At 38.8% G+C, this 123112-nt stretch overlaps 4 protein-coding genes, 4 long non-coding RNA genes and 9 other non-coding genes across 20 annotated transcripts in view; 10 read left to right on the top strand and 7 right to left on the bottom strand.

The window, feature by feature from the left end:
* The first annotated feature begins 10691 nt into the window (after positions 1 to 10691).
* On the top strand, positions 10692 to 22061 carry LOC111585995 (NLR family CARD domain-containing protein 3-like). The gene is made up of 10 exons (XM_055008130.1): positions 10692 to 11187; positions 11271 to 11438; positions 11575 to 11697; positions 15423 to 15495; positions 15656 to 15884; positions 16067 to 17864; positions 17943 to 18116; positions 18416 to 18589; positions 20847 to 20893; positions 21044 to 22061. The coding sequence occupies exons 1-10, from the start codon at positions 11099 to 11101 to the stop codon at positions 21616 to 21618; spliced, it is 3450 nt and encodes a 1149-aa protein (XP_054864105.1). The 5' UTR covers positions 10692 to 11098; the 3' UTR covers positions 21619 to 22061.
* A 140-nt stretch (positions 22062 to 22201) lies between these two features.
* On the top strand, positions 22202 to 26717 carry LOC111585993 (uncharacterized). Its single transcript, XM_023295647.3, has 4 exons — positions 22202 to 23358; positions 23473 to 23727; positions 23814 to 24062; positions 24210 to 26717. The coding sequence occupies exons 1-4, from the start codon at positions 23300 to 23302 to the stop codon at positions 24571 to 24573; spliced, it is 927 nt and encodes a 308-aa protein (XP_023151415.2). The 5' UTR covers positions 22202 to 23299; the 3' UTR covers positions 24574 to 26717.
* A 7713-nt stretch (positions 26718 to 34430) lies between these two features.
* On the bottom strand, positions 34431 to 34549 carry LOC129348370 (5S ribosomal RNA). Its single transcript, XR_008600906.1, has one exon. It is a non-coding gene; the product is annotated as a 5S ribosomal RNA (ribosomal RNA).
* A 422-nt stretch (positions 34550 to 34971) lies between these two features.
* On the top strand, positions 34972 to 35090 carry LOC129348369 (5S ribosomal RNA). The gene has a single exon (XR_008600905.1). It is a non-coding gene; the product is annotated as a 5S ribosomal RNA (ribosomal RNA).
* A 256-nt stretch (positions 35091 to 35346) lies between these two features.
* On the bottom strand, positions 35347 to 35465 carry LOC129348350 (5S ribosomal RNA). Its single transcript, XR_008600885.1, has one exon. It is a non-coding gene; the product is annotated as a 5S ribosomal RNA (ribosomal RNA).
* A 419-nt stretch (positions 35466 to 35884) lies between these two features.
* On the top strand, positions 35885 to 36003 carry LOC129348374 (5S ribosomal RNA). The gene has a single exon (XR_008600910.1). It is a non-coding gene; the product is annotated as a 5S ribosomal RNA (ribosomal RNA).
* Positions 36004 to 36259: 256 nt separating this feature from the next.
* Positions 36260 to 36378, bottom strand: LOC111585997 (5S ribosomal RNA). The gene has a single exon (XR_002747919.1). It is a non-coding gene; the product is annotated as a 5S ribosomal RNA (ribosomal RNA).
* Positions 36379 to 36799: 421 nt separating this feature from the next.
* Positions 36800 to 36918, top strand: LOC129348368 (5S ribosomal RNA). The gene has a single exon (XR_008600904.1). It is a non-coding gene; the product is annotated as a 5S ribosomal RNA (ribosomal RNA).
* A 256-nt stretch (positions 36919 to 37174) lies between these two features.
* On the bottom strand, positions 37175 to 37293 carry LOC111585998 (5S ribosomal RNA). The gene has a single exon (XR_002747920.1). It is a non-coding gene; the product is annotated as a 5S ribosomal RNA (ribosomal RNA).
* Positions 37294 to 37713: 420 nt separating this feature from the next.
* Positions 37714 to 37832, top strand: LOC111585999 (5S ribosomal RNA). Its single transcript, XR_002747921.1, has one exon. It is a non-coding gene; the product is annotated as a 5S ribosomal RNA (ribosomal RNA).
* A 256-nt stretch (positions 37833 to 38088) lies between these two features.
* On the bottom strand, positions 38089 to 38207 carry LOC129348371 (5S ribosomal RNA). Its single transcript, XR_008600907.1, has one exon. It is a non-coding gene; the product is annotated as a 5S ribosomal RNA (ribosomal RNA).
* A 725-nt stretch (positions 38208 to 38932) lies between these two features.
* kynu (kynureninase) lies at positions 38933 to 63574 on the bottom strand. 3 transcript variants are annotated; one of them, XM_055008132.1, is made up of 15 exons: positions 63438 to 63574; positions 55678 to 55811; positions 50891 to 51085; positions 50677 to 50797; positions 50513 to 50595; positions 48123 to 48184; positions 47846 to 47917; positions 46792 to 46866; positions 45519 to 45665; positions 44376 to 44474; positions 44212 to 44285; positions 44020 to 44072; positions 43717 to 43802; positions 41892 to 42122; positions 38933 to 39343 (listed from the first exon to the last, which is right to left on the bottom strand). In XM_055008132.1, exons 3-15 carry the CDS (start codon positions 51057 to 51059, stop codon positions 39224 to 39226), a joined length of 1392 nt encoding a protein of 463 aa, XP_054864107.1. In that variant the 5' UTR covers positions 51060 to 51085; positions 55678 to 55811; positions 63438 to 63574; the 3' UTR covers positions 38933 to 39223. The 3 variants fall into 3 exon arrangements, with proteins under 3 accessions (XP_054864107.1, XP_054864106.1, XP_023151419.2); XM_055008131.1 differs by lacking the exons at positions 55678 to 55811; positions 63438 to 63574 and adding an exon at positions 53426 to 53565; XM_023295651.3 differs by lacking the exons at positions 55678 to 55811; positions 63438 to 63574 and adding an exon at positions 52934 to 53086.
* On the top strand, positions 53585 to 59072 carry LOC118469283 (uncharacterized). Its single transcript, XR_004846136.2, has 3 exons — positions 53585 to 53904; positions 55736 to 55830; positions 58121 to 59072. It is a non-coding gene; the product is annotated as an uncharacterized LOC118469283 (long non-coding RNA).
* si:ch211-246m6.5 (von Willebrand factor D and EGF domain-containing protein) lies at positions 63259 to 109909 on the top strand. Of its 2 annotated transcripts, none has more exons than XM_035941715.2 (33): positions 63259 to 63545; positions 72633 to 72817; positions 73066 to 73294; positions 74537 to 74602; positions 74870 to 75102; positions 77613 to 77702; positions 77809 to 77944; positions 79430 to 79647; positions 83017 to 83090; positions 83181 to 83457; positions 84691 to 84893; positions 84998 to 85908; positions 86767 to 86903; positions 86997 to 87158; positions 87247 to 87351; positions 89122 to 89236; positions 92372 to 92643; positions 93871 to 94090; positions 95020 to 95157; positions 97067 to 97525; positions 100068 to 100229; positions 102091 to 102455; positions 102535 to 103000; positions 103328 to 103423; positions 103514 to 103609; positions 103918 to 104013; positions 104179 to 104274; positions 104413 to 104508; positions 104926 to 105021; positions 105466 to 105561; positions 107184 to 107279; positions 107503 to 107600; positions 109353 to 109909. In XM_035941715.2, the coding sequence occupies exons 1-33, from the start codon at positions 63452 to 63454 to the stop codon at positions 109371 to 109373; spliced, it is 6204 nt and encodes a 2067-aa protein (XP_035797608.2). In that variant the 5' UTR covers positions 63259 to 63451; the 3' UTR covers positions 109374 to 109909. The 2 variants fall into 2 exon arrangements, with proteins under 2 accessions (XP_035797608.2, XP_023151416.2); XM_023295648.3 differs by having other exon boundaries at positions 63260 to 63545; positions 102532 to 103000.
* LOC118469282 (uncharacterized) lies at positions 64719 to 99065 on the bottom strand. The gene is made up of 9 exons (XR_008600702.1): positions 98717 to 99065; positions 93952 to 94075; positions 91923 to 92635; positions 89935 to 90065; positions 89105 to 89224; positions 86728 to 86892; positions 77786 to 77951; positions 70334 to 70411; positions 64719 to 65468 (listed from the first exon to the last, which is right to left on the bottom strand). It is a non-coding gene; the product is annotated as an uncharacterized LOC118469282 (long non-coding RNA).
* A 3934-nt stretch (positions 109910 to 113843) lies between the features above and the next one.
* On the top strand, positions 113844 to 116330 carry LOC129348237 (uncharacterized). The gene is made up of 2 exons (XR_008600703.1): positions 113844 to 113993; positions 114667 to 116330. It is a non-coding gene; the product is annotated as an uncharacterized LOC129348237 (long non-coding RNA).
* Positions 116331 to 119589: 3259 nt separating this feature from the next.
* The window catches only part of LOC111571344 (uncharacterized), an 11254-nt gene continuing 7731 nt past the window's right edge, over positions 119590 to 123112 (top strand). Inside the window, exon 1 of the long non-coding RNA XR_002746366.3 lies at positions 119590 to 119980. This is a non-coding gene — a long non-coding RNA (uncharacterized LOC111571344). The remainder of the gene's footprint in view (positions 119981 to 123112) is intronic.

Genomic DNA, 123112 nt, shown 5'->3' with positions numbered 1-123112 from the left:
CTCTGTGTGTAATAGGATACATGTACTCTGTGTGTAATAGGATACATGTACTCTGTGTGTAATAGGATACATGTACTCTGTGTGTAATAGGATACGTGTACTCTGTATGTAATAGGATACATGTACTCTGTATGTAATAGGATACATGTACTCTGTGTGTAATAGGATTCATGTACTCTGTGTGTAATAGGATTCATGTACTCTGTGTGTAATAGGATACATGTACTCTGTGTGTAATAGGATTCATGTACTCTGTGTGTAATAGGATACATGTACTCTGTGTGTAATAGGATACATGTACTCTGTGTGTAATAGGATACATGTACTCTGTGTGTAATAGGATACATGTACTCTGTATGTAATAGGATACATGTACTCTGTATGTAATAGGATACATGTACTCTGTGTGTAATAGGATTCATGTACTCTGTGTGTAATAGGATACATGTACTCTGTGTGTAATAGGATTCATGTACTCTGTGTGTAATAGGATACATGTACTCTGTGTGTAATAGGATACATGTACTCTGTGTGTAATAGGATACATGTACTCTGTGTGTAATAGGATACATGTACTCTGTGTGTAATAGGATACATGTACTCTGTGTGTAATAGGATACATGTACTCTGTGTGTAATAGGATACATGTACTCTGTGTGTAATAGGATTCATGTACTCTGTGTGTAATAGGATTCATGTACTCTGTGTGTAATAGGATACATGTACTCTGTGTGTAATAGGATACATGTACTCTGTGTGTAATAGGATACATGTTCTCTGTGTGTAATAGGATACATGTACTCTGTGTGTAATAGGATACATGTACTCTGTGTGTAATAGGATACATGTACTCTGTGTGTAATAGGATACGTGTACTCTGTATGTAATAGGATACATGTACTCTGTATGTAATAGGATACATGTACTCTGTGTGTAATAGGATTCATGTACTCTGTGTGTAATAGGATTCATGTACTCTGTGTGTAATAGGATACATGTACTCTGTGTGTAATAGGATACATGTACTCTGTGTGTAATAGGATACATGTACTCTGTGTGTAATAGGATACATGTACTCTGTGTGTAATAGGATACATGTACTCTGTGTGTAATAGGATACATGTACTCTGTGTGTAATAGGATACATGTACTCTGTGTGTAATAGGATTCATGTACTCTGTGTGTAATAGGATACATGTACTCTGTGTGTAATAGGATTCATGTACTCTGTGTGTAATAGGATTCATGTACTCTGTGTGTAATAGGATACATGTACTCTGAACAATATCTGCCAGCAGAATGTCTTTCTTCAGGTTAATGATTTTCTATCTGGTCCAGGATCAGAGCCTCATATCAGGGTTTTATACTTTTACACTGAGTCTGTTCAGAGTCCAGACCAAACACTGACTGCTACTAAACAGCTCATTACTGCAAGAAATGTCTCTCATGGATCCACATACATTTCATTCTTCAACTTTTCAACAAAACACAAACTTGTGTGAGGATTCTTCTGGTAGCATTTCACCTGACAGTAATAAAAGCTGTTCTCTTGGATTTCTTTCTGCTCTATTTGACTATTTATCAGAGTTTTCAGTCTGTTTCTGTCCTTTTAGACGGACTCTTGTGATCAGCTGATTTCTGCGCAGCAGCAGCAGCAAACTGATGCTGATTTCCATGAGACTTGATGTCAAATGGAGGCTGAAGCATGAAAACAGCTCTGAGGTCTGGACTACCAAGCAGGATCTGAGCTCATGGAGGGAACTTCAGCTTTACTGTCGTGTCCTTTTGTTTCCTCAACAAGAATTCCCTTCAGCTTGAATGATTTTGCGTCTGAATGAAAGAGAATGAAAGTTCCACTTCCTCAGCTTCTTCCCTCTGCAGCTCTCTGCTGTCTGGACCAGGTCTGAGAGAAAATCCTCCTCTGTGTCTGCAGGCTGCCGTCACTCTGAGACACAAAGAGCAAAGATCAGCTGCTGCACCTTTACATGACGTTAATATGAGACATGATGAAGCTGCAGCAGCTTCCTGGAAACAGCGGAGGACTAATAAAGCTCCTCCTCTCTGACCACAGCCTCACTGTGTCCTTTATTTCTACACTCATCCTGCACACATTCACATGTTGATGAAGGAGCTGATCAGCTCATCATCTCAAGGAGTTTTTATTGGGAATAAAAGTCAATAACTTCACTCTGATGCACTGACAGATACAGACACATGAAATGAAATAAAATATTCATTAAATCAATACTGAGTGTGTAATGTTGAATGAACTGATCCATCATCTGGTGTTTTATCTCAATAAGAATTCACAATAATATAAACTACAACTGTATTCATTCAATCCAGACATTTAAAATGGAAATAAACACATTTTCAATCAATTCAACCTTTAATTCATTGAACTAAGAAAACCATCCTTTAATGTCTTCCCTTAAAATGAGCAACATTTTTTAAAATATAGCTGCAAAGTAAAAGTTTCACACTAAAGATGAATCACTGATCAACATTTACTTTAATGGCATCAACTAAATTATTATGAGGAAACAGAAATCCATTTCTAATATTTCTGTCAAATATGTTTATGTCTATAAAATATACTGGACATGAATAAAAATGTCTGCATAGTGAAATATATGAAGTCCATCTGCATTTATACATCATATTGATGTTTAAATAACAGGAACTGCAGCCCACGTTCAGTCAAGTTAGTGGAATTACGGATAAACAACGTTTCCAGGTATCTCTTTCAAAATAAAAGCCGTGATTTGTTTCATGGAAAAATGCCGTGATTTCAAAAATATGATTTTGAAAATGTAAACAAACTGTAATAAGCGTTAGTCAATCATTTAAACATTAGACACATTTATTGCTTTGCCCAGATGCTTAATCTTATTGTCAAGAAATCACTTTCTCAAACAACCGATGTGGAAAACATGCGCAGTAGGACCTGCAAAAATAGTAACACACTTCAAATCAAGCTCCAAACCCAAAGAAAAGTTGTGTGCTATTCAAGGTAATATGAGCATGAAACAAAAGAAGCTGATCCAACAGGTGGATACCAGATGGAACAGCACCTTTGCCATGTTTCAAAGGCTTTCTGAGCAGAGAGAAGCATTAGGGGCAGCCCTGGCATCTCTAACCACTGACATAGAGCCTTTCACTGCCCATGAATATGAGGCCATCAACAAGTGGCTGACAGTTTAAAACCATTCTATCAGGCAACTGTTGAGCTCTGCTGAGTCCCCAAATGACAGATAAACCATTAGCTTTAAAGGTTTTCTTTGAAAACTCTGGAGGAAAACAGTAAACAAAAAAACAAGATGTTTCTGAGTTCATTGAAACACCAAGATCAGCTGCAAAGCAGGAAGGATCTCTGATCCTGCTACAGACTTTTAGTCCAGTTTTAAATAAAGCTTAAAGCTCTAAATGAACCTGAACCAACATTTAACGCTTCATATTCTGTCATTTAGATTTATTCTTTCTTTAATCTGGAATGTATTTTAGAGTTTGGGTGAGTGTGTCTGCAGATTAGTTTTTGTTTGTTTCTTTGTTTTTTCAAAATAAAAAACTAGTTTTACTCCTTTTAACAAAGAACTTAGTTGTACTTCTAAGTGTCCAACAAGTATAATTTATTTTATTGTGTAATGTTGATATAATCATTGCTTAGTATAAATGAACAAAACACATGAATGACCACACAGTCTTTTCTGAACTTTTATTGCTGACATGGGATTGAAACAGTGTCAGTGCTTCAGTCGTGCTCTTGAGAGGTTGCTATGGCTACAGTTGTCCACCAGATGTCACTGAAGCCTTGAAGCTTTGAATCTTTTTCAGCACATTGTATGGAAAGCCTCAATGCTTCATGAGGTTCACCTGCCATCACTACTGAATGTAAAAACACCAGGAGCTGAACTGAACCAGGAGCAGAACTAACTGTTGCTTTGTTCACAGTCCAGCGTGGAGTGAAGACTGAGGTCTGCTTTTATGGTCTGAGGAGTGGATTGTTTGAACCACTGCCACCTGCTGCCTCCTGCCCCATCTGCACCTGCTGATTCATGTCAGGAAGGGAGGGGGAGAGTACTGCCCCTATCTGGAGCCTGTTACCCCGGACGGGGCAAAAGGAGACATAGAATGGTAAATAAAAAGAGACAAATTCAGACATGAAGACGTGCAGAGCTGAGACAGAGAAATCAGAGACTATCTCTGGTCCTCATGGGATGAATATTACTTTAGTACATTCATATCATGTGCCATTAATGTGGTAAAAAAATGTTTACCTTTTATATAAAATACAGATTTTTAACCTGAATGTGTTTTACAGTTTTGACCTGTTTTTATTTAATTGTTTGTTTGTTTTTTACAGTGTTACATGTAAATTAATTTTTTCCTTTGATTTTACCGTAATTTATCAAAACAGTGAAAATCTATGAAGGAACAGTCAAATGGTTAAAACCTGACAGTTAATTATTCATTATTTACAGGATTTATTGTGTGAAATGACAATAAAACATCAAGTGAACCTTTGAGCTTTTCATGAGTGATGGGACCACAAACAGAGACGGAACATATCAGCTGTTCTGATCACTGACTGGTGAAGATACTACCACAAATATGTACAAAATTACCTAAATATGAGATAAAACTATCAAAAATATGAATAAAATGACCAAAATATGAGATAAAACTGCCACAAATATGAATAAAATGACCAACATATGACTCAAAACTACCACAAATATGAAAAATGACCTAAATAGGAGATAAAACTATCAAAAATATGAATAAAATGACCAAAATATGAGATAAAACTGCCACAAGTATGAAAAATGACAAAAATATGACTCAAAACTACCACAAATATGTACAAAATGACCTAAATATGAGATAAAACTATCAAAAATATGAATAAAATGACCAAAATATGAGATAAAACTGCCACAAATGTGTATAAAATGACCAAAATATGAGATAAAACTGCCACAAATATGAAAAATGACAAAAATATGACTCAAAACTACCACAAATATGTATAAAATGACCAAAATATGAGATAAAACCACCACAAATATGAAAAATGACCAAAATCTGACTCAAAACTACCATAAATATTTGTATTATTGGTTGATTGGTTGATAATGCATCAGTATTGTTACTCATTATTGATCAGTTGCAGGGACAGAGGTTTGTGTCTGAGTCTCTGCTGCCATCTAATGGTCGATCAACATCATGACTTTTCCCAGATTGAATCCACAGAGTCCTGACTTGTTAGTTGGATGAGAGAGACTTCCAGCTAGATGGATCTCTGAGCAGCAACACTTTCCTGAAATCTTCCAACGGTCCCTCAGAGTTAGTTTCATCTAAAGGTGCTGCGGCCTCTACAGCTGGAGCAGCACCCTGAGGATCCCTGCAGACCAGTGGAGGAAGGTGGGCTCTGGGAGCTGTGAGGCCACCCAGGGCTCCCAGACTCCACTCTCAGAGACACTGAGGAGAGACCAGTGTTCCCAGTCCTGACCTCACCCACTGGGAACATCTCACTGGTTCCACTCTGATGGTCTCTCTCTAGTATTTAGCAGCTTGATGCAGTGTTTCAACATTATTTCAGTGCTTCTAAATGAAAACATTTCTCTCTGCTGCAGTCATCAACTCTCTCTCTCTTTGTTTTTCTCTTCTTATAGTGATCATGTTTTTCTAACTTTTGCAATTTTGATGATTTCAATAAAAATCTACTCATCAAGTCGTTTCTTTTCATGTGTTATTGTGACTTCGACTGAGTCTGGGGTTCCTATTTATACGTCCCATTACATCAGAAATAATGACTTAAAAAGGCTGTTTTTCAAATAAAGACAGAAAAGACAGTAAGAAAAAGAAACATGAAAAAAGGATTAGAATTACATAGTTTCTCATTCAACCATGAGGACAAATAAATCCATCCATTGCTCCAGATTTGTAGACACTATTTGGGAAAACATTTATTGTGCTTGAGTCTGGAAAATGATTACATTTTAATTAAATAATCAGATAGAAAATAATTATATTAAAGTGATTTTAAAGTGAAAATGTTTTATTGTGTTTAATGTATTTTTCTCAACTCATCTGCAGTTGATGTGCTTCGATCAGACGTCAAATGAGTTTTTCTTATTCCTATAAATACGCCTTTTTATTGGACAGTATTTTGCAAAACCTGATGTAATTTGACTGTTTTCATGTTCTGCTGGTTTTCAGTGTTCAGTGCTGTGACTGCATCCATGTTAACTGAGTTTTATGGTGTAAATATTGAGAATGAAGTGAGACTGATGGTGTCGATGTGGTCGTTAGTTTGTTTTGTGTTGAATCAGGTGGAGTTGTTATGTTCCTTCTCCCTCTTTCTCCCTCTTTCTTTCTTCCTCCTTGATTTTCTGCATCTATTCTGACCTGTCTGTCCCTCTGGCTCCCTCTGTCTGTCATCTCTTTCCCTCTTGTCTCTCTCATCCCTGTGTCTTGCTCTACCTTCTCACCTGTCTACACTCACCTGATTACTACACCTGACTCACATTGCAGTAATCAGCTCACCTGCCCACAATATCACAATTATACATATGTGTGGTAGTGCAAGGCCAACTCCAGGAAGCAAATGGAGGATTAGCTGCAGAATAACAACACTCCTCTCCAGATCTTTCTTCAGAGCAGGACAGAGACATAAAGGTGGAGCCTGAACCTGGAACAGAGACTGAACCAACAACTTAAACCTGTTTTTGTGTGTTAGGTTTGGCAGCTAGTTCCCTCTGTGAAGTGCTGTTGTCAGATCAGGTAGAAATCTGTTTCCTGCTTCGTTGCCCTGACAACAGTGATGTCACCGTTCTACCTGTTCCTCAGGTTAGTTCCATTTTTTTACCGTCTTCGTGTCGCAGCTTCTTTTCTTCGTCTAACTGTAAGTAAAAGACACTTCAAACTGGTTTTTATCTTTTATGTATCTATAGAACATAAAACTGAATCATTCATCATGTTTTAACTCAAAAACAATGTTGTTGTGGCACAATTAAAACATTAAATAAGTCTTTTTTCCTAAAACTACGTTGGGGTGTTTCCAACCATCAGGAGTTATCAAACTGATGCAAATAGTGCTGAAATCAATGTGTGTGTGTGTTGTTTTTTTACCATTTTGTGTCTTAATTTGTCTCATTTTTGTCATTTTGTGTCATAATTTGTCTCATTTTTGTTATTTTGTCTTAATTTGTCTCTTTTTTTTACCATTCTATGTCACCTCTGTGTCGTTTTATGTTCTAATTCTTTCAATTTCTGTTATTTTCAGTCTTTTTTCTGTAGTTTTGGCCTCAGATTGTCTCCTTTTTACCATTTTGTGTCTGAATTTGTCTATTTCTTCTCATGTTTTGTCTTAATTTATCTCGTTGTCATTCTATGTCTTCATTTGTCTCATTTTTTACCATTTTGTGTCTTAATTTGTCTCATTTTTACCATTTTATGTCTTATTTTGTCTCATTTTTGTCATTTTGTGTCTTAATTTTTCAAATTTTTTTGTACCACTCAATGTCTCCTGTGTGTCATTTTGTGTCCTAGTGATTTCAATTTCTGTCTTTTTTTCTGTAGCTTTGACCTCAGTTTGTCTCATTTTTACCATTTTGTGTCTTCATTTGTCTCATTTTTGGTCATTTTGTTTCTTAATTTTCTCATTTTTGTCATTTTGTTTCTTAATTTGTCTAATTTTTTTTTTTGTTTTACCATTTTGTGTTGCCTTTGTGTCATTTCTGTTATTTGTCTCATTTTTGTAGTTTTGTGTATGTTGTCCCATTTATGTTGTTTTGTGTCTTAGTTTGTCTAATTTTTGGAATTTTGGATCACAATTTGTGCCATTTTTGTCATTTTGCATCTTCATTTGTGTCATTTTTCTAGTTTGGGGTCTCAGTGTTCAGCAGGTTTTACACTCTTTGAGGAGTTTATTCTAATTAACACTAAAACCCCTTAGTGTTGAGTATAAATAACACTAAGAGTGTAATTTCTTCCATAGAGTAAAAGTTGATGAACACTACTCAGTGTAGGGTTGTGTTCATCAAGTTTTACACTAAATACAATATTAGCCCTTAGAGTTAAATTAACTCTGAAAATTCAACACTATCTTCAGTGTAACTTTAACACTGTGTGGGTTGGAGCCACATGTTCACTGACTTAGTGTTGAAATGAACTCTTTGACTGTTATCTGTACTCTGGAAATTTTACTATGCAGGTTCTCAGTTGTAAAGACATTAAATGATCCTTAAAACAGAATTTACAAAGTGATGTTGTGGGTCTAGAGGCTCAAAGTGTTACGTTTTAACTCACTACAAACTGATCCATCAGGTAGAAATCAGTTTCCTGCTTCGTTGCCCTGACAACAGTGATGTCACAGCCCCACCTGTTCCTCAGGTTAGTTGAGTTTTACCTGGTGAGTCTTGGTGTCGCAGCTTGTTTTCTCTGTGTGAAGGAGAGTAAAAGACACTTTAAAGCAGGAGTCACCAACCTTTTTGAACCTGAGAGAAACTTTAAGGTTACTGAGTTGTACGAAGGACAACTAGTTTGATATAAACCTCCTCAATAGCAAACTTGCATCATCACCTTTTATTATTAATAATAATAATAATAATAATAATAATAATAATAATATGTAAAGAGACTGATCACATTTCTGTTAATTATTCCTTACAATAATGATTAACAATGATTTCCATAACAATGATGTAGGAAACAGATATATAGAACTATGCAACAATATTTATTTCTGTTAATCTGTTCTGACATTTGAAAATCAGAGGAATCTCATCTCTGAATGTTTTTGTAAATATCTTTCTTGGCAGTTTTGTATGAATCAGCATATTTGCAGCATTTTCTTCAAAATCACTCCAGTTAGATTTTTGTGTAAATTATCACTTCTAACATTTGTAGGAAACCATTAAATGTTTATCTGATTTCCTTTCTCTGTCTGACCTCTGCATTTTGTGTCTTAATTTGTCTCATTTTTGTAGTTTTTCTGTCTTGAGCCCTCGCATTTTTGCCCTTTTGTGTCATCATTTGTCTCATTTTTACCATTTTGTGTTTAAATTTGTCAAATTCTTAGCACGCTATGTCTCCTTTGTGTCATTTTATGTCCTAATTCTTTCAATTTCTGACATTTTCAGTCTTTTTTTCTGTAATTGTGGCCTCAGTTTGTCTCATTTTTATAGTTTGGGGTCCTAATTTGTCTCATTTTTGCCATTTTGTTTCATCTTTGTGTCATTTTGAGTCATAATTTGTCTGAGAATTGTCGTTTTGGATCACAATTTTGTCTAGTTTTTATAGTTTGGGGTCTGAATTTGAATCATTTTTGTCACTTTGTGTCATAATTTGTCTCATTTTGTAGTTTTGTGTCCCATTTATGTTTTTTGTGTCTTAATTTGTTTATTTTTTAATCATTTTGTGTCTTAACTTGTCTCATTTTTATCACTTTGTTTAAATTTGTAAACTTTTTACCATTCTATATCTCTTTTGTGTTATTTTATACCCTAATTCTTTAAATTTCTGTCACTTTCAGTCTTTTTTTCTGTAATTTTGGCCTCAGTTTGTCTCATTTTTATCATTTTGTGTCTTAATTTGTCTCATTTTTAGCATTTTGTGTCTTAATTTTACTAGTTTTTATTATTTTGTGCCGTAATTTGTCTCATATTAATCATTTTGTGTCTTAATTTGTCTAGTTTTTGTCATTTTGTGCCTTAATTTGTCTTTTATCATTTTGTGTCTTAATTTGTCTCATTTTTGTCATTTTGTGTCGTAATTTGTCTAGTTTTTGTCATTTTGTGTCTTAATTTGTTTCATTTTTTACCATTCTATCTCCTTTGTGTTATTTTATGTCATAATTCTTTCGATTTCTGTCATTTTCAGTCTTTTTTCTGTAGTTTTGGCCTCAGTTTGTCTCATTTTTGTAGTTTTTCTCTTTTAATTTGTCTCATTTTTACCATTTTATGTCACCATTGTGTATTTTGAGTCTTAAATTTTAAAGTTTTGTAGTTTTGAGTCATAATTTCTCTTTTTACTGTCAGTTTGTGTTTTATGTCTATTTTTTCATTTTCAGCTTCATTCTGTAAATTTGTGTCTCATTTTAACAGTTTTGTCTCTCAGTTTGACTAATTGTTGTAGTTTTGTCTCAGTTTGTCTCATGTAGAATGTAGTTTTCAAACATGAAAACCTGCTCTGACTGGGGGTTTGAGGCTCAGAGATGAAACTTTAAATGACTCCTTAGTTTTTCTTCATATTCCAACTCCCCCATAATCAGAACTGATTCCATCTGCTTGTCCAACATTCCAGATCCTGAATCAGTGGTTAGAAATCAGAGTGAAAGTGGTGGACGGTCAGTTTGTGGCTGCTGGAGGAAGCAGTGTGTTGATCAGAAGCTGCAGTTTGTGACTCTGCTGCTCCTTCAGTCAGGTTTTAATTAGACTCAGTCCATTTGTTGGTCTTTAACAGGAAAAAGGTTGAATGTTGAAATAATCCGTCACATGAAATGAGTGGGAATCAGCCTGTAAAATGTGCTCTTATTGTGAAACTCTGCCTGGTGCTTCCTCATAGGTGGAGTCCTGACTGGTTCCAGGAAACAGATCACCTGTCTGAGCGTCCAGGAGTGGACTGGAAACTTTCTTCTTCTTCTTCAGCGCTTTGAATAACGTGTAAGTTTGCTTTGTTTGCTGCTTTAACTTCAGTAATGTTGCTGTTTGTTTCTGCTCTGTGATGTTTCTACATGTTCACTTCTTATTTCAGCACAAACTTTGGATGACTGCTGTTTAAACATGGATCAATATGATTATTAGGTTATTGATTGACTGCAATCAGTCAATATTTCAATGAGATTGTTGATGGACTTGAGTCAGTTTGATGAGCTGCTGATGTTTCTTTGTTTGTTCTCAATCCAAACTGCATGGTGTCTTTTTGACTTTGGGTTTGTGGGTGAGTCTCTGCAGCTCCATGACTCCATCTGCTGGACTGATAGTAGAAGTGCAGCAGCTGATCTTTTCCAGGAGGATTTGAGTGGATCAATGATGTTTGTTTCCTGTGCAGGTGAAGGTAGAAAGTGTGTGTGAGCTGCTGTGAGTTGAGCAGCATGGATGAGTGTGAGGACAGAGAGGAGGGAGTCCCTCCCTCTAAAAGCTCTCTGTGTGGGGAACAGGAGAACCAGAGCAAAGCTCAGAGGTGAGACCAGCATCTCTAACTGTCCAGGACTCTGGTGCATGTCAGAGCTCAGCATCACATCACTGCTGCATCATTATTCACAGGAATCCACCTGGACCTGGACCTGGACATGGACCTGGACATGGACCTGGACATGAACCTGGACCTGGACATGAACCTGGACCTGCATCCAGCTGTGTGTCCTTCAAGAGTGACTGGTCTAAGCGTCGCCTCATTGACTTTAAAGATCACCAACCTCCTGTTGCAAAGAAGTAAGCTGTGAAATGAAACTGCTGACTGTTGTGTCAAATGTTCTGTCATTGTTCCAAATATGTTCCATCATTGAATCACTCTGAAGCTCTGCTACATGATTTTTCCTTCCTGGTGATCTTCCTCTCTACTTACCAGAATCCATCAGAGACCAGAGTCCTCTGGACCTGGACCTGCATCCAGCTGCGTGTCCTTCAAGAGTGACTGGTCTCTGGGTCATCTTTTTGAATTTACAGGAGAACAATGTCGTGCTGCAGAGGGGTAAGATGTTCAGAACAAGGTTTCAGAGCTGCTAGTCTGATAGCAGATTGGCTCCTCATCAAACAGAACAAATGTTTTGAAGAAGTGATGCTAATAACGTGAACATCATCCACAGAGACATTAAAAACAGAACCAGGTGGATCACAGCAAGAACTCTGAGTTCACTAAAATATCAAGAAATAGTTTTACTGGACAAAACTCCAGTTCTGTGATTATAGAAGCCTTGTTAGCCTGTATGTTAGCCTACATGTTAGTCTGTATGTTAACCTCTCTACCTCTTCTGTCCCTCTCAACCCGCCCGGCCAGCAGCAGATGGGTCCCCCCACATTAGAGCCGGGTTCTGCTCAAGGTTTTTTTCCTTGTTAAAAGGGTGTTTTCCTTGCCACTGTCTCCTTAGGGCTGCTCTGGGGTTCAGGCATATGGGTTCTGTAAAGCGTCTCGAGACAATTTGACCCTAATTGGCGCTATATAAATAAAATTGAATTGAATTGAATTAGCCTGAGGGGCTGTACAGTGGCGTAGTGGTTAGCACTTTCGCCTTGCAGCGAGAAGATCCCTGGTTCGCGTCCCGGCTTTCCCGGGATCTTTCTGCATGGAGTTTGCATGTTCTCCCTGTGCATGCGTGGGTTCTCTCCGGGTACTCCGGCTTCCTCCCACAGTCCAAAAATATGCTGAGGTTAATTGATTACTCTAAATTGCCCGTAGGTGTGAATGTGAGAGTGCTTGTTTGTCTATATATGTAGCCCTGCGACAGACTGGCGACCTGTCCAGGGTGTCCCCTGCCTTCGCCCGAGTCAGCTGGGATAGGCTCCAGCACCCCCCGCGACCCTAGTGAGGAATAAGCGGTGTATAGATAATGGATGGATGGATGAATTAGCCTGCATGTTAGCCTGCATGTTAGCCTGCATGTCCGCCTACATGTTAGCATGTATGTTAGCCTGTAGGTTAGCCTGTATATTAGCCTGTGTGTTAGCCTGTACGTTAGCCTGTATATTAGCCTGTATGTTAGCCTTTCCATTACCCTGTATGTTAGCCTTTCCGTTGGCCTGCATGTCAGCCTACATGTTATCCTGTATGTTAGCTTATATGCATGGCTTAAAGTATTCCGATACCGTGCCGGATTTCCGACGTGTGGCTGCTGCGTTTGACTTGGAAAAAAATAAGATAGGACTACGTTGCCAATCGAGTTCATCTACAGGGTGGGCCATAAGTTTCCATACATAGGAAACATAAACATTTTATGTTGGATGACCATTTTTATTTATATAATGTGCTCTATATGATTACCATTGTTTCGGATACACATATTAATACGTGTTTTCCACTGTTGATGAACTTACATTATAATGGCGTTGGTGATACGTTCCTGGAGATGATTTATGACTCATATCTTCACCAGATACACCATGGCCTTCAAGTGCCCCCAAAGATAGCGTTAAACGCACCTTCTAGGGTATCTGAAACATAAAAAATATACATTTTACATTTTCCTATGTAGGGAAACTTATGGCCCATCCTGTAGAATAGAAGAACCGAATAGAATAGAATAGCCAACCAGAACATACACTAGTTGGTGCACATTGTGACTGAAATTACGATGCAAAAAGCTCACCATCGAACTGATGGAAAACAAAGAAATATTTTAAATAAAAAACAATTTCAATATATACGCGTAAAAACTATATAAATATAGAAATATGGATATAGAAATATAGACAGACACACATACTCATATATATATATATATATATATATATATATATATATATATATATATATATATATGATGATGCTTCCAGAGTAACTCAACATCTGGCAAACACAAAAGTGAACATTGCCTCAACACTTATGGAAGAAGTAAAAGATTTCATAAAAAAAGAAGAAATAGATGGAAAAAATAAAGATCCATCTTACCAGTTCTTGTAGCACCGTAAATGTTTTTTTAACTGAGCTGAAGTGTAGTTTTCTGTCGTAAACTGTATTTGTTTATTTTCTTATTTATTTCTAATTATTTAAGTTGCCAGTTTTTAGAGCACTTTAATGTTTTGTTGTTATTATTTGAACTGAACTATAGCTTGCTGTTAGAAACTAGATATATGCATATTTTTTTTCATTGTAACTGTTTACATAGTTGCATTTCAGAATAAATGGTGCAAATTCAGGGCTCCAGACTAACTGTTTTTCCCCGGAGCAAAGTGGCGCCTAAGTTAAAATTTTAGGAGCACAAGCAGAAAGTTTAGTGGCGCACACCGAAATCGACTTGCAAAGTAAATATTCACATTTCCTCTCATCTTCACTGTATTTCTGATAAATACTTGAACAGTAAATGCAGAAACTATAATGTTTTCAATTCACATTTTATTGTGCAGCAGTTGACACAACATAATAAACAGCTACACACCGGATCACAGCTGGAAACACACCACATGTTGCATTCTGGTCTGGTTGTGGTGTGCTTCCAGCTGTGATCCGGTGTGTTTACCTGCAGCTCATTTGCATAAAGTAGACTGGACTTCTACTTTATGCAAATTGGATGCAGCGTGCGGAGATTCTACGCATCGTGAAACTGTCCTCAAACATCTAAACTAGCCGTCGGTGACATAAAACCAGGACAGATTCAGCTGTTGCAGATTATTTCTCACCTCAGATGCTTTCAGAAATACTTTTCGCTGAAGAGTTTTTGAAATAAAAGGGAAAGTTTGCGGCCGAACCGCTGTGTTTATCCAACTCATCTGCAGGACTGTCAAGCTTAAAGCTCGGTCACGTGACCACGTAGTGACCTGCTGTTGCTCAGTGCTGTCATGTGACCACGTAGTGACCTGCTGTTGCTCAGCGCTGTCATGTGACCACGTAGTGACCTGCTGTTGCTCAGCGCTGTCATGTGACCACGTAGTGACCTGCTGTTGCTCAGTGCTGTCATGTGACCATGTTGTGGTCCACTAGTGACCGTCTGCCATCTGTGTGATTTTCAGATGTGTGTGTTGCCGTGCAGGAAATTCACATCTAGTGGACACGTGGTGATTGTCCTCTTCATCAATGTTCACTGTTTACAAGAGTTATGTGAAACCTGCGGATTCGTCCGATAACCCCAAGACCCGCCTCTTTTCACACATCAGCCAATCACAGTGGTCATTCGCCCCGCTCTCACACACATTGGCCCGCCTTCTTCTTCTTTGGTGTTGGTCTCCTTTCTTCTTCTTTTGGAGTTAATGTCGGTTGGCAAATCAGCTCATTTCATTACTGTCAACTACTGGGCTGAAGTGTGGAGCAGAAGTTTGTCAGCAACAAAAAATATTCAATAATAAGAAAAAAAATTGGCAAATTTACTGGTCGCAGATGCGCGAGTAGATGAAAAATTTACTCGCACTGTCTCAAATTTTAGTCGTAAAATGCGACCATTTAGTCACAGTCTGGAGTCCTGCAAATGGTGTTAAATGGTGAATCAATGTTGTTTTCCATGTATTTTACTGATTGGTTGCTAAACAATATATTTGCACCATGTTGTAGTCAGATGGAGTATTACCACCACCTACTGACCTTTCTGGTGTTACTATAATCTGTAGTCTGAGTTTGTGAAGGCAGAAATCTTAATTTCTTATTAGTTAGCTAGATTGTACCCCGACCCAAAAGCAGACAAGTTCAGGCTGAGGATTATTTTTCACTTTGAGGCCTGTATATGTCTCTGTGTGATAAAGTGAGAGTTAACTGTTGATGTTGATCCACAGAGTGGAGCAGCAGAACTCAGAGGTTCCCAGAGTTCAGTCTGTCCAGCAGCATCACCTGGACTCCATATTCATGGTGAGTTCATGGACAACAAGTTGTTCTCCATCCGTTGTGTTCAGGCGTCTCCATGCTGCTCTTTGTAGACCAGTGGACTGTCAGTGTGTCCAACATGGATCTGATGTTTGGCTCCATGATTTGACTCTGATGGACTCATTGACACATTTCTCTGTTCCAGCTCCTGGAGGACAACATGGTGACTTTTGTGAAGAAGGAGCTGAAGAAGATGCAGAAGGTTGTGAGTCCAGATTACCCAGAATGCTCCTCAGAGAGTCAGAGGGAGGATGAGGAGGAGTTGGAGGGTGATGATGAAGAGCAGAGGAGCAGCAGAGCGATGTTTCAGCAGATCACAGTGTTGTTCCTGAGGAGGATGAAGCAGGAGAAGCTGGCTGACTGTCTGCAGAGCAGTAAGAGGATTTGTGGAAAGACTGAAGCTGCTGATCAACAGAACATTTACTAAAGTCTCAGAATATCTTCACACAATCAGTCTTTAGGGGGACAAACTGTCACCTTCACTTTATTGCTACTTTGGTGCTTTAATATCCAGGTTACTTCTACTTCACTCTTTCTTTCTTGTGTTTTCATTCAGAACTTGCTGCGGTAGTTTGTGGACGTAAACTTAAATGTGGTCTGAAGAAGAAGTTCCAGAGAGTGTTTGAGGGCATCGCTAAAGCAGGACAGCAGACCCTCCTGAATGAGATCTACACAGAGCTGTACATCACAGAGGGAGGGACTGCAGAGGTCAATGATGAACATGAGGTCAGACAGATTGAAGCAGCATCCAGGAAAGCAGACAGAGCAGAAACAACCATCAGAGCAGAAGACATCCTGAAAGGCTCACCTGGAAGAGATGGACCAATCAGAACAGTGATGACAAAGGGAGTGGCTGGCATCGGGAAAACAGTGTTAACACAGAAGTTGACTCTGGACTGGGCTGAAGACAAAAGCAACCAGGACATCCACTTCATGTTTCCATTGACTTTCAGAGAGCTGAATGTGCTGAAAGAGAGAAAGTTCAGCTTGATGGAACTTGTTCATCACTTTTTCAGTGAAACCAAAGCAGCAGGAATCTGCAGCTTTGAATACTTCCAGGTTGTGTTGATCTTTGATGGTCTGGATGAGTGTCGTCTTCCTCTGGACTTCCACAACAATGAGATCCTGACTGATGTTACAGAGTCCACCTCAGTGGATGTGCTGCTGACAAACCTGATCAGGGGGAAGCTGCTTCCTTCTGCTCGCCTCTGGATAACCACACGACCTGCAGCAGCCAATCAGATCCCTCCTGACTGTGTGGACATGGTGACGGAGGCCAGAGGGTTCACCGACCCACAGAAGGAGGAGTACTTCAGGAAGAGATCCAGAGATGAGGAGCAGGCCAGCAGCATCATCTCCCACATGAAGAAGTCACAAATCCTCCACATCATGTGCCACATCCCAGTGTTCTGCTGGATCACTGCTACAGTTCTGGAGGAGCTGCTGAGAACCAGAGAGGGAGGAGATCTGCCCAGAACCCTGACTGAGATGTTCATCCACCACCTGGTGGTTCAGGCCAAAGTCAAGAAGGTCAAGTATGATGGAGGAGCTGAGACAGATCCACACTGGAGTCCAGACAGCAGGAGGATGATTGAGTCTCTGGGAAAACTGGCTTTTAATCAGCTGCAGAGAGGAAACCTGATCTTCTATGAGTCCGACCTGACAGAGTGTGGCATCGATCTGGAAGCAGCCTCAGTGTACTCAGGAGTGTTCACACAGATCTTTAAAGAGGAGAGAGGACTGTACCAGGACAAGGTGTTCTGCTTCATCCATCTGAGTGTTCAGGAGTTTCTGGCTGCTCTTCATGTCCATCAGACCTTCATCAACTCTGGAATCAACCTGCTGGGAGAACAACAAACAACATACCATTGGTCTGAAATATTCCAAAGTAAATCATCACGTTTCTACCAGAGAGCTGTGGACGAGGCCTTACAGAGTCCAAACGGACACCTGGACTTGTTCCTGCGCTTCCTCCTGGGTCTGTCACTGCCGACCAATCAGAATCTCCTACAGGGCCTGCTGACACAGACAGGAAGTAGCTCACAGACCAATCAGGAAACAATGAAGTACATCAAGGAGAAGATAAGTGAGAATGTGTCTGCAGAGAGAAGCATCAATCTGTTCCACTGTCTGAATGAACTGAAGGATGTTTCTCTAGTGGAGGAGATCCAACAGTCCCTGAGATCAGGACGTCTGTCCACAGATGAACTGTTTCCTGCTCAGTGGTCAGCTCTGGGCTTCATCTTACTGTCATCAGAAGAACATCTGGACGTGTTTGACCTGAAGAAATACTCTGCTTCAGAGGAGGTTCTTCTGAGGCTGCTGCCAGTGGTCAAAGCCTCCAAGAAAGTTGTGTAAGTAGTTGGAGACTGAAGATCCTTTTTCATTTTTGCTGCTGTTTCATCAGTATAATCTGCTTTTTGTCTCTTCAGACTGAGTGGCTGTAATCTGTCAGAGAGAAGCTGTGGAGCTCTGTCCTCAGTCCTCAGCTCCCAGTCCTCCAGTGTGACAGAGCTGGACCTGACTAACAACAACCTGCAGGATTCAGGAGTGGAGAGTCTTTCTGCTGGACTGGAGAGTCCACACTGTAAACTGGAAGCTCTCAGGTCAGGACTCACACTTTGAAACTGATGTGATTTCTATCAGTGGATAAACAGCTAACCTGAGTAGAATCATTTCTGCTGATGGGATTCATCAAATGAGCTTTTACTGAACTTTTGCAGGACTTTGTCAGGGTTTATTTTTACCATGATTAAATCCCACTAATCATTGTTGAGATTGTTGATTTGCTTGAGAAGTGTGAAATGTGCAGCAAAATGTATCTGAAAGACAAAGAAGAAAAGAAAGAGTGAGAAACATCCAGCCAAGTGTTGTCCATCAGGTTTGTGTTGTTTTGTGTGTGCAGGCTGTCAGGCTGTCTGGTCACAGAGGAAGGTTGTGCTTCTCTGGCCTCAGCTCTGAGCTTCAAGACCTCAAATCTGAGAGAGCTGGACCTGAGCTACAACCATCCAGGAGACTCAGGAGAGAAGATGCTGAGAGCTAAAGTGGAGGATCCAGACTGTAGACTGGAAACTCTCAGGTACAGACAGACAGACACTCTCAGGTACAGACAGACAGACACTCTCAGGTACAGACAGACAGACACTCTCAGGTACAGACAGACACTCTCAGGTACAGACAGACAGACACTCTCAGGAAACTATCATCCTAGTGTTGCAGGCCAAGTCTGCTCCTTTCCATCAGTAGGTTTCAGGGTGTGTCAGAGGAAGTGCTGCAGCGGTAGGAAGGAAGAAGAACAGTGAAGCTGAAGAAGGGTGATGTTTAGGTGCAGCTGCAGTCACAGCGCATGTTATGGTCCAAACAGAGAAGTAGATCCAAGTGTGTTCTGGAGAAGCTGAGTGTGTGTACAGTGTGCTGCAGAGCTTGAATAAAGTTCCTTGTTCTCCACGGCAGAGGTGCTCCAGACTCTGAATAAAATTTGTTACCAACAGCGAGCCACGCTAAGCTAAGTGAGCTAGCGTTTACCCGAGGCTGTCCAACTACGATTCAGATGCCATCAAAACTGGGTCATTAACACTTGCTTAGCACAAAGACTGGAAGCAGAGGAACTGTTAGCCTAGCTTAGCAGAAAGATTGAAAGCAGAGGGACTGTTAGCCTAGCTTAGCAGAAAGATTGGAAGCAGAGGAACTGTTAGCCTAGCTTAGCAGAAAGACAGGAAGCAGAGAGAACTGTTAGCCTTGCTTAGCAGAAAGACTGGAATCAGTTAAAACTGTTAGCCTAGCTTAGCAGAAAGATTGGAAGCAGAGGAACTGTTAGCCTAGCTTAGCACAAAACTGGAAGCAGGGTAAACAGTTAGCCTAGCCTAGCACAAAAGCTGTAAGCAGGGGCCTATCTTGGCACAAGACAGGAAGCAGGGTAAACTGTTAGCCTAGCTTATCACAAAAATTGTAAGCAGTAGAAAACTGTTAGCTTAGCTTTGCATAATGACTGGAGGAAGGGAAAAACTGTTAGCTTATCTTAGCAAATAGACAGGAAGAACAAGAAATCTGTTAGCCTAGATTAGCACAATGACTGGAAGCAAATGGAAACTTTTAGCATATCATAGTACAAAGACTGCAAGCAAGAGCACACTGGTAGCCTAGCTTAACACAATGACTAGAAACAGGGTAAACTATAAGCCTAGCTTAGCACAAGGACGGGAATCAGGGTAAACTGTTTGCGAAGGTTAGCACAAAGTCTGAAAGCTGGGAAACTGTTAGCCCAGCTTAGCTCAAATTCTGGAAGCAGGGAAGCTGCTAGCCTAGCTCAGCGCAAGAGAAGAAGGAGGGCAAACTTTTAGCCTAGCTTAGCTCAAAGACAGGAAACAGGATAAACTGGTAGACTAGCTTAGCACAATGACAGGAAGCAGGGCAAACTGTTAGCCTAGCTCAGCTGAAAGACAGGAAACAGGGTAAACAGTTAGGCTAGATTATCTCAAAGACAGGAAGCAGGGCAAACTGTTAGCCTAGCTGAAAGACAGAAAGCAGGGTAAACTGTTAGCCCAGCTTAGCTCAAAGACAGGAATCAGGGTAAACTGTTAGCCTAGATTAGCTCAAAGACAGGCAGCAGGGTCAACTGTTAGCCTAGCCTAGCTCAAAGACAGAAAGCAGGGTAAACTGTTAGCCTAGCTTAGCTCAAAGATAGGAAGCAGGGTAATGTGTTCGCATAGCTTAGCTCAAAGACAGGAAACAGGGTAAACAGTTAGGCTAGATTAGTTCAAAGACAGGAAACAGGGTCAACTGTTAGCCTAGTCTAGCTGAAAGACAGAAAGAAGGGTAAACTGTTAGCCTAGCCTAGCTGAAAGACAGAAAGCAGGGCAAACTGTTAGCCCAGCTTAGCTCAAAGACAGGAATCAGGGTAAACTGTTAGCCTAGATTAGCTCAAAGACAGGCAGCAGGGTCAACTGTTAGCCTAGCCTAGCTCAAAGACAGAAAGCAGGGTAAACTGTTAGCCTAGCTTAGCTCAAAGACAGGAAGCAGAGTAAACTGTTAGCTTAGCTCAAAGACAGGAAGCAGAGTAAACTGTTAGCCTAGCTTAGCTCAAAGACAGGAAGCAGGGTAAACTGGTAGCCTAGCTCCATGAAAAGAGGAAGCATAAATGAGTAAAGCTGAATAATGAGTGTAAACTGAGCTGGAACGTGACAAGCACAGGACAGGACTTTAGAGATGCTGCATTCAGGTGTCTGTGTCTCCATGTTGGACTGGTCCTTTATCAGTGGAACAGTGTGAGAGCCATGTAACGTCCATGTGTGCTGCTGAAAGAGTCGCTGCTGCTCTGACCGTCCTCCTCCTTTCAGGGTGACGCCTGCTGGAGTCCGATGGTTGACACCAGGTCTGAGGAAGTGTAAGTGTGTTTTAATTGATTGATGGAAACAAAGCAGCACATTCAAGCATCTTCAAAGTGTCACATCTCTGAGGTCATCATCAAAGCTTTAATACTGATCACATGATCCATCAATAACTGCAGCTGTGTTGTGTTTGTTCTCTCCATCAGATTCCTGTCAACTCACAGTCGACACAAACACAGTAAACAGAAACCTCAAACTGTCTGACAACAACAGGAAGGTGACATGGGTGGAGGAGGATCAGTCGTATCCTGATCATCCAGACAGGTTTGAATACTGGCCACAGCTGCTGTGTAGAACTGGTCTGACTGGTCGCTGTTACTGGGAGGTCGACTGGAGAGGAGAGGTTGATATATCAGTGAGTTACAGAGGAATCAGAAGGAAAGATGACAGTAATGACTGTCTGTTTGGATATAATGATCAGTCCTGGAGTCTGAGCTGCTCTGATGATGGTTCCTCTGTCTGGCACAATAAGAGTCCAACATTCATCAGTTCCTTCTCATTCTCTGACAGAGTTTCAGTTTATGTGGACGTTCCTGCTGGAACTCTGTCTTTCTACAGAGTCTCCTCTGACTCTCTGATCCACCTCCACACCTTCAACACCACATTCACTCAACCTCTCTATCCTGGATTTGGGTTCTTCTCGGTTGGTTCCTCAGTGTTTCTGTGCCGAGTTGAGTCTCCAGAGTCTCCTCCTAGTAGAGAAACAGTGTTGAACAGATAGTTGAGTCTCTCCATGACTCTGTCCCTCAGAAACATGTTTTCACATTCATGGATTAAATGTGTTTCTTTGTGAAATCCTTCTAAATGATTCCTTGTAAACTTGTTCCTCTTCAAAGATGGAAGTTGTGATTATTCCAGGAGCCAAATGTGGTGTTTGCGTCTTTTTCCAGTCAAATGTTGAGAGTGAAAATCAGGATGTGGTGTTTCCTCTGATGCTCACTTGAACTAAAAGCATTTGAGCTGCACAAAGTGTGAAATGAGAGAGGAAGCAGTGAATCTACAAACTGCTGACAGACTTTCACACATTATTGTCCAGTGAAAATCAGGTTTTTGTGCAGCCAGACTTGATCCTGATTTGAGTGTTTCAGTCCTGTTCTAGTGATGAAATGAGAACTTCCTTCATCTTGTGTGTGATGGAGAAGAATAAAGGGCTGTGGCTAAAAATCCTGACTCTGAGTTCTTCATTACAAACATACATTATATCAGCTGTTTATTATTCATCTGCTTTATTCTACTCAACATGGAACAGGGTTGTAAAAAACACATTTAAAGTCCAAAAACAAATCCCCATCTCAATGTGACTAAAAGGTTCCTCTCTCTGATTGGATCATTGGATCAACTTTGAACTATTTCCAGTGAAACAACAGAGAAGCTCAGAGAATCTCTCCTCATCAATCAGAGCCTTTTAGACAAACCATCATCAACAACCTGAAGTTTATCAAGAAAATTCAATTCAATTTCAGCGACATTCAGCCTCAGTTTATCATTTCCACATTACATCTTCCAGGTCACAGAGTGTTGACAAAGGAACACAACATTTAGTCATTTGGAACTGAACTGTAGAGGATTTACTGGAGGATCAAAACCACTAAAGTCAGACAAAAAGAAACATAAGACAAGAAAAACAGGACAGCATATTACAAAAGTGAGACAAATGACACGAAACACAACAAAAAAGTGACAAACAGGAAAAAAGACAAATCGACACAAATGACACATAAAACAACGAATAAAGCAAAACACAAAATGACGAAAAGTCCAAACCACAAAATCAGACAAAAAAAGCAACCCAAAACACTCTAAGAGCCATTTGGACCCGTTTCCCACAGAAAAGAAAACACCAGGAGCCACAAAACCCTTTAGACATTTAAAATAAAGATGACACTGCATATATTGTTTTTTCTTTAACCTTTATTCTCTGTATAAAAACTATAGTGTGTTGCATTCATGAAATCAATAAACTGCTACAGAGAAAATGAAATGACATGAACCCTATGAAAATCTGCAAAATAAGAGGCCATTAAAACATTTATTAGGGACTTTAACGCCTTAATTTCAATTAATTGATTACAGAAGAAACAGTGATAACACTGATGAACACTCCAGCCCAGTAGGTGGCGCTAATGAACTTAAAGCCATGAGGAAGATCCACAGGAAGCACTGAGTGATGTCAGAAGGTTTGGTGAACAGCGAAGGAAGACAAGAAAATATTGATTTTTGACAAAAATGTCTCATTTTATACATACTTGTGGTAGTTTTATTTCATAGTTTAGTCATTTTATACCTATTTGTGGTAGTTTTATCTCAAATTTTGTTTGTTCTCCCGGACAACCTGCTGCTCTGTGGGGAGAGTTCTTCAACTGTGTGGTTCTAGAGTGGATCTCAGCCTCACAGCAGAGAAGATGTCTGTCAGAAGAACCTCCCTGCTCTTCACAAACCCAACACAACTACACAGTCTGAGGTGAGCATTTCAGCACTTCCTGTCTCTTGTTGTCTTTCACTGACTTATACTTTGGTCCACTTTAAATCTCCAGTCACTGTTGGCGGCTCTTTGGTTTTTCTCTTTGGTTTTCAGGCTTTCCAATGCCATGGTCTTGGTCCTGTTTCAGTGGGTCAGAAGAAGTAAACTGATGTGTCTTTTGACTGTTGAAGATCTTTGTCTCATGGCTCAGAAAGATCAAGCATCAGAGAGAGAGTTGTTGAAGGTTGTCAGTAGTTTATCTTCCCTGCTGAGATCCTGTTCAGTCAGACAGTTGGTCCTCACTGAGTCCTGCATCCCTGCTCAGTGTCTCATTCCACTGCTGCTCCACCATGGTCCTCCAACCATCAAGTAAATATTGTTCACCTTATGAACAAAACAAAGCATAGATTACTTGATAAAATAGACTCATTATTTTGTCTTTCTGAAATCTGCAGACTGAGTGAAGATCATGTCCAGCAGCTGCTGGTCCTGGTCCATGAAGTCCAGGACCAGGACTTGACGTTGTCCTTGTTGAGTGTGGTTTCTGGAGACCTGACCTCCTGCTGCCTGAACTGGGAGCTTCTTCACTATCTGCTGCAGCAGTCTCCAGCTCAGACCATCACTGTGAACCTGAGGAAGAACCTCTTCTTACAGGAGAGCGCCGCTCGTCTGCTTCCCTTTCTGGGCAGGATTGTGATTAAAAGGTGGTGACTTTGGATTTCTGACCTCTTACCAGGATCACAGTTGGTTTCTTTAATGATTTCTCTGTCAACTGATGTGACTCATCTTTCATCAGCACTTTGTGAGCTCTTTAAACAAAGTGTCCTTGTAAATGCTCTGGATGCTTTCAGGCCCAGTCCCAGCTTGGTGATGACTTCCATCAGAGAGCTGTATAGAGCTCACGCCAGTCACATGGTCCCCAGTTTGCTGAGGTCATTGGATCATGTGATCAACCTGAGCTGCAGAGAGCTGGACTCAGTGGACTCTGCTGCTCTGCTCTTCACCCTCAGACACAGTGATGGAGTTAAAGTGGACCTCCGGTGGACTTCCATCCCAGAGGAGGGAACACGGTCCATCCTCTCTACGCTGGACAGAGTTTCTCAGCTCAGGTCAGATATTAGTGCTGGTTTCCAGCCCATCATTGCTGTCCAACACACAGGACAGGATCCAGCTGTCCTCTGCCTCAGTATTAAGGACGTCCAGATTCACACCTAACGAGCTGAAAGAGTGAAACTGGCCTCAGTTTGACTTCATCACAAAACACAACGTCCAACCAGGAGAAACAAAGTTCTCCAACATCTTCAGATCCATGAAGCTTCTCAGCTCCATGACAACAAGTTCCCAGAGAACATAAAGGGTTCCTGCAGCACACTGCTTCATTCACAGCCTTTCAGAGTCCTGATGGAGACACAGTAGTGTTGAAACATTGGTCTGTTTGCACATTTAAAGGCTGTCAATCAAGCAGCTCCAGAGACTTAAGCAGGCATGGCAATTTTCTGCCATTCTGCGGAAATCCGCTGTTTTAATTTTCAAATTGATCATTTCTGTGAATCGTCCAAATCCGTTAAGAAAATTTTAGGGGGGGGTGAGGTATGTTTTTGTTACTCTTGCTCCCGGTTTTTGAGAAGCGCTCGGCGTTTCTCCCGCAGCGTAACAAAGAGAACCAGTCTAGCTCCTGCTGCATTGTAAAAGGCCTTACGGTTGGTTGAAATTGGTTAGCTGCCAACGATTGGACCAATCAAATTTCTCGATGCATTCTTTTGTTACAATTCATGGCGGCATGTTCGTGTTGGAATTTTGAGATATTGGGATCGTTTTCGGTGGAATCATGAGGCGACATTAGAAGTAGGGTTGCCACGCGTCCCTTAAAACACTAAGGGCAGCCAATTTAAACTTCGTAGGACCCACGTAGCGAGGACCTGATGCCAGGTCCAGCAGATCACGCTGCAGCCACGTGTTTAAAAATGTTTACACCCGAAACTCCACCACGTCCACAGAAGCAAAAACGTTTGCAAATGTACAGACGTGAGTGGGAAGAGAGAAACCCCTGGCAGTGGGTAAAAGGCAAACTGTCTTTTCTGTTGCTCATGGACTGGCTGAAGTAAGGCAGCATCAGGAGACCAACATGTAAGAAACATGAGAACAGAGAGAACCCAACCAGTAGGTCACAGTTCATCATCATCTAATCATCTCTTGAAGTAGATCTAGTAAGAGACATCAATATCTGGTTGTTAATTTATCAGAGGATGCTTATAATCAAGCTGATGTGGTCTGTACTCTACAGTATTTTAGTGACTCAATAAATGCCTAAGTTGTTTAGTATTTTTTTAATGCCTTTTAGTTTTTAATAAACATTTATATAATAGCCAATATGTAATCAATAAATGGCCTTTGCCTATCTAAAGAAAAACTCACTCAGAACTCTGATATGCTAACAGCACTAAATAAATCGGTAAATACATGCATACACACATAAATAAGTTAATACGTTAACTGTGTTAAGATTTAGATGGGAAAAAATGTCTGTAGAGAATTTCTTTGTCCAGTATTCTGCATTCAGTTGTTTATGTTTTTGTAGAATCCAGTATTGCTCACTGGTTGCTCATTACATTTTATTTCATTAGTTTGGTTTCACTGTTTAAAATGATGCCACTTCTGTTCAGGCAGAACCTGTGATCATAAAACAATACAAAACTCTTAGTTTCATGTTAATAAAGCACTTAAAGCTTTAAGTATGGCTAAATGCTTTTTCAAAATTAAATATATCACTCCTTAGATGGTAGTGGCCCCAAGTTCAGTAAAGTTGGAAAGATATTCACAGATTCGGACTTCCAGCATCAATAACTCATTAGATATAGGTTGTCTAAACATAAAAAATGCCTCTTTCCCATCGTTGTAAGGTAGACAATGTGCTACAAGCCCAGTTTTATCTAAAGTAGCTGTCTTTCAAGCTGCAGGAATAACATTGATGTCTGTGTGCAGCCGGCTGTGTGACGTCTGTCTGCAAAACCGCTGCAATAGCGATGAGAGACACAAATATTCAATAACTTCAATCTTGTTCTCTGTAGGTACACAATATGCTACAAGCCCAGTTTTATCAAGTAGCACATTGTGTACCTTATAATGATGGAAAAGAGGCATTGGTTATGTTTTCACAACATATATCTAAGGAGTTATTGATGCTGGAAGTCTGAATCTGGGATGAAAAAAGACCATCATATACATCATATATTGTACAAATAATTCAAAGCAAAGAGACATACATTGTAGAATTGTAGTAATTGTGGGCTGACTGATTTACTGATTATCAGTATTTTATTTTTTACTGATTTATGGTAATAAATCAATTTAAAAATGGTGCTACTTTGGCTCTGAACCTTTATCTACCTGTGGTCGCTCTGTCTTCTGGAGTGATTTGATTGGTTATATGCCACGAATAAAACTCCTTTAACTAAACATCTGTAAACAAAACAAAAACGTATCAACAAAGTTTTCTGTTAGAGTTTGTGTTCTTCTAAGTTTAACTCCAAGATTTTAAATACTTTCATTTACTGCAAATGAATATCTACTCCAAATGTCTCACTAATAATCATTATCAGCCTTAAAAACCCACAAAACACCCCTCTATACTCGACCACACTTAGTACAGTCTGGTTCCCCCTTCTATAAATCTGCTTGGAATCTTCCACTTCCTGTTTGTCAAAGTGGCCTTCTACCTGGACAGGTTTTGTTGGAGCTCATGCAACAAACATTTTGGGTAACTGCACTTTAATATGGATGGATGACACTGAATTAGAGTCTGTTTTAATGAGACTGAGTTAAGATGTGTAGCTCTGTCATTAAATAGGAAATTATTTCTCAGAATTCACAGAGAAAAGTCTGAAATGTTTGCTAGGTTAGCGTCCCACATGTTCTTTGGCTAAGCTAAAGCTAACTCTCTCCAACTTCTGGATCTCTTGAGTTGCTTGTTGTTAAATTATCTTGCTAGAGGTGCTGAAGCTCAGAAAGTCTGAGATGTTTGTTCAGAATAAGCTCATTCTCAAGTCTGATCTGAACTGTCCTCTTTTGTTTGAACTTTCCCTAAACTTAGGGGTTAATGACAGAGCAGCACATCCAGACTCAGTCTCATTTATGCAGAGATTAAACTTCAGTGTCATTCATTGATGTTAAAGTGCAGTTTTTCAAATGTTTGTTGCACATGCTCCCGACCAAACCAGTCCAGGTGGAAGACGATGTGAAGAGAAAGCTCCAGAGGATGAATATCACACATTTACGTTGGAAATAAAGGTCCTTTAATTAGACATTGTCATGCAAAAGTTGGATTTCCCTTTAATGATGTTCAAATCTTTGTTGAGTGTTTTGTTGATGTTGGTTTCTAAATGTTTTTTGACACTCGGCCCCAAAGATTAAAACCTTCTACGGCTCACAAGCTGCAACAATTCACACATTATCAACTATCTTTCTGACTAAACTAAGATAAAAAGTGAAAAACTGTCTGATTCCTGCTTCATGAATATAAATCTTTTTGGTTTTTATGACCGTAAACTGAATATATTTGGGTTTGACATTTTACAAACCAAAACAAGAAATGAATTAGTGGAGAAAACAATCAACAGATTAATGGACAAAGAAAATGTATTTTCCAACATATATGGCTGAATTATTCCAACATTACAAGATACATACAATTTTAATTCAATTTTATTTATATAACGCCAATTACAGGTCAAATTGTCTCGACGCTTTATTTTTATATTTTTTGTCATATTTAAAATATGACAAAGTAAGAAATTTAAACCTCTTGACTAATCCAATTTATTATTTGGTCTTTAAGAGATTAATGGACAATTAAAATAAGTTTCTCCACTAAAACTAATAAACATGAGGTCAAATAGAAGGAACAGTTTTAAATACTGCAGTCCCACGACGACAAGAATAAAGTTTGTCAACAAAAACTAAATCTGCTGGTGGATTCCATTAAAGTCCTAATAAATGATAATAAAGTGTGATACTAAAGGTTTGTGGCGCTAAAAATGTCCAAGTAAAGATACCAAGTTGAACATCTGGATGGAGGTTGATAAAAGTTGACCTCCCTTCATTTCTCTGGAGCGACTCCATGGATTTTATGGATGGTGGTTAAAGACCTGCTCTTCTAGTCATCTTCCTTCTAGTCGCTGTAAAAAGTCAGTCCATCCTGGCTGACTTCAACACCTCTTCATGACAACTTGTTCTGCCTCTGACCTGGTGGAAACTCCAGAAACTCAGGAAAACCCGTGGAGACTCGAAGAACTCGTGGAGACTCGAAGAACTCGTTGGGCGGGGGAAGGTGTGGTGGGTGGTGGGGAGAGGTGGGGGAGTAGAGGGGGGAGGCCGCCACCCACCTCCCCGCCTACTCTCCGCCCTGACTCCACCCAGACTCCGCCTTGGCACCACCCATGTGGTCACTTCAGGAACTACGATGCCAAAGGGACGACGAATTTAATTCTTTGTATCTGATCTGTAGCTCAGTGAGTTAAGGATTTGCCTATGGAGCTGCAGGTCGCTGGTTCAAGACCAGACCCTGCTTAGATTTTATCAAAATCCTGACAAAGACAAAGAAAGAAAAGAGCCAGTGGCGGGTCTTGAACCTGCGACCTTCCAGTCTGTAGTCACTCTTCTTTTCCCCTGAGCTACTCGCTCAGATACTAATTCTCCTTTTTTTTGCGCATTTATCATCTATTTTCGGTCGTTTTCGAGTTTTTTTTTAACTCGAGTCTCGACTCGACCGTTTTTCTCAGGAGGTTGGACTTCAGCCCTTGTGCTGGAGGGTGGAACCCTCAGTTCCAAGACTTTCCAAAGCCTCCACACCTCCCGAGTCCTCAGGACCTGAGCTTGCACCCAGTCTGAGGGCTGAAATTTTCCAAGTCCCACAGTAGTTCTCTGTTAGTTTGAACCTTCAGACAGTCTGAGGACTGAAATCTTAAAGGTTTCTCAGTACTTCTCTGTTAGTTTGAACCTTCAGACAGTCTGAGGACTGAAGTTTTAAAAGTTTCTCAGTACTTCTCTGTTAGTTTGAACTTTATGGTTAACAGAAGCCTTAAAACTTGTGACCATGAGTCTTGATTTCACATTTAGACCATCCGAGTTCTTCTCAGACCTTCACCTGTGGGTTTTTTAGAAATCTTCAACAAACTTTGATTCTCTTCACTGAACAGTAAAGTTTGTGGAGATCAGAAGGTAACATTAGTTTGATTAATGCCTTCAACTACTAGTAGACTTTATCTGGAAAGCAGTTTTCTGAAATGAGTTCTTAGTAAATCTGTCCACAATCAAACCAAGAACATAGAAAGAGGAAATGTTTGAAAAAACAACTTGTTTTCATTTCAGACTAGAAAACGCTTTAAGACATTTATCTTTTTTTGCTCTTTTTGATCGTTTTATTGTCTCTTCTGTTTAATTTGATCTTCTAAAGTTTAACTGGTGTCTTTTCAAATGTTTTGTCTTTAGTTTGATTCTTCTTAATTGTTTAGTTTTGCTCTTTTCTCACCTTTTATTCTTTTCTAATGTCTGACTTGATTTTGAAATGTTTTCTTTTAATGTTTAATTGTTGTTTTTTCAAATATTTTATCGGCTTGTTTGAAAAATTTCCTTTTCTTTCAAAATGTTTAATTTTTCGATTAAATCTTTAAGGTTTTTCTTTTTAAATGTTTTACCACCTTTAAATGTTTAATTTTCATTTTAAATACTTCATTGAATTTTGTGTGTAATTCCTATTTCGAGTTTTATTGTCTTTAAGATGTAATTTTCTAATTAAACATTTAATTTTTTAATTAAATGTTTTGTCTTTTTAAAGGTTTAATAATCTGATTTAATGTTTTGTATTTTTTAAATGTTTAATTTTCTTCTTGTTTAATTGTATTTTTTAAATGTTTATCTAAAATATTTCATCTTTAATGTTCAATATTTTTGTTTAAAAATTGTTTAATTTCAGAATTACATGGTTTGTATCTTCTGTTTAATTATTTAATTAAATATTTTGTCTGTTTAATATAATTTAATTGTATTTAATATAATTTAATTGTATTTAATGTTAAATTTTCTTTTTAAAAGTTTTATTGTATTAAATGTTTTTTTTCCTTTGATTTAATTGCTTTTTTAATGTGGTTTATTTCTTTAATCTTTTTTTCTGTCAAGATTTCAACCCCAACATTAAAAATGAAACAAACCCTTAAATCACAACGAAAATACTTCTGTTGTCACAATCATGAGTTAGTCAATTATTCAGTTTATCCATTCAACTTTATTTGTTTAGCACTTTTCACACAGATGACAAAACTAAACAAGCAAAGAGAAAAAAACTACGCTAAAACTATGATTAAAACTCAAAAACATATTTTTAAAAACAAGATTTAGCATGGTAATAAAATATGTTGTGTTCAGGGGGTGGAGGGAGTTTATTGAAGTCTTCTTGGGCTCACATGGGAAATCATTTAAAATATAAACTTGATATTGAGTCTAAGGAAACTGGAAACTGCAGAGCGACAGAAGAACCAACAATATCTCCTGTTTTCTCCTTTAATGAGTCGACTCTTCTTGTGCTTTCAGACCAAAGAACTACAGACTCTTCACAACCTGCTCAAACTCTTGGTACAGGACCTCACCACACGGGTCAAGAAGGTTTCTGTCTCATTTCTACTCTGAAGCTCACCTTCTCCTGCTCAAACTGCTGACAAATGTTTCTGCTGCTCTAAAGTCTGCTCTCCAGAACTTCCTAAAAACTCTCAAAGTCTCTTCTGCTGCAGGTTGCTTTGTAGAACTGTTCCAGAAAACCTCACTAAACCACATGGAGGGGCCTCAAGATAGTCATCCAAATGAAACCATACAAAAACCAAACTAGCACAACCCAAACGCTAAAGTCTCCTGCAGCCTACCAGAGAACCTCTGAGAACAGAGAATCAGGACAGGAACTCTTACCTTCTGGACAACCAACGCTGGTTCACAAACAAGAATACAGAATGTGTCTGACCAGAAACCTCTGAAGACTCACTACAGCCAAGATAAAGACACAACTCACCTGCACCAAATCCACTAATCACTGCACACATTAGCACCATGTGCTAACTGTGGTTAAAGAACCACATTTACCAAGACAACTATCCAGTACAAAGCCCTAAAACACACCAAGAAACACATTAAAGACGATTTTACTGCTGAAAGCTGCAAGCCAACGCCTAAAGAACAAACTAAAGCAATGGAGCCAAACCCGGTTCACTGGTGAAGAGAAACAGAGGAAATGTTTGTCTGCAGCCACATAAAGCAGGAAGATAGTGAGCTGCTCAGGTGTTCCTGATAACACCAAGCAGCCACCTGGACAGCCAATAGGAACACAGCCACCTGGACAGCCAATAGGAACACAGCTTCCTGGAAGTCCAGAGGGCTGGCTTAGTGAAGGAAATTTAATTTAAAGTTGAAGCAGAAAGTTAATAAAGAAAGTTGAAAACCACCTTCTGATCCCTGAAATCTCTGAGTTTTCACACAAAGAACACCTGAACATGTCAAACTGGTTCCATAGTAGAACCATCATTGTAAAAACATCATAGTATGGTGTGTTGCTCAAAAAACATTAGGACCCGGCTGTCTAGAGTCGCCGAGGAGCAACACAAAAACAGGACAAACGCTGGTTTCCAGGGGGTTAGGAGGATATTTATTTGAAAGAGGAAGTTTACAACAACACATGTGAGCAGAAAAATCACAGTCTGTCTTTAGTTCAGCTGAAAATATTAATTTGTCTTTTTTCATTGTCCAAACTTTTCAGGAAGTAGATGAAGAATAATTAAAGCTCTCATGTAGAAGTCCAACTTAATTTGGATCCTTGTGGAGAGTTTAATCTTAGAGTTTGTAAAGCTGTTGAGTTTTCAGAGTCACATGGATTGTTTTGACATTTAATAACTGAGTCCTGAAATAAAATTACAGTTGTGGATTTCTGTCATTTAGTCTGGACTAAACAAATAACAGCAGCATAAATTTCAAACATCATTATGAAGAGTCTGGCTTGAGGTTTCCCACTTGATAATGATCAAAATAAGAAATTTAGGTTGGTTTAAAGGAATATTCCACCTTAAATTTTTGAATGTTGACCTAAAAGGTTGGTTTCAGAAAGTATTCCACCTACAAGGTCCTCACACATCCACCTTAAAGGAACATTCCACCAAAAATCCTTGGACATGCACCTAAAATGTTCGTTTAACCGAGTATTCCATCCAAAATCCTGAAGGAGACCTGAGGGGCTGGTTAAAAGGAATATTCAACCTAAAACCTCAAATATAGACCCGAAAGGGTGGTTTAGAAAAGATCCTTCAATGTAGACCAAAAAAGTCATGCAATTTTTCAACATGTTGTACAAAAGGGGCCATATGATGAAATAATGTAAAGCAGGCTGTGAAAAACACTCCAGAAAGGTTTTCTTTGAAAAAAAATCATCATGAATTTTGACACAAAAAACGCCATAGTATACTATGTAGAGAAAAAAAATGCGATTTTTCACCATGTTGTAAAAACGTGTCATACGATGAAATAATGTAAAGGAGGCCGTGAAAAACACTCCAGAAAAGTTTTCTTTGGAAAAAAAATCATCATGAATGTTGACGCAAAAATACGCCATAGTATACTATGTCGAAAAAAAAATGCGATTTTTCAACATGTTGTAAAAACGTGCCATATGATGAAATAATGTAAAGGAGGCAGTGAAAAACATTCCAGAAAGGTTTTCCTTGAAAAAAAAAATCATGAATTTTGGCGCAAAAAAATGCCATAGTATACTATGTCGAGAAAAAAAATGTGATTTTTCAACATGTTGAAAAAACTTGCCATATTATGAAATAATGTAAAGGAGGACGTGAAAAACACTCACGAAAGGTTTTTGTTTGACAAAAAATCATCATGAATTTTGGCGCCAAAAAAACGCCATAGTATGTTGAAAAATGTCATTTTTCCATTTGTCATATTTCCACAACAAAGTGAGAGGCTGAGGGGACTAAATGCTCAGGCTCTCCTTCAAAAAGCCTTGGAATGCTGGAGTGTGCTGCTGAAGACATAAAAAACACACAAACAATAAACAACAGGCTTCCTCCCACAACACAATATAACATGCAGGTTAATATTAGTGAGTCTTCACTGCCTCTAGGTGTGAATGTCTTTGTAGAGCCATAGAATCCTAAAACAGGAAGTGATGAAACACCACAACCTTTCAGCTGATTGTTGATTGATCAGATTTACAGTCAGTCTACTGATCAGATCAATGATGGCTTTCATTGGCTCTTTGCTCCAATGACTATGTAACATTAAATTTGTGTATAATTATATTCATGTGCTTAATTTAGTTGATTATTTTGTTTTTAATTTATTGTGTGTCTTATGTAACCCGTGTGGTTTTCACTCACTGCGTTGTGTTTTGTGAAATAAAGTGATTCTCAGGACCAGGTCTGTTCTCTGGATCACTTTTATTTTCTGGCCATGCAGGTTACAACTCTGTTAGAATAAAATAATCACACATGAGCTGGTGGCTCTCAGCGGTGAATCTCCTCTTTCTGGCCATATAAAAATATACATGTAAAAAAATATAAAAAATAACTAAAGTCTAACAAAAGAAACAATTATACAACATATTGATCAAAATAAGTTAAGACAAACAAATATTAATGCAAGGAGGAAAACAGATTTCTACCTGATCTGACAACACCACTTCCTTCATTCAGACACCTGCCTCTGGATCTGGACTTCTTAGAGTTCACTCGCACACAAGAACTTGTGTTTTTAAAGGCTTCATCCAACCAAGTAGAAGTTTGTCCAGCTATTTGAAATGCACAGCTACACCATCTTATCAGCTCAGAAAAAGAAAAAAGGAATCAGTACATTGCAACTGTGCACTTTGAGACAGGAGCAGCTGGGAGACAAAGAATGCTCACATCCCCAGAACACCTTTACAACTTACTGGAATTTAAGGTGGCGCGTCCTGCTTTCAATTGAGGCTGTATGTGAGAGAGTTAAGGTGGATCAGCAACAGCTTCCTGTGCAGGTTGTGAGGAGATGTAAAAGGCTTACAGCACCTGGTATTCCCAGGCGGTCTCCCATCCAAGTACTAACCAGGCCCGACCCTGCTTAGCTGCCGAGATCAGACGAGATCGGGCGTATTCAGGCTGGTATGGCCGTAAGCGACAGACTGAGTAATTAACCAGAGTTTTATAGATGCTGTGATAAGACGTGGCGTTCTATTTGTTTTTTTTTAGTTACGTGTTTTTTTTCCTTTTTTTTTCCCTTGTAGAGCTTCTTAAACAAACACTAAAATTGAGTGAAAATGTCCTTTGCAGGAGCCTGTCTCTGCGACACTGTTGTACATGGTGTGATGTGAGGTGATTTATCGTCGCTGACGTGTTTCCGTGTCACAGACGTTTTCATGTTGGGCTGAAGGTAATGCTACAATCAATACCTTGTTGTGTAACGGCGGCTCTTTACTGCCATGGTGGACAAAGTGTGTGAGCCTGTTGAGAGCTTCTTGTCACGTTCACATGGACATCAGGACTCAGGGGATGGTGATGACGGACACGTAGAAAAGGCCCGTAAGCGAGTGGTGTTGTCGCTTACGGCCATACCAGCCTGAATACGCCCGATCTCGTCTGATCTCGGAAGCTAAGCAGGGTCGGGCCTGGTTAGTACTTGGATGGGAGACCGCCTGGGAATACCAGGTGCTGTAAGCTTTTTACATCTCCTCACAACCTGCACAGGACGCTGTTGTTCATTCTCTGGAGACAGCTGGCAACTAAAACCTCTCTGGGTTATTAAAAGCCAACAAGTGAACTGATTCTGCCTCCACGTCTGCAGGAGAACTTCTCTGTTTCTTGGTTCCTCCTCCGACCACCAGGTGGCGCGTCCTGCTTTCAATTGAGGCTGTATGTGAGAGAGTTAAGGTGGATCAGCAACAGCTTCCTGTGCAGGTTGTGAGGAGATGTAAAAGGCTTACAGCACCTGGTATTCCCAGGCGGTCTCCCATCCAAGTACTAACCAGGCCCGACCCTGCTTAGCTTCCGAGATCAGACGAGATCGGGCGTATTCAGGCTGGTATGGCCGTAAGCGACAGACTGAGTAATTAACCAGAGTTTTATAGATGCTGTGACAAGACGTGGCGTTCTATTTGTTTTTTTTTAGTTACGTGTTTTTTTTCCTTTTTTTTCCCTTGTAGAGCTTCTTAAACAAACACTAAAATTGAGTGAAAATGTCCTTTGCAGGAGCCTGTCTGCGACACTGTTGTACATGGTGTGATGTGAGGTGATTTATCGTCGCTGACATGTTTCCGTGTCACAGACGTTTTCATGTTGGGCTGAAGGTAATGCTACAATCAATACCTTGTTGTGTAACGGCGGCTCTTTACTGCCATGGTGGACAAAGTGTGTGAGCCTGTTGAGAGCTTCTTGTCACGTTCACATGGACATCAGGACTCAGGGGATGGTGATGACGGACACGTAGAAAAGGCCCGTAAGCGAGTGGTGCTGTCGCTTACGGCCATACCAGCCTGAATACGCCCGATCTCGTCTGATCTCGGAAGCTAAGCAGGGTCGGGCCTGGTTAGTACTTGGATGGGAGACCGCCTGGGAATAACAGGTGCTGTAAGCTTTTTACATCTCCTCACAACCTGCACAGGACGCTGTTGTTCATTCTCTGGAGACAGCTGGCAACTAAAACCTCTCTGGGTTATTAAAAGCCAACAAGTGAACTGATTCTGCCTCCACGTCTGCAGGAGAACTTCTCTGTTTCTTGGTTCCTCCTCCGACCACCAGGTGGCGCGTCCTGCTTTCAATTGAGGCTGTATGTGAGAGAGTTAAGGTGGATCAGCAACAGCTTCCTGTGCAGGTTGTGAGGAGATGTAAAAGGCTTACAGCACCTGGTATTCCCAGGCGGTCTCCCATCCAAGTACTAACCAGGCCCGACCCTGCTTAGCTTCCGAGATCAGACGAGATCGGGCGTATTCAGGCTGGTATGGCCGTAAGCGACAGACTGAGTAATTAACCAGAGTTTTATAGATGCTGTGACAAGACGTGGCGTTCTATTTGTTTTTTTTTAGTTATGTGTTTTTTTTCCTTTTTTTTCCCTTGTAGAGCTTCTTAAACAAACACTAAAATTGAGTGAAAATGTCCTTTGCAGGAGCCTGTCTCTGCGACACTGTTGTACATGGTGTGATGTGAGGTGATTTATCGTCGCTGACATGTTTCCGTGTCACAGACGTTTTCATGTTGGGCTGAAGGTAATGCTACAATCAATACCTTGTTGTGTAACGGCGGCTCTTTACTGCCATGGTGGACAAAGTGTGTGAGCCTGTTGAGAGCTTCTTGTCACGTTCACATGGACATCAGGACTCAGGGGATGGTGATGACGGACACGTAGAAAAGGCCCGTAAGCGAGTGGTGCTGTCGCTTACGGCCATACCAGCCTGAATACGCCCGATCTCGTCTGATCTCGGAAGCTAAGCAGGGTCGGGCCTGGTTAGTACTTGGATGGGAGACCGCCTGGGAATACCAGGTGCTGTAAGCTTTTTACATCTCCTCACAACCTGCACAGGACGCTGTTGTTCATTCTCTGGAGACAGCTGGCAACTAAAACCTCTCTGGGTTATTAAAAGCCAACAAGTGAACTGATTCTGCCTCCACGTCTGCAGGAGAACTTCTCTGTTTCTTCGTTCCTCCTCCGACCACCAGGTGGCGCGTCCTGCTTTCAATTGAGGCTGTATGTGAGAGAGTTAAGGTGGATCAGCAACAGCTTCCTGTGCAGGTTGTGAGGAGATGTAAAAGGCTTACAGCACCTGGTATTCCCAGGCGGTCTCCCATCCAAGTACTAACCAGGCCCGACCCTGCTTAGCTTCCGAGATCAGACGAGATCGGGCGTATTCAGGCTGGTATGGCCGTAAGCGACAGACTGAGTAATTAACCAGAGTTTTATAGATGCTGTGACAAGACGTGGCGTTCTATTTGTTTTTTTTTAGTTACGTGTTTTTTTTCCTTTTTTTCCCTTGTAGAGCTTCTTAAACAAACACTAAAACTGAGTGAAAATGTCCTTTGCAGGAGCCTGTCTCTGCGACACTGTTGTACATGGTGTGATGTGAGGTGATTTATCGTCGCTGACGTGTTTCCGTGTCACAGACGTTTTCATGTTGGGCTGAAGGTAATGCTACAATCAATACCTTGTTGTGTAACGGCGGCTCTTTACTGCCATGGTGGACAAAGTGTGTGAGCCTGTTGAGAGCTTCTTGTCACGTTCACATGGACAGCAGGACTCAGGGGATGGTGAAGACGGACACGTAGAAAAGGCCCGTAAGCGAGTGGTGCTGTCGCTTACGGCCATACCAGCCTGAATACGCCCGATCTCGTCTGATCTCGGAAGCTAAGCAGGGTCGGGCCTGGTTAGTACTTGGATGGGAGACCGCCTGGGAATACCAGGTGCTGTAAGCTTTTTACATCTCCTCACAACCTGCACAGGACGCTGTTGTTCATTCTCTGGAGACAGCTGGCAACTAAAACCTCTCTGGCTTATTAAAAGCCAACAAGTGAACTGATTCTGCCTCCACGTCTGCAGGAGAACTTCTCTGTTTCTTGGTTCCTCCTCCGACCACCAGGTGGCGCGTCCTGCTTTCAATTGAGGCTGTATGTGAGAGAGTTAAGGTGGATCAGCAACAGCTTCCTGTGCAGGTTGTGAGGAGATGTAAAAGGCTTACAGCACCTGGTATTCCCAGGCGGTCTCCCATCCAAGTACTAACCAGGCCCGACCCTGCTTAGCTTCCGAGATCAGACGAGATCGGGCGTATTCAGGCTGGTATGGCCGTAAGCGAAGGACTTGGTAACTAACCACAGTTTTATAGATGCTGTGACAAGACGTGGCGTTCTATTTGTTTTTTTTTTAGTTACGTGTTTTTTTACCTTTTTTTTCCCTTGTAGAGCTTCTTAAACAAACACTAAAATTGAGTGAAAATGTCCTTTGCAGGAGCCTGTCTCTGCGACACTGTTGTACATATCCCATCCAAGTACTAACCACGCCCGACCCTGCTTAGCTTCTGAGATCAGACGCATTCAGGCTGGTATGGCTGTAAGCAACAGTGTCTCTCACTTACGACGCTTTTCTACGTGTCCATCATCACCATCCCCTGAGCCCTGATGTCCATGTGAACGTGACAAGAAGCTCTGAACACACTCACACACTTTGTCCACCATAGTTTTAAAGTTTAATCCATTTATTAGTAACTTGATTTACTACAGAAAAAAAAAACTGCACCACCTCAAAACCAAAAAAATAAAATAAAATCAGTGTTGTGTACTGTGGTGATACACATCAGCTGCTTAAATCTTCTATATATATATGTAATAACTACAGCTGTGCAATAAAAATATTATGTTTTTCAATCATAAATTACTAATTTAATGTTGAGGCAACATAAACTTAGTCTACTTGAAGGACATTCAGTTAAAACTAAGATTAATTTCTTGTCTAGATTTTACAATTATAAGACCATCTCTTGATTTAAATGAGCCAAAAAAAAAAAAGACTTGAAACAAGAGAAAGGAAATGTTTGTGTTCTCCAACCACGCTGAAGTGTTTTCAGCTTTATTGTAAACTGGTGGAGAATAAACACTTTATTTCAGCCAATCCATGTGGAATATTTGCAGCAGACAAAAATAAAAACAAAACAGTCAGTGAAGATAATGAGGTTTAGGAGGCTCAGTGAGGCAGAAGGTGAACTTTCCAAGATATCACCGTTAATAAACTGTCTTTATGTGGAATATGAAGGGCTGAAAATCTTCCCTCTATCTGCAGGAGTCACAGTCAGGTGGTACTCAATGCTCTCCTCTCATTGGCTGCCAGCGGCGAGGGCTGCTCCCAGGGTTTCGATGAAGCGGTGGACGTCGCTGAAGGAGTTGTAGAGTGGCACCGGAGCGATTCGCAGCACACTGGGCTCCCTCATGTCGCACTGGAGAAGCGAGAAAAAGAACGTCAGCCTCAGGAAACCTCGGCTGGTATCTTTGTGCAGCAGCAGTTTTTAGCTTAAGCTTCAAAATCCTGAGGTATGTTTGCATCTGGACAACATTCGCATGGATCATTATTCTATACTATATAATGTCTAGACATTTAGCCACACCAGGATATGTGATTTTTTGAGCACTTCAACCTTTTACACCAAACAAAGACAGCAAACATCCCATTGGTGGATCTGCAGCTACCACCAACAGAACAGTCGTTTTTTTGCAGTGAAAGAACTTCAGTTTTTACAAATACATTAAAATTTGGATAACATTCTTCAACATTTGTGTGATTGTGAAAGTAAATTAATGCACAAAGGTCACCCAAATTTCTACTGTGGCAACACTGGATGGAAATGACCAAAACTGTGACACCATCGTAACTCCCTAGCTGCCCTACTTGCCAGATACCATTACAAATCTAGACATTTTGCAATGCCAAGATTTGTGATTTTTTTTGAGCATTTCAACCTTTTACACAAACAAAGAGAGGAAACATCCCATCAGTGGGTCTGCAGCTACCACCAACAGAACAAACAGTCAGTTTTTGCAGTGGAAGAAATTTAGTTTCCACAAAAAAATGAAAATCAGGCAAATTTTCTTTAATTTTGTGTGACTGTGCAATTTGTGTGATTGTGCAATTAAATTACCGTAATTTCCAGACTATTGTGCGCACCTGAATATAAGCCGCACCCACTAAAATTAAAAAGAAAAAAAGCTTTGTACATATATAAGCCGCACCTGACTATAAGCCGCAGGTGTCCACGTTGTAACATGAGATTTTTACACAGAAAGATTTTTTAAACTTTTAATTACATAAATGCTTTTTTTTCCGAACAGTGCCTGTAACACGGCAGTAAAATGCATTGAGTCAGTTCATGCTGCAGACTCCCACATCTCACCATGGATTCATTGATGCCAAGCTCACGTGCAGCAGCTCTATTTCCTTCTTCGACAGGCAGATTGATTGCCTTTAACTTAAAAGCGACATCTTATGCATTTCTTCGTGTGTTTTCCACGATGAGGGTGTGTGCATGAAGCACAAAATGACTGATCTGAAGAATTTAGTGTGAATGCGTTTGATTTTATTCGAACAGTGTCATTGGTCCACTGTGGTCTGTTGGGTAATTTCATTCTGATGTGACGAGGCTAAACGTATTGATGGCATGAAGCTCACCTGTAAAAATCTATACATTAGCCGCATCGTTGTATAAGCCGTCCATAAAATTGTCGTAAGTGGGTTTGCAGCTACCACCAACAGACCAAGCAATCATTTTTTTTGCAGTGGAAGAACTCCAGTTTCCAAAAAAAACCAACAAAAAAAGAAAATTGGGCAAATTTTCTTAAACACCTGTGTGAAAAATACCTAAATTGTGGCAGCTGGATGCTCCATTGTGACTACTTAGAAGTTTTTCCGTCTTATTTGCAGAGATTTAATTAGATTTCATCGCAAGTTCTTCATGTTGAAGGGTCGCCATTTTGACACGTGAGAAGATTTCGCACTGATTTCCAGGCGTGGCAGGAGCACTAGGAGCAGAGTATCACTGCACTTGACAGGGAAAGGCAGCCAGATTAAAATCAGGTGCATCTGTTGCTGTTTATAGTTGCAGACCTACACCTCATGAAGTTGAATGCTGATTGAATTTAATCATTATAGCGTCTAATCATATCAAAATTTTCCTGAAAATCTAACAAAACTGCTGCTTAACTTGATCAAAACTGAAAACAAGTCAAGAATTTATGTTTTTTTAAAATATTGTTATATTCTAAACAGTCAGTAATGCTTTTTTTAAAAATTGGAAATCAGTGCAAGTATATATGTTTTTATTATCAAACTTAAATTCTTTAAATATGCTCCATAATCCAAACTTAATCATGCTTGTTTGATGTATTAATGTCATTATAATTACCCACTTATTTAAAGAAGTAGCCCAGCCTTGACTGATGTGGCAAGAAGTTAGCGACAACGTGCACGAAACATGAAAAAATTCACTTTTCTTTTGTTCAACAGTCAGGTTTGAGGTTCACAAACATTTTCAATGGATTAAGGGAATGTTATCTGGTCAGGAATGAATTTTAAATAAAATAAAGCAACAATTAAAAAAAGTATTCAAACAGTTGGTTGCACTTAAATGGACAGGTTTTTTTTTGTAATTTGTCTATATATTTTTCTTTTCTCCTGTTGTTTTGGTTTTCTTTTTATCATTTATAGACCGAAAAAGGAACGAGGTGCAATCAAAAAGTTCTGAAACTGTGAATAAAACTCAAACGCTGATTTATGTTTGTGCAGCGCTGCTCTGCTCCCAGTGTTCCTGCAACACTTGACTTCCTACGATGCAAATAGCTCCAAAACTGAGTCTATATTTAGGAGAATTTCAGTGATGCAGAGAAAACTTCGGATGCATGGGAGCTTATGTCAACCTGTGTGAATGTACTTTGAGGACAAAAACGTCCAAATCCTCTCTGAAGCATCATTAAGATCCGAGCTGAGCTACTCACAGCGACGCCTCTCCTCTCCAGCTCCTGGAAGACCCTCCTGATGGGGATGGAGAAGGAGAGCGAGAGCTGGCAGCCTCTCTGCTGAGGGTCTGAAGGCGTCATGATGTGGACATGAGGTTTCTGGGGTCTGGTCGGGTCCTCGCTGTAGTAGTGCTGGATCAGATACTCCAGGTATCCGGTAAGTAGGAGGGACTTCCTGCGCAGCGCCTGCATGCTGGTCATGTTGAACACCTGGAAAATTTAACACGAGTCGATGTTGGATTTATTCACTGGAAGCTAGATGGTGATTTGTAGACACACTAAAAGATTAGATGTTAACTAGCAGGTGGGACAATTCTTCATTTTTTTAGCAGAATAAAAATTTTTGGCTACAGTATTTTAGCTCATGTCCAAGTTTTTTGGAATAATTTCTGCTCAACCATCTCTGATTTGCCTGATTATTTTTTATGACAAACTGAGGATATTCATAAAGATAGTGGAGAATTTTCAGCTTAATATACGTAATACTTTCTAAGACAACATCCCAGAGACTCTTTAAGATAAAATCCTGAAATTTTCACTGTTCTTGACCATCGTGTCGCTGATTGACAGTTAAGAAAGTAGATCACATGTTCTCAGTTGAAAGATGAAAAAAAAAATTGACGACATCATAAAAAGTCCCATCTTTCAGCACATTAACAGAAGAAAAGCATTCCGAGAGCGCAGTACTCCGCCAATGCTGCTTAGTCGTATCATTTTTAACTGATGAAATCTTTAATAAAAAATCAGGCACGTGTTATGTATGTGTACATTGTGTACGGTCCCCGAATCACATGACTTAAATATGTAGCGGGTGGCGGGAATTGGTGGGACTCAGAAACACCCCCACAATTTAATCAATTGTTCCTTACAATTATCCAACAGATAAGTTCCAATAAGTCCGCAGCGGTGGATTTGTAGTGGGATCACAATCATGTGATCGTCAGCAGTCAGTTGACCAAGTGTTCACTTGTTGTCATAGTTACAGTGACGCTGTGCCGCTATCTCGCAATGATACAGAAATCTTTAACAAATTTGTGGATCCAGACTATAAGCTGCATCATTGCCAAAATCTAATCACTTGGTCCTTGTGTCATTTCTGACCTTCCCTGAAAATGTCATTCAAATCTGTTATTCTGTTATTGAGTAATGTTGCTAACAGACAGACAGACGGACAAACCAACGGCGATCATCACATAACTTTACTGCGTTCTTTGGCAGAGTTCTAGAGTTAAACTTTTTTTTTAAATATAGGCATATTTTTACTCCATGACAATAGGCATACATCTGTCTGTCTGTTAGCAACATTATTCAAAAATGGACTAAGAGATTTGGATGAAATTTTCAGGGAAGGTCAGAAATGACACAAGGACCAAGTGATTAGATTTTGGCAGTGATGCAGCTTATAGTCTGGATCCATGGATTGATTTCTGTATCATTGCGACATAGCGGCATATAACTGACACTACATCAGCTGCCTGCTGACGATCACCTGATTGCAATCCTACTACAATCCACTGCTGCAGACTTATCAGGACTTATCCATCGGAAATCATACAACGACTGGGCAGCCTTGGCGGAGTACTGCGTTCTCTGAGTGCTTTTCTTGTTGATTTTTTGTATTTGTAAAAAAATAAGAGAAGTTCAGCTTGGGATTTCTCAGTTTTTATCACAATGTGCCGTTCTTTCTACTTCCAGCCATAGTTGTGCTGTTGTCCCTATAGGTGCAGGACTTCATATTAACTTCTTGTAGTTTGGAGAAATACTACAACTCTGCATGGTTCTGTGAACTGTTTGACTGCAGTACCTGCAAACTGGCCTGCAGGGGGCAGACCAGCAGGATGGGTTGGTTGGACAGTCTGAAGCCGTTCACTCCGGGCTGCAGCTCCAACTCTGGGAATACAAAACAAACAATCAAGTAAAGTCAAAAACCTCATCTAAAGCTTTGGATTAACACATTTAGAGTGTTTATAAATAATTGTGAGATTGTGTAATACCAAATGCGACCACAAGATGGGAGCAGAACGCAACTAAAAACACACCAATGGCTTCGGAAAAGCAGCTCAGACATCAGCGAACATGAGGGATTTTAAAACAAGACTCTTCTTACCGTTACTCATCTGGAACCGAGTTTTCAGGTCATGTCCCCACCATCCTGTAAGCCTGAAGGAGACAATAACAATCATTTTTACTTTGTTTTCTTCTCAGTTTTAGGAAAAATACTTGGAAGCCTCTTGCAAGTTTAAGAAAATGGAAATTTGAGTTTGAATTCCCTGGGTGTTGTTTGAGGAGTGCTGCTCACGCTGGTTTGATGGTGTGTTTATGCTTCTCGTGGATAAAAGCTCCAGCGAGACCACCAGCACCTGAGTTTATATACTGCAAAACAAAGCAGACAGTCATCATTTACGGTTAGTTTCCTCCGATTTCTAAATAAGCAGCTGGGATTGGGTTTTGTTGTCAGCTGACCTTGTAGGAGCACCAGCAGGCGAAGTCGACGCCCCAGTCATGCAGCTTCAACTCGACGTTTCCTGCTGCGTGGGCGCAATCGAATCCGACGTAACAACCCTGACGGAAAAGCAAGGAAAGGATTATTTGTGAAAGTGAAGGTTCTTCAGCTTGTTGAGAAAACTTGCTATGGCTTCACTCTAAAAGTCCATCAAGTCATATGCGTCTCAAACTAGGCTCACAGAATACTAAACTTATGATGTGCTGCAACAACCGAAAGTAAAAAGAGCAAAAAAAAAACCTCAGTTTTACTTTATCAAATCAAGAACTCAACCCCGAAGCTGCACAAACTGTTTACAGCTGGTAGTAATGACAATGACGCCATCAACAATTCAAAATCAGGGTTGGTCACATTACCATACAATCTAACAGAACACTTCTTTACTGTCAGGAATTTAACTTCTCTGTTAATATTTGGCTTTAATAACAACTAATACTTTCACAGATATGCTTATTTTATCAGACCACACCAATCTGACACAAGGAAAAATGAATTTACAGGGGAAAAAAATTACAATTAAACACTAAAAGTTATCTTAAAATGATGCCGTAATCTGCCTTTTTGAGGCTTTCTGTTCAAGTTACAGTATAGGAACTAAAATGTCACCAAGATCTCAGAATACAGATTGTTTTTCATAAATCTTTCTGTTAATATCTTCTAGAATAATTAGAATATCCTGAAGAAAGATTAATGTTTTCCATTACTGATTTAAGGAAGTGAAAACTGTATATATTTTAGACTTATAACATGTAAAGTGAACTATTTGGAGCCTTTTTTTTTATTTTATTGCAATGATTCTGGCAAACAGCTCAAGAAAATCAGTAATCCAGTATCTCAAACTCAAGTATTTAGTGTATAAATGAACACAATTTTCAGAAACTGGACATTTCTGTGTTTTCAGTCGTTGGTTGACTGATCTTAGGAAATGTTCTAATAATTATAATAATATAATAAGAGGTTCATGTTGCCCTAAAAACAGCTTTTAGTTTACTGCCTTTGGTCATTAAAACTACTATAAGAACATAAATTCACAAGGTGAAGAGCAAGTCCTTTTGTTGCGATTTCAAGATCTCAAGATGAAGTTTTGAGGATCTTCTCGTTACCTTCCGCTGGCCGGCCTCCGTGATGGCGGCCATGTTGAACAGCTGGCCGGTGTAATACTGAACGCCGCTGAACATCACCACGGCGATGGAGTCGCCTTCCTTCTCGATGACCTCCAGGATGTCTTCAGTTCTCAGAGTTTCCTCTCCCTGACCAGACAGAAAATTGTTAGGGAGTGTTCAGGTAAGAACATAAATGCAGAAATGTAGATGAAAATAAAAGGAAATTTTAACAAAAATTTAATGGGCAGGGGACAAAACAGAAGATAGCTGAAGGTCCAGGAATAAATCCAAACTACAAGTCAAAGTGAAATCCAAATAAACAAATCACAAGCAAATAAAACTGACTGAAAGACTGAGATTTCAAAGTGTTTTCTTACATCTTCTGTCATCATTTCAATAACATTTGAATTCATACAGTCAATAAAACAGATTAAAGTGTAATTAATAAGATGTCTGACCATTTGACTACAATACACCACCTTAAAATGAATGTTTGGTGTGTACAGTATTTGTGGAAGTGCATTTATAGGGACGGTTTGATGCATTTGCTATTGCTAGCTAACATATTTGAACCTGCCTATCAGCTAACACTAGCTTGATAGACTCATAGACAATTTTTTCCTGCACAATGTGTATTTAAAACTTTTGCTGTATGTCATTTATTTTTTGTAGTTTTCACGAAGTCTGCTGACAAAATGGGAAAATAATGGTCAAAAAACATCTGACGCCTGGCCTTCATTTCATCAGACTGGTGTAGTTACAAAAAACAAAAGTACCAAAATACAAACAAGAATGAGGTAAACAAGGAGGAACCAGGAAGTTATCAGTGTCTCAGAAAGAACCAGTAGAAGACAAGACCATTTATACACAACTAACTCCCTGGAGACAAGACACAGAGGACTTGCAAGGTACAGGTGAAACTAATGAAGAGGATCAAAAGAGGAGGGAAACCAAGACAAAGGGAGGGAGTAACACAAGAAACACACAAGAGAAGGCACTTTTAAAATAAAATTGAATACAAATGGGTAATCACAAGAGACACAAGATACAGTTGTTCCAGGAGCCACAGGTGAAACTAATGAGGAGAATCCAAAGAGGAAGGAAAAGAGACAAAGGGAGGAAGTAAAAACACAAAAAATGCACAAGAGAAATCGCTTTTAAAATAAAATTGAATACAAATAGGCAATTACAAGAGACACAGAAGGAAAACACACAAAGGAATCTAACAAAATAAAACCAAAACACGTCAACAGTAAAGTGTAAAAGGGTTTACTGGTCTGGGTGACAGCAGCAACATGCTCTGCTGGGGGTCGAATCCTCGTAGGCGGATCTGAGACTCAACGGCGTACTGAAGAGACAGATTCAGATTCATAATGAGGACAATGAAGAATCACAAACTGCAGATTTAGGAGACAAAAGCTGATATATAACACAGGCAAGTCAGAAAAACACTTATACAGTAAAAACGGATTAATTTCAAATCTTCAACAAAGTGTTCGATTTTACTTATTCTTATCAAACTCTACAAGCTGGACACTTTTACAGTTTGATTTATCAGCTTTACTGATTCACCGTTTGAACTTAAAGTGTATATATATATATATATATATATATATATATATATATATATATACATATACATATACATATATATATATATATATTCTGAAAAACAGTGAATATTTCAGGCTTTTATTCTTTATTTCTGAGATATTGTTATTCAAAAATAGCCTCAAATTTAAACATGCCAAAAGTGTTGTTGCTGCTTTTAATATCTCGAAAGGAATGCAATATATCACAATATCAATTCTTAAATATCTTAATAAAAATCCATATTTTATGCTATAAAATTTCAGGCAAATCAGAGATGTTCTAGCAAATATTTTTTCCAAAAATGTTGTGATTTGAGACAAAGCAACCCTTACATTTTATCTTATATTTTTGTGTTTTCATTTAAATACAGACATTTTTCACCACAAATCCATGCATAAAACTCCATCAGGATGCAGGAATTTCAGTGTTTGATTCTGCACAGCCCTGAATACAGTCGTCTTTTGACAACTTGTGTCTTTTTTCATGCCGCTACCTTTAATCTATTTGCATTTTTTACTCTGCGTGTCTTCCTCTTTGCAAACATCCCATTTCTTTGCGCTGGAAACTCAGTTTTGTAACCAAACTTGTCAACTGCAGGATCTTCAGTCGGGTTTAATTTTCAGCTGAACTATGATTCGTGGGTCAGTTTAAGTACATGAATGCAAACAAATCCAGGCAACAAAGCGAGGATTTTGTGTGAAACCTTGACCACAGACTGAGTGGACATTACTCACATGATCTGAGGGAAAAGCTTTGTTCTCCAGGAGGATTTTATGTCGAGCTGCGGTGGGTTTGTAGAAAGCAAGCTGTAAAATAATAGCATAAAATCACTTAGTACTAAAACTGATTGAAATCCTGCTGCTCTTTTGTGTAATTCCACATAAAATACTGCATAGTTTAAAGGTGTTTTTCAAAGCACATCTGACACAACGTAAAAACAGAAAATACACATTTAATTGTGTTTTAAATGGTTAAAAGAATGTGTTGCAGCAGAACATGAGTGTCTTTTACCATTAGAAGGTGTAAATTAACTGTCAGGCCGTTCATCAGAGCCACTTCTTCACTTTTAGCTCCTGTGAGAAACATTGAAAACAGAATTTTTCATCAGATTTTCAACCTTCCAATAGTTTTTGAACTATACAGGCACGACATCCCATTTTGTCAGACAAAAAAGTGAAAAAAATATTTGATTAAAGACACTTTATTCTACATCTCTTGCAACAGATAAACCATTTAGATGAACCACATTCCTTAAAAATCACCAAAATTCCATTTATCACAGTCAGAAACTGGAGAAACAGAAATAATTATCAGATTAACAGCACTGATGGGAAACTTAACCAAATTTCATGTAAAAATCATGATAGCTCATCAAAATAGTCACTCTTTTCTACTTTTCTTTGAGTAAATATGTCAAAAATAAACCATTTACACCAACCAGATTCTGTAAAAAACAATGAGCCGAACACCACGACAGCAGGATTTCAATATTGTAGTAAAAAATGGGTCCACAGAATGGATCAAATGGAGTTACATGAGTCTATTTTTGTCTGTGATTATGGTGTAATTTTAATTAATAGACAGAAATACATGGCTGTTAAAGTTCACAATATAAATTAAGGTAAATATGCTGCAAAATACAAATGCATTTTGTCCAAAAAATGTAAAAAATATTCGATCTCAGGTGTCGAGTGAACATGCAGTGAAGGTTTGATCCAGAAATCCAGACCAGGTTATGTAATTACAGAATCTTAAACCCCACTTTAAACACTTGATACCATCCATTGGAGCTCAAACTGATCAGAACCACGTTTTCCTTCTATCACATGCATCAGCTCATGTGTATGTAACTCCAGACGGACTTCAGACTCGATGAAACAAACGTTGCAGAGGAAAGCAGTGCAGTGACCTCCAGCGCTGAAAAATAACGAATGAAGTTGCAAAACCGCTGCTGATAACATGTAAAGACGGTTAACTGACGAAAAATGTTCTATTTGTGAATGTAAAACGATAACCTGCTGTGGAAGATTTGGTTTTCAGGATGTTTCAAGCAGGATTTTCATTCTGCTGCATTGGTAGCTTTACTGAACCAAACGATCAGATTAATTCTTTAACTACTGGCGATTGTTAGTATTCAACCAAAACTGATCTTTTTGTCTTCTAATTGGCCAACATGGCATGAGGCTTTATCACTACGGTGCTTAACTTGTGGTTTTGCAATATCATGTGAAGAGGCTTTTTTTTTTAGAACAAAGAAGTAAAAAAATGCACATGGATGTAGGTTTGTTGTTGATGAAGTTTGGTTGCAGATCAAACTATTCAAGGTCAACGTCAGTTTTGCAGATTTTACTCAAAATTCTCCAAAGGTTCTTCGGTTTGGACTCACAGTCGTGGAGATGATGAGTTTGGGGATGTTTTTCAGCCACAAATTAAACTAAATGGTTTCATCCTTTTGCAGATGGAGGTCAAACAGCATCAGAAAACAACATTTTGATCAAATATTTGATCCCACTTTCATCAGATTTTCAACTTTGCAACATTCTTGAACTAATCACACGTGAAGTCGCATTCAGGTGGGAAAAAATAATTTCAAATATTCTGGGAAAATCACTTTCTTCTATTTGTCAAAAACAAACCAGTGACACCAACTAAATTCTGAACCAAAATCCCATTTTATCACAGTCCGAAACCTCAAAAAGAATCAGAATCGTCAATTTTCCGATGGGAAACTGAACCGAACTTCATCTTAAAATCATCAAAAATTACTGTATTTTACTTTAATTCTAGATGTCTAACTAAAAACATGCAACCACATTCTGTAAAAAAACTCATATACACTGATTTTTTTGTGCACTAACTGAAAAACATGGCAGCAGATAAGAGAGCTAGGAGACACAATTTGCTAGTTTCCTTCAGTGCCACAGCTATAACCTGAAAGATTTTCTTTTCAAAAAAATATAGATTTGGACAAAGAAAGGTCCAAAAAGCCCATTTTCTGCCCACATGTTAATCAGAACCAGCTTCCTTTTGTATCTGTGAGCCAGAATCAGCTGCATTCTGTAGTTTTAGTCTTTAAAACAGGTTAAATTTTAGTTTCATCGAGTGCTGTACACTTTCCAAAAATGTGCTTATGACTCTCATGTGACAACTTAGGAACCTAAAGGAGCTGAAGAAGTTTCCCAAACATCTTCCAGAAAGCAAGCTGACTTCGAGTTGATGTTTCCGGCTGTATAAATGAGCAACTCTGTCCTGTTTTAGGCAGTCAGATCGATCCAAATAACTTCAAATTTGCACATTTCGCTTTTAGAACTGTCCATACTTTGAGTTAGAAGACACAACAATCTCCTAAAAGCTGGATCTGCTCCTCTGAGATCAAGTGTTGTCCAGAATCTGTCTCTTACCAACGACATTCGCCATGAGCCCCTCGATGTTGTCTTCCGCCCAAGCCCAAGGACGGGAGCCCAATGTGTGGCCGTGGACGCCCCTGGAAAACAGAGCATCGATGCAGAGTCACACAGCAAAGACTGTGCTACTTGTCAAACAGCGAATGTGAAAGTTAACGCACATCTTGGCCCACTTCTCCAGCTCCTCCTCCAGGTATTTCTGGGCCATTTTGGGCTGAAGCCCCAGAGAGTTTCCCACCAGGTAGATGCACTCCTTGGTGCCGTCGACCAGCGACAGATCAGCTGCACAAACATCAGGGTTTTTTTGTTGTTTTTTTTAAATCACTGTGACACAGTTGAATAATATTCATCTTTAACGGAGCATCTTCGACTCACAGGGAGGCAAATCTGCAATTTTAGGCACCAGGAATTGGTCCCTGAGGTGCCGCAGCTTGTCGTGTTTGTCGAAGTAAGCAGCGACTTGTGCAGATGTTGGACTGCAGCCCAGCGAGGACGACACTCGCTGCACAACTTCTCTGGGGTTTAAACCCACAAACTCGTCCATTGTGGTGGAAACACTGAGCCACCGGCCTGCAGAGAGGACAAAAAAACACCAATTAAAACATGGAACAGAGGCGTTGAACCGTGAAATATCCACTGTAGTTACTACTTTAAGGGGGAATTCTGGCTTATTTCAAGTTGGTGCAGTTTCTATTAATGTCCAGAAAGGCTTGAAAGGCATCTTAGCTATTAAAAAACCACTAATATGACACCATTTATCAGAGCTAGGAGCTGTAGAAATGGAGAAAAGCATCACATTTTCAATTTTGCAACAGCAAATTTTACCAAATCTGAGCTTAAAATCATTAAAAAGAATCATTTTACAGAAAAAATGACAAAAATGAACCATTTTTTCTAACCAGAATCAGTTTTTTTTTTTTTAAAAAAGGATTTAATAGCCAGAAACTGTAAAATTAATCATCAGATTTTTCAACACATCTTGAAATACTTTTTAAAAAATAATCAAACCTAAGATTGAAATCATGATATTTCATCAAAATAAGCCAAAAATAAGTAGTTTGTCTGAACAATATTCAATAAAAAGCAAAAATTTCTGGAAAGCCGTCAGTAACTCAGCTGTAAGCAACAGAGACCCACTAAGAATTCTGGGATTTTTCGGCTTAACAGAGCAGATAGGAGACAAGTACGGAAACATTTTAATTAAGTAAATAAGAAAAAATGTAGTCATGATTTATTTTTCCACTGTTGAAGACATCTTTGGACACTTAAAAAATCTTGTACCTGTTGATTCCTGTGTTATTTTTTTGATTTTGTGTAAAATAAAGAAATTTAAGGTTCCTTTTTGTCTTTTTCATGATTTATGGCTTTATAACTTTATGATATAAGAAATATTTCCATCTACTTCCATTTATTGTTGTTCAATAGAAGTGCAGGAGTTTATATTTCAGTGAAAAATGTGCAAAAAACGCCCAGAAATGCTCTGGGTAGAGTTCAAACATTTGTTGTTGAGTGTAACTGAAAATAAACAGCAGTGGATAAATATTCCTGTGATTATTGTGGCTGGTATGTTTCTCCAGATGTAGAAAAGCTGTCAGTAAAATGTCATTTCTTGGAGGCTAACTTCTGAAGCACACAACAACATGCAAAACACAGGAGGTTTTAATGAAACCGAACTATCTTTTAGTGCATAAATTCAGATTTTTTTTTTTATAACTTTAGACAAAGTCTCTCCAGGTCTTTCTGTCCTGTGATGCTGTTTATACCTTCATAAATTACCATAAAACCACTATTGCAGCATTTTAAAGTTATTCTGCACATTTCATATTTACATTTTGGGAGTTTTTTTTGACGCTTTTTAAAGATATGCAGGAAGATTCACATAGAAAGTCAGAAATTCAGACTTATGCTTTAGCCATGGTGCGCTTCACACAGTGGTGTGAAAATCCTCTTTCTGCAGCTTTTCAGAGTCTAAAACACATTAATGCATTAATTTAAATGTCCTCTAAGTGAGAAGTGAATGTAAATACAGGAGAAGGTCACATGTTTATTATAAAATGATCTCTGTTCACTTGAAACATCAGCCACCATTTGCCTTTTTAATTAAAATGCTAATTTTCTGATGTTTAAAGCACTAAAATCTTGCCAACGTTGATCAGAACAACTGTAATTTTACTTGAAAGCATTCATGCTCTGCAACTTGAATGACTTAAACAGCTGCTCCTGTCTTTAAACTATTTAGATTTATGTCACAGCCACTTTAAACTGCAAATACACACATCTTTATGCACTTTTACTTGAATGTAAGAACAACTAAGAACCCTTTTTCCTTTTGCACTTGGACGATGAGTTAAAATGCTTTCTGCTGCATGTGTCGGCGTTTATTCTGACGTCGTAGTTGAACTGAAAACTGTAACTCACGGTCGGATCGGTTGCAGACGAGCCTCTTCTCCACTCACAACCTTCTCGCTGAGTGAATCTTTGGCCCTGGAAATGCTCTTTAACCCCTCAGTGCGCGCTGGCAGGTTAATCATTGTCAACTAGAAGCCTGACATTAAACCTATTGTTGTGTTTATTAACCGACTAATTGCTGTGAGTTCATGTCCTTCTGCGGTGGCAGCCAGACCAGAGCCCAGTTCCCCATTTTTGTGGTTTTCAGTTTGAAATTCCACAGTGTGAAGTTCCACATGAGCATGTGACTAAAAGCCTCGGACGTTATTGTGCTGCTGGTTTTCAGTCAATTCACTTCATGCTGAACCAAACTGCACTGTGATCAAACCGTGTAAAACCGAATATCCTGCCCCCTCCGTCTAGAAAAAAACTTACGTACACACCACCTCGTTTTTAGAAAAAACTTCATCCACACCTAACCGCATAAGCGCGTTTTTCAGCACATTCATAAGCATGCCGGACCTTTAGGTGGCAGTAGTTCCCCAAATCCTAGCAAGGTGGTGGAGAATAACCGTCCTTAACGTCGTCCTTCGCCTGTGTTGTTGAATGTGGAGCAGTATCTGGGCTTGTAAAAACAAGCAAGTAAAAAGCGCCTGTACAAGAAACAGCGTCCAAAACCTTGCGAGAGCATCCATACTGTTACCCAATGTAAACACAGGTCGCATATGTGACGTAAGAACATATTTTGTCGCAGGCGGTGACGTTTCGAAACGCAAAACCCCGGTTACTGATGTCCACATGCAGACGCATAAAACGGAGAATTCGCAAATCTTCACTTTGGTTGGAGTTTTTAAAAAGAATCGTTTTTGATGACGTAAATCTGCGTTTTCTTGTGGATGATAGGCCGAATCGTAGAAAAATATCTTCGTTTTGTGAGATACCCGGCTACGTGTGGACAAGGGCTCAGAGAACAAACAGTTGCAAAAAGGCTGGAAACATGGGTCTGTCTGCACACTTTAGGTCATACATTAACAAAAATGTAACCCATGTGTTGTTTTACGTGACTATGATGCTCAGATAACTAAACATTTGCAGCCACTGGTTTGTTATTAACTTGCAAGTTTGCTACAATTTAACCTTTATTTGTTTAACTGACTATGAATTAAACTCTTTTATTTCAGGATTGTCCCATTTCTTCCTTCAAATCTATGAAAATATCCACCTATAAATGCACATATTTCACATAGAAATAGCTTCTAGTTTGATTTAGCTGAGAGTTAAAACTGCCTGACGTGTTGATTCTGGTCAGAACCTGCAGGCCGCTCAGTTTCTCAAAGCAAATAACTGCTCACATGTAAAGTCTGCACTTCTGTGAGTTCATATTTTGCTTTATTTCCACTAGATGGCAGAAAACTACTGTTAGTTTTAGAAGTAAAGGGCATCAGGTACAGATAATATGTAATTTGGCAGCATGTAGCATGAAGAATTACAAAAAAATATGTCAAAAAGTGAAATAAAACAATATTTATAGAGCTGAAAACGTGTTGTGAAATCAAACTACCCTGTTTTCCTGGGAAAAGCTTTTCATAATGATAAAATATTGTTCAATCTGCCCTTTTACCTTTAAATACTCTTGAATAGCATTATGCTAAAAATAAAATAATTGGACTTATAAGTAATACTGCACAAAAAGCTATTTTTACTTGAGCTGATGTCATCTTATGTTTCAAAAAATGCTATTGCAAAACGAGTAATTTGGTTTCTAACTGCAACAGTCTATAATAGAAAGATAATAAAAGAGGGCAACCAAAAGATCGTTTAAAATTAAAGAAAGTAACTATCTAAATACATTTTTAAAAAAAAGACATTTTCCACAATCCTAAGAAAGTTTCTTGCCTATTTTTCATTATAGTAAAAACAATAAATGAATAATGTCATAATACAAATTAATTAATAAACAAATAAATACTACAATTAATACTGCAGAAAATGCCAGCATTAGTTTTACTACATCATTTGATATAAAAATAAATTATTGTTATTAATGTATTATCATATTATTAGTATTTTTGTTGTTGTGATTATCAATGTTATTGTACATTACACATTTAAATTGTTTTGGGATTTTAATTTATATTTAATTTATATTTCAAGTATTTAAAAATCTGGCAAATAAAAAGGAAAAATTCCATAAAAATACAGATTTCTTTTAATGTGTCATTCATTACTATTTATGAACACATCATAACACTCTGATATTGGTAATATTGGTATTGATATTTTTTTATAATATATTAATTTACTAATTGCAAGCAGTATTTTAATCTAGTAGATCATTATATTTTCTTGCATTTCTATTTATTTTTATGCTATGTATTAATTTTGCCACAATTAATGTATATTATTTAAGCCAATAATTGACCTAAAATGATGTAATTGATGTTGATCATAAGGTCTGATTTTGGAGAAAACATCAGAAAATCACTTACTTCTATTTTTATGACTTTTAAGAACTTGTAGATTGTTTTTCTCAAAGTTTACTGGAGTTCTTTTGTTCTCTACCATGTTTGTAATCACTATAATTAACATTTCAGGTCATCCAGTATGAGTCCTAATCATAGCTCTGCATAGGAAATTACATATATGGTGTCTTTTGGTTAATATTACGTCTTGAAACTTCCACAGGTTTTTGATTTTCATACAGACTCTCAAAGCTGAGATTCGATTTTCAGCTAAAATGGTGATTTCCACAGCCAGCATTGCTGATTCCTCACCTGCTTTTCTTCTTCATCTTCTTCTTCTTCTGCCTTATTATTCATCTCTTCTTCACAGCTCACAAAGCCGTCTGCTTTCATTCCATCACATTAGCAGCAGCCGCTGCAGAAGGTCATATTTTCCATCCAGGAACCTGCAGTAATACACACATGGTATGTAATCGTGCTGTTTTATTTTAAAAATAAACAAAAAAACTCTCAATTTAGGTAGTTATTCCACTCTAGTCACTTGCTGCCTTCACTTTTTTTAAAATTGTAAGCTTTCTCTCTCTCTCTCTCTCTCTCTCTCTCTCTCTCTCTATATATATATATATATATATATATATATATATATATATAAAAAAACATTTAATTATGTTCAATTTCTTCACTCATTTCTAAACATCTGTGACTACAGTACATAAAATAGTCAACAATGTCACATATTTTATTAAAAAATGCTAGTTTGAAAATGGATCATTGTTAAATATCCAAGTTTATCAACCAGTTATGACTTCTTACAGTGGTCTGTTTGACATATGTTGGGGCAAAACAAGCTTTTTCCTCACAGCAAACAGACAATTAGATCAGTGACAATTCGCTCTCTAGGAAAAGCCTCTTAATCAAACTCAACAGACTGTGAAACAAGCCAAAGCTGGATGTGCTTGGAAGCCTCACTGTACTTTGACCTGCAGTATGAATATGAAGCCAGGCCTCAGTGTTTTGACTCACAGTGAGGCCTTCTGCCATTCAGCATCGCTTGAAAACCTCCAAACCACCATTCACACCATGACTGAACTGTTTTCATTGCATGTGTTTAGGGATTTTAAGGGGACCTGAGCAGGTGCCCTGAGGAACTCCCAAACACTCTATGCATAATGACTGTTTCCTGGATATTAGGAATCCAATAGAAACATGCTCAAACTGCATTTGAGCTGCTCACTGTCATAAAGAAACTATATTTATGAATATGACGACGCACGTGCTAAAGCAGCAGCTAATTATTTCAATCCGAGCACCAAATGCCACCATTTATATTAAAAAGTACCTGGCTAATTTGTTTAAAATGTTACCTCTGGTTCATTAAATATCATAGACTGTACATGAAAGATGCATGTAGCCGATATAGTGGCAGCTTCTCTATCACAATTATTGTCTATTTTCTTCTAAATAGGACAATAATTTACTAAATTCATATTTAAAACTTAGGCTTAAAACTAGCAACAGACACCATAAACTTCTTGAGAAGAGCTTTACTGAGGTGGCAAATCGAGTGAGAAATCGGGTCATTTTCTTTTTGGTTTTGCAACCAGGGAAGTGGCCCTCTGCTGGCTGTTGGAAATAACGTCTGCCAGGCTTAATGCAAAACGTTTTGTTTGAGAATCATAAAATTCTCATAAATTAAATATGGCATGGTTCATGTGTAATGTAAGGCAAATTAGTTTTCCTATTTCTCAATGCATACATTTAAAAAATATTGTATTAACATCTACACCTGCCAGTGGGTCACTATGATAAGAGTAGGTATAGTAATATATTAATTTCTCTACATGAGAAAGCTGATATTCTCTGCTGTGAGGTAGAAAAAAATACCTGCATGAGCCAAAACGTATTTGAAAAAGATTAGAATACTGGATATCAGCAAAAATCTAACATGTTGCCTCCTGATTTTGTACCATTGTTGCTCATTTCTACAGCTGACAAACACATCACATCAATGAAGCCAGAGGTGCTCTAATTGATTTTCATTTGTATTTATGCTACATAACTGATCAATAACAGAAATTCAATTTTACACTAATAAGAAAAACAAGTTTTCCTGGAGGAACAGCTTCATTTAATGCTGAGGAATTTTTTAAAAAAAGGACCCCAGGTAGATTCCCTGAGGAACCCCGTTAAAATTTTTTTTAAAATCATTAATGTGACTATTTGTGTATGTTTTGATGATGATGCTGTTATGATTTGTGTCTTTTTATGCTTTTAGGATGTCTTTAAATGGTCAAATGTGTTGTAAAAAGCTACGACCTTTTTGAAGTCCTCTGACTTCATGTTTTACAGTTGCTAAACCATCGTGTTCAGGTCAGGATTGTTTCTCCCAGAGCAAATATTTTGAACATGAGCTCCTCGTCTGGAAGCAATAATCACCAATTAGCTTCTTGTAGCCTCTTGAAATAAAACAGACATAAACAGAGCAACCCGTAAATATGTCGTCCTCCTAATGCACTCTTTAAAATTCTGTGTTGTATACACATAAGAGCCATTTTCCAATAGAGGATTTGTATTTAGAGCATTTCCAGACTGGATGAGGTGTTGAGACGAGTTTCTAGAGGGCAGACGTGGTCAAAGTGACTCGTATTTTTTGGGGGGGGTGTTTTGTTGCAGAAACAATATGGTTGCAAGATGTTTGGGGGCATCGTAGCTGCTGACATGCCTCTTGTATGTTCTTCACTTGTTTTTCTCACAGTAATGGAGGATGTGCGACATCTGGAAGTGCTCAGGAGGCCGAGCTGAAACCTCCTCCTTCCCCCCAGTCGGTTCTCAGGGCACAAACTTCAAAGCAGGCGGCAGAAGATAATGTTTTCTCTCAGTGACGAGCCACCAACGGAGCGGTGCAGCCGAATGTGGACGATGTGGGCAGGTGTGAAGATGTCGATTTAAGAGGCCAAACTGAGGTCTGATGGGAGCTGATTTAGGTTTTTAGCTTCTATTTCCTGTCCTCTATGTGTGGTTTGAGGTTTTTGGGTTTCCATCTCACCACCAAGTGAGTGGTTCAATATGACAAAATACACTGAGAGGCAACCAGAGATTTTACTGTATCACTGAGGCTTTATGTGGGTTTTTGTAGGATCAAAACTTTAGATCTTTTCCTGTACAGCATCGTCAACGTAATGTCCAGGATTTCATTTTTCAGGTGAAATATTTCAGCTTAATTCACCAAATATTATTGTCACATGAAACTGAATTTGCAATAATTCAACTGTAGGCACGGTGTTTCATTTTGAGGTGTAATATTTCATTATGTGAAATTTCTAATATTTCAAATTCATATGCAACATTTCATTAACTTGTGCAGTATTCAACTTAATATGCAATAATTTAATTTGATGTGCAATAATTCAATTCCATGTGCAATATTTCAATTTTATGTGTAACATTTCATTTGCAATTGTAATCTTTTAACTTGATGTGCAACATCACATTTTCACATGCAATAGTCCTGGACAGAGCTGCAATGTGATTGGATAGAACAGGTTCAAAAAGGGCGGGATCAGAAATGACTTGATTGTTTGGAGCTTTTTGGACTTTGGCTCAATGGGATGAAATAAAACTAGACTAATAACTAAATAAACTGTTGAAAAAAAGGTTTGAAATGATGGAATTCAGTTGATTTACTGTAAAAAACTAAAAAAAATAAAAATAAAATGACGGGAAACATCTGTCGCATGTTTTTTTCTTAGTTTTGTCAATTTAAATTCAGTAAAATAGTAACTTCATGTTCACAAATCATTGTAGAATGAATTATTGTTTGTAAAAATACAGATTTTTGATGCGTCGATTTTTTACAGTAAATTTTATTAATACTTTTTTGTGATTTAACTAGATATTATTTACAATTTAACAAAACAGAGAAAATCTGTAAAATATTTTTCAATCATTAATAGGCCGATACATATTTTTTCTTTCAAATAACAAATATCTTTAAATAAAATAAAATAAATAAAATATTTTGGTGATTTAAATACAGTAAAAAACATTTAAATTTCTTTATATATACATATATATATATATATATATATATATATATATATATATATATATATATATATATATATATATACAAATAAATAAATAAATCTTAAGTAAGAAAAGTTACGTTTTTTAACAATCATTTTCCAATGTGTTACTGTTATTTTGCCCATTTTTACAGCTTTGTTAAACTATGGACGATAACAAAAAAATATTTACACATTAAACAAAATAAAGCAGACTAAACATTCTGGACCCCCTTGAAAACGAGGTGACACACCTCTAGGGGTTATTCCAAATAAAATTTCTTCTAAACACAACTTTCACAACAAAAGTCTGTATTTTTTCAAATGATGAATTGTTCTTTTACAGAGTTTGACCATTATATAGCCGTTGCTTTACTGTATTTAATGTTTGATTGTAAGATGACAATTTTTCCGTTTTTAAATCAGAAGTCTTATTTTTATGTATATTAAGCATTAAAAAATTTCACTTTTTACAGATCATTTCTCAGTCAAAATAAAAAATAAAAAAAACACAAAACTGAACGTCCACATCAAAAATCTGTATTTCACAAATAGTTTTTTTTACAGTGTGCGGCTGTGAAATTTGACTATTTTACATTTTTATTATTCTAAAAATCGAATTATTTTACTGATATTTGTTGTTATTTTTGCTATTTTTGTGATTTTTGAACATTACAGTATTCCAGTGTTCAACGTATTTTTCTGCGACAGATTTCTTGTTAAAGTAAAGTTGTAGGTTTGAATAACGACAGTCACTTGCTCAGTTGACTACTGCAGAGTCTTTCTATTTAAGGCGTCTCTCTTTTCTCTTTCTATACCAAATGATAAATATTTCTGTGATGCTCGGCTGCAGAAATCTGTAATCTGGGCTCTGAACCCCGGAGGTCTGAGACTTTCTCACAGATCTGCAGCGACGCCTCAATGAAAAGGCGAAGCTCAGAACACCTGCTGCTCCTCTCAGGTCTTTTATTTGGTGGAAAGGTATGTTGTTCCGTCTCCGCCGCCTCCAGCACCTGATATTTACTCGACAGTCGGAGGGGCTGACCTCTGACCTTCTCCGTTTCAGATCTGCAGGTCTGAGCTTCCTCCTGCAGCGAAATCAGCTCAGTCACAAACTGTTTTCAGTCACATGAAGAGATAATGAACAGAGGGAACACACGAGGCTCAGCAGTAGGCTTTATCTTTTTTTTTTAGGATTTTAGCTCTGAAATATTCAAGATTTGTGGATTTTTTAAAATCATAAAACAACACAAGATTTTTTACAATTAAGTGGATTATTTGTGCTCTAAAACTGCACAAAATGACAGAATAATGAAAAAATGCAAAATATAAGAGGAAAAAAATAGCTTTAAAGTAACCCTTAAAACCAAAATTGATGCTGTTTTCTTAACTTTTCAATGTTACAGACGAATGGCTTTCGTATCAAAGCCAGTCGCTGTTAATAATTCATTTCATGTGCATCACTTTATCCTCATGTTTCTCCACAGTGAAGCCTGACTGGACGCTCACTTCCTCCACATGCTGCGATCCACAGTGAACATACAGTTCAAGAGAAAATCTCAATTCATGTTCATGCGTTCAGCAGCTGATTAAAGAGGTCTGGTAGTTCACTGAGACGCAGTAAAATACAGGAAGTTTGTTGTGATTCTGGATAACGAGGAACTGCAGAAACATGTGGGAACAGAACATTTCCTTCTTGGTGGCGGCTCTGATTAATCTCTTTAAATGTGGTGTTATATTTTCATTTTCTGCATATTTGTTTTTTTTTTCCAATATTCATTTTGTAGTAAAGCAAAGATTAGATAGCAAAGATAGCAAAGATACTCTGTTTTTCCATGTTTTTATTAGTGTGACTTAGGTTTAGTTGTGGATTTAGTTGAAGCTCTTGAACCTATGGAACCCCAAAACCCACCAGTGTGTTTAAAAAGAGTGCTAAATCAAAATTACACACAAAATAGAACCAATCATCGGATTTTTGTCAGCTTTCCAACAGTCCTTGAACCAAACACGTGTGATGTGTAGTTCTGTTGCTAAACTTAACCCTGTACAGCCGGACCCATCAAAACATAACCAGAAAATTCTTTTTTTTTTTTTTTTTTTTTTTTAAAAACTGAGATGCTTATTAACCCTTTTAACAAAGTTCCCAAAATAAAAAGAAGAAAAAAAAGCCATATCTTTTGTTTATGATATATTTTTGTATCGCATTTGATAAATTGGGCAGTTTTGGCAAGTTTTTGCTCACAACAATCTTGATTTTAGAAACAAAAACTAGTTTTGTCCTATTTATTACTCCACCAAGGAAGGGGAGCCTCAGTAGAGTGACGATTGGCATTGGTCTGTCTGTCTGTCTGTCTGTCTGTCTGTCTGTCTGTCTGTCTGTCTGTCTGTCTGTCTGTCTGTCTGTCTGTCTGTCTGTTAGCAACATCACTCTATAACGGAATAATGGATTTGGATGAAATTTTCAGATGAGATGATGGGATGAGATGATGGGATGAGATGATGAGATGAGATGATGAGATGAGATGATGATGATGAGATGAGATGATGAAATGATGAGATGAGATGATGAGATGAGATGATGAGATGATGAAATGATGAGATGAGATGATGAGATGAAATCAGATCAGATCAGATCTACTTTATTCATCCTGGAGGAAATTATTTTTCCAGAGTACAATACAATAAACAAAGGTTAGTGGAATATACACAATTACACTGAGGTTAGTAGTAAACTGTGTAGGGTTAAGCTTAAAATTATTTTAATTCACCAAAATTGCTTTATTATATATGTACTGTTTCTAAATTTGCCTAATTAATTAGCCATTTTTGCTCATCAGATCCTGTAAAAAAAAAAATTAAAAATTCTGTGTTTATCAGTGCAACCATAAAGCTATGAGTAATGGATAATTGCTGTGATTAAAAGGAAAAAATATGTAAATTAAGAAATTATAGCTTTTAAACTGCTATTTAGTGTTGTTACATTACAAATAATATTTATTTAAGTCACAGAAAAAAGATTAATTTCCATTTTGAGTTTAAAAAAACAAATAAAAGCTGTAAAAAATCAGCACTAATAAATGTTAATTAAATTTTCTATAATGCTTTATTGTTGAATTAGACAGAAATTTTTATTGCATTTTTTTGTTTAAAAATACTTTTTAACATATATTTGCAGATATTTGACAACAGAATTCTGTACAAGAATCAGTGATCATTTTTAAACTGTTAACTGACAGATTTTTCACATTTTGTTTAATTGCATACATGAATTAATAAAAATAATTTTCAAGTTAACCATAATTTTAAGAAAAGACCAAAACCATAAATAATGTCCACATTAAAAATCTTTTTCCCCCCAAGTTTGACCTTATAATTACTGTCCTACTATATTCAAACTAGATAAAATGTCATTATTTTAAAGACATTTGTGTTTCCCTCTTTTTTTGTAACATTAAAGTGTTCCACTGATTTATACTTTGTTTTCCTGAAACCTTTGCTGCCATATTCATGTTTTTTTTCCCTTTTCTTTTTCTTCACAATGTAAACAAACTATAAAAGTAGTTGATTAATACAAAAATCTACAATAACTTGCAGAACAGCTGCTTGGCTGCATATTAACACGCGGATTTGTGTCAACTTTTGCATCATTGGCGCTAAACAGTCCGATAAAAGTCGTGTTTTTGCGCTAATAAACGGTGATCGAGCCTCGGCGAGGCTGCAGGGATGTTTGATTTATCGACCTGCGTCCACGTGGTGTTTGGATTGATGTTTGGAGAGGAGCGTTTGTTTCTCAGAGGATCCACCTCCAGGAGCAGACGGAGCTCTGCTGCCTCCTCCCTCCTCCTCGGCTCTTTGTCATCCTGCGCTCCGGAGCGAAGCCGCAAACTCTCCTCTAATCACCAAACAGGGACGCGGGGTGGAGAGAGAGAGCGATAAGTGTCGTTTGCGCCACTTTCGCAACGTCTCTCCAAACTTTCAATGGGACCCGGAGACTGAGGAGTGTCTCACCTGGAGCCGCAGAGATGGTCCGTTGCGCGTCTGGTTCGTTGCGCATGTCGTTCCTCGGAGTTTTACGCATCGCGCTGCTGTGGGTCGCACAATCAGGGGCGCAACATGGTAGGTGGATATTCAACTTTTCATGTCTCACACGTCTTTCTACCTCTTTTCCTATTTAAAACAGAACCAGATGTCTCATAGAACCCATGCAAACCTTCACATGCATCGTTTTCGCGCGTAAAAAGTCGAAATGAGAACATCTTGCCTGTTAGATTGTGCGGAGCTGCGTGACTTGGCCTGCCGGGCTGCATTCCCATCACTCAGCTCCAGAGGTTAGATGGACCTTCAAAGGCACCAGAAAGGAGCAGAACCAGCCACTGTAGAGAAAGAAACAACTCCGAGACTTTTAAATCAAAGAAAACTCCAATTAACCCTGCATTAACCTATTCTGATCCAGTGATTTTTTTGTAGAAGTTCTTCAATGGAGGCAGTTTTCAGTCAACATAAGTGAGTTAAATTCATCACCATGAAACTCAGTCATAACGTGGAACAACTTGGGAAAAAAGCTGAGGAAAAATGCTGCAGAAACAAACAACAGAAATAAAACGTGTATAAAGAAATGAAGCAATGATGCAGCTGTAATTAAAACAAGATCAGAGTTATGAGTCATGAACAACATAATAAATACACTTGTGGCGCAGTGTTTTCCAGGAAACTGCTTCATGATGTTTCTGCTCTTTTTCAGTCATTTTTTGCTTCTCTTTCTGCAACACTTAAAAAATAAATAAATAAAAAATAAATTGCAAATTGCTAAACTAATGATACTTATTTGTTTGGTCATCATTACTTATAAAAAAAAATTTAAAAATCATTAAAAAAAATAAAGTGTCAGCAAGGGTGTCAGAAAAAACAGTTAAATGCTGTTAAACGAGTGAAAATAACAGCAAATATCTGTAAACTTATGCTATTTTTTGCTAATTTCAATACAGTAAAACTGAAATTTTATGGTTCTACATTGTTAAATAGCAAATTACTATGTTAAAAAAATACAGCTTTGTTTTTATTTGTCTTTTGTTGTTTTTTGTTTGTTTTGTTTTTATTTTAACAGTTTTGACAAAGATTTTTTGTTTTATGTATAAATAATTTTTGATATGATTTTACTACGTATCTAAAACTTAACAAAACAGGAAAAAAAACTGTGAAATAACCATTTAAAATGTTTACAAATTTTCATTTCCTAATCATTTTACATTGTAATAGCAGCAATTATTGGTAAAATAATTATATTTTTGCTTATTTAAAATTTCCCTGATTTCAAACAGCTAGAAAATACCAGATAAATTAATATTTTTTGGTGATTTTACTAGTTATTTTCTGAAAAAATGAAAAGAAATAAAAATTAAAAATCTTAATTTCACATTCAAATATTGTAAGAGAACACGTTAATTTGTAAAAAAAAAAAAAACAACAAAAAAAACAAAACCAAGTTTCGATGTGAACATTATTTCCAGTTTTTACCCTTTTTTTGCAGACAGTTAATATTTAAATTAATCATTTTCATCTGAGATTTTTTGAGTTTTCTGTAATGTAACAAACAGGTCAAATCTGTAAAGTAGCATTAAATGTTTCAAGTTAAAACTTTTTTAAAATGCAGTTTTTTACAGTGTAAGATGTGGTCACGATTTTAAAAGACAACTGTAAAAGATGCACAAAAGTTTTATGATTTTAGCACAAAAAGTCACATAAAAGTTGTCTTCACAGCTGTCAGGTTTTAACAACATGCGACAAAAAAGTGCAGAATTTTACACATGAATTCCTGCAGCTTCAGCAAATTAAATTAGTACTTGACAGTAAGAAATCCCAGTTGTTTCATTCTGTCCAACCCGTCCTCCATCCTCCTCACATCTTTGTCTCCGAGGTGTCCAACAACACATCAAAGCTCACAGTCGTAAACTTTAAGGCGGGCCGTCGTAAAATCAAACACTGAGGGTCCTCGCAGAGCTTTGCAGCAGGAATACCAGGCATTTCTGGCCAAAACAAAGCCTGACGGAGACACAGAAGAAGGAAATCTAACTGTATGGGTTTACAGAGCGTCTTTAACCTCTCAGACGGACCACAACTGCTGAACTGCACTGTAAAAGCAAGATCCCGAAGTTTACTAAGACGTCAAACATCTTCCCCCAGTGTAATGTCATATATTTAATGTGATGGTGCAGCTGGATGATATGAAAGCAGCTACAGCCTCACATTCATTAAATATCTAGAGACTTTAAAGTCTGTAAGGGTGAATTTAAGTCAAAGCTGAAATTATCAAAACAAATTTTGCATGTTAGCAGCATTAAATAGTGACTTTATGGAGTTTAACCATTAAAAAATAGAGTAGTGAAAGGGCTGTCCAAGCATCTTCCAGCAAATTCTAGATGAAATAGGGAATATAATGGGTTTTATCATGCACACAGGCTAACATTTCAACACTATTGTGTCTTCAATAGAGTCACAAGCCAAACAGCATTTTATCAACACGAACAGGATTTCAAATCTACCAGATGATGAAATCCAAAGGTGGCCTTAACTTAAAAACTTTTGTGATTTTTAAAAATATCGACAGCTGGCAGCCCTGTGAGGCTTCGCTAAAAGGCTACGGCTAACTTTAGCATGCTAACATTTTCACAGATGCTACCAGGCTGGTGTTTAGCAGATTTAATATGTACCATGTCAACAGTGTTAGCATGTTAGCATGCTAGGGATGCTTTTTTTTTTTTTTAAAGATTGATACAATTTATTTGAAAGCCAGAGGATCAATAACCGCTATTTAAAACTAACTTACACTACCGTTCAAAAGTTTGGCAATTTCATGTTTTCCATGAAAACTTCCACTTTTATCCATGTGCTAACATAACTGCACAAGGGTTTTCTAATCATGAATTAGCCTTTCAACACCATTAGCTAACACAATGTAGCATTAGAACACAGGAGTGATGGTTGCTGGAAATGTTCCTCTGTACCCCTATGGAGATATTCCATTAAAAATCAGTCGTTTCCAGCTAGAATAGTCATTTACCACATTAACATTGTCTAGACTGGATTTCTGATCAATTTAATGTTATCTTCATTGAAAAAACATGCTTTTTTTTTCAAATTTAAGGACATTTCTATGTGACCCCAAACTATTGAATGATAGTGTATTTGCTGTAAAAGTTAAAGTCTTGGTGTCTAAATTTAGCAAAAGAAACTTTCATTGAAATTCTTTTCCCGCCATATGTTCTACATATGTTGAGCTAAACTAGAACTTTTCAACATTCTATCCTACAGGTTTGGTTGGCCAATCAGAGCAGTTGATTAAAAGATAACTACGCAGGAAAATTGCTGAATATTAGCATATGTGGCGTGACGTTCTAAGAAACACAGCAGCGAAGAACAAAGCCGTCAGCTGACAAACGTGTAAACAATGCAGGTTTTTAAATTGTTTACAAAAACCGGCTCTGCAAATGATTTACAGGAATTTAGGAAACGTTCCGACGTGTTTGTTGGACCTCAAAGATTCTCACAGCGTGTTTGGGTGAGAAACACTGAATGTAAACACAACTTTTGTTTAAAACTCCACAGGGATCCTTTAGAATCCCAGACAGCAGATGTCAACACCTTTACAAATGAAAGGGAGAACAAGAGATCCGAGTCAACTGTACATATTTGGTCCACTGATTTCAGAATTATAATGAATAATAATGACTTAAAGCTCCACTGGACGTCACTGTGGCCACTCAGCTGTACAATTACTTTTCTTAATTTTCTCTATTAAGTTTACCGCATATTTCTAATAGTTTTCTAATTCAGATAAGTTGTCATTTCACCTGCAGTTTGCTTATTAATGATCTGGGTCCAACGGTGGATCATAAAACTACCTCTAAACTTGGACATTACTTCTGACCAGACAGCATGTTGTGTGGACAGATATCTTTTCTAAACAAAGCCTGATGGATATAAGACAACTACAGCTGTTTCTCTTTGAGGATGCGCCTATATTGGCTGAATAGTTTTATTGCATTCGTCAGTAAACAAGAACATTCTATGAGAGGCAGCAATATACCAGGAGTCCTGTAGTCTGCCAAAAATCCATATGCAGAAGAAAAAAACTGCTTTATTTTAGTGTTTTTCTATGTTTAAAGAGGGAACTGTCAGTAGCAGTTTGTGTAAAATCCCTACTGCCAACACCTAACCCAACTAATAACACCATTTCAGCTCTGGTATTTGATCATAAAGGACAAATTGATTACAATACATCTGGGTAGCTGGTAAAATTTCACTGCAGTCCATCCTAAAGTCTGAACCATCATCAAAGCCATTTTGATACCACTTGAACAAAATGGTAAAGTCAGGGAAAACATCACTGGGTCAACAAAATCAGAAGCATTAATCCTCTGGGGAACGTAAATTTCACAGTAATCCATCTTCTACTTGTTGAAAGATTTTAGACTGGACTGAGGAGGTCAACTGAGCAACATGGTGAGAATCCGAGTCGAACATCAAATGTTTGCCAGTAATCGCTGCTGTGAAGCAACCATTTGTCTTAATAGACCACAAAGGTTAGAAATAAGATTTTGTTTTGCCTTTTAGTGTTTAAAACTGATGCAACCAGAGGAGGTGAGCAGATTCATGTTGACAAACAGAGAGCATTATGGGGGTTTAGCAAGTAACGGGTCAACATGACAAAGTCTTCTGTGAGAATTAATGACTTCCGGCCAGTGTTCATGTATTGAAACAAGTTTGAATCAATTAGGAAATTGTTTCAATATCTCACAAAACTTCAGTCTAGTTTGGTGGATTTCATCATGATCAAGCTTTTTTTATTTATTTTTTTGTCCCAAATCAGATGTAATTCATTTAGTAATATTATCTGCCGATATCCGATATTAGTTTCTTCGATAATACAAATTTCAAGTACACAGATTAGCCATGACAAAGTCTCCTGTGAGGCCTAATGAGGTCCAGCCAAAGCAAAAATATTAAATCATCAGCATCAATTAGAGTATGGCTCCTATATCCCAGTGGCACATTTTCCAGCAATAGTGGGGCATAACAAATAATGTGTTTGTCAATTATTGACTGGTCGCTGGGCAAACTAAATAAATTATTTAAATTTACAACACATGTAACAGTGGATGTAAACAAAAGATCAGACTTAGATTCTTGCCAATACTGATCAGTTAAAAATTGGCTTGATCAACCACACATGATAATCAAAATATAAGGATCCAGACATCCATGTAAATTCTGCTTTTAGTCCCATTTTCGATGGTTTTAGTGTTGTTTAACAGTATAAATGTTGATTTTTTTTTTAGCCTTATCTATGCCAACCTTATCATTTTGTGAAGCCATCATTGTGTGGGTTCAGTCAGTAAAGGGGCACCATGACAAAGTTTCCCATGAGGCTTCATGACCTCCACCAAACACACAAGTTTGGAATCAATTTAGGTATCTTTCTATATCCTTGTGGCACATTTTGACCGATTACAAAGTGGGCTGAAATTGTCAGTCAATTAGTATATTGAAATCGCTAAACAGAGGAAGTAAATTAATCACATTTACAACACGTGTGACAGTGGACATAAACAAAACCGATCAGTTCTAAATTGCCTTGATCGGCTCCTAATCCTCAGTGCAAGGATAGGAGTTGTGACATCCCTGTGAATGCAGCTTTAAGTCATTTTTCCTCCTGTAAAGGGTTTCATTTGAGAGTTTTAGTGTCTCTCAGTGGTTAAAATGCTGCTTTTCAACCTAGTCAAGAAAAAAACTACCAGAGCCTTCATCCCATAATACTCCAGATCATTACTGCTCCAGATTCTTCAGACTCTGTTCATGAATGTAAAAAAGCATTGAGCATTTTAAGTGTTTTACATCCCAAAATTTGAATCTTAACCCTTCGGTGTGACTGACTGTAGTTTGTGCTGGGCGATAACTGACAGGCCCTCTGGGAAAAAGACTCGTAACCTCAGTTGTGTTAACACCACGCTCTCCCAAATTAATCTCCTTTCCTGAGAAACTGGAGAATTCCCTGCAGAGTCCCTGCACATCTGGGCTGCTGAGGGCCTCCCTCCCAGTGGGATCTCGTCCTCCTCCCCCTCCTGGAGCCGCTTCATTAGCTCAAACCCCCCCCACCTCAGCTTCCAGCTCTGTAAACTCATTAAGCCGCCAATTGGAACAGTTTAACCGGCAGCCCAAGTCTCGCCGGTTGTCCTCCTGCCTGAAAACCCGGCTGTTTGGACAACCTGTGACCTCGGATCTTGTCAGCGGCGCTTCCAGACGAGGCGTTCACTCAGACAGGTGGCCGAGTAAACAAAAGCATTTGCTTTAAAAGGGCTGTCAACATGAAGACCAGCCTGTAAGACTTTGTTTAGGCTGCGGTTCACTGGCAGCCACTGCTCCCTGTCCATTCATGGCTTTGAGGGTCTTAGGACACCCTAAATACCCCCAGTGTTTGTTTTCCCTGATGTGACTTCACTCAGTTGCTACAATCAGAGTCAAACAGGGGAAACAAGGCGAACAAGTCTGGAAGTTAAACCCCAGCTTGTTCTTTTTGTTTGGGTTCATTAGCAAAGACCTCTGCTGCTGACTTTGACCCATTTCACTCTGCAGATTTAGAGCTTTTGAGTATTTGCTAGTGTGGAAAACTACATGTTCTGCTCAAATAACTTCCCCGGTAGTTTGAGCCTCCAGCTGCAGTCGGTGTTCAGAGGCCTGTCATGCACTATTGGTTTTAGCGTCCTTTCCTGGGGCGAGTTAAGAGAGGCGAGAGGCTCACAGGAATGCCTGTTATTCTTAGCAATTTAGATAACCTGTGGGGGTGAAATGATCCTTTCTGCTCACCACCCCGACACCAAAGAGCAAATATGTACACATGGATTTGTCACCTTTTTTCCTGAGGCGACGTGAAGTCCGTCAGCAGAAATCCTTCACTTGTGGTCAGTTGTAGGTAAATAAACGGATTCCTGAAGGAATTAGAAAACAGTTTTAGCAGTTTTCCAGACATCGCTTGTCAAATTAATGTCTTCATCCTCATCCGATTCTTCTGGTTATTCCAATAAAAAAGACATACTGAAAATCTATTAGAAAAGGCTTCCTGGACATCAGAAGATCACTGCTGTGCTTCACAGCCGGAGAATAAGGAAAATCAAATCAGAAGTTGTTACACTGAGGACACTCAGTTAAATCTTTCATCTTTAATTTGAGTACAGCTGTGCTTGAGTTCGTTATGTTGACGTTTTAAGATTTTTTTTTGAGGCTTGTACCAACCAGAAATGACATTTAGACTCTATAATGGTTTAATTTCTGAATATATTTTAAAACTGCCAACACCAAAGTTAAAATTATTCTCAAAATTAGACCAAATCTATGTTTTTGGGCACCACTGGCCAACCATATTAGAAAAAAATGTAAAAGTGGTGTCACAACGTCATGGCTATGCTCTTACGAGTGTCTATCTGTTTGTTGGAATTTAAATAGAACTTAGGTTTAAACTCAAAAATCAAGATTTCTCAAGTAAATTCTTTACCTTTAAACTGAGTCTTTAGTTCCAATCAAACTAAAGCTGGGACTGATTTTGGTATTTTGATGTTTTAAGAGGTTTTGGTGGGTTGTACCAACCAGAAACTACATTTATACTTATTGTTTAATTTCTGAACATATTTTGAAACTGTCAATACCAAACTCAACATTAGTCTTAAAATCAGACTTAATTCAACTATGTATTGTTCTATTTTGGGGCACTATTGGCCAAATATAAAACAGGAACATTTGTGATGTTATTTCAGGGTTCTTCTGAGTGTAATTTATTTGCTGGAATTTACAGAAAACCTTGGTTTAATTTTGGTTTTATTTATATGTTAACTCCTCAGCCAAATTCTTTGAGCATAAACTCAGTCTTATTATCCAGTTTGAGTAAAATCTTGCTTTATTTTTTACTTTACATCCCATTTTAAGTTAATAATTGTTTCATTTTTAAACACATTTTGAAATGCCCAACACCAACCTCAACATTAATCTCAAAACTGGACATAGTCTAAATAGGTATTCTATTTTATTTATTTTTATATTTTGGCCACTACTGTCTTACAACATCTCACCAAGAAAAAAAAAACAGCAACTAAAAAATGGAAAGGCGACTTTGTAGTTGAAGCAAATAAAAATGTGTTAAACAGTTTATTCTTTTTCTTGTTTTTGGAAGTAAATTCAAGCTGTAGTTGTGCTATCATTTCATGGTGATGAGCATCATTTATTTGTTGGAATTTATATAAAGAACAATGAACGAACAATAAAGCAATTTATAGATCATTTTTTCTTTTTCCACAGCTTTCACCTGGATACCTTCATTAGCATCATACCAGGGCTGCAATGAGGAATTATTTTCACTGTTGATTAATCTATGATTTTCCTATTTACTCGATTAGCTATTTGGACTATTAACTGTCAGAAAATTGTGAAAATGTTTAATCAGTTAGATGAGAGATGATATTTTGTTCAGTCAGAGAAGGAAAGAAAACTGAACATTTTCAAATTTAGGAAGCTGGAATCAGAATCTTTACTGTACTTCAATGTATTAGTTGACAACTAATCAATTAACTGACAGATTGTTGCAGCTCCACATATAAATTCACTTCTCATGTGGTTATATCATTTTGGTTGCTTGTTTAGCCCCAGAAATATGTCAAAATGGACCCAGAGTGAAAACTATTTAGTAGAACTTCTGTTCCCACACAGTGTAAATGAATCTTTCCTCCTGCAGTCTGCAGAAAGAGGAAACGAGGACAGCCAGACGTTCATGTGCTAACTCCCACAACATCATGAGCTGCTTTTGTTTTGTCTACCTCTGTACTGTCTGATCTCTCATCCTCATCCTGCACTCAGCCAAACAGGAGGACTCTGTCAGATATAAAGACGTGATCCAGTCACGGCCTCAGATTCCTCACTTTTCATTTCCTGGAACCCAAAACGAGGCTAAGAGGAAGGGATTTTAGGATGGAAAACTTAGAAAAACAGATTAAAGGTATCCGGAGCTTCACAGCAACATTCAGTATCTGTTCCTCTGTCTGCAGCGTTTCATTTCAGACGTATAAATAAAAGAAGTGCTGAACTAAAACCTTCGTTTCCTCTTTGTTTTGGTGTCTTTGCTTGTCACCGTTGAGCTTCACAGTTTGGTGTTTTTGTTCTCAGCTCCAGAGTGTTACCCAGGAGGCCATCGGACTCTGCGTAATCCTTATCGCAGCGTCGACTTCGACTCCACGGAGATCCAGAACACGGCCATCCAGGACCTGATCTGCGACCACTCGCTGTCGCCCGGCTGGTACAGATTCAGGATCAACAACAAGCCAGCGGAGATGCCGACCACCTGCGTTGAGGTAAACTGGCCGAAATGTCAAAGCCATTAAAGGGTTTGTGTTTATCCCACTGTCTCCCATGTGTCTCTTCCCTCTACTTAAAAAGAAAATCTTCAATCTCTGCCAAGAAAAATAGCACGAAACAGCCCCTGCCAGTGCAAACATCTAGCATCTATCAGACTGGTATAATAAGCACCTTCAGTCCAGGTGCAGGGTCTAATAACCACCTTCCTCTAGGTAATGATTGTTTGTGTCGACGTCCTCTGCAGATGAACCGTTGCGGTACCCAGGCTCCGGTGTGGCTATCGCTGAAGGACACTTACCTGCCGCGGCCAGGTGAGGTCCGCCAGCTCTCGGCCTGTGCCACCTGGCAGTTTTTCCAGGGCAGCGCCAAAGACTGCTGCCTTTTCCGCATCCCCATCACCGTGAGGAACTGTGGCGAGTTCCTGGTCTACTACCTGCAGCCAACGCAGGGGTGCATGGGATACTGCGCGAAAAGTGAGTGTTCAACGATTGCGTGTGGTCGTGCTGCTGCTGAAACTGGTCAGTTAAAGGTGCGTCCTTTTCCAGCAAAGGTCCACAGAGTGTATCTTGTGGTTTTTCAGCTCAAAATACTGCAAGGATGGTTCATTTCACCATGATTGCATAACTCTTGGTTTTAGTCCTCTTCTAAACAGACACTTATCATGTTTATAGCTTTAAATTCAACCAAGCTTCAGGAAGAAGACTCTCTCTGCATCTGTGATTAACAGAGCAAAATAAAATTTGCAAATTAGCGTTCAAGACCAGGCCTTTCCGTCCTTTTCCAACTTTCTCTCTGAGCATCATTTGACATGAAAATTAAATCTAATCTACATCCCAGCCGTTGTTTTTAACTCATGTGCTTGGTGATTTTGTCAAAAAATGAGTTGTAAAATCAGGAATTTTGCAGTGCAGAGCAGCAGCTTGCTAACATGAAGTCTTAATAGGCTCCTAATTCGTATTTGTTCTGCTGTCTGACAACAGAAGCAGAACAATGTGGAAATGAGAGCAGTTTTATTGGGAATTTGGCTGTATTAAAATGCAGTTTAAGTGAGCACAGAGAGCAGGAGAGAAGCTAACAGATGTAAACAGCAGCTAACTCTCAGGTGACATTAAAATGCAGTAACCCACCCAGTCTATGTCATTTGGTTTCCACCATCTCTGAATGTCCCTTAGCATTACAAGTTCCTCATTGTGCTGACCTGTGGGCAAAGCCAGCGGTAACGTTACCCTTACCAGTAAGGAATTCCCTGTTTTTCTGTTAACATGTCTTCAAAAATGAAAGCAATCCACTGGATCTTTAGTCCTCATATCCCAGAAGTGTATGAAGACTCTTGTGTTCATCCTTGCAGCCAACAGCAGAACATTTAGTTAGCTTTACACGAGGCAGCTCTAGAAAGTAAACAGTTTCTCATTTTGAATGGCTCATCTCAGAAGCAGTGGGCAATATGGGGGCAGCTTGTAAAACTTGGAGGCCTTCTATTTGTTGGAGAGCTGGAGGAACAGCAGTATTAAGCATCTAATTATTCCTTACAGCTTTTATTTTACACTTCCAAGTTTATAGAACACAAAAAAAATGGATTTTCACCAAATGGGGCCTTAAAGACTTCAGATTTGATGCAGATGTAAGAAGTAAAATTCAAATATCATTTGTTTTTCTTAAATTAAACATAAATTGTGGGGTTTTTTGGCCAAATAATTGGGTATGTTTTGTTTCAGTTGCTCCAGATTTGGGACCCAGACTCTGCCCACCAGGAGAGGTGGAGGTAAACGGTCGATGCAAAGGTATGAAACTCTCAAAATATTTGCTTTCATTTCAAACCACAATGTTTATCCTGGCTCGAAGAGGTGGCCGTTGAACCGTTGATATCTACTGAGGAAGAACGACTCGGAAAGTAATATGTGCCAGTATTTATCAATACAACTACTGCTGGTGATCAATAACAAGTTATGGCAGTTTAATTTAATTAATATTACATCTAAAAATACTTTATTTACTGGTAAAATCTAATCAGCATTACTGCAACAATTTCCTAATCCTGTGTTTCTTAGCTGCTGTCCCGTCGCTGCCCTCCCGGCCAGTCATCACTCCAGAGCTCATTGGCCACAGCGTCCACCTGAGGTGCTCCTTCATCCCACCGCCGTGGAGTCAGACGCTGGGCTTCCAGGTGGTTTGGGCCAGACACATCGGCCACAGCATGAAGGCCGAGATCAGGCAGGAATCCACGCTGAAGCCCTTCTCCCTGGTGGAGATGGATGGCGTCCACTTCAGGCTCGGAGAGACGGTAATTCCCGCCAGACCGTGCTGAAAGTTTCTGGGAGCACATGTGGAGGGTTTTGACCCCCTCGAGCGGGCAGCGTAAGCCATGGATCACGCTGACCTCTTTTTGCCTGGGTTCAGCCTCGCAAAGCAAAGACAGAGAGGCAATCTGTGTCATATCCAGTTAAGAGAAGGGAAGAGGAGGGTGGGGAAGTTAAATCAGATGCAGGTTGGAGAAGCCCGGCTGCACATGGGTTCCATTTAAACCAAAGTTCATTCAAACCTCCACAGTGAGTTCTAGGGAAGCCGTCTTTACATGCACAGATGCATTTACATACAAAAAAGCTGTTTGTTGTGATGAAATCTCTACAGCCCCGCATTGCACAGTGGAGGAGCTGCTCTTTCTCAAGGACACAAAAGAACGGGATGCCATCTTGTCGGTTTCTTGGAGCCAGAAAGTCCACATTTTAGGAATGCAGCAAGAAACTCAATCTGTATCACAATTTGAGGCTGGAAAATTCCTCCACATCCGCAAGAATATACAAGCTAACGTGCATTTTCTGACTAATCATGTGGCCTCTATCATTTCTACAGCTGCGAATTTTGGTCTAGCGTTAATGCATCCACATCACTTCCACTGTTTGGCTTTGAATCCATGTTGCGACAGAAAGTTGCAAGATTAAAAAACCCTGATTATACCTCCTTGTGGATGCACACACAGATGGTTGCATAGATGTTATTATACTACAAGTCTGCCTGAAGGACTATGTTTTAAAAAGCGCAATAGGTTGTATCTTCGACCTTCATGCATGAACGCTACTGCTGTTCCCACAGGAATAAAAAAACCTTTTCAATTATGGTGAAGAAGCCTCAAAAGAACTGAAATATCTTGAAGTTGGAAGCATCACTTTCGAAGTCAACAGTCAGAAACACAGTGAAAGAGGGCAAATGGCAATTTAGTTTTTTTAATTTCCCAGTTTGAGCTACTATTGAGCTGCCATCCGCTGGAAACTGTCCTGCCTGCCTGGATTTGTATTCTCTTCCTTTACCTGACATCTTGTAATGTCTACAGTGATACTCATCTGAGTCATTGGATGTAGACTTTGCGTACAAGACTTTCTCCTGTAATATTTTCAAAACTCTCTTCGCAACAGGAAACGGCAACCTCAAAACAGCAACTTAAGTGTTGAAAATTTCAAGTTCTGCTGAAGGTTTAGATTATTCAGTAAGGAAAACCTGCTTATTTTTTGTGTTAATTTACCATTTGAATGACAATTCCTACCTCCCTGCATGCAAATGTTCTACCAAAAGAATTGCACCCATCACTATTTCGTTGGGGCACTCGTATTTCTTTGAACCAATCACAGTTAACTTGGATGGTGGTAAGCCCAGGATGTAGGGATGGTGCCCCTACAAAATAGTGCTGGGAACAACTGCTGCACATTCAAATGGCTAATTCACAAACCAAAATATGCAGGCATGCCTTATTGCACTATTAAAATCTCCAACGAAATTTAAAATTTTCACCATATAGATTTCTGCTTGGACGTTGTTGCTTCACATTTAGCTGTGGCTTGAAGACTGCTTTGTGCTGTTGACCAACAAGCAGAAGAATTGATGATGTTTATGGTCACCAAGCTCATAAAACTAAATCTGAGCAGCTGGGCAACAAGTAAGAAATCCAATGGTTGATAGAAAAGGCCAGCTAACAGTGACAACATCTTCACTGAGCAACAAGAGACGGTTTGTTGATGCAGTTGCTTTCAACAGTCCTTTATAGCTGTAGCTGCACTGAGAGTAATAACTGCTATGAGTAACCTTCATCTCTCCAGCATGTCAACACTCTGCTGCTGCACAGCCTCATTTCCAAGCAGCCAGAACACGGCGGTTGCTGACGGAGCTCATTTCCTGGAGAAATTATTTCTTGCTGGGAAACACAAAGTTATTAGATTTTTCAGCGTGATGCTATTTGAAACCGGGGTGATTCGTCCTCATACAGCTGTGGCTGCCTTATTTGGACACCAGGCTTGTATTAGTCGGGTCTGGAACGTGTTGCAGAGGACTGAGCTCGCTCACGAGGCTCTTCTTTAACACATGTTGATGCAGCAGCTGGGAAGGCTCACAGGTCATCCACAGCTTTTTAAACCCTGAGAGCGAGTTAAATGTTAGTGCTGTTGGAGCTGTGGACCAGAGCGGCGCTGCTCTGAGAGCTAAATGTTTTGATGAATCACAAATACAGTGTCAGTCGGACACTGTGGAGGCACTCTTTCACTTGGAAATGTAATCAAGAACGGGCCATTTAAGATTCTGAAGAACTTAAAAGGGATTTTGTTCCAGAAAGTAGCCCTGCTTCTAAATGTTAAGGCACATATTAAGGAAAAATATAAATGTTGTTCCACTTACAAGCACATTTTTTGGTTGGTGTGATTTGCAGGTTTATGTTTCAAGGCATCAATCTCTGTTATATTTTCATTTTTAACCTCTCTTATGCACTCACAATTAAGATTTTCCTGCATGATGATCTTTTTTCTACAGTTCTCCTGCAGCGTGTCGACTTTCAGAGCCAACTACAGCCACGCCAGATCTCCTCCAAAAGAAAGCGAGAGTTTCTACGCTGGACTGAAGGTAAATATTCTCCATCTTACACCAGAAGAATAAATATTTGAGAATCACGGTACAGTTCTGCGAGTAGAGATAAGAAAGCAAACCTAGAGCCTGTGTGTCTCCTCAGTTTTCTCCAGATTCACTCCACATGGCAGAGAACAGTAAAGAGCATGAGGTGACCGTCCACAGCACTGTGCCCATCCCCTGCTTCGGCCACGACCACCAGTGTGGAGTCCCTCTGGCTCTGAGTGTCCACGATCCAGGTCAGACCTGTAGGAAAACAACAGATATTGGCCTTTTCGTCACATTTTCTCACCCATAGGAACACAATGAAGCTTAAAGTTTGAGTATACTGCAAGTTAATCATCTTGTTAAGCTGTTTGGAGACACAAAATCCTAATTTGGCAGTGAGATGGAGCCACAGCTGACCAAACTTGCTGATCTTTACGCCTTAACCTTCACCCTTCACATTTTTAACTGTAATATAAAGTCCTGCACCTCTATGCAAACAGCACAACCGTAGCTGGAGGTAGACGGAACTCAAAAATGTCTTCTGTGCAGAATGAAACGGTTATAGCGCCGTGAATCATAAAAAAAAAAGAAAAAAATGAAAATCAGAAAAACCTGGAATCGTGTTAAACATTTTTCCAGGTGTCCACAGGTGTTACCAATACTGGGGGGAAAAAAAGGAGCTCCACACGCTTTAGGTATTTTATTCTATAAACTTTTTTGCAACCTCCACAAACCGTGCAGTTTCACGCAAATCTGCACGTCAACGCTAGAAAAGATGTTTCATCATGCTGACTGTGTCTTCCTGCAACTCGCTCCTCTGTTTACCTTTTTTTATTTTTATTTTTTACCAGTATTGATAAATGCTGTTAGATTTTCATCTCAGTCTTTTAATTTGTTTCCATACTTGTGCTGCTTTGTTATAAACATGTTCTGCAGTTCAGCTGAAAAAACTCTCTTTGTTTTACGGGATCTGGTGCAAATGCTTTATTTTTGGCACATTTCTGAGTAAGACACATAAAATTAGTAGCATTTGATGAAAATTCATAATTTTAAGGTCAGCTTTGTTGATTTTTTCCAACAAAAATTTGCTCAGGGACCATTGGAAAGTAAAAAACCCAATTATTGTTGTTTTTACAGTTTCTTGCTCTGATAAATCATGTCATTTTAGACATTTTTTTAAAAAAGAGAACATGCTTTTTAAACCTGGCTTAGGGGTATACCGCGTTAATATTCTCCTAAATGGATAATTATTTTCAAAAATATAACCAAAACACATTACAAAAACTGGCACTTGTAGTTGTTAGGATTTGTAGTTTCTGCTTTCAACATTGGAAGATGCAAACACTATAACGAGCATCTTCAATGGGAGACTCCAGTCGATGATGAAGAGGCTGTTTTATGCAGAAAACACCCATTATAAGCTTGATTACACCCTAAACTTTAATGTCTCAGTGGATGAAATTGGAGCCAAAACATAACTTTTGAACTCTCAGTGGGGTCCGGGCTCTTCAGTAAAAACAAAGATGCTCTAAACAAGGAGCTCGTTAGGTTATTAAAGTTGATTAAAGGGTCTAGAAATCCTCCTCTGTTAACTTAAACTTCCCCTTTCCTGCTCTTCTTCAGTTATTCTACTCAAACTGTACATCAAAGCCAGCTGAGGAAGACATTATTACACTCCCGCGGGCAGCTGCTTGCCGTCTGTTCACACTAACTTGCTGCTGTGTCGACACCCTCAGACAGTCTCGAACACGAAGTCTCAAATGTGGCGCTGTCGGCCTGCCGGGTGGAGCTGCAGCCCAACACCTGCAGTGACGGCGGCTGTGGTCGGGCCAAGTTCTTGGTCACCGCTGTGACGGATTTCACGCGTGACGGAAACCGACCGAGCCTGATCGGCGCTTCACCCGGACCTGGTGCACCGAGACTGTGGAGGAGCTACATCCCAACATCGCTAAAAGTGAGTCGAGTACCATTTATGGAAACAAGTTGTATCAAATTTATATGAACGATGAGTCCATGTAGAGTTTCCAGGGATCTGGAGATCTAGTTTGAAAGATCCTTAAGGTGCTTAAAAAAGACTTGAAAGTCATCCTTGGGGGGTTTTAAGATGGTTTTCAGTGGTCAGGAAGGGATCCTTCAAACAGGCGTTACTGGACCATATTAGGGGTCAACTAATATAGTTCTTTAAGAGTCAGTATTGACAAGTATTTAAGGATACCAGATAACTGACACATATTTGCAGTAAAATTAACATCTTGGTGTCAAACTCCAACACAACAATTCTTTGTCTATACATGTTTGACAAAACTGTTGTCAGACACGCACAGAACATCCCAAATGACCCTATACACATTCTATTTTCAGACTGTGAACCTTCAGATAGATGTTACAGAACCTGCAGTCTGTTATTTCAGAGTTTACTTATTTGTTATTTGAAACCTAAAACCAAGTTCTGTCAATTATTTTGGCTGAATTTTGAAAATTTTACTTTTTCAGAACTGTTTTTTTAGTTTCATCCTCAAAATAGTATCTTATTTTGGAAACCATTTTAAGGGTTCAATATCTCCAGAAATTTAAACCTGAACTTACACCAACTTAAATTTTGGTGAGGAGACAGATATAACTGTTTCCAGAAGATCCAAACAGTTCACTGGCTCCAAATGTTTTTAATAATTGTCCCTTGAAAATAGAAAAAGTGAAAAATATTCAAATTACGGTGATATTGTGGCCCTAGAAAATTTCCTGTAAGTGTATATACATATGACTGTATATATAGTTCCAATAAAAATACACACTTTGGCTGACATTGTGACAATATACAGACTCGTATGCACACCAGTTTCAGTAGTCCTACAAATAAATCCACGTCACCATTTGGCCATATATCAAATTCTATTGATATTAGAGGCCTCAAAAGTTGGTGAAACATCAACAGGAGCTTTCTTCTCATTTCTAGGGGCCAATATTTTTTAAAATAATTACCTCTACTTTAGCCATTGAATCATTTGGATCTGCTGGAGACTCATCAAATTCCATGCCTCTGAGTTGTATTTCTGGAGATATTGAACCCTTAAAATTGCATCCAAGGTAAGACTTTTTTTTAAAGAGTGAAAATGCAAGAATTACCAACTCTGAAAACATCAGAAATTCTCAAAGTGCAGCCAAAAATATTTTAGACAACTTAGCTTTGGGTCACAAATAACAAATAAGTAAACTTTGTAAACAAAATCTGAGACAGTGCAGCAACACATTTCCTGAATTCTGAATGATTTGGCAAATATAAAACCAACTATTTGAATCAGTCTTTCATTCTGTTACAACAGCTCAATCCAAATTCTTGTTTTTTTTTCTGGAAAAGCATTTAATCTGTCTAGTCCTCTTTTACACGAAGTCCAAAAAACTAGAGCAATAGGTACATGTTTGCACATATCTGTGGATGTAAACGTATGCTTTAGATAGTAATGTCTTTAACAAATGGTTTCATTTATGCATAGTTTTATTCTCTGCAGAATTGTGCATTTATTTTCTTTTATTATCGTGTGGTTTTTAATGCACCAAGCTGTAAAATGTGCACTACTGCTCAAAGCAAATTTCACTTTCGGGGCAATGATGCATCCTGATCTAATTTTATCTTGTCCTCTCTTTATTTACATTGGATTAAAACAAAGTTTAACTTTTAATCTTCAGGACCTCACAGAAATCAGTTAAAAATAACAGTATGATAATCGAAAAAAATGCTAAATATCAGATCTGATAAAGGGCCAGGTCAATAACCAGGTGACCTCAAGACCTTCTGGAGGATCATAACTCCAGGAGGTTCAGGTGACCCTTCATGGGGATCATGGAAGCCCTGAGGAGGCTTCAGGGAAAACTGGAATCTGAGGCATGAAAGTTAAATGTGGCATGTGCAGCTCCATATGAACCTGAAGAGGATTTTTTGTAAGAGAAACTGTTGGAAGAAATTGTGGAGATTCTCCAATGGCCCTTTGAAAGCTTTTAGAACTTCTCCAGGATCATAAATAGATGGATCAATCCATATAAGATCAACCAAATCCTAAAAAAGTTCAGCAGGACCTTTTTATGTGCAATAATTTACCTTCATACTGTAAATATTTTCAGAGTTACAGGCCCTCAAAGTGCATAGGGATGGGCAGAAATTTTGCACTGTATTTCACATTACTTTTTCCAACAATTTCGACCCCTTAAAACTTCAGATGTAAGAGACAGACATCTGTTTTACTCTTTTAGAAACTCTAACCAAATGTATATCCACTCCAGGTGTCACAGCCCAAAGCCAAAAGCTTGTTTTTGTTCAACACAATACTTTGAGCATCAACATCATGCACTGGTTAAGTTTTTCTCCAGCGAATTATCAGAAAACAGATCCAGAGTACCAATGCTTGTTTTTGATACTCTATATCTTAGACATTAAACTGGTGCAGCTTTGTTACTGAAACTATGATATTGATGCTCAAAGACGGTTACATAAAAATAATGCTGAACATTAGTCTTATTCTGGCTTTAGGTTGGAATGGATTTGAAATAGATTTGGTTGCAGTTTTTTAAACTGAAATCACATGTGTTTTTCAGCCCTGAAAATTTCATGTGTCTATCTATTGTACTTTTGAAGTTGCGAGGGTTCAAAAAAGCAAGACATTTCATCCTATCCCTGTGTACTTCCAGGGCCTCTAACTCTGACAAGACTCACAGAATGAAGGTAAAATTATATTAATATACTAAAGTTATTTTACATGAAAAAGCAGCTGATTCTGATGGAGTCAGGTGGGAGACACTGATTGAGTTTTCATAGAATGACTCAGATAAAAGTGGCATCATGGATTCTTGATGTTAGGGTTTTGGGGTGCACAGGGCTCAGTCCTCACATGGGTTCCTGTACTTCTAGAGGATGTCCAACAAGATTTAAAATCAAAATTTCTGAAGAGGGCATCAGCAGTGTGATGTAATATTCTAAGTATTACTTTAATAAAAGAGCATTGGCTCCAATTACAGGTTTCTCCATTATACTGTTGATATATAAACACAATTATACAGTTCTTTATGAAACTGGAGCGGCCGCTGGGTTTTAGGGCCAAACGTGCACTTGTTTGATGGTTAGACGTGATGTTTAAAGAGCGCCTCCCCAAGAGGTCATTAGCTGCGTCCATACGAGCCGTTACGTTATGTAAGACATGATGTCAGCCCTGCAGACATTGTGTCTCTGAGGGGTTTGTTCCCATCTGTGTTTGGAGAAAACATCAAAGCTCGAGGTCCTCGGGTCAAAGGGTGAAGCCCCCCTAATCTTTGTTCTCCTGACCTTCGCCTCCAGGTCGTCGTCCAGGACGTTCCCACTTCCATCTGCTACTCCTTGACAGACCCACATGTCATTACACTGGACGGCAGGTATTTCACCCCCTAATCAGTTGTCGGCATTCGTCAAATGGTCGTTTGAATCCATTTGCAACGCTGTTTTTACAATAATTAATCCTGCAGGCGCTATGAGAACCAACAGACGGGCACCTTCGTCCTCTACCAGAGTCTTTCCAGACAGTTTGAGGTCCATTCTCGGCAGTGGGACTGCGGCAGCCGGCACTACTCTGTCGCCTGCAACTGTGGCGTCGCAGTGCGAGAAGGGAATGATGTCGCAGTATTTGATATGTGCAACGGTCAACCACAGGAAACCAGGCCTCAGCTGACCCTGAAGACCCTGGGAGAAAGCGAGGGCAGTCGGGTCAGAGTGCTGGAGTCCCACCAGGGGAAGAAGGTCACCGTAGGTATCCGAACATTTTGACACTGGTGCTTACTGATGTGGAAAATTGTTCCATGCTGTTGGAGTATTGCTCTAATGTCTCAGAGTTATTTGGGACTTAAAACTAACGCCTGTAAAATGTTTTGGCTAAATTTTGTGTTCATAGACCTGGAAATTTTGCATTTTCAGCTTCAAAGAAACGTCTCACCTGGGAAGGCATTTTAATTGGTCAGTATTTCCAGAAATGTAACTTCTACAGATGTGAAATTTGCTGAGAACACAGACAAAATAGTTTCAAGCAGATCCAAATGATTAAATGTCTCCAGCAGAGTCCAAATTCCTAAAATGGAACAAAGAGCAAAGAACAACAAAGAACTTCCAAACATGAGTGGTATTGTGGCCTCTGAAAGTTCCTCAAAGTGTGTATATATATATATATATATATATATATATATATATATATATATATATATATATATATATATATATATATATATATATATATATATATATGAGATTCCATATTTCCTACTAAAAATACAGTCTTTGGTCGATATTTTACAAACGTTTGAGACCTCAAACGTCAGTAGGATTTGACGTTTGACAAGTATAGCAAGGCACGGTTTCAGGTGATTGCTTTTTTGACGAAACAGTTGATGTGGACTCATTTGTAGGATAAAAAAAAGTCTGTATATCGTGACATAAAAGTTTGTGTAATATCAACCAAAGAGTGCATTTTAGTAGGAAATGAGAATACATCCATACATACACTACTACAGGAACTTTCTCTGGCTCCCAGTACCGCCACTGTTGGAAAATTGCACTGTTTTCTATTTTCAAGCACCAGTATTTAAAAATCTGTACACTACTGGAGACATTCAATTATTTAGATGTGCAGGAAACAATTTTGTTGTAAATATGTTCTATTTACTAAGTTTCTTAACTGTGGGAGTTTGATTTCTGGAGATAATAACCCCTTAATTTTGACTGTCCAGTTGACATTTATTTAAAAATTTCACAATATTCAAGTATAAAAAACAAGAAATTCTCAAAATTCTGCCAAAATGTTCTAGAGAACTTAGTTTTTGAGCCCATTTATGAAGTCTGAACAAAATCTGAGACAGTGCTGCAATATATTCCCTGAATCTTGTTTGAACGGACACCTACTGAGCTGTGAAAGATCTTGACTTGTTTACTTCCACTGCTTGGGGATTTAGTATTAGTTACCTATTGGATATGATTTCCTTCTTGTAGTTGATGTTTCCCTCTGGGGCCTTTGTTCGGGCCGATGTTGGCGACTGGGGAATGAGCCTATCTGTTCGAGCGCCCAGCGTTGACTACGGCAACACTCGAGGACTTTGCGGGACCTTCGACCGTAACGGCAACAATGACTTCCACAAGTCTGATGGTGGCTCCTATGGCCCTGATGACCTGCATCGCTTCATAGAGGAGTGGAGGTCAGTCTGTGGCAGCAATTTAAATTTGAAAAATTCACTTTGCTTAGGACCTAATTCATGAGTCTACAAAAAGTCATTTGTTTCTGTGTTTTTCCTTTCTTTAGGATAGCAGCCGGTGAAAGTCTATTTGACAAAACGCCTCCTGGGTCGACGCAGGATGTCAGGAAGCCCTTCTGTCAGTGCCAAAAAGAGTACAGCACTTCTCAACATGCCGGCAGAAGAATTACAAACTCGTACAATCCTTCCGCTCACTCCGACTGCATAGCATACGATAATGTGGATTACACATCTGTGTTCCCTTCTATGGACACAACAGTGGAATACATCAAGAGCCCAGAAAAAGAGGAAAGCATCCTGGACATGTCCGTCTTCAGCGCTCATCCTCTGGAGAGGAGGCACCTTTGGTTTCATGCTGAGAACAGTCAAAGCAGCGATGGTGATCTTGAACTGGCCGGTGAGTTTAGAGAGGATCTTTTGCTCTCCGTTGACCGGGCGAAGAGGCAGGCGTCATTTGAGTTCCAGCCCGTCTTCACAGCGCAGAGTCTCAGCCAGGTGGATCTGGAGAGCCTTGCCTACTTTTTCCCTGAGGATCACTTGGCGGAGGCTCGACCAGAGGTGCAACCTCAATGGCCCACACCGAGCGGCCTGACCTCGGCCAAAGCACTAGAAGTATGTCAGTTAGCTCTGGCCAACTCCACTGTTGGCGCAGTGTGCCGGGGGCTGCTGGGACGGCGACTGGATGAGGCTGTGGATCTCTGCATCTTGGACCTGCAGCTCAAAGACGACCTGGGCTGGGAGGAGGCGCTGCTGCCATACCTGGAGAACGAGTGCGAGAGGAGGCTCCTGGAGAACCGGACCCAGAGAGCTTTGGAGGGGGCCAATCCACCGGGAGCGTCTGGGGAAGTGGTGATGGTGCTTCGCTGCCCCAACTTTTGCAATGGAAACGGAGAGTGCACAGAGTGGGGCTGCCAGTGTTATCCCAGCCACAGCTTCCACGACTGCAGCCTGGCTATTAGTAAGCATCTACAGACAGTTTTTCATTGGCAATGGCATTTATCTCAATATAGTACATCCATGTTTTCTTGAAGCTGAAGTCAAAATAGAAAACCCTTACACTGACCACTGTGTGGAGGTGACAAGCTGCTAATTTGTCTTGGAAAATTTCTTGAAAACTTGTGTAATCAGATTAATTTACAATCATTGGCTGGACTTCAGACTTGTAAGTATTTTAACACTGAACTAGGCTTTTTACTCACTGTGGGCTCAATTTTCACTGCAATCTAAAGTCCTGCACCTGCATGGAAACAACACAAGCATGACCAGAGGTAGAGAATAATCAAATCCTCTTGTATGCAATTTAACAAAGTTTTTTGTTGTTGTTATTTTCATACTCATGTCCTATCTGGAGTAAAAAAGAAAACTCAAAATTTTTGTCATATGACTGTTTGTTGCAGCAACTCACTGATGGTTTAAAAGTTGCACCATGGAACGCAAAATTTTATTTATTTATTTTTACAGAATCTTTTTAGTGCAAACACAAATTTTTAAATGAGATATGTAGAATAATTAGAGAAGTAGACTTCAGTGACTTCAAATTTGTATCATTTCCTCAGCGTTGCATCACAGTTGAGTCGTTCTAGGACCATTTGAAAGTTGAACATCTGATGACTATTTCTGTTTCTACAGTTTCTATCTATGATAAATGGTGTAATTTTGGTGATTTTTAAAAGACAACATACTTTTCGAATCAGCAGGTTGGGTTTGGGGATTCAGACGTTTATAGTCTTACTACAAGTAACGTTTTTCGTGTTTGACATAAAAGTTTTTGACTTACTTGAAATATACTCAATAAAAAACATCTCTCCTCCCCCAGGCCAGCCAGTCGAGATAACCGATTTGGAGAACAGTGGACTCTGTGACATCCGAGCCGTCGACTGTCGTAGCGTTCGCGTCTTCGGCCTCGGCTTCATCGACTCTCCGGACTTGAGCTGCCACGCCACTAGATTGAAGGTGAGGAAAGACGAGGTCAAATGTCAGGCTAAATGACCTTCAAGACAAGAGTGTTATTGTTCCTTATATTTCTTCTAAATTACCTCCCCGCAGTACATGAACAAAGTTTGGGTTCCAGGCGAAAAACAGAGAACAAAAGCCACCTTCCTCAGCTCCAAGGCTTTAGACTGTGCTGTACCATCTCTGAGCAACACCGCCGTCAACACAGAAGACTTCATGATGGATGACAAACCTTATGCACGCTGGGAGATTAAGGTAAAACTGCTTCTTATCGAGGCCCACAATTAAAGTGCATTTTATTTAGTTTTATTCTCATCAATATCTCCTCCACTGCGTCTTTAAGGTGACCAATGATGGCTCCCAATACAGCCAAGCAAAGGTGTTGACCATCTACGATGGCGTCTGCCAGGTCTGCGAGGCATCACGCTCAGGACTCTGTAAGTTAAAGGTAACTCACATACGAAAGGGAACAATGTTTTTCACCTTGTCAAGCTTCCTCCACACTAATGGCATCAAGCATTTGCTAAAAATACTAACCCATCTGACTGACAATTATTAAAAACTAAGCATATGGAACTCACATAAACGCAAACAACTATGTTTGTTCTTATTCTGACACTGCAAAAAAGTAAAATACAGGTTGTACTAACACCAGCTACTAACACCAAGTTGTACTAACACCAGATAAGCAGGGTTCATCAACCTCTATGGACGGCATTCCTTGCTTGCTTTTTGGCACAAAACCTTAAATTAATTCTTGCTAAAGAATATAAAAATAAGTCTGATGAATATTGAGAGCACATTCTGTAGTCAGATGAGATGAAGATAAAACAGTTAAGCTCGGAAAGGGTCCAGCATGTTTGGCCAAGACTACCAGTGAATGCATAGTCCTGACAGTGAAGCACGGCGTAGGGGGAGTGAGGATATGATGCTGCATGAATGCAAAACATGTTGGGAAAAGACATTAATAAATGTACCATGAATGTCTGTGGATAAACCAAAATACTGGATGGCAAGATGACAGCAGAAGCTCGCCAGAAGATGAATAATCCAGCATGATAACCATCACTGCTGAAATCACACAAGGCTTTATATGGAGAGAGAAAAGTCTTGGTTTTTCCTGGATACTGGATTTTGAATGGAAAAAAAATAAACTTTTTTAACCAGTTTTGATCATTCAGGTTTCACTTACTCAAGAAAAACAGACACTATTGTTTATCAAGTAGTCGAAAATGTCAGGAAAATGCATATATTCCTCTCAAATAAGCTAACATAGATTGACTGACTGCGAAATACAGACGGATCATATTTACTGTCCTGCATAGTCATCTCCCAAAGGCGGATTCTGAGCCAGGAAATATGGTTGGTTTGGTCTGTCGGATACTACTTAATATTCATATTTTTGCAAAATCTATTATCAGTTATTACCCATCTGGGGAATAATGTTACTTTCCACATTTAGTGGAATTGCACAATGTCTCAGTTTCTACACATGGGGAAAAATCTGTACAATATCAGAAGTACGTAAGTATATTGTCTTGTTTATCTCTTATCTTGAGACTAATATCCATTCATTTTTACACTATCCACTTTGCTGCTGTAACACTAAATTTTCCCACTGCAGGATTAAAAAAGGCTCATCTTGACTGCAGCAGGTCACTTGCTGAGAAGACTTGGACTCTAGTGTTTGTTTATTTGAGTGCGTGAAGCTGATTGAGGAGACAGATGTGAATCAGTGGGTGTTTAGTGGAAGAGTGTGGTGAAGCATTTTATATGCTCTGTTCGAGGTGCAGAGTGTAAACGCTGAACAACTTGTATCAGGTTGAATGACTAAACCAGAGACTGTGTGATTTCCAAGCCTCCCAACATGCAACAGCTGGCTATTTAAAGACTCAAAAAAAGAAAATGGGTACAGAAGAGGCTCTGTTGTTACTGGAACTGCTTTTTATGGGAGTTCAGATAGACAAACAGCCCCGAGTAAAGAGACATATTGCACAAACAGCTGCAGACAGACACCAAGAGACGTGCGAAAGGCTGCCAAAGCTGGAGAAATTAAATTAACTAAAGCAGAGATGTGTGTTTACCCGACATCTCGTGAGAAAAAACACAAAAAGGAAAGAAAACAGCTTGGAAAAAAACTTTTTTATAGTGCTAAAACGTGCCAACGTTTTACAACAACATTATAAATATGACAAACAAACCTTTTTCTGTTTGCCAGGAGCGGACGTGTAACATCGACGGGATGTGTTTCGCAGCAGGACACTCCAATCCCAGCAGCCCTTGCCTCCTGTGTGATCCCGAAACTTCCAAGTTCACCTGGTCTGTCAATCAAGGTACAAACAACAACAACACACAACCACAATCAAATTTACCACAAATAATCAGTTTCGATCTTAAATTTGTCTGCCACTGCACTGCCTATAAAAAGCATTCACCCCCTCTTGCGGGTTTTTGCCTTTACCTGCTTTTCAACATTGAATCATGATCAATTTAATTCACAAAAAGAGATTCTTTCTTGTCAAAGTGAAAACAAATGTCTATTCTAGTGGTGTTCGGAGCACATTTCTTGGCCCGATGACACCAAGATGAAGTTGATCAGCTCAGCTTGGGTGCGGCATGAGAGTAAAAAGTGTTGGGGAGATGGCATTTATAGACGGAACCATGAACTTCTGTGGATAAACTAAAATACTGGCTGCATAAACATAAAACATAATAACAGCTAAATACTAATGCAATCATTTATTTTACATTCTATATGTTTATTAATTTACATTTCTTTGCAGAAATCTGTTTTCATTCTGTCACTAAAGAGTCTTTTTGTAAATTCTTGCCACAAAAACCTAATTAAATAGACCATTAGTGTTGAAAAGCAATGAAAAGGTCAACATTGTCAAGGGGGCTGCATATTTTTAATAGGCGCTGTATGTAGCCACCATGTTGGCAGGGGTGTCCTACATTCAAGACTGTTTTCTACTTGACTTGCAGTTCACTAATGATGAAAAACAACAGGGAGAAACAGCATTTATCTTACTGTATTAGTGCAGTGGCAGTAGTCTGCTGCTGGGCTAGCTGTCCAACTGAGGTCCGGTTTGTCTCCATTAGCAGATCAAAGGAGCGGAGGTTTAGGTTTCCCAGCATGCCCTGACCTGTCGTTTAACTGCTCTGAGAGGGGAAAAGGGGGCAAATCACATGGCTGATTTCCACAGCAGCATAGACCAAAAATCATCCTCAAAATAGCAAAAGTGTAGTGCAATGAATGATCAACATAAGGCATCAATTCCCGTCAAATTCAAGCTTAAAATTTGAATTTGCTTTAAATGTAAGTTTAATATTGTTCTCAGGAACATACTTGAAAGTAACAGCACTACTGTCTGATGTAACAAGACAAAAAAAACCAACCCAAGCTGCTGAGTTTGATGATCTAGAATCAAAGCTACAGATATTACCAGAATTTCTATTCCAGATATCTATTAGGCCACTATGACTATAAGAAAACAGTTAGACATATCTGTAATTCACTTTTGGCTGGTCAAAAATAATAGTTGCAGTTATCTCAAACATCATTATGGCCAGTCTAAATTGTGCATGATGATGCTTATGCTATGCTTCCCAGATCAAAGTTAGCATCTTGTTAGCTTAAAATTTAGTAGAACTTGGCCCTCAGATTCCTGTGACAAGGTGGTAAAACAACTTTTTGTTTGCAGTGGCACAGCTGTGACGTTACTACAGATATCTGCAATGCTGTTTCATTCAGTCAAAACTCTAAAGATAACCATAACTACTAGGGTTGTCTCCATTTTAAGTATTTTGCCCACAGTCTGATCCGAGTCATTTAATATTCAGCATCTACCAATAGTGAGTCTGAATCCGATAACATTTTCTTTGATAATACACACTTCAAGAATTGTACACCACCATTCAAAAGTTTGAGGTCACTTAGAAATGTCCTTATTTTTGAAAGAAAAGCATTTTTTTTTCAATGAAGATAACATTAAATGAATGATAAATCCAGTGTAGACATTGTTAATGTGGTAAATGATTATTCTAGCTGGAAACGGCTGATTTTTAATGGAATATCTCCATAGGGGTACAGAGGAACATTTCCAGAAACCATCACTCCTGTGTTCTAATGCTACATTGTGTTAGCTAATTCTGTTGAAAGGCTAATTGATGATTAGAAAAGCCTTGTGCAGTTATGTTAGCACATGAATAAAAGTGTGAACTTTCATGGAAAACATGAAATTGCCTGGGTGACCCCAAACCTTTGAACGGTGGTGTACATTAGCTGCGGCACCTGGTTTAAGTTGTCAAATGGCACCATGACAAAGACTTCTGTGACTTTTAATGACCCCTGTCCAGCGCACGTGTTCAATCAAGCCTGGATCAACTGTTCCTATGTCACATTGACATATGTGACCTTTGCGACTTGTATTGTGTGTGTACTGTCTAGCGTAGGATTAAATTGATTATTGATGAATAATTCTGCACTTAAAATGAATAATTTCACATTTTTGACACCAAACTGAAACAAATGACCAGGTTTAGTTTTGTGCCAGTGTCAAACACTCAAAAATTTGCGTTTATTGAATTTTGGGTGTAGATCTTCAGATGAGCATCAAGGTATCCCTAATAATTACATTCTGACAGTTTGAAATATCTACAGCATATTCTAACTTAATTTTAAGAAATTATATAGCGGCACGTTGAATTGAGGGGAATTAAAAGACATCTTGACCTAGAATTATGACTCGTCAGAATTAAACTGTAGCAGCTGAATCATAGATATCTATAAAGAGAAACACATGAATGATAAAAGTGATGCTATTTGTCCTGGAAGAGTGATAATGTGAATATCTGAAATATTCTTTTTGACTTGACTTGGTAGTACTGAATTACAGATATCTGCAATAAATATCCTGTCTAGTTTTTAAATGTCAAAACCACTTGTCATGTGTACCTTTCTCCACAGTATTATTAAAACAAGTTGATTTTTGTTGGATGGAAGTGAAATTCTCTCACCTCACTGACAGACTTTTTGTGATTTCAATACTGTTAGTTTAGGAGTTTATTATTAGCACGAGTCTTGTTGATTTCTTCACCCTTGACTAAGAAGCAGGTGTTTCCTGGAATTATCATCGCTTTCTTCCTCTTGAACATCTGTGGTAAATCTCAGCCGGGGACGCTACATGATCTTGGTGAAATGGCCGTTGAGAGCCACAGTTGGAAAGAAAATCTCCCCCAAGGCATCAACATGTGTGTTTACAATGACTCTTCCAGGAACAGCCTGGAGGGGTGTTTTTGCCAAACCAAGCCTGCATATAAAGACTTTGTTTCAGGAACAGGAAGGTTCTGTCATCAGACACTTGTAGCTAGAGCGTGGGGAATAAGAAGGTGGTAATAATCTCTGGTATTTGTACACAGAGACTCAAATCACAAATTACATCTCAGTCTGTTCTGTGTGTTTTCAGTCAACGAGCCGCCGGCCTTCCACCAGCCTCAAGGCGACTTGCGGACGTTCGCCGGGGAGAATTTCGTCTTCCAGTTTGCGGCGTCAGACCCCGAGGGCTCGGCGCTGCTCTTCCAGCTAGAGGAGGGACCGGAGGGCGCCATGTTGTCCCCCGCCGGCCTCCTCATCTGGAGGGTCCCAACGCTTCCAGAGGTGCAGGGGCATCAGGCGAGACGCTCCTTCCGCTTCATGCTGTCCGACGAGTGCAACGCCCAGAGCTCCTTCACTGTGGAGGTAGATGTGGAGAAAGAAAGGATGAAAGAAAGCAGGGGTTTAGCTTAAACTTTAGCAGGAAATGTGGTCTTACCACCAGTCTCCAGTGTGTTACAGTTGATTTAACCCTCTGAACCTTAAAACCCACAGATTTGCTTAAAAGGCATGTTTCTTTCTTTAAAAAAAATCACTAAAAGTACAGTTTCGTCTGTGATCATTCTGTCCTGAAACTTTACAAAATCTAAGCTTAAAGTTGTGATGTTTCATCAAAATCACTTTATTCTATGTCTCTTATTGAAAAATTTGCCAAAAATTAACAGTTTGCTCTAACTAGATTCTGCAAAAAAAATAAAAATTCTGTTTTTCTCTGCACAGCTGTAAAACCATGAATGACTCAGCTGCAACCAACGGTCACGTGGTAAAAATTCAAATACTTTTTGGCTGAACAGCACTCTGTGTCCAAATCATTCCAATGTGTCGTGCTAGGACTTGTTTTAGAATAATTGTAATAATCAACCAACCATTTTGAAGCCAATCCGATGAAGTATTAGTAAAACTTTAAGCCATATGATCCCTGGAATTGTCGAGTTCAAAATACGTTTTTATTTTTATTAATATTATTGGTTGTTCTTTAAATTGACAAAATGATGCCATTTATTGTAAACAGGAACACTAAAAAAACAGAATTATCACATTTCTCATGTGTCATGCAATTCTCTGACTGGAAAATTAACCAAATCCAAGCTGAGAACTGACTTTTCATCCAAATCATTTTAGTCCACATGACTCATTTAAGTGTTTGCGGGATTTGACTTAAAAATTCAGAGACTTTTCAGTTGAACTGCAGGCTGTGTTTACACAGAACAGACAGAAATATGGAAATAAGTAGTAAATGTAAATAGTAAAAATCACCTTTTTTTCACCAGTATTGTTAGCACTTGCAAAAATGTTGCACATGTTGATTCCAGTGTGTTGCAAATTTGTATATTAAAAATTCAACTTTAATTTTTTTTCTTTCTTTAAACGATGTATGGTATTATATTATAACCTTGCTGTACTAAACAGAGGACATATCTGAGTTCTCTCTCCTTCTTCATGGTTGTTCTGTTTCCACAGAGCTGCAGGACTTGAAAAATGAGCCGACAGTGTGACAGGAGAAATAACCAGCTTGAGGGGTCAGAGGGTTAAAGATGATGCATTGATGTGGTTCGATGTCAGCAGTGTTTTTCTTTCTCATCCGTTACGCAGATTGACGTGGTGCCGTGTGGATGTCGGAACAGAGGAACCTGCGTGACGGACGTCAACTTTCCTGCCGGCAGTGGGAGATACCTGTGCGTCTGTCCTGAGGGTAAACGGGGGGAACTCTGCGACGAGGACGTGGACGGATGCCTGTCGGCTCCGTGTACAGTCGGAAAGTGCATCAACACGGTCAGCGGCTACAGATGCGAGTGTCCTGCGGGGTTGAGAGGTAAAAATGACTAAAAATCTGCAGTTAATTTGCCCCAAAATTCTTAAACTGTTCAACCCTCAAATCTCCAAGCTGTTTCTGGGTGTTGTTTGATTCTGTTACATGTTTACTCACTATGGGTCCATTTTTTTACTGAAATATAAAGCCCTGCACCTCTATGAAGAAGATTAATATGTGTCTGAAGCAAAGGAGGCTGCATTTTCAGAACCACATTTCTTGGTCCTTTGCTTTTCACGACAGCATCATCCACTAAATTGGATAACTAATACAGAAACAGGTAATTAAAGCAAGAACAGCATTTCTGTCCAAAATGAAAGATTATAGCGTGAATATTGAATGTGAATCGAGTTTTATTTGTTCAGCATTAAAAACAGTTCAGTTGGACTGCAAAGTTGTTGATAGTTTGCCAAAGAGGAGTCATTTCTTGCCTCTCTACAACCTTTCAAATATCCATTTGAGATCTTGTGACTACAAAGACCCTAGCACGTGATTGTGTTGTTATTTTACCTGATACTGACCTAACTATGCTAAATACACAATCTGCTGATAATGCAACTCTTTGTATGTTAAACTGAACGACAGGAAGTAATATTTTGGATGGAATAACTCTTTAAAACCATATCTTGTTTGTTAGAAAGTACTAATTAAGTGGAATTTACCTGTAAGATTATAAGTGTCTGGACGGTAGGTAGTATTTATTAATTTATTAAGTTATTTTGATTAAATATTCCAATGTCAGGCTTAGATTAGATCATGATTCAACACAGAACTGCATGTTTTAGGGTTCAGAGGGTTAAAACTAACAGAAAACATGTTCTCTTTACTTCCGTTCTGTTAATCTGGTGTCTCATGTTTGCAGACAAAGACCATGAATCACAGTTTTTGTTCATGACCACAAAATAAACTCCCTGTGCGTGTTTTTTTGGCAGGTTTAACATGCCTGGAAGATATCAATGAGTGTGAAAGGAAGCCCTGCTTTCCAGGAGTCCAGTGCTTCAACAGCTTCGGCTCCTATGGCTGTGGACCGTGCCCCAAAGGCATGCTGGGAAATGGGACGACTTGCGCTGGTGAGACTCAGATCAAACACAAACAACAGCATACCAAGTCATGTCAGAGGCGCTGAATATCATTCCTGCTCGCTTGTTCGCTTACAAGTCAGCAAATCTGGTATCCAGTCGTGAGTTTTGAAGTCTGATCATGACATCATGTGAATAAAAGCAGAACATTTCACTTGGCTCTCGTCCCTAGAATAATAATTTTTAAAAAAAAGCACATATTGGTGAAATTACACTGTAAACGTCAGTCGGTAAAGATCGTTTCACTTCCTACAGTTTAAGTCTATTTTCATGAGTTTCTTAATGCAGTAAGAACAGCCACTGATACAATCATGTCTCTTAAGAAGCCTAATCCTTACAAAAACCAACAGTTGCCAGGTTGCTTTTCTTGTCTTCACAAAAATACCAATTTGAGACAAGTTTAATGATAAAATTACTTTAGCGCACACATACTGTGCACATACGAGGCCCTTTAATCTCCTGAAACCAAACCTGGATCCTATTAGCAGGCAGAAGTTTATCAGATACTGCTGTTCTCTGCAGACTCTTAAGGTCTCACATAATAAAAAACAATTGTCCATTTATCTATAAATTTCCCCAACTATCATATAAGATCATCTATTTGAAGCTCACATTTTTTTATGATCATTTGCATGCAACCAAACAAAGCTTGTTTTCTTGTGGCTCCAAGTACATTTGAATAAACGCATCGACTGACTGCACCAAAAGGTGAATTTGTCTCTGAGGAAAACTCAGCAGGAGTAAAGTATGAATGGAAACCAGATGGCTGATAGCAGCTGATACCTGAAAACCCAGCATTGAAGAAGAAGATCTAAACTAAGGTCTCTTGACGTTAGTGCCCCTAAAACCGACCCACAGCAAAGCACACGGCATAAATTCAACTAAATAACATGTCATTTGTCATTTTTATGGAGCTTTTGTAAAAGGACTCCTGAGGATAGATCCTTGGATTTGCTCATCCCCGTTGTTTTACTGCTTGTTCTTCAGTCTTCTGCATGTCCATCAAGGGACTTTGGCTGTACTTATGTGACCTCCTTGCTCAGTTCAGTGCAAAAGATCTACAACTTGGTGTGTCGGGGGGGAGCAGCACAGGGTTACTAAATCTTATGGATGCAAAGCAGACGGTGATAAGTGTTCCTTCTTTGTCTGTTGAGATCAGAGCTGCAATCACACGAGTCGAATCTATATACATTTTAAAGTAAGACCAAGTCCAGAAGGATCAAGAACTGCTGATTTATTTCCAGTGCAGCCTTTAAGATTCAGTGGATCTTAGGACTAAACAACGTGCAAGTCAAGATGATTAGAACATGAGGAAACATTCTCCAAGTCGCAAAGCATTTTCCCAAGAATTAGGAGAAAAAACATTTTCTAAACAGAAACCCTTTAACGTCCAACTAATCAGCTGATTTTACATGAGAAAAGTTGCTCCATGAGAGTCAAGATGTTGGAAAAGCACTGAAAGCTGGACTCAGAAGTTTCAAGACAGTGCAATCTTAGGTTACGCAAGAAATGTTGGCAGTGCTAAGGCAGGATAGATCAGAGCCAGGCTTGTTCGACTTGCTGCCATGTCTGTGGTCTGTCGTCAATGTTTCTTGTTTGGCTTGTAAATGTGTTGACAGGCTGCGAGTGGTGATAACATCTCGTTGAGATCTTTAGACAAACTTGTCTCAAAGCCTTATCTCCAGCTGGGCACCAGTCCTACTAAACATTTTGACTCTGACAGCTGTTTTTTTCCTTACCAAGCCACTCTATAATCTCCATTTCTTCAGTTCTGTGCCTTAAGGTTCATTGAAATATAGGTGACTGAAACTGAATTGGGGGTAAATCCATGCAAGAGCATCAGATAAACAGTGCAACAAAGCAATCCAGAGTCTAATCTGTGTGTTTCTTCATGCAACAGTCCACCGATCAGCCACCATCACTTCCACATCTGCTCCTCATCGTACAACTGTCTACAAGACACAAGATGTTCTCCTGCAACCACCCAAAATAAAGACAGACACTTTCCGGAAGACCACAAGCAGTAGCTCCCTGTATACAAGGACTGAGGCAGAGAAGACAATCACAAGAATTGACCCACAAGCTAAGACAACCAATTGGAGAAGAACTCCGGGAGATATCTTCAACCCACAGCTCACAATAGCAGAAACCAGCAAGAGCAACACAGTAAAAACGCCGATTGTGTCCCAAACAAAGACTGATCTCAATCAAAACTCTTCCAGAACGAAAACAGACACCTTCAAGAACATCTCAAACATTGTGTCTGACCAACTCAAGCCGGACCAGTCGAAACTGAGCAACACTATTGGCAAGATTTCTACCGGAAGTCGACCATCTGAAAATGGCAGATCAGCTGCAGGTAAGTCCAATATTTCCAACAGTTTACACAGCCTCCTTAATGCAATACTTACAGAGAAAAATATGAACACAAGTAGCTTTTAAAAGGGAATAATTAGTCACTCTGGGAGCTTGCCTTCAGATGTAATGCTAGTAGTAAATTAATTCAAATAAGCTCATCATTAATGTCGGGAACATACTTAAAATAATGTAATTTATATTATTTTACTGTGACAATGGATGGTGCTTGTGGGGTATTTTAGGAATACAGGAAAGAAAATAACTGTTTTTAGATCTTTTTTTTTATGATTTTCACCAATGTTCACAAGAATGAACCCTTTAGACCAGTGGTTCTCAACTGGTCTGGGCCTGGGACCCACCATAAAACTGAAATGACAAGTTGTGACCCAAACAATATTTCTCCAAAAATCAACAATTTATTGATTGAGCGTTCGAAGACAAAACTTTTAAACCTGAACTCAAGTACTTCACAACAACTCAAAATCAAGCAGCAATACTAATTCAAGTACTGAGGACTTTGAAACAAGTAGAACAATAGCCTCAAGTAGTTCTCAGGATATATAAAAGTGCATTTTTTTCTACAAAAAAAGTGCAATTCAACAAAACCAGTAGCTTCTCATAATACTGCACAAGTCTGCAACAATGCTGTTGTAGCTGGAGAAACTATGTATAGAAATATGTGCAAAAGAGTCCAAAACATGAAAACTGATGAAGTGCATTCAACAAATTATTAAAGTGAAGAAATGCTTAATGTTCTGATCAATCTCAAAATGTAAACACAATAAAACATTTTTCAAAGGGCTTAACTATATTTGAAAGCCAATATTTGGGGAAAAAAAATAGTGTTCAATATTGAAAGAAAAGTGTGTTTTTAAGCACTTACAAATAAACAAAAGTCACAAGTCACAATAAAAGTACTGCAGAACTACATGAAGTTCTAATGGCTTAGCTGAGGATGCTTTTTGGCCTTTACAAGAGTCTCAAAATCTGGCTGTATGCATGATAAAGCAACTCTGAGGTCATGCTCAATGTTCAGTTTATTTGGGTATTTTGTTTTCAGCTGAACAAGAGCTGAGAAGCCACATTCACAGAGGTATGTGGTGCTGAATGGTAGGAGGATTTTTACAGCTCGACTAGCAATGGAGGGATACTCTCTCATCACATCGTTGCACCAGAACTGGGAAAGGCTTACCTCTGTGAATTTCTTTCTGAGAGTGCGGTCACATGATAGCTCCACCAGCTGACATTCATCGCTGCTAGGCAACGTGATGCTTTCCATGTTTATTCCAAACGGGTCGCGCACCCAGTCGTCCTCGGGTTGTTTATCGGGAAAGTAATCGCTAAACCGCTCGAAAAGTTTATTCATGCTTCATGCTTTCACTTGCCAGTACCTCACAACACAAAATACACTGAGGCTTTTGGACTCCTTTGTCTTCGATGTAGGAAAATCCATATTTAATGTACTCGCTGTCGTACTTGCGTTTAGCCATGCTGCTGTTGCTATGAAAACATGCAGTTTCTTCTACAGTAATACGAGTGTCCTCACCGACACGACGACCCCCTGCGGGTGCGGAGGGGAACTACAATGACTCGCCACTAAATTGGATTATCTTTATTTTTCTCTCTTTTTAGAAAAAGGCTCGCGACCCACCAAAAACGGCCCCGCGACCCACCAAAAACGGCCCCGCGACCCACTTTTGGGTCGCGACCCACCAGTTGAGAAACACTGCTTTAGAGGATATAGAAATCCCCCAAAAAACAAGAATAATTTAGTAGAAAATTTTCACTTTGCCAATCTGCTTTCAAAACAGAGATAGTTCAATTACGTTAATTTGTAGAACTTTGGTGCATGGAGGATATCTGACTTTGTACAACTTTAAACATTTTATTGTATTAAGATAGACCCTAGATGCTTCAGTAAAAAGCAGCTAGACTTCTCTTTAAGGTTCTTGAAGGTTCTTAAGAAGCTTCATCATTTTGGAACTAAAGAGAATATGTAAGAACTTGAAAGAGAAATGCAGTTGTTTTTTTTGTTTGTTTTTTTTACCAAAGCTTGTAGGATTACCATGACCTGGATAACTGAGAATCTACACAGAAATATAAAGACATGAATCCACTTGCAGTTGCAAAAGGAAAATGCAAAGAAAAAAAAGAGAGCTATCCAAGAGAAAATTCTTACTGGTCCAAGAAGCAGATTAGGTTTGTTTGAGTGAACTACATTTGTAAAACCTACTATTTCCATCTATGCAGAACCTTGCTAATAAATCTGTGGATGTTCTCAGTCATCCAGGTCATGATAAGTCTCAAGCAAGCATAAATTATGGCAACTGGACTAACCTTGTGTGAGTCGAAAACGTTTCACCTCTCATCCAAGAGGCTTCTTCAGTTCTGCAAAAAAAGCAGAACTGAAGAAGCCTCTTGGATGAGAGGTGAAACTTGAGACTAACCTTGCTAATGGACTCTCGGAAAACCCAACTTCGCTTGGACGCTCGGACAGTAAATTCAGCTCAAACGTAGCTCTGACCACAGCCTTTGGTTTGCAGGATCTTTGGCCCTCAACGCATCGGCTACATGTGCTAGCAGGCCCTGCTTCCCTGGAGTCCAATGCATCAACCGCAGGCCTCCACATGTTGGTTATGTCTGTGGACGCTGCCCACCAGGACTTTACGGCAACGGTCGCATCTGCATGAAGAACTCCAAGGAAGGTAACAGACTCTTGTCCTCAGCTTCTCCAGTCAGTTTGCAAATGTGTTTGGCATAAGCTGTCAAGACTTTTCATGTGTGTCTGATTTGTAATTAAAGTGGCGTCTTTATAGACAAGATTACATTAATTATTGTATTAAAACAAAAATGCTGCCTCCCTGTTCTTATTACTATCATCTCAAGACACTTTCCTATGTTGTTTTTCAGGGAAAACTACATCTAATTTGCTAAAAACACTAGTCAGTAATACACTGTGGGCTGCCTTTAAGGTCTTTTATGATGCACTTATGATGTTGTGGTTTCCCTGATGTTGTTTTATGTGTTTTTCTTGATTGGAAAGAATGTCTTTTATTGCAGCAGATAAATTAATATAATATGTTTCAGCAGAAGATTGCTTAACAGTATTTCTCACGAGGGAAACAGAGAGGCCCCAGAAATTAAAAAAAGACAGTTTCATTCCAACTTAAATCCCTTTACTGTGGATTGTGTTTGTCTTGAAGGTCACAAAATGGGATAAAATGTTTATGCAAGTCGACCTCAACCAAAACATGAATCTCTTAAATTGCTTTCTGAAGAGTTCTACTCAAATTAGTGCTTTTTTTTCCTCTGTCATTTTATTTACCCGAGGAGAGATTGCGCGCTTTCTCTTTTCCAGCAACATGACATTATTTAAGCAGATGTCCCTACTTTAAAATCTGGGTTATATTTCCCCATCATTTGTCATTTGTTTGACAGTGTTCAAGATTTCCTTCACCACAGAGCTAGATGTATGGATACAATACAATTATAATTAAGCCAAATTTAAAATGAAATTATCTGTAGGCAACTTGTCAATTCAAGTTCACCCCATTATTAACATGACCATGTTTCAAAAATACAGATTGATACCAAAGCAACCAATCCTGTTAACTGGAGTTTTCTCTATCATTTATTCGTATGAATCACTGTTTGGTTTGAACATTCATGGCTGAATTACTTTAATTCACACATTCTCAACAGTGTGGAGTTTGATCAAAACCATTTTAAGGGAGGAAAGGATTATTTTCATTGTAAAATCTTTTGAATATGTAACTTTCATAGACATAACTGAGTTTTTAGGAGTTAAATCAACAAACATAAAGGGAGTTCAAGCTAATTTTTGCTCCATGAGTTGGTAGAAAACATTGTCTTTTAAGTTTCTAGCTGACTTTCAGTAAAAGAAAACAAAAGTCCTGTTAATAGGGTTCAAAATCTTGACTATATGATGACAGATTGATGATAAAAACCTGTTCCAGGCAAAAAGCCAGCATCCTCTTGGCTTAATGTAGCAGAATTAGGAAAACAGGATTGTTTTCGGTCTTTAGTGAAAGTTTGAAATAGCAACATGTAAAATCTGACTTATTTTTGGCTGCTTATCTTATGTCATCAATTCAAAAAGGACCCTAGGTTATTGTTTATTGTTCATATTTTGAAACGGTACATTTAGCTTTTAACATATTAAAAGGCTTTTAGGATGAGGACTAACAGACGTGTTTACTAAATTTAATGTTATCATTAAAAAGCAGTTAAAGTTTCATTAGAGTGTAAAGCGCTTTTTGCTAGGTCTCCAAGTGTATACAGTTCATGCTGGAGCAACTAAACATAGGGTTTAATCCATTCCTAACACTTAAATTCATCTATTTTTTTGTTCTAAGGAGGATAAATAAAGTGTACCATCTACTAGACTCTTTAAATACGCAACATCTCTTTAACGAGAGGCCAACACATTGCATTAGTATGAAGAGAAATCCAAAACTTAACATGCCTGTAGCTCCTAGTCAGGATTCCTAAGATATGTCTGGTCAAAAATCTGTCTCACTGATGTGACCCCCTGTCTATCCTCAGCATCCAATCACCTCCCCCAGCAGCAGACGCTAGGCAAGTCTAGCCGATCTCCGCACACAAGCAGCAGTAAAATCTCCCAGCTCCACCTGCCCAGCCTGCCCAGCAGGCACGGCATCAAACATCTGTCCTCGTCCGTCACCAGAACGAACCGAGACAACGCACCACGACAGCCTCCTGCATCGGGGAGGGGAGGCGGGACGGGCAGGAGGGAGGCGGTAACTTCTGCTTCCAGAGATGTTCCAAGGACATCAATTGGCGCCCACCGTGTCACCGCAAATACTCACATCACCCAACAAAGGATGTATGCCAGAACTATCATCACTGCTTCGAGGGAGTTTGTGGTGCCCCATGTGACCATCACCAAGGTGAGTAGATCTTCTCTGTTGATAAATGCCAAACAACAGGATGATAGGTAACGCTCCCGCCTCCATCATCTTCCAGAAGTCTGAAGGAACCACGACTTTAAGGGTAACCCCACCTGCTCCTCGACTTTCCGCTCAGTCTGCCGGAGTAATGCCATCCAAGCAGACCACCCAGCCCCAGCTCAAACCCTGGACCCCTCCGAGACCTGCCCTCCCACTTACAGCCGCCCTCACCGCTCTGTCCTACTCGTTGTCCGAGTCTGAGTTCTCTGCAGACGGAGACGAAGCCGAACCTGGATCAGAGGCGCCACAGATGGTGCCAGTGGTGACCCTCACGACGTCGGGTAAAACCGTCTACAGCTTCCCGGTACAAAGAGCGACCTCTGCCCAGGCATTGGTCAAGAGTGGAACGACAGCCAACAAACACGTCACAACCTGTGCTGAGCGGCCATGTTTTCCTGGTGTCCAGTGTGAGCCGGCCGTGGATGGGAGCTTCCGCTGTGGGAGGTGTCCTGTAGGATACACTGGGGATGGACGGGCCTGTCAAGGTAAGACCGGGGCCAACTTTGAGTAGATTCTTATTAAGTGGGGGTTGTTCAAAAAGTCACAAAATAGTGCTTTTAAGAATGAAAAACTTTACCAGTTTTGTTGCCATTCCCGTCAAAGCAATCTTATGCAGGGATACACCATTCCCAGCGCTTCTGGAATGGTTGTAATGCTCACCTGAAGTCTTCATTGTTCAATATAATAATCATGTCAAGAAGAAGCCACAAGGGACAAATCTGCTGCATAGGATGGGTGGAGAGTGACCGTGCCATTGTAGGTCAGTTCAGGTTGTTGTTGTGAACAGTCACCAAACTTGTGTGTGTTTTTAGCTGTTTGCAGGCATCCGTGTGGTAGAAACATGGAGTGTGCTGCACCCAACACATGCCGCTGCAAACCAGGCTACACAGGATCCAACTGTCAGACAGGTAAAAGTTTAGCAGTTGCATCTGTATGAATTTGATTGCTGTAAATGTGCTTTTGTTGATTACTTCTTCTGGTTTTCTGTATTTTATTAGCAATCTGTAATCCGGAGTGCATGAACGGGGGTGTTTGCGTTGCTCCAGAGGTGTGTCAGTGTCCCAGAGGTTTCCATGGAGAGACTTGTCAGGAGGGTAAAGCTCAATGGTTTTTCCCAATTAATCCAGTCAGGAATCTTTTTAGCACATAAAAAGAGCAGTAATTTCCTAAAAGTCCGAGCTGGACCCCGAAAAAACACAAACTTTGAACATCGGATGAGTTTTTTTGGTTGATATGCTACTTAGTTGCTCATAAAGTTGAAAAACTCTTAATTTTCAAGGGTTTGGAAAGCTATATTAGGTAAAATTAAAAAAAATGCATCAAAGAATGTCAAGGTACTTGGTACATATAAAGGCATATACTGAAAATAAATGAATAATAGGTCTAAAATCCATTTCTGCAGCTCTGTGCAGGTTACCATGTGAAAATGGAGGCACCTGTGTGGGACTGCACACTTGTTCTTGTCCTTATGGGTTTGTTGGACCTCGATGTGAGACTAGTGAGTTCACAATTTTTCATCACAATTACCTTTCCTGAGTTTTTTTTTTTCAATTTTTGAAACAGTTTCTATAGCTAATATACCAGTCGGTGCTTATTTTTCCCCATTAAGATGCTTTCCTAACTCATCATTGTTGCGATTAATACTGTTTTTCATTGATTTTAGTGGTGTGTAGTCGTCACTGTCACAACGGAGGCCATTGTGTTTCTCCAGACAAGTGTATGTGTCCACCAGGCTGGACTGGACCATCCTGTGAGACTGGTGAGTGTTGTTACTAATGTTGTAAATCATTAAATTTGCAAGCAAAGATGATCTATGGTTACAAAAAAATGTCTGAAGTGATCAAACAATGCTTTGTTGTGGTTGTACTAACCTGTCATTGCTTTTCTCTTCCTCCAGCTCTTTGCTCTCCTGTTTGTCTGAATGGAGGTTCGTGTGTTCGGCCGAATACCTGCGACTGTCCTCACGGTTTCTACGGAGCACAGTGTCAAAACGGTAAACCTACAACCGTATTCGCTGATTTATTTTAACACGAGGTGCAATCAAGAAGTCCTGTGACTGATCTAAATTTGGACACAAGCTCCTTCTCCGGGTTTTCCATTGTAAAATAAACCCAAACTGCTGTTTCTTCTCTTGATGGTAGCTGCAGACCCACTTCTCATCACCAGATGCATGAACTTTGGATCCTCCACTGCTAACTGACATACAATGTGACATTTGTTGTTGTTGATGTTTGGACCAGATTGAAGCCTGTTATGAAATTGCAAATGTACATGTTGGCAGTGTAGTCTCCTGACTCTTCTGACTCGTGACAGCAGCTCTTACGTACTCAAGCAGTCTCGCAACTTTCTGATGGCACCTCGTACCACTCTAATATCTACTGAAGGTTCTTTTGTCTTCTTCTTCTCCCAGCCGTCTGCAGTCCTCCCTGTAAAAATGGTGGTCTATGTATGAGGAACAACGTCTGCTCTTGTCTGCAGGGATACACTGGGAGACGCTGTGAGAAAAGTCAGTCCCTCATAAATATGGTTTTAGGAAATAATGTGTCATTCATTTCCTGAAACTCCTGTTGGTCTTCTTTCTTTTCCCACCTTTACAGTCTTTTCCTCTACTGTTTTTCCATTTCAGTATTTAGTAGCTTAAATTCTTCACATTACTTGATGTGATTCTAAATTGCATTGTGTAATTTGTCATTTATTGTGGATTTCAGAATGAGGTTTTTGTTGCACACAACACAGCGGTGACAGTGGGCAGTGTCGACATGACAGTTTCACAGGTCAAATTTCAGTTGCAGTCCATTTGAATGAAATGAAAAGGAGTTCTTCTGCAGAACTTTTCAGGGACAACAGAAGCAAAATGACCTTTCAAAAACATACAATAAAATAAACAAATACATTTTAATTGGTTCATTTGTGTTGTCAGATAAATCCTTACCTCATTTCTTCTCTCCAGGTGTGTGCGAGCCGATGTGTATGAACGGCGGCAGGTGCGTCGGTCCAGATGTTTGCGATTGTCCATCTGGTTGGCGAGGGACGAGATGTGACAAACGTAAGTGGCGTGAAACAAGAATTTTAACCGTACAGACACAGAGTCTTTGAATCTACAACATCCTCTCCATTCTCCAGAAGAACGTATTGAACCAGTGTGAACAATTCATACTAGAAACATAAATATACGTAAGATTCAGTGACTTTTAAATAAAATATTATTACTTTTTTGAACTGCTTAAACAAGTAATGCATAACGAAACCTGCTGCCAATTCTCCGTCAATGGAGAACCTTAAAAATCTCAAACCCAAATGGATTTAATATCAGAAGAGATACCTCACATATGGAAACCATGAGATGGAACATCTGCAGCCGTTCATGGGGCCGACCTTTAGATTTCTCAGTCCAACAAGCAAGAGAGAAATTTAAGGGGAGAAGGGTTTAATCGCAGATAATTATAACCGATTACGGATTTTTAATGAAGCGTGTTCGGCTCCTTTGGTTTGGGACGTCCTGTCAGCCATCATTAGCTTCTGTGCTTCACAACATTTAGTTTCAGAGACACTTGATATCAAAATTATTTGGTTCCAGTTGCTGAAAAAGAAGATTTTTCTCCACTTGAACCGAGAATCATGCAAAGCTGGGAAATTGAAGTGGCTGCAGTTCACATGCAAGCTCAATCGACTGTTTTCACTGTAAATCAGATGAAGCAGTGGAAGTAAGCTCGTCGCAGTGTTTAGTTGTATCCATAGCAACAAGCATCATCGAGTCCAGGAAGAAGATCTGCTTGTTTATCTAATATAAGTCTAACAGTGTTGTGTTTCTGCTGTGGATGCATATTTCACATATCGTGTGTATGTGTTTATTGGAATTATTTAAATCCTGTTATCGTCTGTTCACTGCAGTATGCTTTTATAACTACATATTGTAAATATCAGATATTGTACAAGAAGATGGTTAAGTTTGCAAATTTGTCAGTTTTTTTGTTGTGCTAAATTTTACTGATTATTTAAAAAAAAAACACATTTATTGGTATTTTATTGCTGTAAATTTTGCTGAATATATTACTATATATGTATAGTATACCTGTATATTTTTCAAATGTATTCGTATTTTATTATGGTATATTTAACTGTAGTATTTTTATAAATACATATTTTTAAAATATTTGATAATAGTGCATTTTTTTGCAGTCAGTTTCAATGTATTTTATATAAATGTGACTTATTTAATATTTTAATCTAACACATTTCACTGTAATATAATACAACATATTGTATAAAAGGATATTTATATGTAGAAATTTAGTGATAATTTATTATAGCGTACTTTACTGCAGCACATCTCAATTTATTGTAGAAAAATGTAAAAAAATACATTTCTTATTGTGTGTTTACTGCAGCATTTTATTAGGATTTTAGTGTATGCCATTACTGCCTCACAAATGTTACACCAATGCCTTTTTCTCTCAAAACTGAATTACAGGACTGCTCAAAAAACATTTATGTACACTGTCACTGAATGTTGCACTGCGTGGCTTTTCTGCCTGCATCATTTGTGACGGTGTTATAAAACCATATAAAAGTGCCTAAAAATTTCCAAAATCTAAAACAGACAGTAATTGTAATAATTTACCGTTTTCCTCACAGATATTTGATGTTATGTCTTTTGTCGCCTCTCAGCCAGCTGTCTCCAGAAGTGTCTAAATGGAGGAGAGTGTGTTGGTCCAAACACCTGCCACTGTGCTCCAGGATGGCAGGGCATGCTGTGTCAGATCCGTGAGTACGACAACAAAACACACACAACCTGTTAGCGCAGCTCACATAAAACATCACTGTGAAAGACACCTATTTCTGACTGGTTCATAAATGTAGTTTAAGTACAGAGTTGAGTGATAAACTGTGCTCAATACTTGTCTAAACTTGGCTGAATGTGGCTCCAAAATGGCAAAAATGCATTGCAGCCTTTACCTTGTGACTTCCTGTTTCTGTTGTTTCTCAGCTCACTGTGAACAGAAGTGTCTGTACGGCAGTCGATGCGTCCGACCAAACATCTGTGCCTGCCGTAGCGGATACTCAGGGTCTCTTTGCTCCAAGAGGGTAAGAACATGAAGCACCAATTTAAAAATAAAAGGGTTTTCTTGCAATGCATGTCATCATTTTACCTTGAATTGTTCGTGTTTTCTTGGCTTGTCCAGTCGCCCAGTCTGATTTGCACTCCAGTTTGGCCATAGGAACAGGATTTGTTTGACATTTGTGTGCTAATCGCGCTTCAATAGCAGCTTCAGAAGTAAAGGTTTGCGTTATTTTCATTGCTGGTTAGCCTCTCTGAGATGCACACAGGCATTTTGGGGGACCTAGACATGAAGAAAAATCAAAACACAGCATTCTCATGAGTTACAGATGAATCTGTCATTTTTTGTCATTGTAAACATGCAGCAATCCAGTCTCATGGTGCATTCACACATTTAAAGACAAATTCTACTTTGATAATCTAAAACAAAAAAAAAAAAAGCTTGTCGCTCCAGCTGTTTAAGCTTTTTTTTTTTTTTTAACAGCAGGTTGTCCTCAGCTGGAACACATGTGTGAACACAAGTGTAAGAATTTCTGAAGTTATGCCTGTAAATCCTCAGGAAGGAAATCTTGAGAGATTTAAAACACATTCAAGTCTTCAGGAAGTTTGAAGTACAAGGATGAGTTTTAGATCAGGACCAGACAAGTCAATGGTTTAAAGGAAACTCAATTCAAAGCTAAAAAACAAGTACAACCAAACACAAAATGAGAACAGAGATTTAGAGGGACTGGTTAATTGACCAAGTTAATGGGAAACAAACTGGGCTGAGGAAAAGTAGTTGGACATGTTAGGAGCTTGGTCTCTGGAGGATGCAGGTTTGTTTGCTGTGAATTTGGCTGGGATGCTATCAGCATGGAGAATGGAACTCGGTTGCTGATAGATGGAGGATGGAAGCAGTTGAAGCTCAGGGTCCTGGTGATGGGAACCTGGGACTGGGAGGCCAGGAGCGTGGAGGCTGATAGCTGGAAGTGTCGAGGCTGGTCACTGGGAGTTTGGAGGCTGGGAGACTGAAGGCTGGTTGTTGGAAGTGTGTTGCCGAAATTGTGATGGCTGGTCACTGGTAATCTAGAAGTGTGGAGGCGAGGGTACTGGAGGCTAAGAGACTGGTCAATGGGAGTCTGGAAGTCTAGGGGTTGGTGGTCGGGAGCCTGGAGGCTGGGAGACTGAAGGCTGATCACTGGAAGTGTGCAGGCTGGGACAATGGAGGTTGTAAGACTGAAGGCTAGGAGACTGGAGGCTGAAGGCTTGTTGCTGGAAGTCTGATGGCTGGAAGTGTCGAGCCTGGTCGCTGGTAACTTGGAAGTCTGGAGGTGAGGAGGTGAGACTGGAGAATGGTCTCTGGGACGCTAGAGGCTAGAAGTCTGGACTCTCAAAGTCTGGAGGTTGGTTGCTTGAACTGTGGAGGTTGGGAGTCTAAAAGGCTGGTCGCTGAAAGCGTAGGTGCTGGTTTTTGGGATGCTGGAGCCTGGTAGACTTGGAGTGGAGAGGCCAGAGAGTCTGGCAGCTGTGGAGGCTCAAAGTCTGTGAGGCTGAAATCCTGGAGGCTGGTAGCTCACAGTGTGGAGGCAAGAATGTAAAGATTGGAAGTCTGGAAAGCTGGAAGCCTGGAGGATGGTTGCTGAGAGTGTGGGAGTCAGGAGGCTGGAAAGCTTTTTTTTTTTTCTTTATATATTTGACATATTTACTTTTTATGTCCCTCAATGTGCTCTTGAAGTGTTTTTGTTTCACACCTCATGAGGATCTGAGTGATTCTACAATCTCATTTCTTATTTTTCCAGCTTCCTATTGCACGAGGTTGACATCAACAAACACCTGAACATCTGGAGTTCAGTCAGCACCAACAAAACAAACCTTCAGATGATCCAGACCATCATCAAAAGAACAACTCATTTTTAAAAGTCATTTTCGGCACATCCAAAACAGGGGAAAAATTACAATCAAGCAAAATGCCAAAATACTGTAAATTGAAGAATCAGGCAGCTTTGAAGCTGATAGAAACCATTTTCATTATGAAAGGCATTTTCTAAACCAAACAAATCAGTGCCTTTTAATTAGTCCAACAAGCTAAACTGTCATGAATCATTATTTTTGATATTTCATTCATTGGTCAGACAGCAGTGAGGCTCTTTTCTCCTCATTTCTTTTTGACTCTAAATTTTCCATATTTTTCCACCATAAATCCAAACCTCTATATGAGTATTTATTTATTTGGTTGTTTTATATTGTTGTGTACGTCTTGTTGTATATATCTTAATCACTGTATAATCGATATTATTTCTTATGAAAACATTGTTTATTGGTTGTTTTGTAAGAAAATAAAGGTCCTCAAGAGGTACTGTGTCAGATTTCGTATAATATCAAGAAGTTAACTGAAATTAACTCATTTCATGGGATTGGTACAATGAAGATTTGCATTAACACCTTAAATTTGTATTCTTTGATGGTGATGGACTTAAGCTTGGCTAGTTGGTCTTTAGCAGGACTGTGTTACTTTCTTCTAAAAAAAAAAAAAAACTTTTCATAGCAAAATAAACTCTTGAAATGTTGGCGCATCCAAGTCAACTGTTAAATTATAAGAGGAAAGAAAAAGTCAGTAAATTCGCGTTAGCTCAGGTTCACTGCACTGGAACTCAAGCAGTCTGTGGTTCAGTTCTTACCTCAAATTACTTCAAATTAAAGATTTCTTTAATAAATAAATTATGAAAACAGAAAGTCTAAAAGGTAAAACAGACATTAACTCTCCTGTTATGTTATTTTCTCAGGAACAGCAATGATTTTCATGGGTCATGTTTAATTATACAAAAAAGTCAGAAACCAAAAAATCTCAGTGAACATTGTTTATATCTCATTAACTCTATTACTAACTATTTCAATCAATATTTATCACAAGGGGTGTTTTATATCTCTCACAGATAGTGGTTCAATGAGGATAATTCACTCATTTTTCTGAAAAAATGTTATTTTATATATAAATTTTAATGTACATTGGAAAGACCTACATATAAAATATAATAGTTTTACATGACATTGATTTTTTTAAAAATCTTATTTTATGTCTTGAATTTTTTTCTTTTTATGGAGTGATGACAAATTAACACATATTCTGTTCATGGTCAAATTGATTTAAAATCAAGACAAATGAGGATTTGTATTGAAAGTAAACTTTATTTAAGCACCGTTTCTAAATCAGAAATAAGTGAAATGAATCATTTTATATGTTGACTAGACTTATTAGGTCAAGTAGAAGAAATTTCATACCGAAAAATACTTGGGTGTCATTGGCCTCGTTAAAAACTGATATCACTCCATTGACTCCTGAAGAACTTGAAATCACTGAAGAAATGCTCAGGGTGCTGGCTTCCTTTAACCAAGCCACAATAGAACTCTCTGAGGAAAAAGAGTCTCAGGGTCAAAGGTTGTTCCATTGATGAAAATGATCCACACTGAACTTCAACGTCAAGCCTCAACAGTGACAAAAACAGCTGCTCTGTTCATCCAATGATTTCCTACATTTCCCAGAATCCCACAGAAGGGTGTCAGGTTCTGCTTCCAGCTTTTGAAGATATCCTTCCAGTTAAAACTTTTCTTTAAGGGAACATATTTCATTAATGAATCTCTAACTAACAGACGTGATAAATGTAGAAGAATGTCGTGAACAAACTGGTTTCTGCTGCAGATTTAACTAGTTTCAAGGATTTTCCAGAAGTTGGTGTGCGAATCACGAAACAGGGAGAAACCAGGTGGTCTGATCAAAAAAAATCACTCTGGATTCAAGGAATATTTTAAACAGGTGAGTGTTTTTCTCTCCTTTACCATATATGTTAAGAAATTAAAACTTTAAGGCCTGATTTAAACACAGAAACACTTAATAGCCAAGTTGTTTGGGATTGTTTTGCATTTCTTTAGAGACATTTTTTGTCTCTCTCTGACTGTTTGCATCTGTGGTTGTTTTTTGTCATTTTTCATTCTATGTCTCTTTGTGATTGTTTTGTGTGTCTTTGTAGTCATTTTGTGCAACTGTAAAAAGATAAGCTATCAGAAAACACCTTGAACTGCTGAAATTTGCTCTCAAAATGATACAAGCCAAGTCTGAGTTTAGTTTCTTATTTATTTATTTGTTTCGTAGTTTCAAATAAACTCACTGCCAACATGCTGTGACCTCTGACATCTGCATCATTCAACAAGTCAAATATTGGGAAAAGGTCAGAAATGAAAGGGTTTGTCATGTTGTTGATTGACCATTAGATGGCAGCAGTGACACAAATCTCTGTCCCTGCAACCGATGAATAATCAGTAATAATACTCACACATTATCAACTAATCAATAGTCTTCCCCTCATCAAACTGAATGTCCTCATTATGAACCAGAACAGTCAAATTGTAAGAATTTTCTGACTTTATCAGACAGTTTAAAGGATTTTATTTTGGTAAAGTGATCTCTAATATCTGATATGATTAAAACATAAAACACTTTAAATGAACCACAACTCAATATCATCTCTTAAAATCAACGCAGATGATGGATCCAGACTGGAGACTCTCAGGTATGGAGAGGATGAAGAGCTGGAAGTCCTTTACTCAGCCTCCATCTTTTTGGTTCATGTAGGAGCCGTTCCACCTAAACTCACTGATTTGTTACAGACGGTTGTGTCCAAGATGAAACTTTTGAAAATAAATTATAAAAATATTGAAAGCTCTCATATGTAACCAGCTCCATGTGGGAAAAAAACAATCCAGGCATCTTCTGGGTTAATAAATACTCTAGTTCTAAAACAGTTAATCACTATAGTGAATAATACTGGAGGGTCTTTGCCTTAATATTTAGATTAGTCTCATTAATCTCCATAAGTTATAATACTGTTGGGTCAAAACCTTAATATTTAAACATGCTAGTTTCTCTTTCTGATTAGTAATATTGTAACGTTTTAACTACAATAAACTTGTTCATGTAATTTGTCAAACCAGTCTTATTTGTCTACAGGAAAGCACTTTAGCACAATGTTTTTCTTAAAATTGTTATATGAATAAGGGTGACTTTACTAGTTATCAGTAGAGCTCTCATGTAACTGACATCAAAATAAATAAAAATATATTAAAAAATGACAGTGAAAATACAGCAGACAGCAGACACACTAAAAAATGAAGATGTAAAAGAGTATAAAAATGTAAAACATAATAACGCTCACATAAAACTAGGAAGAATTCTTTAATATATGGTTTGTCATGTTTTGAATTCCCAGTGTCAGATTATAATGATAAATAAATGCTTTTGTATAAAACGTTTCTGAAAACAACTACATTATGTTATAAATGTAATTATTATTGAAGCTCAACAAACATCGAGAGATCTTTCACGGGTTTTTATTTTCTTAAACGTGGTTCATCTGCAGCTGAACTCTCTGATGTCTGACGTTCAGGAAATGAATGTTTGTAATTTGTGCTGAAGAGTCACATGTGGATCCAGAAGATCTTCTGAACTCAGATCAGTTTGAAGTGACAAAGTTTAGTGAGTGAAGTAGAAATATTTCTTTGGTTTGTGTTGAGTTTTCTTTGACTGATCCTGATCCTGTTGATGATGCACCATGTTATTAATGTGTGGACATGAATAGGTGGATGAATGTTGTGTTGACATGTGGATGATGTGTGTAGAAGGCTGACATGATGATGATCCACAATAACAGAAGGACAAAGTCACTCTGCTGCTTTTAGAGAAAAGCTGACTGATGAGGACAAAGTAATGTTGAGCTGCACATTCAGAACCTGAACACATCTGATGGATCATCAATGATTTTATCTACATCTTTTATTCTTTATTCAGATTGAGGGGCTGCAGGTTGTCAGAGATCAGCTGTGATTCTCTGGTCTCAGCTCTGAAGTCCAACCCCTCCCATCTGGAATATCTGGACCTGAATGTAAACAACCTGCAGGATTCAGGAGTGAAACATCTGAGTGGTTTTCTGGAGAATCCAGACTGCATTCTGAAGACTCTGAGGTCAGTTCACTGTCTGTCTGTTACTGTTGTAGATCTGATATGTTTAATGACAACTGAAGCTCATTTATGTTCAACAGAACTTCCATCCATGAAGCTGTAAATCTGCTGTGGTTCATATTTTCTGTTTTCTTTAGTGTGTTGTGACAAGAGACGACTGTTTGTAGAAGCTATTTAAGTAAATAATGATGAAACTCTGAATGATTTCAAGCAGGAACTTTGTCTTCCAAACTCACATCTTTTATTCTTTATTCAGATTGGAGACCTGCAGTTTGTCAGAGATCAGCTGTGATTCTCTGGTCTCAGCTCTGAAGTCCAACCCCTCCCATATGGAACATCTGGAGCTGAGATTCAACAACCTGCAGTATTCATCAGTGAAACATCTGTTAGATCTTGTGAAGAGTCCAGACTGCAGCCTGAAGACTCTAAGGTCAGTAGAAGGTTCCAGTCAGTCTACTAAACTCAATCAGTATCAAAGCAAAGATCCAGTTTCTCCTGTAAATGTGCAGCTTTTCACTGAAGCCATGAGACCAGAACAAATACTTAGTGCCTGTAATTCATATCTTTGTTGTTGTAAGCGTTAAGGGACCAAAAAAGAAGTTATTTTCTTCATTATATATTATATATATTTTTTAATTAATCGGCCGATTAATCAGTTGTCAATATTTTTTTCTGCCAAATATCGGAATCAGCATCAGCCTCAAAAAATCCATATCGGTCGGGTCCTAGTCTTTGCTCCTGATTCCATCCAGATGTGTTGACTGACAGCCTCCATGTTGGTTTGTCAGCTGATGTTTGAGGAACAGATGAGATGTTGATGGACACTCAGAGACTTGGTTTAAATGGAGCAGCAGTAAATCCATGAGTGAAGAGTTTGTGCAGTAATAAATCTTGATGACTGTCAGCAGTTTGTTTCCACTGCAGTGAAATGTGCAGAGAAACACACCTGATGCTGAGAGTGTGTACAGGTGTGTGAGCTTGGAGCTCAGTGTGTTCACTTCAACACATTAACATGAAGCTGCTGCTCTGAACACAGCTGAAGTCCTGATGATCTGCTGATCAAACTCATTGATCTCCTCTGTTCTTTCTTCTTCTCTCTGCAGATGGAAGTGATGCTGATCAGGACGGTGTTTGTGCTGAGAGGATGAAGTGTGTCCTGATGATCCAGAGGTTGAAGCAGCAGCAGCAGCTGGTGTGTAGAGACTCTGACTGGACCATGTTACTGGGAGGTGGACTGGGAACCAGTGTAAAGTGTGTTGTTATCACTGTGTAGTTTAGTGTTGCAGCTCCACACTGTGAATGATGGAGAACTGCAGTTAATGTTGACATGAAACGTTGGCGGTTGATGTCAGGTTGCAGAGTGTGCAGTAAGTTTCAGGATGTTTCTGTCACTGCAGGATCATATTTCATTTGACTTTCTATTTCCAGCTGCAGTCAAAGTTGTTGAGCTTCTCTACCTGCAACACATTGAGCTGATGAGAACAAAGTGTCCTGGAAACATGTCAGCTGAAGCCTTGGTGCCCAGAGAGAGTTTCATGAAGCACATTTTAGTGGTTTTTGATCACATCATGTTGAGGAGACAAACAGCTCTGAAGATGAATCCAGTTTAGTCCTCAAAGGTGCAGAAGCAGCTTGTTGAGCTCAGAGTTCATATTTAATGTCAACATCTTTTGACCTTTCTGAGCTCCAGTAAATGTTTGTTCTAGTTTCTCTCTTCTTTACCTTCAGTCAGTTCCTCGTGTTCAGAAGCTTCCAAATCATGAATATTTTTTGTTTTCTGAGCTGCTGATTTCTTTAAATCCCACCAAAGACTTTAGCTGGGATTAAGTCCAGGACTTTCCAGGAAGGATTCCTGAAGCAGTCCTTGGTGGACATTGGCTTGGGATGCTGGTTCTTCTGAAAGTCCAGTGAGCTTCAGTTTCCTCACATTGTTCTTGTAACTGTCCTGGTGTTTGAGAGATTCCATGATGCTGCTCACATGCTCCAGTTTAGCAGCTTCAAAGCCACCAACAGGACTGTTGATGCTGTTCTTCTGGTCCTTCTGCCTCCAGATGTTCTGCCCAAACAGTCCACTTTAGTCTCATCAGTCCATCAGACTCCCAGAACTCTGCTTTGTTCCACACATGAAGATCTTGTTGTTCAGTTTTGTCAGACTTTAGTTGTTTCCTTCATCAGGTCCTGCAGCTCTTTACCAATAAAACAGGTTTTCTACCAGCTGCTGCTGTCAAACATCTGCTTCCTCTTGGACAGATTTTGTCCAGTTTGATTTATTGACTCAGTTCATCCACTGAGATTCCTCCTGGTCCATTCTTCAAATGAGCCAGAAAATCTTCAAGTCTTCATCAACATTCAGTCTCCTGGTGAACTCCAAGTATTTTCTATCCTCAGACTTAGTAAAGAACAAAACACCAAAGTCAGACTGGAAGTCAGTCAGAGTCAGATGAAGTCTGAGATTTACTGTCATTTCAGCTCCATGCAGCAAACAGAGGCTGGTTCATGAACACAGACTCTGATTCTGAGCTGAAAATCCACATTTTTACACTCTGACTGATATCTGCCCACTTGGAGCCTCAATTCCATGTTATCAGTTCTTAATCTTGTTCTGTAAATTGTATATCATTGTCTTTTAGTTTTGTCACTCTACTAGCATCACCTCACTGTTGGTAATAATTCATTCTCCTTTTTAAAACACGTATGAAACATAATCCTGACTCATCTTGTAAATAACAAGAGCTTTTAAATAAAGTATGTCTTCACTTTTGCTAGAGTAGATCGTTGTCTTGACTTTATTTCAACTTGTTTTTTTCCAGTAAAATATCCGAGGGACAAACACCAGCAACAGTCCACGAACTGCCCTTTTACAGCTCAGTTGATTTATTTGTGTGTTTTTGTTTATTCATGTATTCATCATGTGTCATTTATTGTGTACTTTTTTGTTCATTTCTGTCATTCATTCCAACTTAGAGACACTGCAGTTTTGTTCCATGCCTGCAAAATCTGAAATGTAACAGCGTCCTCTCGTGGTCACAGTTTGTAACTACAATGATTTCTATTTTATTTTTGAATCCCTTCACCAGAAATACTGCATTTAAGTATGTTGTCTCTTTTGATGTTTTGTTGTACTTTGCCACCAGAGGGCAAAAAAAATCACACGTTCTTTATGTTGCTTCAACATGAAGCAGAGGCTAATTCCTTTAAATTTTGTGATTTCACTAATATATACAGTAGATGTAATTACGTACGGCTTAATTTACCCCAGAGATCCTTCTGACTCTTTCAAAATCACGTAATACTTTAACTAAAAACAACAGACTTATGATGGTTTTACTTTGAAGGAGCTAACAGGAAATGTAGCTCATCTGAAATTTGGCCGACTTCACTTTTAGTGTAGCTCCCGTCTCTGGCCGCTAGAGGGCAGATCACCCAAAGTCCGATATGTCAGACTGTTGTTGCTGCAGCTGGTGAGTTGGTGGTTTGCACTGTGGCCTCATAGCCACAAGATCCATGTTAGAATCTGGTTCTAGTCTTTCTGTGTGGAGTCAGCATGTTGTCCCTGCTGGGTTCTCACTGGGTTCTCCAGCTTCCTCCCACGGACCAAAGACAGACTGAGGTTAACTGGTGGTTCTAAATTGTCTCTAGGTGTGGATCTTGGTTGTCTGATGAACCAGTTATCTGTCCAGGTGAACCTGCCTTCACCCTCAGTCAGCTGGGATCGATCCCCCACCTGATACCCTACTAAGGATTAAGAGGTGTAGAGATGAAGGATGTAGCTGCAGCTCTCAGCGGACCAAAGTTTAACTCCAACTGTCTCCTCCAGATGTGTTTTGAAAGCTACTTACGGTAGCTAATTAAATGAGCCACCAGTGGAGAAGCTAGCGGTCGTTAAAAACAACTTGGTTTACAGCGACGGTCCTTCTGACAATCATAGTAATAGTTATGGTGGTTCACAGGAAGTGCAGCCCAGGTGTAATTTGACCAACTTTTTCTTACAGTTTCCGCCTGTGGCCACTAGAGGGCAGAACCAGCTGCTGCTCTGACTATGGTCTTCTATCAGGCTGGGGTTTTAGCTGCAGCTCCCAGTGAACAGCTGGATTTCACACAGAGAAACATTGCAGGTCAGCTCTCTGGGAGGAAAATACTGTTAAAAAGTCCCAAATAAAACGACGTGTCATGTTGTTGATTGACCGTTAGAGGGCAGCAGAGTGTCAGGCACAAATCTCAGTGTCCCTGCAATCAATGACTAATCAATAATTCTGGTACATGATCAACTAATCAATAATCAAGCTGAATGTCCTCATTATGAACCAAAACAGTCAAATTGTTAGAATTTTCTGACCTTATCAGACAGTTTAAAGGATTTTATTTTGGTAAAGTGACCTCTAGTGTCTGATATGACTAAAAAATAAAACACTGTAAATGAGCCATAATTCTGTATAATCTCTTTATATCAACAGATGTTTGGTTGTTTTGTGTTTTCTTGGAGTCATTCAGCATCTGTGTCTGACTGGTTGCATTTCTTGTGAATTTCAAGTCTTCTGGGTCTCATTCTGTGTACATTTTTCGTCAGTTTGTGGCTGTATTTTGTCTTTAGGGTTTATTGTATGTCTGTTGGATTACTTTTTTGATCTCTTTGTGTTTATTTTTGCATCCTTTTGTAGTTGTTTTGTGCCTCTGTGGGCTACTTTTATGCCTTTCTGGGCTCATTTTGTGTCTTTCTGACCCCAAAATCCATCCTGGACTTATTATCTCCATATGAAGCATCCAGAGCCCTCAGGTCATCAGGGACAGGTTTACTGTGTTCCCAGACCCAGAACCAAGACCAGTGAAGCAGCATTCAGCTATGATGCTCCTTACCTGTGGAACAAACTTCCTGAACACCTGAGGTTCTGCTCAAACTGTCGGTTCTTTTAAATCAGGCCTCAAAGCCAGATTTTTTACTGCAGCTTTCTCCTAGATGCTCAAACTGTTTTCATGATTTTTAATGCACTTTTATTGCTTAATTCTGTTTTAATTCTATGATTTCAATGTTTGATCTTAACGCCCATTTCCAAATAATTTTTTAATTAATTTAAAGTTCTCTGCTTAATGTAGTTCTTTGCCATCATAAAGCACTTTGAATTGCCTTGTGTATAAATTGTTCTATACAAATAAATTTCTCTTGCCTTTTATGTCTCTGTGGGCTAATTTTATGCCTTTGAGGGACATTTTAATCCTTTGTAGGGTGATTTAGTGTCACTTCGTCCCATTTTGTGGTAATTTTATGATTTTTTTTGGCTCCTTTGTGGTGTTTTGGAGTAGTTTTAGACCTTTGTGAAGTTATTTTTTGCCTTCATGGGCTTATTTTAATAATTTTCTGTCTCTTTGTATTTTGGGGGTATTTTAGATAGATTAAACCTTTATTGATCCTGCAGCGGGGTGTAAAAAAACCCAAAAAAACCCCGAACAAACATGCCTTTGTGAAGTCATTAACTGTCATATTTTTTTCTTTGTTTTGTATATTTAGTTTCACATGTTTTCTGGGTCATTTTGTGCCTTTGTGGGATCATTTAGTGTCATTTATGGTCATTTTTTGGTCTTTGTTTCATTGTAATCATTTTGCATCTTTTCTTGTCTTTTATTTTTCACTATAAGTTCTTCTCGATCTAATTTGAGCCAACTAGAGCTACTGTAATGAAGATAGTTTAAATCAGTTACTGTGACAGAAAATATTCTGTAAAACTGGGTCAAATTCAGGAACATGGGCCTCCTGTTTTTTGTTTTTGTTTTTTGTTTTTTTTTGTCTAAAATTGCAACAAAAACATTTTTTCTGCTGTTAAATTCCCTGTTTGTTTAAGTAAGTGAAGCCATGATGAGGATTTGAGTTTAAAAAGCAGAAAAAGTTCAACCATCATCCTTTTTAGCTTTTTGTAGTTCCATATTTTGTCCTCTAGGGGGCAGTGTGAGTCTCAACCATCAGGGTGTTAAATCTCTGATCGATCAGGTGCATTGATCAGCTGTTTAAAGGAAATGACATCATGAAATGTTTGTTCTGGCAGGTGATTCTGGCTGCAGGATGTTCAGGAAACATGATCCAGATCTTTTGAATCTTTCTGGAGTTAGAATCTGTTTTTCTGTTCATCCAGTGATTTCCTACATTTCCCAGAACCCCACAGAAGGGTGTCAGATTCTGCTTCCAGCTCCTGAAGATCTTCTTCCAGTTAAAACTTTTCTTAAAGGGAACATATTTCATTCATGAAGCTCTGACTAACAGACGTGATGAATGTAGAACTTCATCGACAAACAACAAACTGGTTTCTGCTGCAGATTTAACTGGTTTCAAGTGTTTTCCAGAAGTTTGTGTTTGAATCATGAAACAGGAAGAAACCAGGTGGTCTGATCAAGAAAAATCACTCTGGATTCTAGGAATATTTTAAACAGGTAAGTGTTTTTTCTCTCTTTTACCATGTGGTTTCAGTAAATACAACTTTAAACATTTCATTTAAACAAAGAAGTGTTTAACAACCAAGTTGTTGGGGGTTACTTTGTGTTTATTTGGAGACATTTTTTGTCTCTGATTGTTTGCATATTTTTGTAGTTTTTGTTGTTTCTTGTCTCGTTCTGTTTCTCCTGTCGTTGTCTGGAATCTTGTGGGGGTACTTTTGGGCATTTTTTTGGCTTCATGTGGTTGTCTTTTATGGCTTTGGGTCATTTTGTGTCTCATTTTGGTTGTTTTGTGCTGCTTTGTAGTAAATTTGTGTGTCTTTGTGGTCATTTTGCGTTTCTGGTCATTTTGTGTGTCCTTATAATCATTTTGTGTCTCTTTCTTGTTATTTTGTGTCTCTGTGGTCATTTTGTGTGTCTTTGTGATCATTTTATGTCTCTTTGTGATCATTTTGTGTGTCTTTGTGGTCATTATGTGTTTGTGTTTTTTTGTGTCTCTTTGGTCATTTTGTGTCTCTTTGTGATCATTTTGTGTCTCTTTTTGGTCATTTTGTGTCTTCTTGTGGTCATTTTGTGTCTCTTTGTGATCATTTTGTGTGTCTTTGTGGTCATTATGTGTCTGTGTTTTTTTGTGTCTCTGTGATCTTTTTGTGTCTATTGGTGGTTATTTTGTGTCTCTTTTTGGTTGTTTTCTGCCTCTTTGTAGTAAATTTGTATGTCTTTGTGGTCATTTTGTGTCTACTTATAATCATTTTGTGTCTCTCTGGTTATTTTGTGTGTCTTTGTGGTCATTTTGTGTCTCTTTGTGGTCATTTTGCGTCTACTTATAATCATTTTGTGTCCCTGGTTATTCTGTGTCTCTTTGTGGTCATTTTGTGTCTCTGGTTATTTTGTGTGTCTCTATGGTTATTTTGTGTCTCTTTGTGGTTGTTTTGTGTCTCTGTGAATATCTTGCATCTCCCTGTGGTCTTTTTATTTACGTGGGGTGGTTTTGTGTCTGTCTATGATAATTTTGTGTCTCCTTTGTTATAGTTTGATCTTCTTTGTGGTTATTTAGTGTCTCCTTGTTGTTGTTTTGTGTCTCTGAGGTTGTTTTGTGTCTCTTTATGATCTTTCTTAGTTTGTTTGTGTTTGTTTTGCATCCATTTATCATAAAGTTTTGTTTCTTTGCAGTAGTAAAAATGTTGAACAAGATAGAAAATGTGACCTCCAGGTGGCGCTAGTAGACAGAGTAACTTTAATCCATCCTCTGGACACTGAGTGTGTTTGTTGGACATTTTCGTGAGAGATCACTGAGAGGAATGATGGCCAGATCAGAACAAAGTTGAGTAAAAGTTGAGTGTGCAGCAGAGATGAGGAGGGAGGAGCTGATGATGGAGGGTTCAGGGCAGCTGTGATGTTACACTGATTTATGGATGCAATCAAGACGCTCAGCTGGTTTGTGAAGGTCGCTGCAGCTCAGGAGATCATTTTACTGTCTCAGTGCTGAACGACTCCAACCTGAACAAGACGGCAACTTTAAAATCTGATGTGGTGACATCTGTCAAAGTCCACCAGTTAGCACTGAAAGTCCCTTTATTTGAGGGATTTTAATGAAAGATGTCTGAGTCTCTTTGTGATCATTTTGTGTGTATTTGTTGTCATTTTGTGTCTCTTTATGGTTGTTTTATGTCTTTATAATCATGTTGTGTCTCTTTGTGATCATTTTGTGTGTATTTGTTGTCATTTTGTGTCTCTGTGATCATTTTGTGTCTTTTTAGGTCATTTTGCGTGTCTTTATGGTCATTTTGTGACTCTTTGTGGTCATTTTGTGTCTCTTTAGGTCATTTTGCGCATCTTTGTGGTTATTTTGTGTCTCTTCGTGGTCATTTTGTGTCTCTTTAGGTCATTTTGTGTCTGTTAATGGTCATTTTGTGTCTCTTTATGGTCATTTTGTGTTTGTTTAGGTCATTTTCTGTCTGTTTGTGGTCATTTTGTGTCTCCTTATAATCATTTTGTGTCTCTTTGTGATCATTTTTTGTCTCTGTAGATCATTTTTTGTCTTTGTGTTCATTTTGTGCCTCTTTGTGGTCATTTTGTGTCTCTTTGTGGTCATTTTGTGTCTCTTTATGGTCATTTTGTGCCTCTTAGTGGTCCTTTTGTGTGTCTTTGTGATCATTTTGTGTCTCTTTGTGATCATTTTGTGTCTGTTTTTGGTCCTTTTGTTTCTCTTTGTTGTCATTTTGTGTCTCTTTTTGGTCATTTTGTTTCTCTTTGTGGCCATTTTGTATCTGGTTTTGGTTGTTTTGAGTACAGACAACTTTCTTAGTGAAGTCAGATAATCCGAAAGTTCGCTATGTCTGTCGCACAACATTAAGTTATATTTTGTTTTAAAACAACTAAAATTTGTAAGAATTTTCCGTAACTAGAAACTTGGTTTTCATTTGGAGGAAAAAAGTGACTTGTCAATCATTTATTTTACCTTCCTATACATTTTGGGAGGACTTTTCTTCAACAAAGTGCTAAAATCTGAACGTTAACAGAGATCCAGGTAAACTTCAGACACTATGACGATAATTTGGTGGAATCTTATTCTGGTGTTTTGAGAACATCATTCATGTCGATCTTCTGTATTGCAAAAAAACTGTTAAATTTCAAACTGAATTTAGTAAAAGAATGTTACCCTACGAATTAATTGGAAATTAACTGAAATAACAGTTTGTTTATTAATTTCAAAAGTTGTGTTTAGGAGAAATCACTGCTCATAACTGTTCAGTTTTTCCAAGTAATGTGGATCAGATGCGTTTATTCATTGTTTGCATTCATTGTGAGACTATAAAAATTCTAAAAACGGCTCACTTCCTGGTTTCAACACATCAAGCTGCTCATTAATAACAACAAAACATTATGTAAACAACATTATGTAACATCTGAGCAGAAAAAAAGGCAGATTTCCATGAAGGCCCATTTTTGGCGTCGCATCGAGACACTGCGGCGGATTTGAACCTGCGCCTCCTCCGTCACCATGGCGACCTCGAACGTGCCAGCGCGCCGGGCTGCAGCTGCAGAGTGGCCATCTCATGTCGCATCTTCCCCGCCGTAATCCCATAATCCTCTGCTGCCTCCACTCTCACCCCCCCGATCGGATTA

This window comes from Amphiprion ocellaris, chromosome 24, assembly GCF_022539595.1.
Source record: "Amphiprion ocellaris isolate individual 3 ecotype Okinawa chromosome 24, ASM2253959v1, whole genome shotgun sequence".
Taxonomy (NCBI): domain Eukaryota; kingdom Metazoa; phylum Chordata; class Actinopteri; family Pomacentridae; genus Amphiprion; species Amphiprion ocellaris.
This window is presented reverse-complemented; position numbering and strand designations above follow the sequence as displayed.

Excerpts from the sequence above, each read along its gene's own strand:
- LOC111585993 (XM_023295647.3), top strand. The coding sequence starts at position 23,300 with ATGTCTGTCAGAAGAACCTCCCTGCTCTTCACAAACCCAACACAACTA. Across the intron at positions 23,359-23,472 it reads ACACAACTACACAGTCTGAG|GCTTTCCAATGCCATGGTCT; the intron begins GTGAGCATTTCA and ends TTTGGTTTTCAG. Across the intron at positions 24,063-24,209 it reads GGCAGGATTGTGATTAAAAG|GCCCAGTCCCAGCTTGGTGA; the intron begins GTGGTGACTTTG and ends GGATGCTTTCAG.
- kynu (XM_055008132.1), bottom strand. The coding sequence starts at position 51,059 with ATGGACGAGTTTGTGGGTTTAAACCCCAGAGAAGTTGTGCAGCGAGTG. Across the intron at positions 46,867-47,845 it reads AAGCTTTTCCCTCAGATCAT|TACGCCGTTGAGTCTCAGAT; the intron begins GTGAGTAATGTC and ends CTGTCTCTTCAG. Across the intron at positions 44,073-44,211 it reads AAACACACCATCAAACCAGC|GCTTACAGGATGGTGGGGAC; the intron begins GTGAGCAGCACT and ends TGTCTCCTTCAG.
- LOC111585995 (XM_055008130.1), top strand. The coding sequence starts at position 11,099 with ATGGATGAGTGTGAGGACAGAGAGGAGGGAGTCCCTCCCTCTAAAAGC. Across the intron at positions 11,439-11,574 it reads CAACCTCCTGTTGCAAAGAA|AATCCATCAGAGACCAGAGT; the intron begins GTAAGCTGTGAA and ends TCTACTTACCAG. Across the intron at positions 15,496-15,655 it reads ACCTGGACTCCATATTCATG|CTCCTGGAGGACAACATGGT; the intron begins GTGAGTTCATGG and ends TCTCTGTTCCAG.
- si:ch211-246m6.5 (XM_023295648.3), top strand. The coding sequence starts at position 63,452 with ATGGTCCGTTGCGCGTCTGGTTCGTTGCGCATGTCGTTCCTCGGAGTT. Across the intron at positions 94,091-95,019 it reads GTGTCCTGCGGGGTTGAGAG|GTTTAACATGCCTGGAAGAT; the intron begins GTAAAAATGACT and ends TTTTTTTGGCAG. Across the intron at positions 105,562-107,183 it reads AGGGACGAGATGTGACAAAC|CCAGCTGTCTCCAGAAGTGT; the intron begins GTAAGTGGCGTG and ends GTCGCCTCTCAG.